The sequence below is a fragment of the Colius striatus genome, chromosome 1, assembly GCF_028858725.1.
Source record: "Colius striatus isolate bColStr4 chromosome 1, bColStr4.1.hap1, whole genome shotgun sequence".
NCBI lineage: Eukaryota > Metazoa > Chordata > Aves > Coliiformes > Coliidae > Colius > Colius striatus.
In genome coordinates, this window is record NC_084759.1 from 165,257,525 (window position 1) to 165,379,420 (window position 121,896).

Below are 121,896 nucleotides of genomic sequence, written 5' to 3' on the forward strand. Positions count from 1 at the left end.
TGCCAGAAATATAGGCAACGTACCATTGGTAAAAAGGGGCTCTGGGAGCTTTCTGAAGAAGGCCTTCAGCAAACTGCTTATCACATTCAGGTTGCTCCATTTCTACACATTAAGAAGAAAAGGGTACAGACATGCTCTGTGTGATTCTGGGATCACAACACAACCAGAAGGTTTGGGGGATCCAACCTATAAAACAGTGTGACCGGACACTTACATCATCATGAACATCAATGTCAGTTATTCCTTTGTTGACTTCTTCTTGCAAACTTAAGACGGCAGCGTTGTTTCCAGGTACTCTGTAAATACCTGTGTGCTCCAGGCCTCTTTCCTCAACAATTTTGCAGCATACATCGACAATGAATGGAATACACTGAAGAAAAAGAGACATCATTTATGTATTTTCAAGTATGTAACACCAAAACTCTTCTAAAATCAGATTGGGAAGAAAAATTGTCATCCCTACTTTGTTGGTATGAGCCGGAGGGCACTCATCCAGTCTGATACCAAACGTGCCTCCAGCAGATGGTTTCTTTCCAAAGGTCTTCTTCTTCAAGCTTGCGATGCCTCTTCTCAGTGTTCTCTTTTCCTTTCGCCGGCTTGTCTCCTCTTCTTGTTGTTAGTACCAGGCAAACAAGGGAATCAGAAAAAGAAGAAGGTGTGAGTCACAAAAACTACTGTGAACACACGTAACAAACCCGCAAAGACTAAGTGCCACCTGCTGCATTTTTACCTTTCGCTGGCCTGGCTTCCCACGACTCACGGAACATCCCTGTGTCTGAAATAGCCTTTCTTTTTACTCTTCTGTGGTTCAAAACATGGACTTGAACATCCTCACTCCCCAAATTTCTCAAAGCAAGTAGCTGGACGCTACTCTGGAATTTCATCCTTCTAAGACCCAAGGTACATAAATCACACTTGAAAAAATCAAAACCTTCACTAGGGAAAGCAAGAGCAGGTCTCTACTGAAGCATGGTGCTGCACCAAATGAAAACATGCAGCCATGCTCACACATGCAGACCTACTGAATCCTTCACCAATTACCAGATTTTCGCCACTCCTCAAGCATTTCAGCGGGATTCCAATATTTGAAAGTATTATCAATCCAAAAATCAGATGAAAAGCTCCGTTGCTCTCTTTACCTCTCCTATACAACTCATGTAACAAACTACAACTCCTATTTCTCCTGTACTTGGAATCACCTGATACAATGGTAAAACATTTCACTGGAAAACACTGGTTTCTTAACAGCGAAGGGAAAATATCAACTGCCCTTGTCATTTCCAAGTCTGCTTGAGCCACAAGGGTGAACTGCAAACCAAATGAATGACACACAGAAAGCCTGGCAAAACTTTGGTCACAAAAAGCAAACCCCAGTATTTTACTGCTGTGAACCCCACATGGAGCTGGAGGATAAAATCCCAAAGCCCTCTTGAGAGAGGATTGGAATAAAAACGTTTTGTGATCGGAGAAACCTGAAATAGACCCAAGATAACAGTGAAGGGACAGAGTGAAAAGTAATGAGCGGTTACAGATACAACTGAAGAGACACTTGGCTGATTTGGGCTTTGCACCTGTGTATTCGTGAGTTGGATGGCCTCACTCTGGGGCCGCAAGGCACTAAAGAAATACGCAGAACATACAGACCTTTAGTGAGAAGCTTCCTTTCAGACTCATGTTTAGGAGACTGTGGGCTCTGGGTCTTCTCTACTGCTTCAGTTCCAGGCAGAGTCTGTCTGATACTCAGACTCTGGGAAGGCATTTTGGGAGATGGCTTTCTTCTGCTGTTTGAAGAGCTGAAACAAGATACACGGCCTCAGCAAAAAGAATCTCCTGAAGAGACCTACAAAAACTACCGGCCTCATAGAATTCACTCACCTCCCCGTGGTACTGTATTCTTTAATCCTTTGCCTAATGAGATCTCTAACAGTGGCACTGATATCCTGTAAAACAAAGTGAGGTCTACTTTATCATCTTACACAAGACAACCAATAGTTTTTAACTTTCAGGTTTAAAGCAGGCATCCTTCAAAGTTTCAGCTCCAACCTGCTGAGAAACTCATCACACATCACAAGCAAGCAGAGTCAGTTTTTCTTGAAACAAGGAGAACTCTGGTTTCTGTGATTACCTCATCATTTAGGTTGATGTTGTCTCGTATTGCTTTAATCCATGCTAACATCTCATCTCTGTCCTCAGCTTGAAACAGATACTTGTGGTCTGACGCAGTGAGCTTAAATACGTTTTTCCTCTTGGTTTCACAGTAGGAGATGTCTGTCAGACCAGCCTTGATGCTTATGGGCACCTCTGCTTCAGACGAGGTCACTTGCTCCTTGCTGTCCTTGTCCAAGTAAAGCAAATGACCTCGGAGGACAACATACAGTTTCTTCCATGGATGAATGCTCGCACCAACCGGCTGAAAAACAGCAGCTCATAGGTTAGGTTGCTTATTTGTTACAAGAAATGCTTCTGAATTACACAAACTGCCTCCAGAAGTGTGAAAAAGGAAGACTAACCACCTGCCAGTATTATTCTTAAAAACCACCCGTGAAAAGACGACATCAAAGGGGGATTCGCCAGGTGCTCTCCGTTACAGGAGGGAAGTGCTCAATAGCCTGACCTCCCTGAGCACCCACTGAGGGTATGTTCACAACTGACAGGAGCAAGAAACAGAACGGCAGTAGAATGTTACAGAGGCAGGAATACAAATACAGTCAAAAGTGTGCTGTGGCCTCTTGCCCACGCCTTCTAAACGTCAAGTCAGACTCCCATGGACACAGCACCACAATTGCAGACTCTCCATTTTCCTCACATGTTAGTCTATCCAGTTAATCTGAACTCAACTCTACAGCATTTACACCATAGATCCCTTTCTTCATTAGTAGCAAAGAGAAAAACAAGATCAAACAGTTACTAAGGGACTGGTTCTTACTACTTCATTAGTCATTGGAAGTAGCTTTACTGCACAGGTGCTATGAAATGTCAAAACGGAGCAAGCCTGGCAAGCATTCCATCAAAAGGCTGAGGAATTCACTAAAGTTCACGTCTAACAAGTCTTTGTCAGCCTTAGTGATGTGCGTATCCCTCAAAAACCAATTTCGAGAGGAAGCCAGGAACGTTTCCCGTTTCTTAATATTCAGGGAAGAGTAAACACCCAAAAAATGACCCCAGGTACCTTTCCTTTGTTGGTGAGCTGTCGGAAACGGAGCCATCCTTCCTTGGATGCATCACCACAGGCTTCTGAAGAAGGATCTTTTTGGGAACCAGAGTCTCCTGAAGACTTCTGGTTGTCTGCAACCTAAAGAAAACACCACAAAAGAATCCCGCGCTGTCCCTGAAAACACGTTTCTCTACAATCCCTACACATTCAGGATGTTTCTCACTTCAAGAACGCCCTGAGGAGTATCCTGCAGAGAAAATACGACTCCTACTTGCCACAGGGCAACAGTGACCCTACATATCCCGAGACCACTGTTGAGACACCGAGCAAGTTGCTACAAAAGCAAGCCACAGCTCTCCCGCGTTGACGGAGGCTGAGGAAAACGAATGTCAGGGATGATGTGGAGAGGCTAGGAAAGAGAGCAGGTTTACTTACGCAACGTGTCCTGCAACTCCGGAGGAAAAACATTGGGATCGGTTTAACTCTGCAAATGTATGCCAACGAGGAGCAACTGGATGGCCGGGAGTTGCAGGAAAGCTCAGGGCTGTGCAAGTGGCGGGACACGGCACAGCGGCAAGGCTCGGCCGTGGCCGGGGCAGCGCAGGAGGTGCGAGGAGAGGCGGCAGGAGGCAGCAGCTCTCGCCAGGGGACGGCGCTGCCGACAGCCGGAGCCGCAGCCGCCGCGGCGGGTTCCAACGGCCCCTGCGCGGGGAGCGCGAGCGGCCGCGAGCGCAGCGCATGGGACGCGCAGACAGCGCGGGGCGGCCGAGATTGGCGCGGGGAGGACGGGCAGGGAATGATGCCACAGCCCACGCGGAGCCTCAGGCGGCACAAGTGCTCCTGCCGCAAGCCAACAAGTCGCTGAGCGCTCGCCTGAGTGCTAAAGCCAGGGCTCTGATGGAGAATACCCTCCAGCCCAGGCTGAGCTGGGCAGCACGGATGCTTCAGTGCAGGCGGATTGCAGGGCGCGTTTACGATGTTTAGGCACCTCTGCTGCTAAGTGGTGTGACAGGTGCCTTCAAGTTCAAGAGCTGCACTGTTGGGTGAAAGAGCTGCAGGGAAACCAATCGTGGACTGCATGGTGTTAGAAGAGTAGAGGCGGAGAGTGATAGATGGTTCCACAAGCAGGTACCAGCCCCCACCGAAAGTGAGATGCCTTGGGCCCTGGCTACACAAAAAAACAGGGACATAGATGAGCATTACGTCAATAAAAATGCCAATACATCATGTCAATATCAATCGTTGCATTCATAACACCATAATGAATTCTGTCTGATGTTTCTTGTGCTCAGTCTCCTGTCCACTTGCAGGGACTGCTGCCAAATCTAGGCAAAAGAAGGCAAAAGACTTTCTATCCATGCCTGTATAGGTTGTGCTTCTGTGAGTATTCAACAGAACCAGCTGAATCTCAGAGAAGAAAATTGACTCTTCCAGCCTCATGTGCCTCTGAATCGTTTGCTCTTCTGAGACTGGTGCTGCCTGAAGTGAGGCACAGTACCTTTGACAATTGCAGTCCCTGTGGCCACTAGTTGTCACTCTGGACAACTCATGACTTAGCAGCAGAACCTGGAGGGCCGGTCACGCATAATGAACAGAACTAACTCTACCTAAATCAGGAAGTTCAGCTCACAGGGAATTGGTAACACTCCTTGGTTCAAGAGGAAAGTACGACTCTGTTCCAGCTTGTGCATCTGCTTTCAAGAGCCTCTGAACTGTCCCGTCTTCATTTACCTGAAGCAGCTTGTTTGAGGTTACCTGCAACAACATCCTGCATGTTGAAAACCACCATCCGCTCCAGATTTTGTCTGCCAGACTGTAGTGTATTGTTGCAAAGTTGGGGAGGGGAAATACACAACTGATGTGCACTGCAAATGATGTGATGGGAGATCACTGATCTCAAAGACTTTTTACAGTACAGCTTTTCAAATTTATTTCCCTTTTTTTTCTGGAACAGGCCTTCTTTTTCATTTTAGGGGGGAGGGGAAGATTAACTTTGCATCGAGGATGACACTCCCTGCTAAATCCATCCTGGATTATTCATTAAAATGGTACTGGTCAGCTTCTTCCTTCTAGAGTCAAATGCTGTTTTCAAAATTGTCAAAACTAAGACTGCAGCTGAAAAGAGCCACCTGCCTGCTCTGTCAAGTGTGTCAGCTATTCTCATCTTTGCTAGGGACTGAAGTGGTTTCCCTGTAATGGTTTATTCCATAGCCAAAATTGAAGATATGAAATCCCTTTTATGCTCGCATTGGAGGTGAAGAGTCGTGCAAATGCTTTCTTGAACTTTCTGTGCAGGGAGCCTGAGAGGCAGCAAATATTTGCTTTCATCTGTATACAATACAAAGAGGAATTCCACTTCTATCCTGGCTTAAATCTTGTTCTAGGCTTAACTCCCGACTACATTGTCCATCCATACCACTGGCAGCACCTGGCCCAGTGATCCTGGAGAGATCCCAGTTTCTGCCAAGGCAGGCATGTTTATGTGCTGATTCCTACTGCTTTGAGCACGGTCTTCTGAGTTCAGAATTGGCTTATCCTGACAGACAGGTATAATCCAGTGAGCCTGTGAAGAGGATGTAGCTTTGCAGAATGTCGGTGATGAGTTTTCTGTCTATCTAATTCTGTTGGTTCAAACCTTGAGATGTTGAGGCGTTGTGAGATGGTCACCTACCATCAACCTAGCCAGGCCAGCCTGGATCAGGTGGAGATGCTCACCCCCTCAGGGAAGCTGTTGTCCCAGTGGCGGGCTATAAAGTCTGTACGCCACACGTGAGGGTGTAGGAGGGCACAAGCTCCACCTATGCAAGGTGTGCTCTAGTGAAGTCCCTCGGGTGGAGGAGCTGAAGGAGGAAGGGAGTAACCTTGGAAGGAGATGGTGCTTTCTTCCACCACAGCCTCAGCCCCCTTGGTAACTTGGTCTGCGGCATAAACTGCTGTCATGGTTTGACATGACAGCCTTTTCTGGTATGGGGGAAGGGGCTGCAAAGATGGCTCCTGCAAGAAGTTGCTCACAACTCTCCCCAGCTTAGAAAAGGCTCACTTCTGGGGCTGAGCCAATTAGACGCCTCCACGATCACTTTTTTAAGAAGAAGCCGGAAGGGGAGGTGTCTTCCTCCATCTTCTTTCCTTCTTCTGCCCCTTCTTCTCTTCTTCTGGCTGGTGGTGGTGCAAGGAGTAGGAACAATGAGAGAGACAACCATGCGGACTCCAAGGTCAGTGATGAAAGAGAGGAGGAGGTGTGCTGTAGCAGAGACTCCCCTGCATTCTATGGAGAGAACTGGTGAAGCTGAGATTTATTTTCATTTCTTTAAAGACCCCATATCAGCGGGAGAGACTCATTTTGATAATGAGCCCGCATCAGGGGCAGAGACTCATTTTGCTAAAGCTGACCCCGGACCAGGGGCAGCGATTCACTTCATTAAAGGCCCCGAGCCAGGGACAGTGATTTCGGCCGGAGGAGGCCTTGTCCTCAAGGAGGGGCCCTTTATCACTATGGCCGGAGCAGGCCCTGTCCCGAGGAAGGGACCCAATATCCACAGCTGTAACTGTGGGGAGGAACCCACGACAAAGTAGCTCATTAAACTTATGCCCAGAAGAGGCCTTGTCCCTAGAGAGGGACCTTGCAACTGCAGAAACTGCAACCGCGGTGAAGAATCCACACCAGAGCTATTCACCAAGGACTGCGTCCCATGTGAGGGACCCTGTAACGGCAGAAGATGCAGCTGCTGGGAACAACCCACACCAGAGAAGTTCGTTAAGGACTGTGTTCCGGGGGAGGAACCCCGTGTTGGAGCAGGGGAAGAATGCCAGCAGTCGTCCTCATCTGAGAAGACAGAAGCGGCAGAGCCCATCTGTGAGAGACTGACCACATCCCCCATTCCCTACCCCCCTGAGCTGTTGCGGGGGGAGGAGGTAGAGATATGGGGAGCAGTGAGCTGGGCCCGGGAAGAAAGGAGGGATGGGGGAGGGAGATCTTAAAGTGCTGGTTGTAATTTTCTCATCATCCTACTCCCTTTTTGCTTTTATTCTGTTCTGTTTCTTGTAGAATAAACTTTCCTACTTTCCTCTCTAAGTCGAGTACTGGAGTATGTTTTGCCCAGAACCATAATTGGCAGTGAGCCCTCCCTGCCCTTGTCTCAATCCACAACAATCTTGCTTATCTTTTTACTCCCATTTCGCTGGGTCCTCCGCCATCTTAACGAGGGTAGGGGTGAATGGGGGCATCGAGCGAGAAACTGTCATGGTGCTGTTGTGCTAGCTGGGCCAAACCACGACAACTGCGTTGGAGGAAGAGAGGATCTCCAAGGCTATCGCTGCTCTTTGTGCACTCAGCTTGATGCTCAAGACTTGGGAACTCTGCGGGAGAACACACGGCACGGAGAAACTGATACTCATCTGGCAAGTGCTCAGGGCACTTTAGGACTGGAGCCACTCAGCGCAGAGGCCAGACCAAGCTCTGCACACAAAGCACCAGGGACTAAAGCCACCCCATTGTGCTTGTGCACATACAGGTATGATGCCGTGTCCCGGGACAGCAGGCAGCCAGACTCTGTGTTGTCACTGCTTGTGTCGTAAAGCAAAGAGTGTCTGGAGCTGACGCCTCTTTGGTTTGCTTGCTGGTGAATATCTAGACAGGCCAGCAGCTTCTCGCAGTCCAACTGATACCGAGGAATGGCCACTGGGATGCTCTGATAGCCATCCTACAGGTGCTGCCAGTGGGGATTACATCCCAGTTCAAAGAGCTTTCCCACCAGGGTGACGAGCGTCTGATACTCGGCATCAGTTTGCAAGGAAGGGAACACCTTGATGCCTTTTCCAAGAGTTTCCTTGATGCTTCACTGCAAAGCTCGTTGAGGACTTACTTCCACAAACACCACATTTTCCCCGTCTCAAGCCACACTCTAGATGGCTTGAGTGAAAGAAACAGGCTCACGAGTGTGCCGGGCCCAGAACTTGCCCTCAGCAAAGTCACTTCCCAAAGCAGCCGCCCCTGTCAGCATTGAAACCACTTCCACTTCCCCCTGCTGTTTTCCTAAAGGCCGTGCGCTCTCTTCCAACTCCCCGAGCATCGTGTCCATGCTGAGGCTGTGGTGCACAGCTGGCACACTCAAGACGTGAAGGAGGGTGTCTCTCTGACTGAAAGCTTGAGCTAAATCTCTCTGCACAGCTGTCCCGGTTTGGGCTAGGATAGAGTTAACTTTGTGGAGGAAGTAGGAAGGGGCACGGCATGGGCAGCTGACCCGGGCTGGCCAACAGGCATTGCACACCATACTGACACGGTGCCCAGCACATAGAGGCAGGGAGCTGGGCGGGGGCGGGGCTGCGGGAGCGGGGGCTCGGCTGCCGGGCGGGAGCGGTGGCGGCGGGTCCCGGGGGGAGGGGGGTGAGCAGCCTGGGCACGCGCCGTTCCTTTTGTATAGTCCCTCCTTTACTCTTAAAAATGGGTTTTTTTCCCTGAACTTGTTTCTTCTTATCGTTGTTCTGTGAAACCGTTCTTACTTCAACCTACGCGGGTTTTCCCCCTTTTTCTCTAGTTCCCATCCCCGCTCCTACGGGAGGGGGAGGAGTGAGCGAGCACCCTCGAGCCTTTTCTTCCTCCAGGCAGCACTTCTGACAAAAAATAAAGTGTGAAGGTGTGTGAGTGAGCATGACTGCGTGTGCAGGGCGCTGTGCTGAGCATGGGAAAGCAGATGGGTAAAAATCTCATCAGTTGTTTGGCATAAAGCTGATTTCCATTATGGGGACTAGAAGTGAACAGAGATATACTAAAGTGGCATTACACACAACTGTCACACTGAAACAAAACTGCTTTGCTTTTCTTTTGGCCTGGGTCAGGCTTTTTGGTAGCAGGGGGAGCTCCAGGGGTGGCTTCTTTCAACAAAGAGCTGCCAGAGCCTTCCCTTGCAGCTGGTAGGGCTAGGGCCAGTCAGTTCTAAGATGGATCCCACAGCTGACCCAGGCCTGGCCAATTAGTGACTGAGGTAATGCCTCTGTGATGAATGGATTGGAGGAGGAGAAAAAGTTGCTGCACAGTGACTAAGGGCAGGGGCAGCAGGGAGGGAGACTCTGAAAACATCTCTGGGGACAGCAAGGACAGTGGAGAAGGACGGGGAGGAGGTGCTTAGGACCTGAAAAAAAGACTCCTCTGGGACCTGTGGTGCAGAGCATGGTAAGGCAGCTGTGGCCCTGTACTCCATGGAGGACAAGTGGGAAGCAGACATCCATCCCCTGACAACCCGTGGAGCACCCCACACCGGGGCAGTAACTTTTGTGGGATACGACATGCTGCGTTAGTGCAATAGTCTAGTGACGGGAGGCGGAGAAAGTCACCCAGAAAGCCCCTGCAGTGCTTGTCCTGAGCCACAAAAGAGGATGCCATTTGTAAACAGAAGAAAATTAGCTGTATTCCAAATAACACAACACCACCACAACTAAGTGAAGAGGAGGGGGGGGGAGGGGAGGGGAGGGGAGGGGAGGGGAGGGGAGGGGAGGGGAGGGGAGGGGAGGGGAGGGGAGGGGAGGGGAGGGGAGGGGAGGGGAGGGGAGGGGAGAATATCACTGAAGACCAGTCTTCTTTCTGCCATCTCAACACATCACTTCCCAGCAGCATTTCTGCTTCACCTCACACTCATGATTGCCTGGGTTCCTGTGAAGAAATAAAAAGAGTATGGGCAAGGCTCATCTTTTAATGATTAAATTCCTGATAGCAGAACTCTTTTCAAATATATATCATGCATTACTATCAACTTGATGATCATGCAGGTTTCCAATTCTTTCACCATCACAGCAATTCTATTTACAGCTCTCACTCTTAAGCTCTAGGGTCACCGTGAATATATCGATAATGAATGGAACGCACTGAAGGAAAAGAGAAGACATTTCTGTATTTTCAAGTACGTCGTACAAAAACTCTTCTAAAATCGTCATGGAAAGAAAAGTTGTCATTCCCTACTTTGTTGGTATGAGCCGGGGGGCACTCATCTACTCCAACACCAAAAATTCCTGCAACAGATGGATTCTTTCCAAAGGTTTTCCTCATAATGCCTGGGATGCCTCTTCTCCATGTTCTCTTGTCTTTTGGCAGGCTTGTCTCATCGTCTTGTTTTTAGCACCGTGCAAACAAGGAAATCAGAAAAATAAGAACTTGTAAGTCACAAAACCCACTGTGAATACACGTAACAGACACGCAAAGACTGCCACCTGCTGCATGTTTCCCTGTCACTGGCCTGCCTTCCCACAACTCACTCAACATCAGGTTCTCTGAAATGTGCCTTAAATATGCCTGTGCCTTAAATATGCCTGTACTTTACTGCTATGAACCCTACATCTGAAGGGAGGGAGGGAAATTCACCAAAAAAGAGCCTGCAGTGCTTCTCCTTAGCCACAAAAGGGGATGGCATTTGTAAACAGAAGGAAATGAGCTTTAGGACAGATGTAATGCAACCAAGTTAAAGTGGAAAGTGAAAAGAAAACATAACTCAAGATCCGAACAGCACTGAAGATCAGTCTTCTTTCAGCCATCTCAACAAACCACTTGATGGCAGGATTTCTGCTCCACTTCATGGTGATGGATCATTGCGTGGGTTACTGTGAAGAAATAAAAGAGTATGGAAATAAAAGAGTAAAAGCCTCGCCTTTGAATGATTCAATTCCTGTGAGGACAACAGTTTTCCTAGGAAGAGAGAGCTACAGCGACTTAAGAGAGGAGGTGATTCTAATCGACGCACTAACGCTGTCCGGGCAAGGATTACCTGATACGTCTCCAGAAGATACTGCCGTTCTTCCAGTGTTGGGGACTAAATGATCTATGTTTGGCACTGGCTGAGGTTCTACTGTGTTTTCCTCCGGAACTGCTGTCTGTAGGTAATAAACAAAGATGGATTCATCATCGTTTCACAAACAGTTCATTAGGATTCAACAGCGTTTAGGAAACTGCATTATTCACCCGAGGACACCCTTTCCTCACCTGTTCTTATTGTCCCATTTTGCTTTATGCTTTTAAACAAAAGGTATGGCTTGCTTTAAAAAAAACATACTGCGTGGACTGGAAAGCTAAGAAGGTCCTTCTGAAGAGCAAACCGTAGAGTGACGTAGTAAGAAAGAGATCGCTATTCTAGAGGCAGCAGAAGCAGATGCTAAACTAAATGGAACACAAATCATTTCTGACACAAGACTTACTGGAGGTTCTTCAGCTTCATCTTCGGAGAAAAGCCAGTCATGCTACAATTGAAAATAAAAACAGGTGAAAACTCCGCAGGAAAGACAAAACCCAAATGGGGAACAGTCAAACACGGAGATGACGAAAAACTGGATCCTGGGGTTCAAAGGCTTAATACTGCACCCAGAGTAGCCCAAAGAGAAAGTGCTGCTTGGTCTACAAAAGAGCTTATGTTTTAAAGCATGCAATGCGTGCACTTACTTCTTGGATGAGTGTTTCTACAATTTTACATTGGTCTGATATATGCATAACCATGTCCGTCACATTTTCATCAGATGTCCTCACCAGCGTTGGACCAAACACTATCGCCAGGTTTCTTGGATCCATCTGAGAAATTAAAGAGTTCCCCATCATACATCCGTCATGAGACAATACAATAATACGGGCTAAGCACGTTACTGTAACACCATTAGCAGGTCTGAGAATCATTTCCCCTAGGTAGAAAGAAAATGTTTTTTAAAAGCTCATTAGTGACTCAGGTAGGACGTTACACTGTCCTAAAACTCTCCAGACGCGGCTGCAACAAATGCATCCAAGCTTTGGTTTTATCCTGAAAATGTTTACATGACACATGAAAAAATGAAGCCAGGAATCAAATATTGCATGGTGTCTACCAACAAAGAAGTCATGCAGTCTGCAGCTACTTTGGAGGAGGCGGTAGCAACCAACACCGTACACTCAGCACATCTCTTCATGCTATTGTATCAACACCTCAGCCATCTAATCTTACATATTCTGTCACATCAACATTATTTCAACCACATTTATGCAGCACAAGAAAATCATCACATATTTCTTCTTCATTATTTGCAGAACTCATGTTGGAACCTAGCACATGCTTTGGAACTCCTCAGGCACTTGCTGATCTTTTAACTGATTTAAGATCGCAACAAACAGGTTCAAATTTGCACGAGTCCTTAGTGTAACCCAAAAATATTCTCAGCGTGGCAAAGATATTCATTTGATCTACAGTCATGTATTAGCACCTTCATCAGCATAATCCTACAGAAAAATGTCCTTAATGAAACCAATCAAAACACATTCTACTTTTCTCTCTGATACCTTGTTCTTTTCTGAGTTCTCTGCTACTGTCTTCAGGTGTGCAGAAAGAAACTTGAGAGTTTCGTAATGGTGTTCAGGTAAATCGTGAATCTGCAACAAACAATCTCTTCAGAACACAAAGCATTTCATGTTAAATTTACAGTGCACCAACAACACATCTGATTTCAACTTACCAGTCGCTTCAGGGTTTTCAGACGCTCCGCAGGATCTTCTTTCCTGCTGGCATCTATAAAGTCTGCGTATTTCTCTGTTTAAAAGAGCAGAAATCAAACATCTATATACACCAAACCTCACATGCATAGAGGTACACGTAGCTTCCCATCCTGCCAGAAATATAGGCAACGTACCATTGGTAAAAAGGGGCTCTGGGAGCTTTCTGAAGAAGGCCTTCAGCAAACTGCTTATCACATTCAGGTTGCTCCATTTCTACACATTAAGAAGAAAAGGGTACAGACATGCTCTGTGTGATTCTGGGATCACAACACAACCAGAAGGTTTGGGGGATCCAACCTATAAAACAGTGTGACCGGACACTTACATCATCATGAACATCAATGTCAGTTATTCCTTTGTTGACTTCTTCTTGCAAACTTAAGACGGCAGCGTTGTTTCCAGGTACTCTGTAAATACCTGTGTGCTCCAGGCCTCTTTCCTCAACAATTTTGCAGCATACATCGACAATGAATGGAATACACTGAAGAAAAAGAGACATCATTTATGTATTTTCAAGTATGTAACACCAAAACTCTTCTAAAATCAGATTGGGAAGAAAAATTGTCATCCCTACTTTGTTGGTATGAGCCGGAGGGCACTCATCCAGTCTGATACCAAACGTGCCTCCAGCAGATGGTTTCTTTCCAAAGGTCTTCTTCTTCAAGCTTGCGATGCCTCTTCTCAGTGTTCTCTTTTCCTTTCGCCGGCTTGTCTCCTCTTCTTGTTGTTAGTACCAGGCAAACAAGGGAATCAGAAAAAGAAGAAGGTGTGAGTCACAAAAACTACTGTGAACACACGTAACAAACCCGCAAAGACTAAGTGCCACCTGCTGCATTTTTACCTTTCGCTGGCCTGGCTTCCCACGACTCACGGAACATCCCTGTGTCTGAAATAGCCTTTCTTTTTACTCTTCTGTGGTTCAAAACATGGACTTGAACATCCTCACTCCCCAAATTTCTCAAAGCAAGTAGCTGGACGCTACTCTGGAATTTCATCCTTCTAAGACCCAAGGTACATAAATCACACTTGAAAAAATCAAAACCTTCACTAGGGAAAGCAAGAGCAGGTCTCTACTGAAGCATGGTGCTGCACCAAATGAAAACATGCAGCCATGCTCACACATGCAGACCTACTGAATCCTTCACCAATTACCAGATTTTCGCCACTCCTCAAGCATTTCAGCGGGATTCCAATATTTGAAAGTATTATCAATCCAAAAATCAGATGAAAAGCTCCGTTGCTCTCTTTACCTCTCCTATACAACTCATGTAACAAACTACAACTCCTATTTCTCCTGTACTTGGAATCACCTGATACAATGGTAAAACATTTCACTGGAAAACACTGGTTTCTTAACAGCGAAGGGAAAATATCAACTGCCCTTGTCATTTCCAAGTCTGCTTGAGCCACAAGGGTGAACTGCAAACCAAATGAATGACACACAGAAAGCCTGGCAAAACTTTGGTCACAAAAAGCAAACCCCAGTATTTTACTGCTGTGAACCCCACATGGAGCTGGAGGATAAAATCCCAAAGCCCTCTTGAGAGAGGATTGGAATAAAAACGTTTTGTGATCGGAGAAACCTGAAATAGACCCAAGATAACAGTGAAGGGACAGAGTGAAAAGTAATGAGCGGTTACAGATACAACTGAAGAGACACTTGGCTGATTTGGGCTTTGCACCTGTGTATTCGTGAGTTGGATGGCCTCACTCTGGGGCCGCAAGGCACTAAAGAAATACGCAGAACATACAGACCTTTAGTGAGAAGCTTCCTTTCAGACTCATGTTTAGGAGACTGTGGGCTCTGGGTCTTCTCTACTGCTTCAGTTCCAGGCAGAGTCTGTCTGATACTCAGACTCTGGGAAGGCATTTTGGGAGATGGCTTTCTTCTGCTGTTTGAAGAGCTGAAACAAGATACACGGCCTCAGCAAAAAGAATCTCCTGAAGAGACCTACAAAAACTACCGGCCTCATAGAATTCACTCACCTCCCCGTGGTACTGTATTCTTTAATCCTTTGCCTAATGAGATCTCTAACAGTGGCACTGATATCCTGTAAAACAAAGTGAGGTCTACTTTATCATCTTACACAAGACAACCAATAGTTTTTAACTTTCAGGTTTAAAGCAGGCATCCTTCAAAGTTTCAGCTCCAACCTGCTGAGAAACTCATCACACATCACAAGCAAGCAGAGTCAGTTTTTCTTGAAACAAGGAGAACTCTGGTTTCTGTGATTACCTCATCATTTAGGTTGATGTTGTCTCGTATTGCTTTAATCCATGCTAACATCTCATCTCTGTCCTCAGCTTGAAACAGATACTTGTGGTCTGACGCAGTGAGCTTAAATACGTTTTTCCTCTTGGTTTCACAGTAGGAGATGTCTGTCAGACCAGCCTTGATGCTTATGGGCACCTCTGCTTCAGACGAGGTCACTTGCTCCTTGCTGTCCTTGTCCAAGTAAAGCAAATGACCTCGGAGGACAACATACAGTTTCTTCCATGGATGAATGCTCGCACCAACCGGCTGAAAAACAGCAGCTCATAGGTTAGGTTGCTTATTTGTTACAAGAAATGCTTCTGAATTACACAAACTGCCTCCAGAAGTGTGAAAAAGGAAGACTAACCACCTGCCAGTATTATTCTTAAAAACCACCCGTGAAAAGACGACATCAAAGGGGGATTCGCCAGGTGCTCTCCGTTACAGGAGGGAAGTGCTCAATAGCCTGACCTCCCTGAGCACCCACTGAGGGTATGTTCACAACTGACAGGAGCAAGAAACAGAACGGCAGTAGAATGTTACAGAGGCAGGAATACAAATACAGTCAAAAGTGTGCTGTGGCCTCTTGCCCACGCCTTCTAAACGTCAAGTCAGACTCCCATGGACACAGCACCACAATTGCAGACTCTCCATTTTCCTCACATGTTAGTCTATCCAGTTAATCTGAACTCAACTCTACAGCATTTACACCATAGATCCCTTTCTTCATTAGTAGCAAAGAGAAAAACAAGATCAAACAGTTACTAAGGGACTGGTTCTTACTACTTCATTAGTCATTGGAAGTAGCTTTACTGCACAGGTGCTATGAAATGTCAAAACGGAGCAAGCCTGGCAAGCATTCCATCAAAAGGCTGAGGAATTCACTAAAGTTCACGTCTAACAAGTCTTTGTCAGCCTTAGTGATGTGCGTATCCCTCAAAAACCAATTTCGAGAGGAAGCCAGGAACGTTTCCCGTTTCTTAATATTCAGGGAAGAGTAAACACCCAAAAAATGACCCCAGGTACCTTTCCTTTGTTGGTGAGCTGTCGGAAACGGAGCCATCCTTCCTTGGATGCATCACCACAGGCTTCTGAAGAAGGATCTTTTTGGGAACCAGAGTCTCCTGAAGACTTCTGGTTGTCTGCAACCTAAAGAAAACACCACAAAAGAATCCCGCGCTGTCCCTGAAAACACGTTTCTCTACAATCCCTACACATTCAGGATGTTTCTCACTTCAAGAACGCCCTGAGGAGTATCCTGCAGAGAAAATACGACTCCTACTTGCCACAGGGCAACAGTGACCCTACATATCCCGAGACCACTGTTGAGACACCGAGCAAGTTGCTACAAAAGCAAGCCACAGCTCTCCCGCGTTGACGGAGGCTGAGGAAAACGAATGTCAGGGATGATGTGGAGAGGCTAGGAAAGAGAGCAGGTTTACTTACGCAACGTGTCCTGCAACTCCGGAGGAAAAACATTGGGATCGGTTTAACTCTGCAAATGTATGCCAACGAGGAGCAACTGGATGGCCGGGAGTTGCAGGAAAGCTCAGGGCTGTGCAAGTGGCGGGACACGGCACAGCGGCAAGGCTCGGCCGTGGCCGGGGCAGCGCAGGAGGTGCGAGGAGAGGCGGCAGGAGGCAGCAGCTCTCGCCAGGGGACGGCGCTGCCGACAGCCGGAGCCGCAGCCGCCGCGGCGGGTTCCAACGGCCCCTGCGCGGGGAGCGCGAGCGGCCGCGAGCGCAGCGCATGGGACGCGCAGACAGCGCGGGGCGGCCGAGATTGGCGCGGGGAGGACGGGCAGGGAATGATGCCACAGCCCACGCGGAGCCTCAGGCGGCACAAGTGCTCCTGCCGCAAGCCAACAAGTCGCTGAGCGCTCGCCTGAGTGCTAAAGCCAGGGCTCTGATGGAGAATACCCTCCAGCCCAGGCTGAGCTGGGCAGCACGGATGCTTCAGTGCAGGCGGATTGCAGGGCGCGTTTACGATGTTTAGGCACCTCTGCTGCTAAGTGGTGTGACAGGTGCCTTCAAGTTCAAGAGCTGCACTGTTGGGTGAAAGAGCTGCAGGGAAACCAATCGTGGACTGCATGGTGTTAGAAGAGTAGAGGCGGAGAGTGATAGATGGTTCCACAAGCAGGTACCAGCCCCCACCGAAAGTGAGATGCCTTGGGCCCTGGCTACACAAAAAAACAGGGACATAGATGAGCATTACGTCAATAAAAATGCCAATACATCATGTCAATATCAATCGTTGCATTCATAACACCATAATGAATTCTGTCTGATGTTTCTTGTGCTCAGTCTCCTGTCCACTTGCAGGGACTGCTGCCAAATCTAGGCAAAAGAAGGCAAAAGACTTTCTATCCATGCCTGTATAGGTTGTGCTTCTGTGAGTATTCAACAGAACCAGCTGAATCTCAGAGAAGAAAATTGACTCTTCCAGCCTCATGTGCCTCTGAATCGTTTGCTCTTCTGAGACTGGTGCTGCCTGAAGTGAGGCACAGTACCTTTGACAATTGCAGTCCCTGTGGCCACTAGTTGTCACTCTGGACAACTCATGACTTAGCAGCAGAACCTGGAGGGCCGGTCACGCATAATGAACAGAACTAACTCTACCTAAATCAGGAAGTTCAGCGCACAGGGAATTGGTAACACTCCTTGGTTCAAGAGGAAAGTACGACTCTGTTCCAGCTTGTGCATCTGCTTTCAAGAGCCTCTGAACTGTCCCGTCTTCATTTACCTGAAGCAGCTTGTTTGAGGTTACCTGCAACAACATCCTGCGTGTTGAAAACCACCATCCGCTCCAGATTTTGTCTGCCAGACTGTAGTGTATTGTTGCAAAGTTGGGGAGGGGAAATACACAACTGATGTGCACTGCAAATGATGTGATGGGAGATCACTGATCTCAAAGACTTTTTACAGTACAGCTTTTCAAATTTATTTCCCTTTTTTTCTGGAACAGGCCTTCTTTTTCATTTTGGGGGGGAGGGGAAGATTAACTTTGCATCGAGGATGACACTCCCTGCTAAATCCATCCTGGATTTGTCAAAACTAAGACTGCAGCTGAAAAGAGCCACCTGCCTGCTCTGTCAAGTGTGTCAGCTATTCTCATCTTTGCTAGGGACTGAAATCCCTTTTATGCTCAAATTGGAGGTGAAGAGTCGTGCAAATGCTTTCTTGAACTTTCTGTGCAGGGAGCCTGTGCCGCAGCAGATATTTGCTTTCACCTGTATACAATACAAAGAGGAATTCCATTTCAATCCTGGCTTAAACCTTGTTCTAGGCTTAACTCCCGACTACATTGTCCATCCATACCACTGGCAGCACCTGGCCCAGTGATCCTGGAGAGATCCCAGTTTCTGCCAAGGCAGGCATGTTTATGTGCTGATTCCTACTGCTTTGAGCACGGTCTTCTGAGTTCAGAATTGGCTTATCCTGACAGACAGGTATAATCCAGTCAGCCTGTGAACAGGATATAGTTTTTCAGAAGATCGGTGATGAGTTTTCTGTCTATCTAATTCTGTTGGTTCAAACCTTGAGATGTTGAGGCGTTGTGAGATGGTCACCTACCATCAACCTAGCCAGGCCAGCCTGGATCAGGTGGAGATGGTCACCCCCTCAGGGAAGCTGTTGTCCCAGTGGCGGGCTATAAAGTCTGTACGCCACACGCGAGGGTGTAGGAGGGTGCAAGCTTTCCCCTCGGTCTCCTCTTTTCTAGACTAAACAGCCCCAGTTACCGCAGTTTTTCCTTGTATGAAAGATGTTTCAGTCCCATGATCATCTTGGTCTCCCTGCGCTGGACTCTGTCCAGAAGTTCTCTGTTCTTGTTGAGCTGAGGAGCCCAGAACCAGACACAGGACTGCTAATGAGGCGGCACCAGGGCAGTATAGAGAGGAAGAAAACCCCCCTTTATCTGCTGGGCACATTCTTCTTGATGCATCCCAGGATTGCATTGGCCACCTTGGCCACGAGGGCTCAGTGCTAGATACAAAGGTGAAGTTTATGAAGGAGTGCTCCAAGCTTTGTGAGGTTCAAATGTACTTTCTTCACCACGTTAAGTTTGTCTAATCAATAAAAACTCCTGTTTTGGTGCCACTGGCAGCTTTTACGGAGACTCCAGCGTCCTCCAGGGCTTTGTATGTGCACTCTATCAGTAACTTCTGCTGTGGATCCATGCGTCCAGCTTCTATATTATTAATCTCAAACAGGTGGTTGTCAAATGAATTCAATCTAAAAGACACAGGTACAAGATATAGACAACATGCATTTACCTCTACACTCAAAGTTTACAGATTTTTTTGAAATTTCATGAAGAGTAAAGTAGTAACTTTAGGCCAGAGGTCCCATTTATGAAATGCAGAAGAAAATGTTCATAGGCCATAACACTCAAACCAAGCACAAGGTCTCCTTCTTTACTATCTAGCAAAACTACACTACTTTACTAGGTCTCTAAATTGTCACAACTGAATTAGAATTCCTTTTCCACACAAGCAAGGAATTAGGTCCCACGATCCAACAAAGCTGGCTAACCTTCAGGCTGAAACTGGAGGAATTTTAAATGTGTCTTGCTCCCTCTGAAAGGCTGGACATGTTTGTCTAAGTATGAAAAAAAATTAGTGTCACCACATGGTTACAGACTCACTCATCAAGAAGAGTAGCTCGTGTTGTACATATCTTTCCTGGTTGGTTGTCATCTGGAACATACCAATCTTTGGCATTAAATCTCTCAGAGAATTTCCACTGTGCAGTTTTTGCCTTCCTCCAGGACCTTCAAGAAGCTGTCAACTCCATCACCTGTTGTACAAAGGTTTTAAAGTTGATTAAAGCATGTGCCCCCTCTCCCCATACCAACTCAGAAACCATCCGGTTCAGTTGTGTGAGGTTCATGTCTGCAGCTCAATGCCCTGCCACAGACAGCACTGCAGGTCTGTCTCTCAATTGGTTTCTACCACAGAGGGTCCTTTTAAAAAGATTCTTCAAGTAGCAAAGTCATGAATTCTACAGGAGTAAGGGAGGACTGTGATGTTTTGCTCCACCTCAACATTTATGAGTGATTGCTTTTCTGTGTTCACTCAGCAGCCTATTCTGCTTTGACCCAAAACATACCTCCGGGGAAACTGCATCCTGTCCCCACAATTGCAATTTCATCTCCAGTCTCCATCTTCATCTCCAGGGCTGTGCAATACAGGTCTAAGTGTCAGACAGGCCACACAATTATGCCTTTATAATTAAGTAAATTTAAAGTTACAAGGAGAACTTTCCACAAACACGTGTACTTGTTCATAGCTTCATTGATTTGTTTTAAACTGGGATGAGAAATGCCACTCCCCACAGGTGACCAGAGCTGTGTGGTATTTTCCTTGTTATCTCTACTTTCAGAGGAATACCTCTCATCCTCAGACTCCCCTGTTCACAGACACTTCCTTCTACTATTAACTTCTGCTACTCCTGACACCAGCTGATCTGCTCCCAAGCCTCTCCCAGATCGGTCCTGCTTTGCTCCTTGCAGACAGAAGTCACTTGCACATTGACCACAGCATATTCTCAGCTCTGTCATCTCTATCCTGTTCACAAGGCAGATCTTCCAAACAGACTCTGCAAATTGACACTTAAAAGCAGACCAGGGATCAGGCAACAGACAAGCAAAGAGCTGAAGGAACAAAAATGCGTCTTACACATGCTGGAAAAGTGTCTGGGAAGGAAAATCTTATTCAGAGCTCTGCTTTGATGGATCCTTTGATGGAGCTTGAGGGAGACGAGTGTCCCCAGCCTTTCTGTCGGGGGAGGAGAAATTATTCGAGTCTTAGTTTCAGAGAGGGTAGAAGGGAGGGAACTCTGTGGATATTACAGCTCTTTTAGTCAATAGTACACAAAGTAATTAATTCTGACATTTAACCAGGTCAGGTTTGAGTTGGATCAGCCTTCCCAAAGCAGCTCACAGGTGCCTGCACAAACAGGGTTACGTACAATTCCGGGGTGTGGGCTGAGGCAGGAACGCAGAGCTGAGAAATGAGAGAGCTGAGACAAAAGCATGAACTGTATCATTTAAGTTACACATGGAGAAAATATTTGGAGAAGAACAGTCCTGACATACTGCAATTTCATGCAAACCCTTTCTTCATTGCGAGGGCTGTGAGGGCTACTTCTCATTGTATAAACCATATCCCATTGTGCCATTGACACCTTCATGGATGTAATGGGAGTGGGATGGCTGTCTAGAAAATGTTCAGAAGTGTCAATAGGTTTCCCCCTATGAAGAAAGGCTGTGAAAGCTGGGGCTGTTCAGTCTGGAGAAATCTAAGGGGGGAGGTCAAGAGGATGGCACTTTGTTTTTTTCTGTGAAAAGACAAGGGGTAATGTGCATAAGCCAGAACACTAAAAGTTCCACTTAAACATAAGGAAAAACTTTTTTACTGTAAGGGTGAGGGAGCCCTGGCACAGGCTGCCTGGGGAGGTTGTGGAGTCTCCTTCTCTGGAGATTTTCAAACACGTCTGAATGTGGTCCTGTGTGACCTGTTCTGAGTGAACCTGCTTTAGCATGGCATTGGACTGGATGATCTCTAAAGGTTTTGCTGTAGGCTTCAGGGAGGATCCTGACACAATTCTGACTGATTGTTGCATTTAAAAAAAAAATCAGGCAAGTGTGAAAAATCTTTTAACAACATTCTTCCTATTAACCTATTCCTAGGTTATCATGAAGTTAATTTTAAGCATAGCTGCTTTGATAATTTCCATCTAAGATTTTGCATGATCATTCATATTTAGTGGCACAAGTAAATTAGTTGTGGTAACACTGATTTGATATTTTCCTGCAAAGTAATGGTTTTTAATTTCTCTTTCATTACAAATTCAGTTTTAAGATAAAAATCTTTGAAGAGCACGTTGCTTATAAGAAGAACAGCTGTTCCATCCAAATATGTTAAGGATTCAGTCATTATACAGAAAAATGCTATCTGGTAGGAATCCTCTTAAGGTACTTAACAAATGCCAAACTTTGGGCCAAACTCCCTCGATGCAAGTAGACGATTCCTAACTCTGTGTTAATAAATCCAAAAGCCTCAAGTATGTCTTTTTCTTTTAAAAACTGTCTGTGTGAGTTCACAACTTTACGGATATGACTGTGATTTCCACTTCTGGCCTGCATGAGAAGTTTCCATACACAAATGCCAACAGCAATAGCAGAGAATATTTTGGTTCTAGGCCCTAATATGTAACACAACTTGAAATATAAAAACGTGCAAATGAAGTATATGCTTTTCTCAAAATGGCACTTTATTTTGATTACTAGGTGATCCTTCTAATGGTTCAATATTTACTGATAATACAATGGATTGTTCTTTAAGTTTTAAAGCAAGTCACTAAAGACAGAAAAAAATTACAGATTTTTCACCCAAAGTAGCAAAACAGCCTTGGATTTGAAGGGTTTTTAAGTTTTCTATTGCTTATTTTCTATTGTATAAACCAATGTGACCTTTTTGTAATTAAATGATGACAGCTTGAACTAAAAACTGTCTGTTAAAATGTTTTCAGACTTGCAGAAAAGAGTTTTAATTCTGAAACAGTTTCCATGACAAGGAAAACACTGTCATCATTTAAAACAGTTTCGCTCAATGAGGTTATAAAGCAAAATAATCTCCTAAAAACAAGCCTAAAGTTGTATCCAGAGTTTTTTAAGATAAAGTTAAGCAGTGTGTTTTACAAAAGGAAGAGTATATTCATCTTAAGATATTGACTCATGGGCATTCAGAGCCTGTGTGAAGGAACTCCTGTGTTCCCAGAAATAGTTCACTCAAGCACATCAACACATACATTTTACCTGTGGGGTTTTTTTGCCTGGACTCAAGAAGTATGAATCCTAAATTCACTCAATAGTCCAAATAGCATTTAAAAAAAAAAAAACAAACACCAGTTTTAATGTATTTTATAAAAATATACTGAACACAAAACTTAAAAAAATGGAAAACAAAGGAAGAACCCAATTATGAATAGTTAAAATGTGGAATATCCTGGTTTTAAATAAATATATGGACACATGGAATCTTGTCCTATAGCTAGTAGACAGACAATTCTGTATCTGTGAAAACTGGAAAATGGATATATAATGGAATCCTTCCTATCAGAAATCAGAAGTAGCTTCTAGATGTTTTTAGTCAAGCTTGAACTTTTTAACCTTTGCCTAGACAGGCTTCATATTTATAATATATATAAAACTTAAGTAACAGTCTGAGGTTTAAAGCCATTATTATGATTAAACTATATGCTCTGGAGAATTACTACAGGTACTTGCAGGCTGTAGTCATGGTGTTTCTGAGTGACTTAGAGTGAAAGCAGAGGCTAGTCATTGACAACTACTTGATGAACAAAAGATAGACTTTTCACCAAGATAAAAAAGGCTTTAGTTCAACTCACAGTTTTAGGGGTTTTTTTTAATAAATGAATTCATTCATTCTCAAGCCCTAATATGCTTCTTTCCCATTCAAACATGGGACCAGTGATGGTTCCCAACTGGAAGTTTCTAATTAAAAGAATCACAGAAAAATTCTGAGTTTTGATAGATAGGAAGCCACAATCCAAATGTGAAAATACTGGAAACACAGACATTTACCATCTTCCAACATCTCGTTGGAAAGCCAGTGAGCAGAAATAAATGATGGCTAATCCTTGTTCAAAAGGATTTCCATTTTTATTTCTATTATGTCAATATTTAAAAAGAAAATTTGAAGAATGAACAACTCAATCTTTACTAAATTTGTGAAAAATTACATTATAAAGTATAATTGAGGACTTTTTGTCCCCTGTAGAATACTATAGACATTCAAGGTCGAAAAATGGAGTCTGGCGAAAGGAAATTCATTTTAATTCTTCAGATTAAATGGTGTCCACAGTAATGTTCAGTTCCACTGGCACGAGCAGTCTATAGGCTCTTGAATGACATACATGATTTCAGTGCCATTTCCTGAGCAGCGTAGTGGCACAGTGAGATTTCTTGTTCCAGTTTCTCGACAACATTTACAGAATCTTAAATGGCTATCGATATTGACATTGAAAATGGTTGCAGATGGGCATTTTCCATCACAAGAAGCCACGTTTATCTATGAGTAAAATAAGAACTGAAATTAGACATCTCAAATTTTGTGATAAAGGGATTACATTTCGCTCTTCTTTGTGATTAAACCCCATTTTTACATTTGAAAAAGACTTGTCTTAGAAATCATTGTATCTTCTAAACTTCATTGATTCCAAGTGTAGACACATATTAAATATTTTAAATGATACTTTTTTGTTTGTTTTATCTTGTGTTATTAATCTTGAGTAAAAAGATTGATACCAAAATTGAATCCTTAGTTTTCACTTTAAAAACACTTCAAAACAGTAAAGCTAAATTCATGTTCTTTTCATGTTCACTGCTGAAAAGTTAAATTCTTCTAAGCAAAAAGAAAGAAAATTTATCCTTCTCCTTGAAGATGAAAAACATATTGGTGTAAAAACTTTTCCCTGATTCAGCCTGCTTGTTAGTAAGGGCACACCAATATTACCTGTGTTACGATAACAAATACGTCCCAAAAGGAGACGCAGTAACAGACCAGCAAGGGCAGAAACTGGCTATGAAATTTTTTGTACTCTAGACTTCAGCAGAGCAAGCTTTCTCTCACTATCACATTATGTGAAGAGTCTTCTTAGCTGATTCTGTGGCAGAAAATAAATTTATACTTTTTCATTAAAACTTTCAATAAATACTTTTCATTAATACTTAATCAGGGTTGTTATGCTGAGAAGTCACGAAAGGCCATAATAGATCTAGCTCATTTTTTGATAGCTTTGAATCTGATTTCTTGTGCAACTGAAGTGTATTAAAGATGCTTTGATCTGTTCCCTTTCAAACAGCCTGTGAACAAATGAGACATATCCAAAGACATTAGACTAAAAGGTTACTCTTACAGCTTTCTTGAAATTTGACAGGGGAGGGAAAAAAGACCTAGTCCTAAGTACTAATAATTTCCACTGTCAATTTATTAAATGTAATAGTATTCAGCATTATCCAAAGTTAGACAGCATTAATTTTGCCAAAGAACATGTTTGTGTTTCTGCACCAGCCACAGTTGGTACCGCTATTTTATGGGCCATAATCAGGAGGTTTGCAGTGGGGGAGCTGGAGAGGAAAGGAAGTGAAGCCGAGGATATGAATAGAGGTTTTGAGGACATGAAAATCTGGATGTATGTCTGAGTGAAGAGTAAGAGAATCTGGATTCTGGGAAGGGTGGGAAGACATAAGGAAATGGGGAACAAGAAGATACTGGATAAAGAAGGCTGAGGTGCAATGGGAGTAGGTCTTTTTGGAAGGTGGGTAGAGGGAAAGATAAAGAATCTTCAACAGAAATTCATAAAAAGGAAGGCTTCATCTGTTGTGCCATTCATGGAATAACCTGGCCAACATTCTCATTTATCCTCTCTGAAACTTCTCTAGTTGTGCAGCAATGAGGAGAGACTATAACCATGCAGAACACCTCCAATAGTACTACACCACTGGTTCACAAGATAAACTAGAGTGAGTGTGTTCCCACTCCCTATCCTATCACCTAAGTGTCATAACTCTTAGTTAGCCTTTCTGTCTGCAGGATAGATGTTTACACAGAATTGGATGCAAGGTCAAGGTCCTTTTCAGCTAGCTTAAAAACCTATGAGACTTGAGTAAATATCTCTTCCTCTTTGCTTTAGTTAATACCACGTCTTTATTCTGGCATATTGTGGTCCCGTAACCTAGGTTGCTGAAGTAACTGTGAAGATATCCACAGTCTTCTTTGCCTCTTAACTAAAAATAGCTATAATTTCATCTACATATTTGTACTCCCTCATTACCAATCCTTCTTCTAAAACTAAATAGATACACCACAGACTCTTCTGCTATTAAACTTTGGACATGTAATTGTTGACTTTCTATCAGGATGGTAATTAACCTGCTCAGCTTTCGAACTGTGATGATATTTTGCCTCTTCCCTAATAACTGTTTAGATTCTTCAGCAGAATCTTACCAGAGGCCTTTTGGACGTATCAAGATATTGTATTAATTGCTTCTCCTTTAAGTGCTACATGAGAAGTACTTTTGCTGCTTCAACATGTTCTAGCTTTTGTTGATGGGGTTACACCAAAGCTGAGAAATAAGATGTCTTAAGCAGACATAAATAGTATCACGAATTTACAATATGGAGACACATGCTATGTGGAGGAGAAGAAGCCCAGAGAGTAAAGGTCATTAAAGAGGAATGCAGCAGTGTTTGCATCACGCCCTAAGTGGAAGCATTTCCTGGGATGTTACTTCATGGTGAAGAGTTCAATGCCTTTGTTAGTTACACGCAATTACTCTGTGTGCTTTTCATTTGAAGCCAGACATTTTTCCAGGTAGGAGGGCTCAGTCTTCCAGCCATAGGAACAGCTGATTTTGCTTCATTTATGAGTAGGATAACATTCCTAGGGTCAGAGGTCTGCTTTTGAGAAGACAGCACTTTTTGTTGTTTGTTGATAGCTATAACCCACTTCTTAATACTTGATTTGGTATGCCAGAGGCCCAGCATAAATCACAGGACTATGCTTACCGGGCTTTGACTTATACAGTCATTTTTTCTTATGGTTGTCCTGATGGTCATTTTCTGGCATATCCTTTCTTCCTTTTTGCCTGATAAAACATAAAAAGGACATACTGAATCAATACCCTTTCTGTACTGCTTTTCCTAGTAAAAAAGTTAAAATATTTAAATTATTGTCATAATTATACTTTGTTTTCATTAATGTACACACTGAAACTATTACTTCCACATTTAAACAATTTTTTAGGGGTAAAAAAAGAGTCATATATTAATAAGTACTTCCCATGCAGAATTATTGATTTATAGCTGGCACATATCAAGTGGCTCATTAAGCTACACAGATTTGATAAATATTAAAACCGTAATATGGTTTTAAATTGCACAGATGGCAAGGTAAATATAAGTGATTAGGTAAAAAAGATGTTCCAAGTAATTCTGATGAGTGCTAGAATTAATTCTGTGTTAACAAGAACATTGAATGTAAATGAAATTTTGATTCTGCATTTTAGAAAATTTTTAGAACTTAACATTTGAGAAGGTAAAGCTGTGAGTGTGGTTACAACCTGATGCTAACTTGAACGTTCAAAATTTGAGTAAAACTATCTAATTTCAGTATGGTTTTTAGAAAGATGTCCTCCAAGGAAGCTTTCAAAGAGAAAGATCTTTATATGTGCAAAATATAGTGCATATTTTACTACCAGAACAGAAGCAGGTAACACTGAATGAGCACACTGATTTAGATTAGGGAAATGCTGTGTTTTCTGGTATATTCTGGGAACTACTGATAAGAGAATTTTTCTTTTATTTAAAAAGTAAAGCTTCATGGTGTAAAGCCCTTTTTAACATAATAGAGATCATAATGTAATCCTGAAACAACTAAACATATCATATTTCATGTAGTGCTCCATATCAGACTGTTATTACTATCTATGTAACAGCAGTAATTCAGATATCCTATTTCACTACTTATCAAAATAATTTCCACAATCATTCTGGACATCCAGCATGTAAAATATTAAGCACTGCTCAGCAGAGTTTTTCCATCTTCAGCACTTGTCTTCTTGATTTGGTGTACACAAAAACAACTTTTCTGTTCCCCAGAAGTTTGTGAGCAACTTTATAAGAGAAATGAGCTCCAGGTAAGTAAGATATTCTGCAACCACAGCTAAAAAAGGCAACTAAAAAATTAGGGTGGCTGCAGGGTTCAGCTAGATTTTAATCTGTGTATTGTAGGATCAAACAAGGTTTTGTTACTGAACTAGCAGATCATTGTACAATCAAAGCTGTTGGCCTACAGCATCTTGGTTTTCCTTCCTTAGCAACACTTGAGAAAAAGAAGTTCTGTGATATTCCGATCAGAAGGCGCTCACCAGCATGAATATTTGTAGATAACACAATCTTTGTACTTCTACAAGGCATAGAGAGATAAATAACATTTCAGCGCATAAAGTGCTGATGTCTTATGAGAGCTTTGCCACTACACTTCTCTCTCTCCCACCTTCAACTGTCAAGCGGATCTGCATTCAGTATCAGGTGTGCTGATTTTGCTCACTCCTTACTTGAGTAAGAGGTTTCTGTGACCTACCTATCCTTAAAAGCAAATCATTACAATCATAATGGAACAGTTCTGTAACAGTCCATAATTTCTAGTGTAAAGAGTATATATTAATGTGTGACTGTAATTGTATGTTCCCCTCCCTCCTGCAACATTTTCATGACTTTGTAAAACATATCATTTGTGATAAAGAAGAAATACCACATTAATTCATATCTGCAAAGGTAAGACTGGGAAGTACCACACACTCTTGCTCTATTTTAAGGTAAAAAAACCAGTTTGGTCATTAAGTTCAGAGACCTGGGATCAGATTTAGAATCTTTTAGTAACAGTATTCAGGACAATGATATTATTTAAAGTAATGTTTCTTATTACAGCTACCCTGTACAGTAAGTTCATATATCAAAACCAATTTCAGAAATGAGAAGGAGGAAGAACCATCGTCAGGATACCCATAAATGGATGAACCTAATTCTGAGAGGTGCTGAGCAGTGAACCCTAACCAGGCTTTAGGAAAGCACTTGTTTGGGAGGCCAACATGGGATCAGCATCTCTCAGTATTAGGCCCATTATCATTAAGGGCATGGTAACATTTACTGGTGATGACAGCTATATGCACATATCAAGCACTGCTTGCACTATCATTAAAGAAAAGAAAATACGTTATTAAAAGCAATACCTGGTTCACAATTAATACTACCAGTAGGCACTACTGGACTAATGGCAAAGGGTAATAGACCCAATCCAGAACCTGGCAGAATCATGAGGAAGGTAAGTTTCTTATGAAATAAAAACATTTTTATATACATGACATTTAATTAATTCTTACACTGCCAACTGCAATTTTTCTTTTAGTAAAAGATGACAAGATTTCCTGTCAGTCTTCCAAATTTAGAAACTCTGCACCTGCTCCACGTCTTGCTAAAGATGGCCTTAACTTTATTACTCTCCTGGTTAACACAAAACTGGAATGATTTTTCCTTGTAAACCAAACTTTAGCAATGAGTCTGTCTATGGCAAGGTAAGAATTAAATATAGGCACTCATTTTGCATGCATTGAATCAAACTCTTTAAGCTTGTTCCCGTTAAAACCCCAAGGTGTTGCAAGCTCTATTTAAACATACTCTTTTTAACTGCTTCACCACAGGGCACATGCTTTTAGTTAAAAATAAACCAAAATAAACAAACAAACAAGAAAAGAGCATATAAACACATGAACTATATCTGGTTTTTTAGCAGCCACCTCAGCAAGTATTTCTGAAGTATAACAATGCCTTCCATGATCTCACAGAACACAGCCAAAATCAAAAATCTTCCTGGTCAACAGAAAACCAGTGGCCATTAATTCTTTAGACTAATTTTCTAAATAAAGCCAACCTGAATGGAGAGGAAGGGATGTTAGTTAAATATTTTTCAACATAGCTTACCTTATTAAAGAAAGAATACTGATTTGTAAGATTTTAGCACTATTTTAGTGTGTTAATGTTCTATTCTGTTGCATTAATATAGCTTTTATTTTCTATGTTCTAGATGCAATAGAGCAACAATACTTGCAATTGATTTTCAGTGCTTTGAATTACTTGGAAAGTTGATATTGATAGATCTATGTAGACTATTGTATAACTATAATTGATAAATATTTCCCCTTTTATCACCAAATTATTTACAATACTTCTGAATTTTATTTAATACTTGTGCAATATATGGTTTAAGTCTATGACTTCTTATTCAATACAATGAAGTAAACATTTGTCAAAAAAAATATCCAAAGACTAATTTGCTTATATGTTTTAACCCTCATGCTGACATTAAAAAAAGTCAAAAGAGAGGCAGAGGAAATTTTGTGGCATTCAACAGGTTCTTGTTCTACACAATTAAATTTACCCAACAGCATTTCATTTTTATGCATAAATAATTATATATCTTAATAAGAAAATCTTTCCTGGTTAAAACTGCAGAGAAAATCAGTTTGTTCTCAATTGGCTCTTAAAATTGCACAAATTATGACATCTTTTCATAAGCTTACATCACAATCCATCATATTTCACAGACTCAGAAATCAGGAATGACTTCCCAGATATTAAAAACTCAATTTTATATAAGGGTTGTTAACATCAGTAGTACTATAACTCTTCCCTATTTGAGATTTTAAAAAGCAAATTTAAAAATCCAGTATTTTGGCCCTAGAAAACATACACTAGTGATACCGAATGAATTGGTATGTTTGGAGATGTATTTCAAAATGTCACTGAATCATTGTTTTAAGAATCAATTTTATGGGAAAAAAATCCTTATCTTTTTTCATGGAAATCATATAGACAATATTTTAGAGTCAGCTTAGCAATAACGATGTTTTCATTATTTAATTGAGAACATGTTTCATCTTACACATGTTATATTTGGAGAGATTCAGTTATACTCCAGAACAACAGTGTTAAAAATCACCAAGTCAGCAGCCAAATGAAGCAAGACCTTTTAATAGGAGTAGTTAGGTAACTAGAACAATTTTATGTGATTTGTGAGGGAACCGCATGCTTTTTACTTCTTTATCTCCCAGCAACGAGGTTACAAAACAAGCCCTCCAAAACCAAAGCCAAACTAGCACATATTGCAGCCTTCATCACTTACAGGTCTTGCAGCAGCCATCATTATAGGTCTGCACAATGCCTCCATTCTAGAAAATAAAAGGAGAATATATCAAAAAAGACTGTGCCCAATGCAATCAAGAGAATTACACAGATATGTGTCAGCTGAAGGTTTGGTTCACAAATTCTTCATGGCCTTTGACATTGAAATTGAGCTCATTGCTTCTTAACTGATCTGATCTAGTCACCTTTGAACAAGCCACTTAGTTTGCATAAGCATCTTTTGGTATCACCCACTACCATCTATTTCCCTGCTGCTGAGATTTATTAGGGTAGTATAAAAAACAATCTCTGCAACTTTGCTGATGATGTAAAAGGATTTACACTGATCATATGGAGGAGAATACCTAATAAGTAGCTCTTTATAACATTAAATGTACGTATGTATACGTACATGCTTTTGAAGAGAACATTAACTGCAGAATTTCGTAACTATTGGTGTGTTCAATTCTTATTCTCAGTTATAATCTTTGTCATTGATTTCTGCTAACATTGCTTGTTAGCTAGAAATTAAAAATGTATAAAAGTGAAGAAAATGTCCTTTTGAAATTAAAAGAGAACATGAGAAGTAGAGAGACTGTCAGAATCTGTCAGAAGGGGTGCAAGCAAGAAACACATGGCCACAATTTTAGGGCATACTCAGAAAACTAATCATAAATAAAACTTTTATGATAACAAGAGACAAAAGAATTCTTAAGCTTTCATTTTTTGTCATGCAAACATGATTTTTTTCATCTCATTACAGAAAAAATACTAAATAAATTGTGAAAGCACTTCTTAAATGAGTGCTTAAACTTGGTTTCTTAAATCTGTATTCCTAAATTATCCTGAGCTGCCTGTCAGAAGAGCTTTCTCCTCAGCTACTGATTCAATTCTGCATTTAATATCTCTGAGAGACAGGTCAGACTGGTTCAGAAAGTTAATTTTAGGGCTTCATTCTTTAAAATCTTAACCATTAAGTAAACATCTTAATAGATGATGACAAAAGGGATCCAAGGAAAAATCTCAAGCATAAAGTCTAAGTAGAACAACATTCATTTTAGATAGAATACATTCTTCAGGACTGGAAGAAATCAGGATTTTTTTAAAGAAATGCAATGGATAAGTAGGACTTGTGCTAAACTTGTAGCAGGAAAGAAGTTTCTCCTCATGTGTAAGTGGAACTTCTGTGTTCCAGCTTGTGCCTGTTACCCCTTGTCCTGTCACTGAGTACAACAGAAAACAGACTCACTCCTTCTTCTTGACACCCACCCTTTAGGTACTTATAAACAGTGATAAGATCCCTTCTCAGTCTTCTCCAGGCTAAACAGCCTCAGGTCTCACAGCCTTTCCTCATAAGAAAGATGCTCCAGTACCCTGACCATCTTGGTAGCCCTCCACCGGACTCTCCAGAAGTTGCCTGTCCCTCTTGAGCTGGTGAGGCTAAAACTGGACATGGTACTCCAGATGAGGCCTCACCATGGCAGAGTAGAGGGGGAAGAGAACCTCCCTTGACCTCCTAGCCATACTCCAGGATGCCATTGGCCTTCTTGGCCACGAGGGCACATTGCTGGCTCTTGTTTAGTTTACTCTCCACAAAGCTGCTCTTTACGTGGTGGTATGTCAAGCATGATTTCAACTGCACAGTGGTTTAAAAGTGGTCATGGTTAAGACTGAAACCAAACTTTCATACTCCTCACAGATATTTTGTTAGTCAAAAACTAACTGGAACATAAAAAACAGGACTGTAAATTGCTTGCTTACATGTTTTTACTTACCACTTTTTTCAGTTCAAAGGAAGTGCGTGAGCCATGCGTGTGTTGTCAGGTGTAATGTAACTCCAGATCGGTTATTGTCACTTACCTCACTCAAAGTACAAACCTTTGTACACTCAGTGTCATTAAAAGGGGGGCAGACAACACTTGATCCCATTATGATAGCCCCTGCAACAGTCTTTGCACACTTGTAGTTGGTGCAGTTGGAGCTCCAGGTGCTTCCTTCCTGAGTATATAAAACAAAAACATTATCAGGAAAGACAAAACATTTTGGTTTTATCTTCAACCTCAAATGTCTGTAAAAGTGATGCCTTCTGGAGTGAAAAGTTTGTTGCAGACCACCCACAGGCAGGAAATAGAAAGACCATCCTATGACTACCACTGGCTGCTCCTTCCTGCATGGGTGTTCTAGTGTGGAAGGAAACGGCTCTGTACCAGAAAAAATGTCCAATCATTTCTTTTGCACTGAAAGCAATGGGAAGCATGAACCAAGTCATGGCCACATCTAAATTTCCCTCTATGTGGATGCTGCAACACACCATCAGGACCTTGAACCCCAGTGCTTCGGTTTGCACACTTCCTCCCTGTAGAACCTAGAATGAGAAGAGTGGCCTCAGGAAGACAGGGATATAGGCATCCTGATGTCAACTTAGGAGCTCCCAACGCATCTAAATCAAAGCACGTGACTTAGAGTCACAATTTGAACCCTACCATGCACTTGGAGCATATCCACTCTTGAGTAAATGATGGCATTCCCATATATTTGTAGAAAATATTACAACCAATAAAATGAAATGTTATTCACCTAGTGTGAAATGGTAGGTCTTTGAATAAGCACACTTTTTCTTATCATAGTCCCTAAGTGCAAAACCAACAGTAAGGAGGTGTGAAGCAAGACTCACAGCATGTGTTAACTAAGCAATGACTATCAGACTCCTGTTCATCATACTATTATAGTTAATTTCTCTCTGTGTCCAGAGGCACTTACCTCATACACAATTAGAGTTCCATTCTCAGTATGAAAAGAGCAGGACACGTTTTGACAGGTACCACAACAAGTATGGTGACTGGAGGAAGGAATATACATTTGATGCTGGAAAGAAAGGAAAACAAAAAAAACCCCACTCCATTTTAAAACCGAGTGTCTTGTAAACTTACACTGTATGAAAATTCAGTGATTTCCAACACTAAAGATATCAAGAGAAACCATATAGAAATGGAGATATTTACATGTGATGCTAGAAATTGCCTCTCAAAATAATCCTGGAGATGCAAGATACACATCAGCACTGTTAAGTTCTCAGGATCTTGCTGAGCAAACAAGACTAGCAAAAGTTTCTGCTTTGACTCTTTATTGTTCACAAGTTGTATCGTTCCTGTATTTTAAGAATACTCACAGCTTCGCACTGCTGGGAACAGTTCACCATTGTGAAATTCATGGCATTGTATCCTGTGTTATGATCTTTGTCTTGTAAACACTGTACAGTGTAACACAGGTCTTCATCCAAGTACTGAATAACTGACTGTCCAGGATTCAGTACTGTGACCTCTTGGAAGATGCATACATCATCCTTCTCTAATACCAAAAGAAATAGATGTTACCAGAGGGTGGAAAAAATTCACTGAGAAAATTAACAGAATCACTTGGAAGATGAAAGTAGGGCAAAGTCCTGTGCTCTGCAAAAGTTTTTTTAACTTTTAAAATTGATTGGTTTGTGGCTTTAATAACCAAACAAGGTGGGAAGGAGGTATAATTCAGCTTAAGAAAATGCTACAGAATGCAAAACTGCCTAAAATTGACAGTGTTCCTACTATGAAAGTAAAAAACCACATATGTTCTTGTTACTTTTAAAGAGTTTTAATGTTTAACATTGGGCTAAGTACACTATGTGAATTAGTTTGCACATCACAAAATGTAGCCTTTCTGTCAATTATAGTACTATGTCTACAATTACCTGTGGGACATTAATATGTCCAAGCTGTATTGTAAACCTGTGCTTTGCACCTGAAGGCATTTTACCCTGGGCTGCAGTCAGGGCTGCAGCAGACCTCAAGCATTCTCATGCACAGGGCAGCGTCAATCGAGGCTACACAGTATACTGAGGGAGAGAAGGAAGCAGAGATCTGATCTTAAGACTGTGTACCTACCCTTATTCTGGCTGGCCAGGTCTGTTGCCCTGGTGTGAGGTGTCTCGTTTGTGCTCAACTGTGGACTAGAAGCAGTCGTATTGCTCACGCTCAGCTGAGGTTCCCAACCTGCTTCCTATCTGCCTCTCACCAGAGAGTCCATCCCTGACTGAAAGCACGGGCAGTTTTACAACACCTCTACACCCCACCAGAACAGACACAAAATGGATGGGTTAGCAGATTAAGTGTTATATTCAGAAAAGATAGTGTAATTGTATAACTAAAATCAAGATGAAAGAGTGCTAACATTTGAGAAGATTGTTATGGTCCTATTTCTTTTTTTGCATGTCTTTTTTACTAAAAACTAGAACAAACCAGGTAAGAATATGAAAAAGTTACCACAAATGTAGTGAGAGCATCCACAAGCACTGGAAACACTACTATCTATTTTTTTAACTTCTCCCTGTGTATGAAAAGATAAAGGAGTTTTCAATGTCATGCACAGCTGGATGCAGTGCTCAACAGACAATTTTTCCTCTCAAAATGTAAAATATTACTTTCATCACTTCCACCTCTGCCCTTATAAAAGAGAAAAATTGCAATATACTCACAAAACAGTAACAAGTCAGAGTTATTAAGTGTATTTATCTCTTTAAACAGGAGCAAAGCACTTCATTTGCTCTAGGAATGCATATGAATAGCAGAGTTGATAAACAGCAATTTTTACTGAGATACACAGTTATTTCAATAATAAACACATTAGCAAAAGACTGGTTTCTATTCATTTTCTTCCAAGAGATAGATGAAAGCTATATAAATTTGCGGCTCCAGCCTTCTCATGGGAAGAGAAGTACGAGCTACAGGCATTTGATAGGGAAAATAAGCCTGTCACTATCATAATAATGAGAGCTTGAACATCGACTCATATTTATTTTCTAGATCACAATCCCTGTATATGAGGAGCAAAACATTTATGACTTCTCATACCAGCTAAATTCAACAATGTTAAATATTTTTGAACAAAAGCATAAATGATTAACAAAGCAAATCATTTTTCCAGATGATACATATGATGATAAAGGTCATTCCTCATTAATTATTAAAAGCAATTGAGAATTATTTACATGAAAAAACTTCCCAGCATATTGTTTTCAGTTAACATTGATCAGAATAATATAACAATTGCTTTTCTTCTTCTGACATCTTAAAAAACACAAAGCGAAATTTTCCCAAGAAGCATTTGGCAACACTGTGTAGACACTTGGTGGAATTACATGCTTGAGCTAGGGACTGGGAGGCAGTTCCAGCCTGCCCCTGTTCAGCATCATCCATGAATTGAAATGAGGCCTGGCAAGGGAAAAGTAAGAGGTCTGAACACCACGAATAACAATATGTAAAGGACAGTGCTTACCAATTTACAGGTCAGCAAAGTAGCATTTTCACAGCTACATTCTGAAAAGAGAACAACAGAACCATATTACTCAGTTAGCTAATCGTTAGCTTTTGTTAACAGCAGTGACTAAGGAATAAAGCAATAATTACCACAGTGCCATTCTGGACAACACTGTTCAGGTATTTTTTGCTTCACAAGAGTCATGTCATCTGTACAATTCATAGGAGGCTCAGAACAAAGATTTTCATCGCAAACTAAATCGAAGGAAAAGACACATATGAAAAATTACTTAAAGTTCCTTTGAATTTTCCAGCTTATATTTCTCTTGATAATCTATTTTTTATTGACATTTAAAATATTTTCATTGTGTCTCTGAGTTAAATTTGGGACAGCATAAAAGTTTTTCAAGAGTGCTGTTATTTGCCTTAGAATACGTTTAACTTTTCAGAAGAAAGTCATCCAGAAATTATTTAATATTTTTCCTACTTCAGAGTCACTCAACAACCAATACCAAAGAAAACTAAAATCACAGCTTTTGGTAAATGTGTTTGTTTTGTTGTTTTTTTTTTTTTTCTCTCTGTTGCAAATATATTGTAAAGCACATTTCTTAAGATAACAGCAAGCAACTGCCTTCCTGGGGTGACTAATAAGAAAATATCCACCTCTCTTACTGGAAGTGGCTTACTGAAGTTCTGAAAAAAGGCTACATGCTAACTGTCTACCTGCTATAATCTGACAAAAACAGTACCAGATGCCTTTGCAGAAATTTTCACTTGCGTGCAAGTGCTAGAAAAAAGAAAGGGCCAATATATGGAACCACCTGAAGCAAAAATTACTAGGCTCCAAATCTACTGAAAGACAATTTAATTAAATGAAATTACCCTGAGATTGCAATAGGGCAAGAGTTAAACTAAATTGAGCAGTTACACTTGTAGACATTACTATAGAACATACAGCACAATTTCCGTGTTTTATGAGGCTACCAAAGAGTACACTACACTGCAAATATTTTTATTCTAGTTGCTCATTGAATAGTAGTCAACACAGCAGTATTTGAAACCCTCAGTCTACTCCTTCCCCTAGAACTTAAAGGTCTAGTGAATGGTACAACAGGGGAAGCACATGGAAACTATTTTATTAGAGGTGTTTCGATATCAAAGAATCACAGAATTTTAAGGGTTGGAAGTGACCTCAAAAGATCATCTAGTCCAATCCCCCTGTCAGAGCAGGGCCACCAAGAGTAGGTCACACAGGAACTCGTTCTGGTGGGTTTTGAATGTCCCCAGAGGAGGAGACTTCACAACTCATCTGGGCAGCCTGTTCCAGTGCTCTCTCATCCTCATAGTGAAGTTTTTCCTTGTGTTTCTTTGGAATCTCTTATGTTCCAGCTTGTACTCATTGCCCCTTGTCCTATCATTGGATATCACTGAGAAGAGCCTGGCTCCATCCTCCTGACACATGCCCTTCACGGATATGTAAACATGAGTGAGGTCCACCCCTCAGTCTCCTCTTCTCCAAGCTGAAGAGCCCCAGCTCCCTCAGCCTTTTATCATAAGGGAGATGCTCCACTCCATCATCCTGATGGCTCTGCACTGAACTCTCTCCAGCAGCTCCCTGTCCTTCTTGAACTGTGAGGCCCAGAAATGGACACAATATTCTGGATCTGATCTCAAGAGAGCAGAGTAAAAAGGGAGGAGAACCCCTCTTGAACTACTGTCCACACCCCTTCTAATACACCCCAGGATGCCATTGGCCTTCTTGGCCAGGAGGGCACATTGGTGGCTCACGGTCATCCTGCTGTCCACCAAGATCCCCAGGTCCCTTTCCCATACACTGCTCTCTAAGAGTTCATTCCCCAACCTGTACTGGTACATGGGGTTATTCTTTCCCAGATGCAAGACTACACTTGCCTTTGTTGAATTTTATTAGATTTCTCCCTGCCCAACTCTCCAGCCTGTCCAAGTTTCGTTGTTTGGCAACACAGCCTTCTGGCGGGTCAGCCACTCCCCTCAGTTTAGTTCATCAGCAAACTTGCTGACAGTGCCTTCTGTTCCCTCATCAATGTCACGTCAGTCTTCGAAAAGGGCAAGAAGGACAACCCAGGAAACTACAGGCCAGTCAGCCTTACCTCCATCCCTGGAAAGGTGATGGAACAACTCATCCTGAATGTTATCACTGATATGAATGATAAGATGGTTATCAGAGGAAGTCAACATGGCTTCACCAAGGGAAAATCCTGTTTGACCAACCTGATATCCTTCTATGAGTGCATAACTGGCTGGCTAGATGAGGGGAGAGCAGCGGATGTCATCTACCTTGACTTCAGCAAGGCTTTTGACACTGTCTACCATAACATCCTCATCAGGCAGTGTGGCTTGGATGAGTCGACAGTGAGGTGGATCAAGAGCTGGCTGAATGACTAGAGGGACAGGGAAGTGCTGAAGAGAGTTCAGCACAGGGCCACCAAGATGATCAGGGGAATGGAACATCTTTCATATGAGGAAAGGCTGCGGGAACTGGGGCTGTTTAGTCTGGAGGAGAGGAGACTGAGGGGAGATCTTATTAACATTTATAAATATCTAAATGGTGGGTGTCAGGAGGTTGGGACATCCCTTTTTTCTATAGTAGCTAGCAACAGGACAAGGGGTAATGGGATGAATCTGGAACACAAAAAGTTCCACTTAAATATAAGAAAAAACTATTTCACTGTGAGGGTGAGGGAGCAGTGGCACAGGCTGCCCAGAGGGGTTGTGGAGTCTCCTTCCTTGGAGGTCTTCAAGACCCGCCTGGACATGTTCCTATGCGACCTGATCTAGGTGAACCTGCTTCTGCAGGGGGGTTGGACTAGATGATCTCTAAACGTCCCTTCCAACCCCTTCCATTCTATGATTCTATGATTCTGTATGCCTGGAGATAGCACCTAGGATAAGTTGTTCCACATTCAATTTAATTCAATATACAAATATACATATTACTTGTATAATTATACTCAGAAGATGGGATTCAGTTCCACATTGATATACCTCTATTTAGATTACCCTGAAAATAGCTATATGCTGCCTGGTGAACTAAATAACCTCTCCAGACTCCTTTGGCTGGGTTGATCAAACCAGCACTGAATATATCAAGATCTCTTATTCTCTATCTGAATTTAAAATATCTACACACACACAGTCTGTAATTTTTACTAAACTTGGTAGTGCATTGTTCTGACAACATTACACTTACCGCAGTAGTAATGAGGACAACAGTATTGTAAGGTATTAAGGTCTACAGTGAGAATTTCTCCTTCATTACACAAAGGAACTGGCTCAATACAGGATTCACAAACTAAATTAAAAGAAATCAGATAGTTACAAACTTTTAAATACTAAAACCTTAACACACATGAATTCTATTGAAATAACTAGATACAAGTCATATTATGTTCGTTACTTGGATAATAGAACTTTTATGGATTGATATTCAAGTATAAAAAGAGTTGGAAATATAAAAATCATGTTGGAAATAAAAGATCTCCAGACCCAAGAATAATTCATGCTACAGGCAGCCTGACCTGTGTGAAGTCTCATTGACCTCTCCAAGAATTCCTGGCTTAAATTACTAGGCTTAGAATTATTGACAGGTTTTGTAAATACTTAACTATTCCTTAGTTATCCATAAATTAGAGGCTTCTTACCACAGAGATAAGAGAAACAGCAGGGATCTTCTTGTTTTGCTTCAACAATAAATTGATCTTCTCTGCAGTCTGGCTGGGAAGTATTGGAACAAACTGAAGGATCACATTCTGTAGGATGTAAAATAATCAGTATTTTAAAAAGAATCACAGACACAATACCAAAAAGTTAAAGAAAAGATAGTCTTCATATACTTTGTGAAACAAAATACCCCAAATTGACTCTAAGTGAAAAATGACACAAAACACACAAAAAAAATTGGAGAGTGTGAAAAAAGATCATCATTGGCTGGTGCCAATCAAAACAACTTCTTAACAATCAAAACAACTTGTAAGGCAAATGTTCTTACAACAGGTAATACAAGTATGGAAAATATCCCAGTAACTGGTTTTGTATTTCCCTTACCACAACGGTACTGTGGACAGCAGGACAGGGTTTGGTAGCCTACCACTAATTTTTCATTGGGGTTGCATGTTGGAATAATGGTGTCACACAATGACATGTTACATTCTGTGGGATAAAAAAACAATCATTTTTTACATATTTGAACAGATAGAAGTGCAAATCCTATAACTCAATATATTTATACCATCCAGTCAAGAAATCCACAAGCTTAGAGCAGCACAAGTCAGCTTAAAGTGCACTCCACACCATCACGTAGACCTCTGAGCTCACCCCAAGGCTGGCATAGCTCCATTCATGCAGCACTACGCAAGCACGGTTATATCCCTCTTAAAGCAAATATTTACTTGCTCTTCTTCCTACATATGAAGCCAAAATGTCCCAATGAAAATATTCCCTTAATTTCCTTGTTGGTTACGGGTATCTAACTAATGAGCAAAAACATCATATCAGCTGGACCATTTATTCTCGTCTTCCTTGAAGGTGTTAAGAAGAAAAAAGTATCTTTTGCTTAATGTTTTAGAAGCAATAAGCTTATTCCTTTTTCTAACAACCATGGCTAGGCAGAATCCCAGTATTCAGTCATCAGCTCACACAGTACTAATTCTGGGAAACAGCAGTAGGTCAGTGGATACTGCTCTTGACACCAAAGCACTAATAAGAAAAGTGGACAGGCTCTGATGACTGCCACAATTATCAAGGTACTTCAAGTATGTTTTCAACTTCTTTTGTAATTCCACTCAAGAGCTTAAAAATTAATTTCTAATAGAAGCCTTGGACTTTGGTTTCACTAATGGACTTTGAAGAACAAAGAAAATTTCAGTGAGTCAGTTCTTACAAAGAAATGAAGTCTCTTTTGCTGGCCCAACCTGCCACAAGTATCTAAAAATCACTTCTAAAAACGTTACCTTGAACTCTGTCTAAAGAGTGCCATCTGCCGGTGAATATCAAGCACTTACCTTATACTTCTGTTAATGAAAACAAACGTGATACATACCACAAACTTTCTTTGGACAGCAAGCTCCCTCTTCGATGACGTGGATGGTAACTTCCCCTTCTCTTTCACAGACTGGTGGTGGATCCTCGTTACATTCAGGTTCTACAGCAACAATGCTTCCATTCTTCAAACAGTTGTACATGCAACAGCCTCGTATAGACCCATTCCAGACCTCCCCAGCAGAGCGGGGCTGTCCTTTGTTATCCGTACATGCTGAGAGAAAAAACCCAACACATTAGATCCCTTCAACAAGTAAAGCCTGCAGATTTCCTGCAAGCAACTATAAACTGCATAAAATTATTGCACAAAATAAGAGAGCATTATGATCAAGGAAACTAAGAAAAGGTGATGAACTTAAAAACCTCACATGAGCAAATGCTTTGCAATGGGTGAAAAGAAATACTGAGTGCAAGGGCAAGAACCTTCCCATGTTATTTCTTCTTGAGTACTCCAGGAAAGAAGGCCTGCAAGCTGGAGAATGACCATCATTCTTCCCCAACAGCAATGAGTCTTGAATCGAAGTAAGCTGAAAGCACAAACTGCTGTAGCTTGAGATAAAGAGTGACAGGCTCTGTTGAAGGGAGCTGTACCAGATATACACTTATTGAGGACTGACACAGGACTTACACTGAGTTGTGGTTAACATTAACATATCTGCAAAGCCACTCTGTCCTGCTGTACTTACTACATTTTTCTTCCGGTATACAGAGGTCAGAGTCTGTTCTATGCAGAATAGTGCCATTTTTACATACACAGTCTTCCCTTAAACAAGAACAGGGAAAATCTTCATAGAACCATTTATTCAAGCATGTCTTGGCTTCACAGGGCTGCACGCAAGGCTGGTATTCCTTGCCCTCAGGACAATTCAATGCTGCAAGTCATAAAAAGAGGACATTGAGTGCTCCTGTCATTCTTTCAGCATTTCATTGAACAAATAGATTGTAAGAACAAGTGAGCATATCATCAAGAAGCATGCATTAGTATTTTTCACAGAACTTTTGATAAGTAACCCATTTAATCAAGACTAAAACTGATTCATGACACTGACTAAAACAATGTCTTAAGAATTTGTACCTTGATTTACTATTGCTGTGATACAATGAGATGGTACTTACAGTAACAATAGAAAGAAATACATTTTTAACTCATCACTAAACACTGCAGCAGTATAAAGACACATTGGGGTAAAGGACGTGGCTATGCTTACAACAGTAATCAGGTGTCCTCCATTTAATGCAGACGTTGTGCTTGTTACATAAAGTCACATATGCAGAAAGTGCATCACACTCATAATTCCAAAAATAAGTACTATTGAGCCACATCTTCTCACAAAACTCCTGTGGTGATACCTAGGAACATATTATAATTGAGAATTAAGAAGTAGAAGAGCTTTCTCTAATTAAAATAAACCATTAATTGCCAGGAATAATAGGGTGCAAGGGAAAAAAAATCACAAGCTGGGTCTAAAGTAAAAATAGCATTTTTCTCCAGAACACTCATTCGGCAAAACTAAAACTGTCATGATTTTTCATGCTTATTAGTAGGCATAGAGTACAGTTCTAATGAAATTTTTACACTACTTCCAAGAACTTTTGCAGCATAGTCCTGTCAGGTAAAAGTCAACTAGCCTTAGCTAAACATTGATGCTACACCCTCCATAAATTTCTGCTGTAATTGAATTATTCCTGAGTGCTCTATTTATGCCTTTATAGGACCTGATAGCCTGTGTTAATGGATCTAAATGCAGGTGGTTCAACTTATCTTATTTCTGTTGGCTTTAACTGCATAAGCTTATAACAAGATGGAAAAAGTCAGATTTGTTTTTTTGTTTTAAATATCTTTTACCCTTCCTTTCAGAAGAACCCTCTCCATTCTTTCTACCTGAGAAAAGTGAAAAGAGGTCTTGGGAGTTTGAAGGAAGAGGCTCAGCTACCTGCAGTACGTTTAACAGCATTTGTCTGTGATGAAAACCAAAAGTTAGAACAGCAAGAAGTGAATCAAGAATCTGGACACATCTATTTCCAAGAAAGAAAGGAACACTTCAGTAATTAATCCTCTTAACTTTGAATTAAATGGGAAAAGTAAGTCAGACCTCAGGGACTTGGATTTTCCTCATTTCCCATCTGGGAAGCAGCTGTGCTGCACTACCCACCTCTAGTGGTAGCCTGCATGCTACAGCTATATCCTCTTAGAAATTACAGTGTCCAGAAACAAGTTACAATGATTTCTGTAAAAAATGCTATGAAATTGTCAAGGTGATAGTGACTACATCAACATTTATCTAACAGAAAATATCTTTCAGACTGCAAGAGTAGCTGTTGTATCCAGCAGAAGCATGAGGCTTTCCATTCTACTGACACGTCAAGAATTTATTAGAAATAACTCCATTGGAATGTGTTTGTATTGAGATGATGTGGTGTCTGTCCTTTGAGCCTTGCCTACTAAATAATATAAGAAACAGTGTAATAGCTCAGGGATCCATATAGATGTGTGTTTACAATGGACAACATGACAAAAAAAGTCAACATAACAAAGGTATTAACTCCATCCATCCAGTTGTCAGCTCAAGAAAATAAGCAAAACATTAAAAAATTAGCAAATCTCTCTCACTCTTTTCTTAGCTATACATCTTTTTCTTCATTTTTACCTGGAATTTCTCTGATCTTTGTACTCACTTTCTTGTGACAAGGGATGAAATTGCTTCTGTTTAACAGTTCCATACAGTATGTGCAGTTATCTTCAGTACAGTTTCTCACTGGCCTCCTGGTTGTTACATCAAGTGATTTTTCAATTTCCCAACTCTTAATGAACACTTCAATTTCCTCCATCTTTTTAATTATGGTCCTGTTTTGCATTTTCAGGTCATCAGTAGGGTCTCCATTACACACCCCTGGAGAGAGAACATCACATAGAAAGCACAAAAGCCCCCATACCATATTACTTCCTTTGGGAAAGTACTCTTGATAAGGTAAAACTAACATTGCATCAGGCTCACCTGTGAGACTCAGTCATCTGAATTTAGAAATGAAAACAGCTGCATGTCCACAATAGTTTCAACTTCCTACTTGTAATTTTAATAGTCAGCAAAATGGCATAGCAAAACAAGCAGATCACACAAAGCAAGTAGCATATTTTTCCCAATAATGAATTAACTTTCGAGAAAAACTGATGCTAAAAATGTGATATTGAGTGCAACAAATTCACTGACATGGCACTAGATTCTGATTGCACTCTACTGAATAGCAATCAGCTGCATGGGAATAAATGTAGACAGCTTTCAAATTAACTGCACATTACTGATGATTTGACATTGTATTGAACATTCCAAATGCAAGAAGTAATGAAAGGAACTTTTTGATTAATAAACTGCTTTCTCTAGAGAAAATATTTTTCTTACTCAATTTATTAATACAAAGCTACTGAAAAAAACATCCACCCAAAGCTCTGACATTCATTGGCTACTTGAATTTGTTATTTTATGTATTAATAGATGAAAACACATACTTCCTATAAGCACATAACAAGTCAGTAATGCCAAAATTTTAATCTTCATAATAGTATTTTACATCTCAGGGACTAATCAGTAGAAGTTCCTACTTTTTTTTCACTTTCCTTCTGCATTGCTCACCACACCCTAAGCCCTTGCCTTCATATTTGCAGCCATGCATCTTGGTACTCTGCAGGAGCCCTTATTAGAACCTGAGTGACAGGTTCTCTCATGTTCTCTCAGCATGGTGTAACACAGAAGGTGGTATTTGCATGACATGAAGCATTTGTCAGTAGTGCTGCTTTCTGCTATTCTTAATACCTGCTTCTTGCTGCTGTCCTAATGCCGTCCCACAAACTGTGCTGGTGTTCTACAAAACTGCAGAATCAACACAACTTTAAAAACAAGGCCAATTTACCCTGTAGATCTATGTGGGGTTTTTTTTCAGTATGAGAGGCAGAGAATAGAAGAATCCCAGACAGGAACAGCAAAGATAAGGAAAGAGTCACTAAAGACTTCAGACTTCACTGCAAAATATCAGGTAGAGTAACTTTACAGCTGGATTTTTCTGCAGTCTTCCTCTTTCTGTTTTTAATGGTACAAAGAGTAACTGTTCTATAATACTTTCTACATTTTACCTCATCTCATCCCAATCTTTTTCAGTGTGTGTAAAGAAGATGGCATGGGGAAAGATGCAGTACATGTCAGGTTCACCATTCTCCATCTTTTCCTGGACCTAGGAGAACTTTCCTTTTGTTCAAGCAGAATATGGCCACTTATTTTTAACACTTTGTTTGTTTGTATGTATATTTAAGCCATATCTGAAATGTTTTGTTCAATTTTAAAAATAAAATCAGTTTCAAATATTTTAAAAGTTAATTTTCCTGTTCAATATGGGGTAGGTTCTGAAAAATTACAATGCACCAGAGCATGAACATTTATGATAGAATTAAAGTAACACTAAAATACCTGCTTGCACTTTTCCATATAATTCATAATGGCAGAACTATAAAAAGTTTGTCAGGGAAGCCTGATATGTGCTAAATTTACTATTGTAATTTAAGTATGAGTTTTGGACCCTAGATCCAACTTTAAGAGGTCTGAATTTGGATTCACTGTCATCAAGTAACTTAGACCTTTCCCATGATACACCTTTTATCACTATTTTCACTGTGCTAACCTGCCACCACTAACACCTGACAGTTATTCTTTTCTTTCTGTCACTACCTGGATCACTTCAGCAGATGCTTCTACATTGAAAATTTTCCACTGTTCTTTACTTGACTTCAACAATATTCTCAAACACAGGCAGAGATGAGTACATTTTTAGAAGATATTTGGATGCAACACACCAATTATTACTTCTTCTGCCAATTACTTTGAAACAACATTATTGATTCATTATTAATTAATAGAATTTCATAAGCCCATCTCCTGTAGTATTGTCATTGTAGGTAATGGGGGTCAAAAGGAGAGCTTTAGGGACAGCAGGTCACAGAAACAAAAAGGAGATGTAAACTTTAAATTAGAAATTATCAAATAAGAAAAAACTTGTCATCATAGCCTCACCACAAAGTCCTTCTGTCTTCATTGATGTGTTAGAGTGTAATCCATACTGTATATCTATGATGCCTGTGATGTGAGCCCACTTGATGCTAATACCAGCTGGGGTACTAATGACATACATTGCACCAGTATCCTGAATACTCAGTCCTTCTTTTGAAAATGGTAATGATTGAGTTACAGAATCCACTACTACCTAAAACAAACCAAATACATTTTAGGGACAAAAACAGATTGCAAGGATGTATTGTTTATGTCTTTACATTTTACAGCAAAAGATTTTTTTTTTCTATCAAAGGTATTTTTCACAGCCTCTGCCACATACAGTAACAGTCTCAGTGCTTACATCACAAAGCTTCCCACCAGTGCAGCGTCATTTCCTAAAACTTTAAATGAAGTAGGCATGAGAAAAATAACACAGAAATCTTTTCTAATTAAGGAAGCAATAAATCTAATTTCTCACATATCATATGATAAAATAAAACACACACAAAAAACCTCTTCATCCAGATTATTCAAAGTTATGTATTTTCACCTGACTAGTAGGAAAGGCAGCTTAAATATTGATCACATGTTGGAACATTTCTGTTCAGTTCTAGGTTTTCTGGAAATATAATCTCAAGTATAGATGCTTTTGTAGTCTTTAAAATCTCAAAAGAAGTTTGAAGTGTCATTTTGGATAAATGTTATACAAGTGAAGCATGGTATTTTCATTTTTGCTTTGAGCATACCATGAATTACTGAGAACCTGAACTGCAAAAGTAATCGTAATCCTCTAGTACATTCATTATAAATCTGATCTGTTGAATTCTACAACAGAATAGCTTTCCAGATATCTTTTAAGTGTTCACACATTATATACTGATGATATATACTTACTTTTCTCGCCAAACGATTGATAAGTAATTTAGATGTGCGTGTTGTTACATTTAATTTCTTAAAGCAAAGCCCTGAAGTGCTTGCAGGGGGAACCTAGAAAGACAAGTGACAAGCAAGTTTTGTTACTATCATTTTTCTGATTTTGTACCAGCACTGCACGGATATTTTTTTCACTGTGAGTAATATTAATGTATTTTTAATTTAGTAAAAGAAAAAAGTACTCACCAGTTTTCTTATTGAATTTGCACTCTGTAAAACATGAAAAATAGATTAGAAATGCAACAGCAAGAAGAAGCGTTTTGATTTGGAAAAAAAAAACAGTTGACTTATATGTGTTTGAAATTCTTCAACAATCAGCTTTGCAATTAAACTAATTCAATATATTCCTTAGAAAAAATAAAAATACACATGTGATAGCTAATACAGTGAACCTTTCTATGAACTCATTTTGGAAACTTTACTTTTTAAAGATTTAAATCAAACGGGATTATGTGGAAAATAATACACAAACAAATTTGGCTGAATGACAGAGCCCAGAGGGTGGTGATCAGTGGCATGGAATCAAGTTGGAGGCCTGTGGCCAGTGGAGTTCCACAGGGACTGATTCTGGGGCCAGTCTTGTTCAACATCTTCATCAACAACCCTGATGAGGGGACAGAGTGTACCCTCAGCAAGTTCACTGATGACACCAAACTGGGAGGACTGACTGATTCCCCAGAAGGTTGTGCTGCCATTCAGCAGGATCTCAACTGGCTTGAGAACTGGGCAGAGAGGAACCTCATGAGGTTCAACAAGGACAAGTGCAGAGTCCTGCATCTGGGAAGGAACAACCCCATGCACCAGTACAGGCTGGGGGTCGAACTGCTGCTCTGCAGAGGGAGACCTGGGAGTCCTGATTGATAATAAGCTAAATATGAGCCAGCAATGTGCCCTCGTGGACAAGAAAGCCAATGGCATCCTGGGATGCATCAAAAAGAGTGTGGCCAGCAGGTTAAGGGAGGTTCTTCTCCCCCTCTACTCTGCTCTGGTGAGGCCTCATCTGGAGTCCTGTGTCCAGTTCTGGGCTCCTCATCTCAAGAGGGACAGGGGAGTGCTGAAGAGAGTTCAGCACAGGGCCACCAAGATGATCAGGGGAATGGAACATCTTTCATATGAGGAAAGGCTGTGGGAACTGGGGCTGTTTAGTCTAAAGAAGAGGAGACTGAGGGGAGATCTTAACATTTATAAATATCTAAATGGTGGGTGTCAGGAGGTTGGGACATCCCTTTTTTCTATAGTAGCTAGCAACAGGACAAGGGGTAATGGGATGAAGCTGGAACACAAAAAGTTCCGCTTAAATATAAGAAAAAACTATTTCACTGTGAGGGTGATGGAGCAGTGGAACAGGCTGCCCAGAGGGGTTGTGGAGTCTCCTTCCTTGGAGGTCTTCAAGACCCGCCTGGACATGTTCCTATGCGACCTGATCTAGGTGAACCTGCTTCTGCAGGGGGGTTGGACTAGATGGTCTCTAAAAGTCCCTTCCAACCCCTACCATTCTATGAAAAGATAACACAATTACTTGGACAAGTCAAATTAAAAATACATAGAAATACAACGGTCATGCTAATACAATCTGATGCTCTAACACTGATAAAACTGCTATTTTACCAAGGCATTTTTCTGCAAAAGATTCCAGCTCGTATATATCACACCGCAAATGGCTTTTAAATAAACAGCCTTAACATAGAGAGCAACTCAATACCAGCATCGTGAGATTCAGCGTATGCCACAAAGCCCTTTCAAAGATATTTCTTAAAGAACTACAGCTAAGGACTTTTAAAGCTCATCTGCCTATGTGAGCTGCCTTCACAGCTTTACACTGCAACTAAAAAACCGTAAGGAGAACAATTTAAAAGAAAACCTCCAAAACAGTGTAAAACTTGGGACTTAAAAATCAAGTGTTGGTGTCCAATGAGAGTAGGTAAGAGACCAAAAAAGGATGGGAAGGAAGGAAAGAAGTTTGATTAATTTACTCATCAGAACTTGATTTTCCACAAATAAAAGATGGAAACAGAAGCTAGTTATTCAAGGGCTACATAATAGGACTATAGACAATGCAAAGGAAATGTATATGGAGACTGTAAGGATGAGACTGTCCTGAACTAAACTAGCAGTCTAAAAAGAAAATGTCTGGATCCCCTCTGTAGGCAATGCAGAGAGATAGACAACTACAAAAAACAACTCAACACAACAATCCCAAACTCATGAATACCTTCCAAAAATAATTACAAAAGATTGTTTGGACTATTCAAAATATTTTAGTTTTTTTGTCATATTAGCATGTATAAATTCAAGGCCTCAAGAAGATTTGAGGGTGGAGAGCCCTAAAGCAGACATGTAGATTCAGAGATTAATTAATCTCTGATAATTTAAAAGGAATCTACATTTGAGTTTCCTTATAACATAACAGTTACTCTTTCAACTTGAGATAAAATTATTTTACCTGGACAGCATTATTAAGCATACTTCTTGAAAAATTAAATAACTTGCCTCTTTTCAATGGATATGGCTTTTATCTGAAAGTTTTAAGTGATATAATTTTTGCAGAATTTCATACCTGTAACAGAAACATTCAAGAAACTTTCACAATTACTACAAAAACACAAGACTCTTACCTGATTAGCAGGACATTTTTCAATATGAGCAACAATAATTTCTCCTGGCAACTTGACTAAGATGTAGGAAGCCATATTACATAGGGCTATGTTGTTTCCATCAAATGTAATAATGCTCAGTTCAGACAGTACAGAACATTGACCTAAAAAAGAACTGTCATTTAATGAGGTTACCAGCAAACTGAAGACAGGACTCTTCTCAAAACTCTCAGTTTTAGGGGTATTTGCTTTCCTATATATATTGATGACCTTGTTCTGCAGACAGCACACTAAGCCATAAGCAGAAGCAAGTATCTTACATTACTCAGTGGAGATACCTTAACCTACTGCTATGTGCCCATGGTAGATGAGAAAGTTTAATCAGTGAAAAATGTTGCTTATGTCAATATTTTACAGATAAGGTCAATGAATCTCTACATTGTGAGATAAAATATATGAATTAAAATATACATATTTTTGAGATACTGATAATGAAAGACTGCTCTGTCCTATCTTCAGACAAATATTTAAAAGTGCGATAGTGGTTTCAGTAATACTGTGAGATTTTTAACATGACTTCTGTTTGGTGGTTTTGGTCCCTTGGCAGACAGCCATCTGCCAGTTTCTTCAGTTTCTTAGTAAAAACTACAGTTAGAGACAACTGAATTTTGGGATTCTGTATGTCAAAAAAGGCTAATGTTTAATTGGTTTCCTTTACAAAATATCAAAAGCTCAACATGTCTCCTGATAGAAGTTCTGAAAATTCTCAGCTAGAAAAAGCTGATGTTCATGTTGCAGATTTCATTCCAATGTTTTCATTCAAAACAAAATATTTTTACTCTCCTGAATGTTAATTCAAATATACTAAAATGTTTAATATATTTCATTTTGTTTGCTGGTGAAAAGCTCTTTTAAATTTATTCCAGCATTCAATTTCATATTCACACTGTAATAAACCATTAATTTGCTACATAAAATTTACAGATCAAGACTCTATGTTGTATTTAAAAACAAAACACTTACAGGGACATTCCCATTCTGGGCAACAGCTATCAGTGTTAACTTGAAATGGCATTCCTCGAAAACCACAGTCTGGCTTCTGCACATCCTTAGGGCAGTTCCTTGAAAGGTTGTATAACATCCAACTTGTGTTAACACAGACATACTGGCTACACTTGTCAACAGGTTCAAGGTATCTTGGCTGTCATATAATGAAAAAACAACCAGAATCAACTTTATATTGATTGGCCTTATGAAATCCAAGCAATCACTCGTTCATCATGCTGCTCTGAGACAGAACCAGTGTATCTGTGATCCCTCATCATTTATTTCGGAATGAGTTGCTTTTGTGTGGTTGTAACAGCCAGCAATGATGTACACCCGTTTACCAAAATCTTCTTGTTCCACCTAGTTTTGGTGGAATACTCTATTTAAAATGTTGTGCATTGAGGCTACATGTTATACTCAGTAATAATCTGAAGCCTTTTAAGAAATACAGAATCATGCATTCCCATCATTTAAAACCCTATGACAAAGAATGAAATGGAAAGAAAGAGAAAGATAGGCTGAGATTACACAGAAACCTCCCAAAATCCATGGATTATTGTTTTTTCTGCGCCTCAAAGATATATTTTGCTCTCTAGAATCAGCATTAAAAGCCTTTTTTTTTTTTTTCCAGAGCAATACATCCAAGTAGCAGAATATACCAGGGCAGTATAAAAGCAGTGACACCACAATACTCTAAGACTAATTGAGAACTTTAAGATACACAAATAAAACAAAAAATAGGAGATATTTAAAGTCTAATATTAAACAAAAAATAGGAGATATTTAAAGTCTAGTATTACATACATGATAGAATAGGCTGAAAAGCAATAAATATTTTAATACATGAGGCAAGTAAAAATGATCATACCACACATTTCGAAGATGTTGACATCAACGCATGCATCATTGCATCAAAAGAAGCGTTGTCAGCTATAGCTGTCATTGTTTCTGTGCTTGCCAGAGAAACTTGTGTTTCCACAGGCTCTGACGACAGAGCCATTTCACCACTAGAATGAGATAAATCTCCTATAGTCCTGGTCTGCATTTCTGTGGGCTCCGTTAAACTGAAATAAGGTTTAAAAGTTTTCTGAGTAGGGATTTTGTACCAATCTGCTGTTGTTACGTATGGGACTCCAGAAACAGAGAGATTTTTTACTGAGGCTGTATTTCTTGAAAAAAGTGAACTCTGAACTGCAGACATTGTCAAATAAGGCAGGGAAAACTTCTCAGTTGTGGTTGACTTTGTCTTGGTAACATTTCTTTGCTCATGTGGAGTCTGACCGCTTTCTAAAATATCCTCAGTTCTGTCAAATGAGGTTGTGTGTTTAACTTCTGAAGCTGTAAATGAGGTATTCTTCGTCTGTGATAATGGACTTGTAGTACCAGTTGGTTTTGTTTTTGGAGTTTCTTTAGTGCTCTGTGAAGCTTGACTCACTGCAGAAGTAAATAAAGATTTGTGGGGCATATGCATAGGTGTTTCTATGGTGGTAGGAACTGAAGCTGAAGCCATATAAAAGTCCAAATTGGTAACAAAAGAATCTGTGGTTTTTGTAGTAATCCTAGAGGCTACAGTAGTGTCAGAAGCAACTAATAAACTGCCTGAAGAGCTGGGTGTTATTTTTGCAAAAATATAAGGTGCCTTTAAGGATGTAGCATTCACTGCTGTGTTCGTGATCATTGGTGTAGTGGACTGAGTGACAAATCCAGCTGATATGGCTGATACTGTTCCATCTTCTCCTGAAGAACTTACCAAAGAACTCTGCTTTCCTAGAGAAACAGTAGAGATATGAGTAGGAGGTGGTGAAGACAGAGAGAACCTACTGGACCGATTTTTTAAGGTGGTTTCAGGAACTGTGGCCACTAGTAAAGAGGGCATTACAATGGATGTTTTCAGCAACGCTGAGAAGGTGGTAGAAGGGCTTACTTTTAAAATGGATGTAGATAAACCTACATAAGGAGTTGCAAAGTCTATAACTGGATTTTTTGAGATTCTTTGTGTATCTAGAGAAGAAACAGACATTTGGGTAGTGTTAGTGATGATGTCCTACTGATTATGGGAATCAATGAAGAACTTGTAGCGTGAGATGTCACATAAGGTGGTACTGAGGCTGATAACAAGATTGTAAATAAAGATGATGACCTTGTAAAAGAAGGCTCTTTAGGAAGGAAAAGTGACTGAACTTTGTGCCACAGGATCAGTTTTTAATTTTAGATGTGCACTGCTTGGGTAATCTTTAATTTCTGAAGTAGTTATTAATGTACCATTTAGGGGTAATACCAATCTCCTAAGAGGGAACACTGTGGACATAATGAATTTTGTTGACTTTTTAGAAATAGATGACACTGAGAAGGAATCAATGTGCTTTATGTATTTATTTTCTGTTGAGGCTTTACTTGCTATAGACATATCAGAGGTTGATGGGTTTTCTGGAATAGTGGAAGCAGTGGAAAGTACTTTATAAAGGCTTTTGGAGGCAACAGTGACATCTGCCATAGTTTTGAGCTTCAAGGAGGTGATCACTGAATGCATCAGTGTAGATACTGTGTGTGTTACAGATGGACTAGAATAAGTGTTTATAGGGATTTGTGAAGCAACTTGAGGTAAAGATATAGTCATTATGGGTAGAACAGCAGAAGTACTGCCTTTTATTAATAGAGATATCTGCTTGGGAACAGTTGCTGAAATTTCCACTGAAGATAAAAATGCCTTTGGAGAAAAATTAACTAAAGAACTTGCATTTAATGATATCACAGAAGTTTTAGACTTGGCCTTTCCTGTTTCAAAATATGAAACTGTGATTAATCAAGGAAAACTTGTCTCAAAGCTAGAAAATCTAGTAGTGATAGGAATTTGAGGAGTAGTTGAAGTCAGTGCAGAAATCGGTGTTGGGTTAACTGCAGTTTGACCTATGCCAGATCTAGTTATAACAGACAAAATTGACATAGGAGATTTAGATGTGTTTAGTGTCAACTGCGAACCTAGAAGAAATGCAGGTCTTGTGAAAGTTGCTCTGCCAGCTGGCAAAGTAGACAAAGACACTTCAGAGGACACTGCTGGTCCCTAAGAATGACTTACTGAAGGACTCCTGCTCTTTCCAAACCCTGCAGGCAGCTCAGAAGTGACAAAAGATAACTTGGAGGTTAAACCTGATGCTGACGTAAAGGGACAGTTCCTAGCTGAGTGGTTGATGTTTCAAGTGGAAATGGAACTACCACTATGGAAGTAGGTGTTAATAATGAAGAAAGTATTGAAGTAGGACTTGCACTGAGCAGCGTTGTGGGAGTTGCTACTGTAATGGGTAAAGTTATAGATGCAGAAGAACTGACAGCACCTGATGTGACTGCTGAGGATTGAAGAGCAGTTGGAAAATCTGCTGAAGAGATGAGTTTAGAAAGGATAGTAGGGCTGGCTGTGCTGTGAAGTACATCAGAAAGCTTCACTGTATTTGATAATGAAAATGTCAAATAGATGTGTGCATTAGATGCTTCCAATGAATAGAAGTCTGTAAAGGACTGTGCTGACGTATTCATTCCCCTTAAAGTTGTGTTTGCCTTTGTGGTTATTCTGTCTGTCACACTATGAGTTGACTCAGTCCTTGAAGTAACAAATAAAGGAGGTATCTGAGGAAATCTCATGGTGTTAGCACCTGTGTGAGAGATTAACAATGAAGGTTTCGTTCCAGTTGCTGATTCTGTAGGTGCCACAGGTATACCTAAAAAAAACCCCCCCCCAAAAAAAAGGATATTTCACTGTCTTTCATGGATTATTGATAAAGCAAATCTCTACTCAAGCCACATTTAGCAAATCAGGGCATAATTTTTCTGTGAAGATAACTTCCAGCAATTCCATGTTGCCTGGAACTCATCTGACTCAAGAAGTTTTCTAATTGTCTTTGCAAATGAAGTAGTTGAATTTTTACTATTAGTAAAAAGCTCAAATTTGCAGAGTAATTTTGAAGCAACAAGGAAATTCCATGGAAAAATCAGTAAATCCAAAATAATAGAATAGTTTTAATAAGCCTATCATATCTTTGAAAGGCAGTATACTGTATGAGCTGGCTTTGTACTAGCAAATATCAAGCATAGTATATTTAATTCAAAACTTGGAAAACACAATAAGAGACTGTATTAAACAGCAATTGTTATGTTTAAAGGATACTGTATCCCCAAAATAAGCAAATAATGTGCTTATTTTACGTACTAAAAGTTATGAAATAGGTGCACCGAATTTGTTAACGGTGGCTCTTTTACAGAAAGATCTAAACTTTACACCACAGCAGTATTTCTTCCATTTGTGATCTTTCTTTTATATACATATATTAGCAGTATATAGTCAAATATTGTTGTGGTGAGTATAACATCATTACAAAAGGTTAAATTTAACACACTATTAGAGAAATTAAATAATTCAACTTTAGATTTGGCTGGTTTGGATGTAGGTGTTGTATTAAGGATGACTGGGAATGGACTCTATGTCCCAGAGAGACATTCTTCAACAGAAAGGTGTTCTGGTAAATTGCTTAATAAAAAAACCCAACACTATACATTTGATCAAAACTTTTCCTGGGATTTCAAAACTGATTTATAAGATCAGACCATTATGATAAAGTGTACTTACAGTCTTCTGGATAAACACATTTAAGTGTGACCTCATCAAGGATCAAATTTTTGGGACAGTATGGCAAGCATCCTTCGACCCTTTAAAACATTGCACAGTTAATTCTAAAGCCACAAAAGAAATTAATTTTCAATTACATTACTTTGGCAAAAGAATATGTTTTAATATCTTCCCCATCAGGAATTTGAGAACTTTCCAGTGTAATGGTAAACACGATATTTTGAGGCATTTTAAGAGCAGAAAGACATTGAACAGCTCAATTCTGTTTCTAAGTTGCTAATAATCAATTCTTTGTGTAGGCTGAGAAACACAACAGCTTTGGACTATTGTGCTTCCATAAGCAGGTGGCAGTTCAAATCGCTAAACAGAAAAGTTTTCCATAGGATGATAAACTTCTCTACAAGACTGCTGTTTTGCCCAGGCATGTTCAGTTGAGACATTAAAATGTTTAGATTGGCTCCATAGAAAGTCTCATACTTGTGCAGCTCTACCATAGCAGAGTGCAGATAAGTTAATATACACCCTTATTTTTACTTTTGGGGTGGATTTTTAACAAGAAAACCATGACATTAACAACCAGTGTGCCCATGTGAAAAAACAAATAATACCAACACTATAAATTAGTAACATTCATAATATTCCTAATCATAAACTGCATATGCCTGGGGAGATAGTCTGAAATTAAAACTGTCATTTCTTTTCCACTAGATTTGTGCCTTGAGTTTTTAGGCATTTTTCCTTTTCTCTTGTTGTGGTTTCATAGATGCCAGGGGAGACCCACAGAGACAGGAAATCTTGTTACTAAGTAGAACGATAACAGCAGCCGTGTGAAATCCCTCATGTCGTGCCATTGAGCATCTCCATGTAAAATTCCCTTGTCTTACAGGAGAGGGCATAGTCCGTCCTTACTATTGCTACAGTTTTTGATCTCTGTCAGATATACACCAGAAAGATGTAGTCACTTACAGCAGCATGGGATGCTGGTTTAGGATGTAAATATAAATCCATAGAAGGGAATAGTCTTCATTTAATTTACTAGATTTTTACTTAACCAATACTAGAAACTAATCCCCTGGGCTAAATACAAATTCTTTATTCTTGTGTTGGAAGACTGCACGTAAACAGTAATATACCGTGGGAAATGAGAAGCTTGTTAAAAATGTTTTCACATGACTTGTGAGAGTTGCTCACAAGAGTGATACTGAAACCTAGGTGAGTGAAAATGAATGAATATTGCAGCTGCAGTAATTTTCAGACAGCATATGGTATACATACTATTAAAAAAAAACCCAACATACAGTAGCAATACAAGTTCAATCTGACTTACGGAGGAAGGAATTTACATGCTGTTCCTTCAGGATCACTACATGTTTTAACACAAGGATTAGCACAAGATTCATATCGCCACTCACACATCCTTCTATAAGGCACAGATGCACTGAGTTCTGAGAAAGAAGGAAAAGTTATTATTTAGTCAATAAGCTACAAGTCTATAGTCTTTCCTGTAGAGTATATTGAGATTTTCAGAAAAACAGTGAAAACTGAGTAGAGAAATTCTTGAGACCTTTCAAATAGGTGAGATTTTGTTCATTTTCAGTTTCAACTATTTTAAATTTGACCAAGCTAAAAGACACTGAAGCTTCAAAGATGCAAACAACTAGTCCATTCTACAATATATTCTGTTTAAAAACCTTACAAATAAGTTAAACACAGATGAAGTACTGCTGGCTGCAGAAGCAACAGCTACCCCATTAACTTAAAAGAACATATATCTATAGCTCATTAACAAGATGTTAACATGCGTCTTTTTGTGTCATGCCACGCTCATTTTGAAGAGTACACCGAAATGTAGTTCAAAGATAAAATGACCATCATATCTGCAAAAATTACAAAATAATACCATTTGGAGGCAGAATAGAAGACAAAGAGAACAGTAATTAATAGGATTTTACAAAATCATCGTTACTATTGCTGATGAAAGGCAAGGGCTCTGAAGGCAAGCGGAAAATAGCACACTTATCCCTGAGGATTACCCAAAATTTACCTTCAATAGTAAAGCTACTCAAACGCTTGAATCCTTCTGAATCATCATACTTTGCGACTTTTACACCGGATGAGGTGAGAGTGATGAAAAAGCCTTTTTTACTGTGCAGTTCGAAGGCGCTGAGCCCTGGTGTCCAGAGGCCCTGGTGGTGGAAGAAGGTGGCTCGTCTCTGAAAGGAGGGATTTGCCTGCCACTGTTCCAACCCAATGGTTTCGTTGTCATGTATGTAGAGAAAGTAGTTTGGTCTTTCAGCAGACTCGAGGGAAACAAGAGAGGGAGCTTCCACAGAATAATAATAACAATAATAATAAAAACCAAATCATAGTAAGATTTTCACAGAAAACAACTTAAAAGTGAGTTTTAAATCTACGTATTGGCTGTTAGGTGGATTCTTTTAAACAATTGCATCTCACAAAAACAACCCAAAACAAAAAAGTAAGTTTTTTGTAACAGCAATAAAAAAAGTTAGATAATGCAGGATCTAAAGGAGACTTCAAATGATCACATAATCCAGAGCCACCAGAGATGTTATCAGTTAGATCAAAACTACCGGTAGGTTACTGCTACCAGCCTTCAAAATGATTCATAAGCAGTCTCAAATTGGGACTTGCTCAATCTGGGAGTTTTTTCTCAATTTCGAACAAATATCTAACAGTTCAGCTGTACCAAAAGTTTCAATAGTAAAGAACACCACACAAATATTGTAAGAACATGCTTGACTTCACCTTTATGTTAGGTATTTTTATATCTAGTCATACTCATCAATACAATATATACATGTGGCCATATAAAAGACTTGACCTCGATTTGCTCTACCCATGTCAGAAATATTCTCTGAAAATTTAAAAACTTAGAAGATTGACTTCATATTTAGTTTTCAACTTGAATCAAATCTTGAAGTGTCTTTAATCTAGATTAATACTATCTTATTCCTTGCAGATATGAAAACTACCTGCGTACTATGCCGGTACAATGAATATTTTATTTCCATGATACATCACTTGGAGCACTGACAAGACTGATTTAATTCTTCTGTTCTAAATACTTCCTCGTTTCAAAATCATATCCATAAACCTAATTTCTCCAATGCAAAATTGTCAATACTTTGTGAATATGGTTTCAAATTTTACTGTGAAGGCAGCGCTTCTCTGTGTTGATTTTTGAGGATTTGGATTTTTTCAGCAAATTGAATTCTGTGAGAGAGCAACGACAAAATCTGTACCAACCCAATACACGTCAAGAAAAGAAAACATATATAGAAGGAAAAATATTCAAGTATATTTCTTTGTGGTTGTATAGTTTTGATCAGTCTGATAAGTGAAAAATAGAGCTTAGAAATAGCTGTTGATCTTAGAAGCTTCCTTCTACATTGTATGGAGATGCTGCTCCTAAAGAGTGTGGGAAACAGACTGCTTATTCTGAGCACACACTTTATAATCCACTGAAAGTCACAAAAGAAGGAGAAAATATAAAGTAGAAGTGATTTTACTGGAGGTAAAAATATTCTGCATTGACCTTTAGTGTTGCTACTTGCTAGATACCTGTGCAACATTTTCTGCTGTCCAGTTATACAAACAATTTTTTTATTTTTTTCCACACAAATGACTTCTATTCACCTGTATTTTGACATATGTCTAAAACAATCTTTGAAAATTCAGCTTTTAATCTGGCAGTGAGGTTTTCCAACATTAAAAACAAAAAAGTTAAAAAATCAGTATTCCTCCACAGTTTTGAAACTGACTGCTTCACCCTCATTTATTCCAGTAACTAAAAACATCTGAACTACTTTAGGAGATTTAGAAGATGCATCAAAACTCATTTATCTAGTTTGAAAACTATGTGTTGCCATTGGCAAAATTGTTGAGACCACTTACATAAATCTTTATCTTTGAAAAGACCGGGAGTTATCATGAAACTAAAATATATATTTCCATATGCTCCGCTTCTAGGCAGGGGAAATATCCTTCTACTGGAAATGTTAGCTCCTATAATTGTGTCATTCTCTCCATAGCTTGCCAAAATATAGGGTCCTTCACCAAGACCTATGGAAAGAAAAATCAAACAGGAAAAAAAAATCCTCCTTGCATAAGACACAAAACCTAAGTCTTAGTTGACATAATATATTGCCTTACATATCTCACCAGACCAGGAATCAAATAAATTTGGAACTATAGCTCAGTTCCTCAAGATATTATGCTGGAGTAGATCTCTATCTATCTGTTCAAGGTACTCCCTTATTCTTTGCTTGCTGCCCAGAATACAACAGAAATAAAGTGAGCACAAAAAAAAAGTGTGTCTAGTTACCCTCACAAAATGACCTGCACAAGAAAGCATTTTGGGTATTTAGGCTTTTACATATTCTTATTTCTACACCTTGAAAGACGAGCAGAGAAACTTCCATATTATCCCTGAAACAGACACCAACACTACTCAAAGATCTACAAGGCAATTACCTCCCCCCAAAACAGATTTTGAATTATAAGGCTGTAATTCGTCTTTTGGCAACAATATCGCTTAAGCAGCTGTCTAGTTCATCCTCTCCTACAAAACACTTTCTTCTGCCCTTGTACTGCTCCATTTATTATGTCATCCTAAATGATTCAGCAGTGAAGTGTATCAAATAAAAAATAAGCATCTCATTTTTCCAATCTGGTTCATTACATCGTCATTGAAAAGCTCACGTCAATATAACAGAGACAACAGCTTCAGTTGGCACCACTGCCAAAATGGTCAACCATGCTTCACAACAAACCCCTGGAGCTATTTCTGCTGGGTTGGAAAGGCTCATAGGGATGCATCCAGATACAACAGCACCCATGTTTGCCACAATAGCCTACTGAAAGAGCCAAGAACAGCATACTTCTAAAACCTCACCTTGTGAGTAATAAACAAAATACGCACGCTTTGTGAAAGCTTGTAATCCTTACAGTGAAAAGGCTGAACTCCTTCCCATCCTAAGCCATCTGCTTTCAAATATGACTCTTCCAAGAGGGAAGGAATTCTCATAATAATGAGATTTGGCTCAGCTAGAAGCTGAACACCCATCTCTGAAGAAAACAGCATGAAAAAACCTAATGTTTTTGTATGAAAACTATGTTGGAGCTCCTATGCACATGAAGCCCACAAGCTTACCACAAAATGACCACTTTTAAAGAAATGGTGAGACAATTTATCTGAAAAAAACCCTATTCTAAGTTTTTTAACATTTATCCCTGCATATTAACAGAAGTCCTCATCTCAAAGGGTGTTTTGCCCTGGTGGGCAGCTAAGCACCATACAGCCACTGCTTGCTTGTGTGATAGCATGAAAACCAGGGAAAGTCTTGATGCTCTGTAAGCAGTAGGTAAATCACAGGTGTGTTATCAACATTGTTTTCATCACAAACCCAAAATATATCAGCATAGTAACTACATGAAGAAAATTATTTCTGAGCCAAAACCATGCACTTCACTACTTTTTAAATAAGACAAAATTGTCTATTGCAAATACATTATGGAAAATAGCTATACCTAGCAAGATCTACATGCTGCTACTGAATTGGGACAGTCTCCTTGGAGGAGAAAAAAATCATCCACTGTATGATGCTTGCTATAGAATAGAGGTCAATAAAAAAAAAGTATTGTAAGCCACATTCATATTATTGCATTTAGTTACTTTTCCCTTTCTTTTCAATCTCTTGCTCCTTTCAAAGCACATGTACAGTATTCAAATATAGGAGGGGATGTCACAGGAATTTTGTTTGCTAATGAACACTACTCTCATTCTAAGGAACCATTCTTTACAGTATAATACCCACGAGACTTATGTATAAAACCCTGCAACCTATCAAGTTCAAAATATAATAGGTCTCAATTCTGAAATGTACAATACAAGCACAAGCTAACAACCTCCTAGAACTTGTCGCTGACCGCCAAGACATGCTGTATGGTGCTTTAATCCACCAATGAGGTTATGAATTGAGACATTAGGGATTACTAAAATCATTCAGCACAGTTGGGCCACTGACCTGCAGCCATTAAGTACAGAAGCAATGTTAGAACTACATACACCAAGTCAAAGAAAAAGCTGATTGATTAATTCAACTGAATTTTTAACTGAACCAAGGCAATCTCTTTTATATGTCAACAAAGGAATGAAAACCAAAACAAAGCAAGTAACTTCAGAATGAAATCCTAGATTATAATTGCATAGTGTAACAAATGTTCATAAAATTTGAAGGGTTTTTTTCCCAAATATCTTATTAAATTAATTATTAGAATGATTAATCTTAACTCAGTATCATCAAAGATACACATATCCACACTATGCATTTTTTGATAAAAGGATTTGAATTTCCCTGTGGCCAAAGGAAATTAGTTCAGTGAGGTGAAAACTTACATAATAATAATTATGTACATATAACCTTCCAAGATGCTCAGTAACATGCCAGTATTTGCATTCCTTACTAGCATAGGATTGTCTGTTTGTATTTATATAGGATAAATCTCAAGTAACACACAAGATACTGCACAGAAAAATGGTATTCTAGGTATCCATAGCAGAAGAGGAGGGAAGAAAAAGTCAGTATAATAACATAATGATGTTAAATGGGCAAGGAATTTGTCACAAAATGCCATACAATACTCCAGGCTGTTCATACAAGTCACCTCTTCTTTTTAATGGATTTGAAGATCCAGTGAGCTCAATGGATTGTGACCATGCAATCCTACTCTAGGGAACTGGGAGAACAGAAAAGAGAGAACTCCCAACACAGCTGCAGCTGACAGAGATTCTTCTCAGCACAAGCTACAAAGAGTTCTGTTTGCAGTGTGCACTGTATCATGTTTCATCTGAGATGCTTACAGCTACTATGTTTGTTTCCATGCTGCCACTATCCCTGGACATAAAGCAGAAAGGCCTGTAGGGCCTTGCTTTGACACCTTGCTAAGCTCATTAAACTCACATACTCAAATCAAGAGTACAAAAAAAATTATCATTCAAACTTAAGAGAGGAGAAAAATTATCAAACTCTGTTTTCTTAATCAGTTAACAGATATTTGTTTTTCAAAGAGAAACAAAGTGAGGAGGGAAGAGATAAATATCCCAAAATACCATCATACAGAAAGAAAGGTAAAAGAACGGCATGTCAAAGATGCCTTTCATGTTCTAGAATAGTCGATGTGAAGAATTATCTACAACTGTAAAAATGGATTCCCTTTTGGAAGCAAGGAGTACAGATCTGTTGCTAGCACATAGCTAGCTGGTATGCTAGAATAATCAGGTGTATTCAGCAAGGTGTATAAATCAAAGACACTAATATCAGATACTACATACCTTGATTGTAATATTCACAGTCATAAGCTAAAAGAAAAAGAAAGCAAACACATTATAATTACAAAGCAGCAACAGAATCTATGCAAATCTGCACCCTAAAAATGCAGATAATTTAAAAAATGCACTTTTATTAGCCAATGTTTCATTTCCCATTGTGTATTTGTATCAGTGACTTTATTTCCTTAGGCTTTTATTCAGTGACATACAGCTGTATTTTAATGGATGCTCCAGGACAGCAGACCTGAAGTATGGATTATTCTACAGCCAAGAACTCTTTTTACTCTCAGTGAAAAAAAGAGCAGATTGACTCTCTTTGCTGCCCTACACAGAACACTGGACACACCCCAGATCTGGTGTACTGATGCCTTTCCAACAGTCTCTGCACTGGACACCCTGAACACAGTCAGTCCTCTTCAGTAAGACAGTAAATTCTGCTATATAAGACTAGCAGCTAGGAGACAGATAGCTTGCAAAATGTGAAGAGGTACATCTTCGTCCACTCACTTCTGTCATATTTGTATTAGTGGGCTGCAAAAGGCCAAAGATGCCTCAAAGATGAGCTCTGGTGCGAGGCCAGCCCAGGTACATACCACAGAGCGAAGGAGATCGCCAGTGAATTGCTGCTCCTTGCTGGCAGCATTTGTGGGCATAAGCTGCAATACTGGTACACAAGCACTCACAGTCTCCACCGAGATTGCAGTTGCACGTATCTGTGTGACAGTTTTTGACAAAAGAAGTCACATCAATCTGAGGGAACAAAAGAAGAAGAAAATTAAAAAGAATAATAACTCCTAGTGTCTTAATTACAGGAGCTGTACAAATTCTTATTGCACTATTTTCAGGAGGATAGCTGCCTGTGGATTGACTGAAATAAATTAATACAAAAATAAGGAGTTTTCTACAGTTTGGGTATCCTCCTATACAAAAAGTATAATTTGAATTACAAACTTTTACCTACATTACAGGTCAAGAGAAAATGTCAATCAGTGACTATTAACAAGTATGTTTGTCCACACACTTGCAGTTTATCGATTTTGGAGATTGTATTGAAGCTGGCAGTTCTGTTCTTATAAAGCAAATACTGCCATCTATAGTCATCCTGTCAGTTTTGCAGATCTGCAGCTCCGATTACCAAGTAATTTGGTAATTTACCAAGGGAGTTTTGGTCAGGGAAAGAAAGCTTGAGCTCATTGGTGACATTTTGCAGAAAAATCTTAGTGTGTTATCAGATTTTATTATACTTGTCCGCAAATCTTCATTAGATCAGAAACCCACATCCTCACACTAAAATCTTATTGTCACTATTTCATGGGGTTCAATCATCTTTTTTGTAATGTTCAACAACGTTTCCAAAGCAGCGTTCTTACTCAACATATGGAGTGTTTAAAACATTGCTTTTTTCAGATTAGGCTCTGGTCTAGCTCAGTTGTAGAGCACTCAAAAAGCACACGTCAGAATATTGAAATACCATCACATTAACAAAGCAGCACTTATCTAACATGGAGACAGCTTCTCAGCTGGCAGTTGCTAGAAGCTGCCAAGGATACAAAGACTGTTTTTTCTGCCTTCAGTGGAGAGAGATGCCATTTTCCTTTCATCATTTTTTTTTCATTTTGATATACTGCTGGTGTGGGGGGCACAAGCACTAGCTCCATTGAAAATAGCTGTAACAGCCTTGCAGGATCCACCAAAGATCAGATTGGCTACAAAGAGCTCAACCTGTCTCTCAAGTCTGGAGGACATCATCTCTCTTTGGTTTGGTGACTTCTTGCTGTTGTGACAAATTGCAAGCCTCAGGTCAAAGCTCCTGCTGAGTTCAGCAGTTATGAAGAAGACCTTTTTTATTGCAAGTGTTGATGCTTCTCAGCCCCCACTGAGTTCAGTGTTTAGCTGGCCAACTGCAATCCATCAGTCACTGCCAGCCAGAGATGCAAGATTTTGTGTCCCTGAAAATGGGGTTTTCCAGCCTCAGCTGAACTCCAAGGCCGCCTGTGCTGTGAGGAGCAACTTGCCGCCATGTGCAGCATGATCCTCTGTCACCCACACAGCAGCAGAGACCCTAAGTGCACTGCTCCAAGCACATCCTGAGACCTGCGTCTACATTTTCTGTTCACTCTGTGACCCCTGCTTGGGCGTTTTTTGCCTTGGCACCCAGTTTCCTACCCATGCAGCCAGCAATCAACCGTAGATATCCTTGATAGGAGGTCACTTTACATTTATAAGAGCTTTATTTTCACATGTTGATGAGAGTGTTGTAAAAACACCAGAAAGATGTTTGTTTTGCAGGCTATCCCACCAAGATGGATAGATGTGTGTGTTAAAATGCTTGACTACTAATTAAGTGATGTGTTATGCACCTGACATGCATTTTTTAACATAATTATGCTAAATATTTGGCTTAATGTTTTCAAATTTTCATCACAAAGCAGGTAAGATATAGAAAATGAATGTTCAAGAGAAAATATCTTTCTTTGTAAGTTATAATAATATAGCTCCTTAAACGCTCTCAAAAGTTCCATTTTTGTTTGTTACTTTCCACTTTGAAAATACACTCATCACTATGTTCTCAGGCACACACTCAAAAAATTCTTTACATAGTAACTAAAGTCAACATTAATAAATCTCTTGGGTTAAGCTACTGCAACCTCCTCCTCAGGCAAATTCCTGACCATGTTGATATCAAACTTCAGTCCTGAAAGTCAGGAGGTTTAGTTGGGAGATCTGATGATCTCATTCAGTATTAATAGTCATAAAGAAATAAGAGACTGAGATGAGATGTCGTAGTGATTCTTGCATGCACAGGTGTAAAGATGCACCTTTGATAACTAAATGTCTTTGGGAGGCTAAAAACAGAAATCAGGAAAAATGCATAAAGCACGTCTTGCATTGATAAAGAGTAGACTAAAATGGAATAAAAGATACCCACACAAGCTATTGTTATCCCCATCTTTTCTAGGCTGAACTTGAGGACATTCTTTTAACTCATATCCCAGGCTTAGTCAGGTATTGGGACAATAAGAACATCAAGCCTCGAAGTTTTTATTAAAAGTAGATTATAAGTTGTCAGCCAATTAAAAATGCTGATAGCTCTGAAGCTGAAATCTCACTCTCTCATATTTCTTTCTATATTGAGCAGGACAGTTAACGAAATCAAATCATTTGAGATAAGCTGTAGGCACATTACACAAATGTTTACTTTAGGGTTCTGCAATATATACAAAAGCCTTAACAATTTAGTTACCTACATAAATAAAAGATAAAAATAAAAGAGAACAGAACCTTGATTATCCCAGCTACTAATTCATGACTCTCAGTTATCACTATTATGTTTAGACTCCAGTCTTGGAAGGAACAAGGAGCTCTGCACAAACATAGCCCACCCACACAGAGATACTTGCAGGGCTCTACTCTATGGCATTCAGATTGAGATGAATGGCAAGGACAAAGTAACTACTGGAATTTTTATATTTTTCTAGTCGAGGGCACATCTTGGGTATTTAATAAACTTACCACATTGCGACAAGGTGCAAAAACATCACTGTATAAAATTGAGCATTCCTTTTTGGCATAAGGGAACTTGCTCTGATGTACCTCACATGGTCTTAGCGTTTCATTTGGGCTCTTGCACTTAAAAACAAGCAAAAACACCACAAACATTTTATATGAAGGTGTGTTACCATGGACTCAGTACACTTAAGTATCATATAATTTGATACCTGCATATTCAGAACACAAAAATAAAACTTAAATACTACCTTCTTTATCTTCCCCTTTTCCTGATTTGGTGTTATAATTGAAAACATCACACACAAAAAAAAGAATCTTTGTGTTTTGTTCTGAAGTACTAAAATGTTCCTGCTGTCTGCTCACTGCACAAAGACAAAATGTTTTCTTTGTGACACATAATAATCATTACCAGAGCAACCAACTGTAACATCACAAACAAATACACGGTCTAAATCCATCCCTGCTGGTTCTGCGCTGACTTTAAATGGAGTCACACTACAGATGGCTTTAGCCCTGTAAGTTCAAAAAAGAAGCAGCAGTAGGAAGAGAGCAATCCATAAAAAAAAGAATCAAAGATCATCATGATAACTCAAAAATTACAGAGCTATAACTCCCTCTCTCAAAATCTCTTTTCAAGAAGAACAACTAATATAACAAAATGACACTCAACCCAGAAAACACGAGTTCATCCAAAGCCATACTTTTGGTGCAGCACTGAAGCCCAGGAGTGGGTAGTAATGAATCTGTAGGCAGCATCGGGGTGTCCTGACACAGCATCAGCTGCGTGCAGTTACCCACCAGTGCTGACCTTCTGTGAGTATGTTTGGATGCTGTTGTTGAGGGACATGCTGTCACTCCCAGGAGGAAGAAACCCTGGAAGGATCCCACACTCCACAGTGTCAATACAAGCATGTTTGCCAGTAGCAGAGTTGGGATATAGTCATACAGCTATCAAATACTCCTTTACAATATTTAGATTTCGCATAAAAAGTGACCAGGAAACATCTCTATGAAGGCCAAAGGTCCTTTCTGAAAAAAATCTCTAATGTCTACTGTGGAGACAGACAAAGTGTCAAGTTCGGCTGAGTGCAGGCTGCCTGCAAGGCCAATATTGAACTCAGATCCTGAGTGCTTAGACAGCCACAGAGATCAGAAGATTACATGAGATTTTACAAATAGATACATAAGCACATATATATACACACACACACACATATATAGATATATATAGCCAGAAAATGGCAAGTGCAAATTAGGGCTGCAGATGTAAAGGTCACATCATCCTAGTAGTTATTGTGCTATGTAAACACTACACACCTTTTCAAAGCAGCCACACAAAAGTGATAAATTGGAAAAGAAGAATTCATATACTTCATGCAAAGTATTTACACTTCTCTTTAACTACCACCTTCTAGGTGAGCAGCATAACCACCAACACAACACATTTGCCTTGCTTGCTCATAATTTAAACGTTTTATGTACAGTAAAGGAGAGCCAATGGGAAACATTGAGGGAGAGAAGCCTCAAAATTTTTATTCCAAAGCAGAACAGATATAACATTCTTTCGTCAAGTGAGAGATTTTGGTTCAATTTCCTGCTGTGAGTCAAGAAGAGAACAGATTAAAATTGGTTCTCACAGACATCATAAGGGAGTGCTTTACAAATACTGACTTTTCAGGAGGTTCACATGGCTATAAAACCTTACATCTTCTCAGCACAAATTAATAAAATACCTGTTCTCCTGTGTTATAAAACACACTGTGGTTATCTACTCTCTACAGCTTCTTCCCTTCTCAGAAACCAAGTTTCCCTACTGGGTTGTGCCTGTTGTTGTTCTGAGTCTTTTCTACCTCACCACTTACCACCAGTACTTTGTCAGTTTGTTCTGTTTATAAACTGTAACTGAAAACACCACCAATGCTTTTTTAACTGTTCAGAATATTACTTTTTCCTAGATTTTTTTCAGCATTCAGATTCTATTTACTTTCATTATCCCAATGACTCCAACACCAGAGAAATTATTGTTTTTAAAATTGGGCTGAATCCAAAATATCAGAGGAAATATCTCTTTCTAGAAAACTGAAATCCAGATAGCTATGATAATTACCTTCTATATGGAAAAATACGTTCTTCCCTAAAGAGATTGATTGGTTTCATTTGAATTCAGTATATGTTTGCTATGACATAAGACATTAACATCACATGTATACACAAATTAAAATGTCCTCTTACCAATCACGAGTTTAGAAAATGCCTGTACATCACGTGCTTATAACATGTTCATTTATAAATTAAAGTTATCATGCTTTTTTTCTAAATTTTTACTGCATATGGCACTTACCTGTCCTAATACCCAGCTGTCTCCAAAGACCTGTGCATTTCTCACCTCCATGTTGTTTGATGTAGTCAGATCATTTGAAGTATATCTGTCAAAATTCCCACACAAACCTGCCAGTTTACCCTAAAAGAGAAGGACTGATTTAAGTTTTTTACTTATATTGATGGTCAATAATTGGCATGAATGACATACATGGAATAAAACATACTTAAACTGGTAAAGCTCAGTGCAACTCTGATTTGTACTTGGAAAATTTCTGACAACCTGCTATGTTTACAGTTCCATAAATAATTTTTAATAGAAATCTATGTTTTCCTTTCTTCCTGCTTTCCAGCACCTGTTTTTACTGTGTGCCTGTGAAAAGGGACTAGATTCTAGTCATATCTTTTTCTGAAAGCTTAGCAGTCCACCCAGTCCAAAAGTCAAAAGTTCAGGTGAATTACCATATGAATGTGAAGACTGAGTAGCTGTTGTAATTAAAACTTGCTGCCACTAATTTTAGCTCACAATATCAATAACATTTGTCCTCAGATTAATCTAATCTGTGCTATAAACATGCCATCTTCCACGTGGCTAGAAATGGAAACTTCTTCTTGATTGGCTTCAGCAGTTATGAAAACGTACAGTGAACTGGGCAACTCAAAGCTAATTCTCTCTTCCCACCCCCAAAAGTAACTTTTAGTCAGGACTATCACTGTGTATCTGCAAAGCTGCAACATGTGGAGCAATAAAGTAAGCATGTGTGTAGGAACAACCTCTTTGTGAGTCCAACCATTAAATCACATTCTCCATCTCTCCTTGCCTGAGAAATAAACAGCTGAACATTGTGATAAACAACTATATCACTGGGAAAGTTAGTTCGGAAGAGAAGACAATCACAGTTATTCAATAAGAGATCACATTAGCAACTCAGAGAGCTACCCAAAATCTCAGGGTTTTATTGTCTCACCTTCCATCGAGGTCCCACTTTAACATGCATCATTGTCTTCTTATCCCAAAGAATTGTAATGTCCTGTTCTGGAAAGTGTATCACAGTATAATATCCAGCCTTCCAAACCTGATAGTTAGATTTGTTTTCCTGTCCCCTTAAGGTCTTGTGACAGAAATGAATATTTGTTAAAATCTAATAAAGAAATTCTATCAAGATACAGAGTCAGTTAATAACAAAGTGTATACTGATCCATTATATAGCTGGATCAATAATATTACTATAAATTTCATTTAATACTTTAATATTTTGTCTTTTCAAGCATTGAAGTTTGATTTTGTACTTCTGTTTCCTTTTCAAAACCAAATGGAAAGAAACAAATAAATACTAATATGTTTCAACTGCTTGAGGCTTTTGAGCACTCTTCTTTGTAGGGCAAACAGAACTTGAAAAAAACAATAAAAAACAAGATTTTTCCTGGGACCTGCTGCTTTATCCAGGCCTAGGCACTTGTACTGTGTTAACTCAGACTGAGGAGTGCAACTCAAAATGGAAAGAAAATAACTAACCTGTTTCTCAGAAGGTTCACTAAAATAAATCTCAGTGTTTCCAACAGTAATGAAGACATTCTTCGAGCAAACAATATCATTGTCAAAGCACTTCTTGTTCTGAGCAATTATGGATATATTTGAGTTATCTGTGCTCTGCAATATGAAGAAGAATACATTTTACTTATTCAATTGCATTTAACTCCTGCAGATTTATTCCACACTTACCATCACAAAAAGATGGGTAACTTAGTATTTACACAACATTGGAATTAAATTTAAGAAAGCTACCAAACAAGGAAATGCAGTTTTAGATTCAAAGCTGAACCCACAACCAACTCAAACTTTGGAGTTCAATGCAAAGAGTCATTAGATTCTGCTGTGAGTCCTCTTTCAAAGAACTTCACAAACTCGGAGGATCAGTCTACCCTGAAAATAAGAGTCCAGTTTAGGCTTTTAAAATGTCCTCATATGTGGAATCTAATATTTACTGCACAGTTGTCAAAATTGAGACATGCTATAAAAAGAGCTTTATTTTTAAACCAAGGTACATGAGATCAAGCTGTTTTCATATTTTTAAAACCAAGAAGCCTACCATCTGTCAGTAGTAGATAGAACAACTTTTGTGTTACCACCCATCAAAATCCAGAAATCTATGAGTCATACACAATATTATTGGAGGGCACAAAGGTTTCTGCTGATATTTTTGTTTGTGATTTTTTCTTTAGATAGAAAAAACATTTAGAACATTTGGCTACTCTGTTGTCTTTTGATTTGCTGGTGTTTTAGTACCCCAAATTCAAATTTACTGCTTTCTCAATCCCACATCTGTTGGCTCTCAGATCTGTAAATTAATTTTGCATTCTAGGCACATAAAATCACTTTTGCAACTTGGCTGTTTATTCACCTTCATCCTCTGTATTTCTTCTGTACCCTGAGGAAAACACACATATACCTTGTAATTCACCATGCTAGGTTTGGTACTGGCACAAAGGAGACCAGTTGCATTTGTAGAGTTGACAACACCAGAACAAACAAAAATAAAGTTGAGTTATTCTTTTTTTTTTCTTATTTTAATTTGCCTTTCAATTCCTTTCTGTACCAATCCTTGCAAGACAACACAAAGCCATAACTATAGAAAATACTTGAATTAACTTCATAACATTAATATAAGCCAATAATGATGCTTCTGAATCTAGTTTCATTTTTGATCAAATTCATTCCTACAGTCATTATAAACCTGAGACATATAAAGTAAAAATCTTCGGGGTGACAAGCTATATATCTCACCCACTCAGTCATCCAGCTTTATGTGAGACACTTGAGTAGTGCTGCAAACAAAAAGATACTTAAGCATCTCTTCTTATTCCTACTTTCCTTTAAACACTCTCTCAGACTATGACTAGCTGAATCTCAGTACCAAATAGGTACAGTAGGCAAGATGGGAATGGTGGCAGTGATGTCTTTCAGCAGTTCTCCCATCCTGGGAATTCCTCTTGGCTCCCAGGACTGCTTTTGAAGAACTCCATTTGGCTACAAGGGGAGGGATGCCTTGCCTTGTTTTGTGCTCACAGCATCTCTCTCCAAAGCTTTGATGCCTTCCTTGGTTGGTATACCTCTCCCCTGGTCAGTATATCCCTGAAAGGAGCTGTGTACATACTCCTAACTACTCCTTGCCTGTATCACGTTTGTATCCTTGTTTGTTCTGTGTTCGTCAGAATTCAAGAATAAAAACCATATCAGCAATTTTTCCTCCCCAGTGAGAAACAGTGCACACAGATAATATGGGTACCACAGCAAGTAGCTTTTTTTTCCCTTAATCTCATAGTGAACAAACTGTTTAAAGAATACTTTCAATCTAAAAAAAAACCATCCCAACCCTAGATGATAGAAAACATAGAGGTATTTTTGTTGCCACACAGAGGAGGTGCTACAGCTTTGCCACCCTTAGTCTAGCATGGCCCACAAAACAACGGATACTACTACTTGGCATGGAAAACTCTCCACAGCAAGCGTGAGAGAATGTGATGAACATAAGGCATGGGAGATTGACTGCAAGCTTTATGTTACCCTAATGGAAAGATATAAGAAGCATGTGATATGTGTTAAAGTTAGCTTGGAAGACAACAGTGGAGGTAGGTTAAGATAGATAGCCACTAGCTTCTAGTGGTAAGGGGGTTTAGGAAATCATCTCTTTATGATTTAGCAGGAGAACTCGCTCTGAAAGTACTGAAAGCTTAAGGGTAAAGCAAAGTTAATCCAATCCATTATGTTATAAAGTTGGTTTAGGCTGCACTCAGAATAAAATTGGTTGTTACCTTTTTGGGAAATACAGTGTGTTTTAATTAAGCTAGGCTTGCTGCTGGAGTCGGTCCAGTAATTATTCCCCACCAAGTCAGATAACAGCCCAGAGCATTTTTTGATTTATTGGAGGTGATGTGGTAAATTAAAAAGGAGACAAACTCATTAGTTTGGTAGATAGGATGCAAGCTGATACATTCTGTGCTGGCCAAATGAAAGGCAGCAAGGAAGCTACCTCCCTGACATGAATGCGTTCAGAAAACCATTTTGCTCACAGTCTATGGGATTAGTTGATGCCTAGGACATTGTGGGCTGTTTTCATTGCAGAGTTCATTCCTCTTCAGTTAGCTTAGCCTCAGCAAAAAGGGACACTCTGAGTTAATAGGGAAGCAATGTCTTCACCATAAGAAAAGAGATGGAGGGCTTTATTTTAAATAAGGATAGTTAATTCAGGCTAATTATCCCACAGTAAAAATGCACCTTTTTTGGCAATAAAGACAAGTTCTTGGAGCAGTAGTGGGTAGCTGTATTAGCTATGATAATTGGAGCTGCTGCCTGTGCCTTCTGACAGTTTGGGCCAAACCCCTTCAGCTGAACAGCATCAACATACTCAAGTCAGAAGTTTTTTGTGTATGACTGGGATTTGAGCCAAGGGCAAAAGTTGAGTTATATTTCAAGTTAGCTCTGCAGTAGAGAGAAGCCTGGAGACAGAGAGTGTTTTGCTGACCAAAGCCAGAACAGCAAGTCCTGAAGACATGTGAAGTACTTCCTTACTTGTAGGACTGCGTGTTGGTGTTTAAATTACTAGAAATGATGCAGGATGGAAATGCAGAGAAATGATGATGATGATGATTCAGTAGAGTTATGAGTAAACCAGACATTTAAGAAAAAGAGGTTTGCATTAAATCCTGAGTTTTCCATGCTTTCTGTCTGTCTATTTAAGTCTTAGACCTAAACCCAAACATAAAACCACCATTACATATTAGGTATCTTTTGTGGCTCAGCTTTCACAGTAAGATTTGCTTTACATACATGCCTTTGCTATTCTCTCCACACACCTCAATGAAAATTTAAGTCCTTTCCCAGCCATACAGTACCAACCAAACTCAAAGCTGAATGATGCTTTCAATCATAGTCTTCAAATGATTCTGTGACTGCTATACGTGCAGTAGAGAAGAAATAAAGTGCAGTTGAAACTGCACATATTGCCAATGCATAAGAAAGATCAGAGGCTATTTAGATTAAAGCGAGCATCATCTTTTAATGTTTGTATAAGACAGTGAGGCTTTGGGCAAATCTCAACAGCACTTAGGGACTGTGAGAGTACAAATGATAATGATCAAGTTCCATCTCGCTAATCTGCACTAGATTCATATGGGTATGAAGACAGGCTTTTGTCACTGCCGCTGGAAGAGATGTCTGAGTAGACACAAGGAGCACATCTAATGAATAACAAGGTGGGGGTTTTTGTTGGTTTTCTTTTTTTTTTTCTTCACAGACTCTTTCCAAGGCAGTCACTCTTTACCTTTTTAGGTAAAATGCACCCAAGAGGGGATGTACTACAGTTCATCATGTGAAACCTACTTACGCTGACAGAAACTAGAAATAAAATGGTTTTCCCACTGCAAGAGTATCTTCCCACGTAAATTACCATACCCAGTCTGTTCCAACTTAATATCAGTTTCTTTGTGATAACACAGAGTTGCCAAGCAACAGCAAAGACAGAGTCACAGCTCTGGGCAGTCAGTCAAAAGCTCATTGTCAGTCCTGCTTCTCAGGACATTCTTTTTCTAGACTCTACTGAACTTTTTTTTTTCCATATTTCTTCCTAGCTGAAAAAGCAAAGCACTGCTTTCCCTTTTTTTGGGGGGGGGGAGTGGATATTTTTTGGTAGTGCTTGGGAATGCTAGGGTTTATTTTTGTTAGAAACTTTCTATTTCAATATCCTATTTGAAACTTTCTATTGCTATCAACCAATAACAACAGTGTGCTTGCATAGTCAAAACGCAGCCTGGGAGAAGACAATTTCAAAGTGGCTGTATTTATCATCTTTGAAAGTTTCATTAAAATCTCTCTAACTCTTCAGTGTAAGGAGTCATTCTTTTCCATTTTTAACACTCTGATTTCCTCTTTGGTTTTCTTTTTTGTTTGGTTTTGTTCCCTACAATATGCTAACTTGTAAACTGGGGTGGCCGTAAAAGCATCTAGTGTTGAACTGGGAAATGAGTAGAGGTTTTCCTTTTGTTTTAATGACTTTTTTAGAGGTTTTCATATACAGCCACACACATACACACAAAAATAGTCAAAAAACTCTAAAAATATTTTAGAAATACACAGTGGTTTAAAAAGCGAAACTTACTCTCTCCTTCCTACAAATTTTCAGAGAGACACCACTGGCTCTGGTCAGGCTTAACCTTTCAGGAAATTTGATGGAAATCCAGAATTAGTTGAGTGGTTGTATATTGGGCTCAGAGGTTCTTCTGAAGGAACTTAACATTTGAAACTATTACTTCTAGTGAGCTTGATCCTAGGAGAAGTAAAGAATCTTAACCCAGATTTAGTGAACATTTAGGCATAAATATTTAAGTGGTTTTGGAGAGCAGACAAGTGCCCTGGCACCTCACATGATCTTGCTCTGTTAGTTTCTTGTGCTGTTTTATGAGGGGATTGATTTTAGATAATCATCAGTGAAAACATTAATTGTGTAAAAAACATTCATTTCCTATTGGAAAGCCTCTTTCATTTAGCTGGTGTGATATTTTCTTCTGTACCCATTTCAAAATTATATACATGCATTCTGTGTAACTGTATTTCATCTCTGCTTTAGCATCCTGTACAAATTTGTATTGTCACTTTTCCCCATAGCTATTCAAATACTGGAGCAATATTTCTTGGAATCAGCAGATGGCACTGATACACACTGTCTGGGAAGAAATCCGTGAGAAAGTGAGAAAACATTACAAGAAAGATAGTAGGTGATACTTTAAGGAGAGAGGAAAAAAAATAGTAATGGCACTTATTTTTCTACTGATATTATGTACTTCTGTACAAGGATTTAAAAAACCCGCTACATTTAGGAACTAAGAATAAAAGAGCTAAATTACTCATGCACACATATATGAACACAAATTTTCTTTTCCTCAGCAACTTCTATGGAACTGCAGTTGATGTGATCATTTTAACTTAAAATATGGCAAAGAAACTTGCAATACACCCGTAAGAGATAACTCATTTCTAGCGTTGTAGCACAGTTGAGTAGAAATGGAGACCAAAATGACTGAGTAGATTCACTGCTGCAAATTCAAAGGGAATGAGATTATTCCAGCTACTGATTCATCCTCAACAACTTCCAGATGTCTGCTAATGCATCCAGGATAACTATTTCCTATTTCTTTAAAAGTGACTTCCCAAAATGACACACTTCAGGCAGAATAAACTCAACAGCTCTTGAGAAAGATGCATTACAAGTATCTGTGTGTATGCATACAAGCAATAGGAAAAAGAAATCATTATATCCTATTTTATTACACATAGATTTTTTTTAATAGACTTTAGGGTAACATAGAGTTGTGGGGTATTCTGAAGTTTTGTCAACAATATTTTGAAATGCTTTTTGTTTAAAATCTACTACTAATAGGGGGAAGTATATGACAGGGAAAATTTTACTTGATATACTTCAAAACCTTGTTCTAAGTCAATGTTTCTTAATTTTGAAAAAGTTGATTAATTAGAGACCACTGGAAAGATTTTGGTTTACATTTTTTTAGTATTTTAAGAATTATACCAAAGGTTTGAGAAAAGATCTTATAAAGCAGATTTTCTTTTGTTTCATTTACTTAGCTTTTCCTGCTTGGGTATCAGATTTGGCTTTTGCATTGGTCACATTACTGCAATCCCTTTCTAATTAAAAATGAGATATTCAGAAGATTAAGGATTTGGGAACATTCAAATACTTGTTTTCAAGTGACACACTCTGCAACACAAGCTATTCCGAATCACAGATCAGCAGCACAATTGGTAGTGTTTGTTAGTTTTAAACACCTAAACAGGTACTGATATGAGATATATTACTATGACTTACTAGTATTGTTTTATTAATAAGTGTATGATAAATGTCAATATTTTATTATTGATGACTGTAATGATAAATATAACATAACAAGGGGAAAAAAGGGCAAGACATGATGATGATAAATTTGCCTTTTCTGAGCTTCAGCAAAAGATGGCAGTATCTAGAAAGCTGGAACTTGGAAAAAGCTTTTATTTTTTAAAATGTAACAAATGTTAAATACGTTAACTTACACTGCTGAAGTTCAGAAGAAAAAGTACTCATATCCTGACCTAAACTAGAATAAATTTAATTCACAATTCTCACCAACAGCATCCAGAGTCAGAGATCATAAACTACTAAGCAGCATCTACAGGTGTCTAGCCTGAGCTTTCTCCCACTTCAAAGACAGCCAAAGGTTTTAATTTTACTGATGCCAACATACTGTACATATTCCTGTAACAGCAGCATGATCTTCTATCAGTAGAAGATGGGCATCAACAATCCACAAAGCTGTATCCACCAGAGGCCATTTAACTCAGTCGCACACTGAACAGACAGGTTGTAACATTTTAGAGTCGGTCTAGCCAAAGGGCTGTTAGATGCTGAACACAAGCCCAAAAGAAGAAATTCAAGGTGAAAAGGTCACTGTACTCAATCTGTGTGGTCGCTAAATGGCAAGGTCCTCCAAAAAAGGATCCAACTTCTGAGTCACACCATGCGCACTCTGCCTCCAAATTGCCATTCTCATGGCAAGAATTTTTTACCCAAGCCTTTCCTGGAAGCTCTCCATGCTAATCTGCACAAATTGAAAGAAAACTTTCCTTTGTTGGCGAATAGAAGTGATTCATTCACTGCATAATTTAATGGTCTGGAGAATCAGGTGGTGGAGATGGAAAGGCATGTAGAGGTAATTGAGTCTGAAATCATTGATCTGGAGCAAATGGAACCAGAACATAAATCCATTGCCAACTGTAATCAAATCTTTTGCTAACAGAAGGGGTAGAACAAATAGAAAAACAGGTATAAGCCAATGTTATCTGAGCATTGTGCTTCCCAGTTGAAGACAAGGATAGAAAGGGATGTCTCCCCCAGAGAGCTTGCTACTGACCCTTCCAGTATTTCCAGAGACTCAGAAAAAAAAGAAAGCATCCAGAAAGGCATCCTCTGAAATCATGGGACTGATGAAAAGCAAACTGTTGGTATTCTCTGCAACTAGAGCAGGCAAACTAGTGACAGTAAATAATACTTCCACTGAAATGTAGTCTCTTTTTTTGGACATAAATTTGCACAGAACTTGTCAAGAAACACATCATTATTTCTACACAGTTACTGTTGCTATAAATTATTTGACAAGTGTTTTAGGTGGACATATTTTGGCATGTCACTCATGAAGCTCTTTGCTGGAATGTGGCTTTGAGGATTAGATATGTTAATTAAGAAAATTAAAGCCATTCTGATTGGAACCCCATGTTACAGTTTTGTTCACTGAATAGATGACAATTGCATTTAGAGTCACGGTTCCAATTTAAAACATCTGTAATTTCAAATTCAACAATATTTACTTTCCCATTAAAATCTTCAGAGTCTATTAAAAGAAAACATTTGTCTTAACTATGAACAATCAGCCTCACCATGTTGGTTAACCATGAATCTGCAGCTTTAGTCCTCCCTAGGGTTTCTAACAGCAAATAGGCTACAAGAGAGACTTTGTAAAATTCTATTTTATTCTATAGTTTTGTCAGCTTCATGGATCTACAGACTGGCTACCCAGCATAAATCATGCTGAAAAAAGCTACACAAAAAATGACAGATATTTAACAAGGACAAAAGGGAAAAAAACTACTTCTGGCTCCTCAGATGTGGCAAATGAGTAACTGAAGACTTGTTGTTTTGTGTATGATTGCACCTGCTTACACTCAGTCATCATTTAACAAATATAACCATCGAACATTATCAGCATGTAACAGGTAAGATATTATGAGGGTATCAACCAACCCCTGTATTAAGCACTCTAATAACAGCATCAAGAACTAAGAGCTTGGAATTTGATCTAAGTTACAAAAGAACGGGGGTGAAGAAAACAGCTTCCTTGCTCTATTCCCCAGGGCAAACCAGGTAACTAACACTTGGGACTGCTCTTCAATAGTCATTTGGGAAACTGTAATAGTGGTTCACTAGAATATGCATGTTTTGTTAAATGAACTTCTGCCATAATAAATGGGTTCTCCTGTGGTATCTTCTGAGCCAAGAGTCCCACCTGCACTTCTAATTGGCATAACAGTTCAAGTGTTTGATTAAATGTGTAGTTGTTGGTTTCCCAGTTCTCCAACATACTAAATGTGATTAGTTTTGCTTTGAAGGAGCTCTCATATTTGCATCAAAGAGATTGAAAAGGTGACTTTAAAATGGCCAAACTCTCAATGACAGAGGAAAAAAAGTGAAAACATTTTTATCACATCCTTTAAACTTAGCGAAATGTGAATACTCGAGGATGAGGGCTTAGTTCTGCTGACTCCTATTTTTCAGGATACAGGAATAAAACAGTCATTATTTTCCTCAGCTTTAGAACCTCTTTGACATCCTACAAAAAGTAATGGATAGACTTCACTGGGTTGTTTATGGGGTTTTTTTTTAAGTTGATAAGCATTAAAACAAAGCTCCCTCTCCTTTGAGATTATTGTGACAGATAGACTATGACTCTAAGACTCTAAAGACTTGAAACTCTTGCTTGGAGACTCTTTCAAACCAGAGAAAGTATAATGCAGCTCCTCAGAAGTTGAAAGTCTAAGGGGCTCCAAGGGAAGGACTCTACAAGCCCCAATAAATGTACTGAACTGCAGAACTGAAAACCACTACAAAACTGGAAAAAGGCCCACATGTGTGATAGAAGACAGTAATTTCACTATAAAAGCAGAAGCCTATGGAACAGGCAAGGGGAAAAAATAGACTGCAAGTACAAATAACATGCAGCAAAAGTCTGCTCGAAAAATAACACCATTTTGTTAGAGAAAGTATATACCATCTTCAAACACTGAAGATAAGCAAGAATATGGAAGAAAGCAAGCTACTGAAATCTTTTTAATTAAGAAATTGGTTGGCTTATATTCAATGGTATGTAGACTAGTTAAAATGAAGTGTTTACTTGATTTACACTGATAAAATTCTGAAAATACTGAGGTTTTAAAGTGTTCAAAATAAATATTGATGTCTTCTCTGTGAATGTAATTTATCCATACAACGACTTTACTTCTGTGTGTGTAATGTAATTCCAAATTCCTTGGAAAAGGTTAAGTTTTCATTTCATGAGACATTACTGCCCTAATTTTCCTAATTGCTGCATTGAAACTAATCTTGATGAATTTTTGACCAATGGATAAATCTATTGAACTAGTTATAAAGGACTTTTTCATATACTTACTGTCACCTTAAACAAAAAGGCCTGACAGATGATACTGATGTTGAAAACAAAGTCTGAAGTTTCATAATTGGCTGAAAGTTGATATGTGATTTTTCTCCCATAAGAGCACAAGAGCTCCTTATTAAAACCATAGTAAAAGGTAAGGATGACTTCTTTGTTTGATCCAGTACAATACAGTGACAACTCAAAGAGTTGTTCAAACAGATCACGTTTAGGGAGGCTAACAGCCAAATCAAACAATGAGGGCTGGTAATGTGGATGGGAACAGTGCATTATCATGCCACTGGGACATGGGATTTAGATTATAATTCTTGCACTCACTTCTAAGTCTGGGAAGAACTAGTATGCCAACAAATTTTTTGTAGTTATAATTTACCTTATTGCACTGCTACAGCACCTTTGTTTACAGTATATAAGATACTAGAGACAAAGCATTCCACTTTTTACAGGAAAGAAGTTAGTATAAGGAAAAAGACAGTTATTACAGTGTTGTATATACAATATTATAACCACTTCAGTTTCAGGTGTTTGGTGAGCCTTACTGAAGGGAGACTCATTATATTGCTCTAACTAGTATTAAAATACGTCACTCACATGACCACAATATAGAGAAGGATGATTACGAAAAGACATTAATGGAAAGCTCTGTTCTAAGAACAACAACGTGTATTTCTAACAAGGATAGCCTCATCATGTTATCATGTCTGCATATATAAAGTAGGTTAACCATGTCAATATGTGGCACAATTGTTCTATATATACTGTGTAACTGTGTACACGCAAATAAAAGCATATGTGAATTTGGAGAACAGATGACACTTTAGATTATCACTCAATCTGCTTCTAGGAAGATATCAATTACATTTGTTTCACGTATTTTTCTCACATAAAATTCCATTCCTGAATAGCAGTAACTAATTTAGTGCCTATCTTCACAGCAGCAGAGTTATTTTTTTCTGTTCATTGAGTTGCATATTCCTCCATTTTATCACGCAGCATTTTCTGCCTTAGGATTTTCTAAACCTTTTGGTGGTTTGTTTTTGTTTCAGCTGTTCAGAGTTATTCTTCACCATCAGCATATTCCACCTCAATCCTCAAACCACCTTTTCAAAATTGTTTCTGAAGAACACTGAATACGAATCTTAGCATGGATCCTTGTCGGATGTCTTCATTTTTTAAAAAATGCCATTTATTCCTATCTTTTAACTTCTAACTTTTAATTTGTGTCTCAAACAATCTTCACTCTCATCCTACGAGAGACTAGTCTTTAAAAAATATTTCTTGAAATCTGTCTTCAAAAGATCTTTAAGCTAAAATCCACACAAATTGACCTGATCAACCTCATCCATATATTTTTTTTCCTTCACAGAATAACACAGAAGATTCAACATACATCAATTTCTACCAAAAAACAGAGTTCAATTCTTCCCCAACTGTCATTTCTCTTTATTAAACATTCTATTAATTTCCTTTATATGTAAATCAGACATATTGGTCTGTTTCTGCCAAATTCAGTCATGGAGTTCTTTTAAAATATTTGGTTATACTGTCATCTTCAGTTCGTCTGATTCCAGGATTCCATGTCACATAGTTCATCAGTTTTGTGTTTTAATTCCTTCAAAGCTCTTGGGCATCTGCCATTTGATCCCAGCCTGCGTTTGGTTTTTTTTTTTCTCTAAAACCTCTCCAAACATTTCACAGTCAAAAATGAGCCTACAGATATATCATTTGTTTCAGACATAATTATGCAGTGCCTAATTAGTAATAAACAATCCTTCAATATAGATCACAAAAGTTTTCCATATACTAAAGAGGGAAAAAAAGATGAACAGATTAGGGCATACTTTCTCTCATTAGCTACGTTTGTGGGGGAAAAGGTTTGAAAAGCCAAAAAAGTCAGAAAACTCTGAAAAGAAGATCTATGTAGGCAACATTTTCATCATTTGTGTCATCATGTTCACCTGAATAAAGGCCTGTTGGCAGTGTGCTGCATGCCTTAATTATGTGTCTGCCAACTTTATTCTTGAACTCCAAATGCTCCCCATGGTTTGTTTCCAGATAGGTACTTGCTTATACAGCAGAGTGGCAGATGCATTTGATTGTAAAACAAAATGTTCCAGTATCACACTAAAATTAGAAAAAGTAGCATAAATATTTCTTACACACCTCTCTGGCTGGATTGCATAAGAATTAAGAAATGACAACACACCTGTCCACCTCATCATACAGGCAAGATGATTTCACAGGTAAAGTAATCCCTACTTTTTGCATCTTAAAGGAGAAATATTTGTGCAAAGGAAATCTGGAACCAATCTATTTTATTTTACAGCTGTGGATACTGTACTAAAGCATACATGAAATAAACTATTTGCAGTAGTTCTTGTTGAGAAATCATGCTTTTTCTTGATGTTAGACAGTCAGAGTTGGCAGAAAATGAATTCTTCTAAACACATTACTGTAACTCAGAACACAGACTCTTAGCCCTAATAATAGTAACAACGATAATAAACAACAGTGGTCTTGGTAATTGAATATATTTCTAAATGTCAGTAATGGTATTTTTAAACAAAAAAGGCTAGCAATGTATTGTAAATGTGTGCTGTGAAGAACATTAGCATGTAGCTGCCAAACAATGTCAATGAAGGATTTCATTGTTGAATTATGAAATCATTGTGTTTGATATTATTATACACATACACTGCAGATCTGATGCAGATCACATTCAAGAAGTATTCCAAGTAGCCTCAGAGGTCATCATTAACCCCTGACAAGCAGACTTTATAGATAACTATTAAATAAATCTATAGTTGATACCTAGGTCTGAAACCATTTCTATATTGTTATTCTTCACTCACTGTGATGAAAGCATCTTTAAAGTAGAAAAGAAAACATTGGTTTATATTTTTCTCTAGACCACATAGGTACATTCTCAGATGGCTGAGCAGGAAATGGCACTTACAGATTCTCCTTTTTAGGCATGTCTATTCTGCACCTGTTTTCTTAATGTTTGTTTCTATAGATCATCTCCTGGTGTTTAAAATACTTTCCCTATCATGAAAAATTTCACTTGGACACAGGAAATGTATGAACAATCATCCTACCTTTAGCAGGTAAGCTTGGCAGTCACTGACATAGTCGTACTCCAAACCATCAAAGGTATAATAATGTCGATCTCCATAAATAGTGCATACAGCAGGACAGGGGTAACTAGTGCAATTGAATATCCCTTTCCGACAAACACTGTAAGGAAAATTAACAATCACTCTCTTCCCATAGCAGAGTAATTTTATTTTTATTTTCAAGAAAAAGCTTTCTTGGGTTCTTTATTTCAAGTCATGCAGAAATTAATGAAAGGAGTAAAACTCTCTGACTTTGAAACACAGAGCTATTCCATGGATTGCTTCTGAAGTTATTAGTGATGTCTTGGCAGAAAACTGTTGAGCGTTTGCCATCAGCACATATGGATAATAAAAATGCATAAGAAATGAATGTCAAATCTTAAAAAACATACAGCTTATGCAGATTATTTCCATCACTGACTCTAGTACAGATAAGACACCATGCCACAACGCACTCACTCATAAAACATCCATATTATATTTTGTGTCAAGAAATGTTGATAAAAGTCTGCACATATTCAATGCAAAAGGCTTTTCATTGCTACCTGTAAGATTTCAGGGCATCAGACAAGTATGGAAATTTTTATTTATTAGTTAAGAAATAAATGCTGATATTTTGCAGGATTAGTTTTCCTGTCAGCTATATTCAATGACTTACATGACTTTGTATGAAGGTAGTACTGACAGCCTCTAGTTTTGCTTGTGGAAACACCGAAGTTCAGCAGATTTGCCAATGAAGTTTTTGATTGATTAAAAGCTGCTATGCCAATCTTTTTTTTAATTACTATTAAATATAACCTGAGGATGGATATTTGTCTAGCAATTTATAATTGATGAAAAACTATTTTGCATCAATGTGAGTCAGGTAAAGGCTCCTTAAAAGAGATGTTAGGCACCAGTTCATTTTCCAAGTCTAACGCTTTTTCATTTCCTTTATTTTTATTACCCATCTTCTTCATATCCAGTTGCTTTGGTAACTGCTGATTTGTACCTCACATTGCAAACTGTCCAGTTCCCAAAGGAGCAGACTGTTTACCACTGTCATATATTTAATTTCTCTTTTTTCTCTTTGATTGACTTTCATGCTATTGTATTCCCCATAATGCTAAGTCTTGTGTTTCATTGATATATGATCTGATATATATACATATCTCTATATGATCTGATATATATAATGATATATCTGATATATGTGGAATCAAGCATTTGTTCTTGACTGCTTTTTAACTTTAATATCTTCTGCTTCCTTTTCAGACACAAAAGTCTGTCTATTCTTCCAAGTCTATTGGTAAGCCTAATAAAAGATAGATGCTGTAACTGTCTATAAATGAGAATATATAATTTTGATTTTCAATATACTCAACATATTTTCTGTATCAGTCTCACTTTGTGGCTAGACACAGGTGATCTGGAAGTATGCAAAAGGCAGGTCACTTACCAGGTGTAACATGGTGTAGCTATCACTTCTCCTGACAAAAACTCCCTGTCTTTCCAGGTGCATGGACAGCTGTCAGGAATATAACATTTCCCTTTATGCTCAGCCATCCTTCAAAAAATAATAATAGAAAAGAGTTATCAAGAGAAAGGCGTAAATTCACAAACAGATCAATACAACTGCATGTGTAGTCTACTGCCTACACCCTGCCAAGGGCAATTGGTTTTCCAGACAGCCAAGGACATTTGCTTAAGCAGCAAAAGCTGTCCAAGTCAAACAATCTCTGCTGTTCACAGCTGGAGACCACATAAAGCTCACAGCTGCATCTCTCCTGCTTCGAAAGGGGTACGTTGGTGTGAGGCAGCCGCTCACAGAGCGCAGGTAGCGCAGGTACTCCTCCTGGCAAACGGCAGAGGGCCTGTGTGTTGTGCACGCCGCTGAAGCTCGAGCCAGGCTGCCCTTCCCTCTCTGCTGCTCCCTCAGCACCTGATCTCAGCGAAGCAGCCACACTCATGTACCCGCTCCTCTGCACAGAGCAGGAAGCCTCCTGTTCCGAGCACAAGGCAGTGAACTGGGCTATGCCAGCCGGTGCAAAGATAGCAGGACAAAGATACATACTTCCCTGCCTACCCCGGGAAAGTGAGTACAACTTAACAGGGTTAAGACAAAAGAGCAGCATTTACTACAAAAAGCGGCAAATACAATTAGAGCATGAGTGACCCAGAGATGTGGTTAACCACTTTTTCCTGTCTCCTTATTTCCATCTGCTTTTTTTTGAAAAAAAAAGGGAAAACTACTGACACTTCCAATACTGCTCTTTAGTGGAGCAACTCCTGTAGTTGTCATTGCTTCACACAGTTGAGAGTACAGGTTGCCCAAAGAGTTTCTGGAGTCTCCTTCTCTGGAGATTCTCAGATCCACCTAGATGTGTTCCTCTGAAACCTGAACCAGGTGATCCTGCTCTAGCAGGAAAGTGGACTGGATGATCTCTAAAGGTCCCTCCCAACCTCTGTCATTCTGGGATTCTGAGATAGAGAGATGTGTTTTCAAAATATGATCCTGAGATAGTTTCTCTTGAAGTTAAAAGAAATACACAGATTAGAGTTTTCTTCTTCTTAATGCTGGTTCATTAAAGATTAATTGGTTTTAAGTAAAGCTGTCAAGTGTTCAGCAAAAGACAGCACTAAAACTGGATGGCTTGGGAAGAGTTTAGAGTATCTTGTTTAGAGTATCTGTCAGTGGGAGTTAAATATCTGCCAAGAATGGCATAGGTATTGCTGACACTACCTAAGGCCAGGAGAATAACTTAGCCTCATGAAATCTCTTTCTGTGCTACTCTTCTGTACTTCTGAAATTCACCTATCATCTTGTATCTCCAGGTGAGTATTAGGTGACTTTCAGTGTATCTTTGAGACCCAAATTTGTTGTCATTCTCAGCTCATTTTATCATGAAATTTTGAGCTATTTTATTCCATTTTTGTAGCATACCAGAGTCTTTCCATGTTTCTTATTTGTTACCTCTCTGACCACTGACTAAGCTGTTGTGAAAGAATTTTGATAGTAGAAAATGTAAAATATTTTTACTTTAAGAGGACTATTTTTTGCATACCAGAGTCTATCCTGTCATGGGCTTTCCAAAGGAAAGGGTTTTAGTAACACACACAAGCTGATTTATTTTGTGAGCACCTAAAATACCTGGGATGTGAAAATAAGGAGCCAGACTCTAGGAGAATTCAAGATCCCACCCCAAAAGTTTATATCGTTGAGTTAATAACTAGTGATAAAAATAAGGTGATAAAGAAGAAACAAAGTACAACAGCATCTTAAGAGAATAAGAAAATAAGAAAACTTCTCATAACAAGATTTTCGTTACTTGTCCATGTAGATTTCATATCACAAGGTATCTGTTTAACATTTTGTATAAAAAAGAGTGCTTCTAAATCTGGCCTGTTTCAAGTTAAAAGCTATATTCAGTTTTTGGAAACATGAGCCTGAAAGGCATAATGGCTCCAGAAATACCATTTAACACCAATGATGGTACTAATTGCCAAAAATGTTACGTATTTGCTTTTCTATCTAATAGGAAAACAGTCTTTATTCTCTTACTGAAAATAATTCCTGTTTCTTTACTCCGTTATTTGACAGAAAATTGGGATTTGTCTTATCTGTAGCTCTATTACAGTTTATAATTCAGAAAACAATTAATGTATTCAATTTGAAGTGGCATAATACTACTTTATCATGAGAGCAAGGCTTTAGCTCTGTTTTTTAACTTATATTTTAATAATTTCAAATTTTCTAAATGAACTTTCATGACCATGCTGCTAGTTTAAATTCATGAAAATATCATGGCTGTGTGTCAGTAAAAAATTACTAGATTTTATATGCTATCTTGTACAGATTCATGTATTTTTGTGTTAAAAATAGTTGTTCATTTTCCAGCATTAATGGTCTTGAAAGTTAACTCCTCAGATGAGACAGTGGTTGTAGAGAATACCAGGCAAGAACAACTAGTGAAATCTTAAATAGCTATGCCTGAAATTTGTCTTTCACCAGTGGTTAATCATCCGTGAACATCATAAGTTGCTCCAAGGGAAATTCTGGCAGTTTCATTACACTCTGATTTGTGAACAACTGCTCCACTGTCAGAGGACCATTGGCCACACATACTGTTAAGTAAAATCAAATCTTAAGAAAAAGCAAGGAGCACTCCACCTGAGGTCAAATTGCATCAATTTGCACAGCATATTTTACTTTTCAGATACAAAAGTGCAGACAGTAGGTATCAGGGGAGAGAGTGGAAACAGATGGAGGGAGTGGTGGTTGATCCTGACAGGAACTAACTTAACAACAAATGCTTTGATTTGACCCCTATAGACTGTTTCTGGTTACTAAATCCAAATGCGTGAGCTGAGAAAACAAAAGCTTTTGAAGAATTCAGAAAGAGAGAATGAAGGGGAAGAGGACAGGACCTGGCCCACACTCCCCTACTCTCTGCCCCAGGTGAAGCATCAATATTGTAAGCCTAAGTAGAAGGCTAGGTGAGAAAATTACTTGGGCAGTAAGCATGAACACAGATTGTTTACATTATGATTTTTGTCCTGTTTACTACTACACAGAAATAAACTATATTGTGCAAGTGGTGGGAGTCTTCTCTGTCCAGAGAGTTCCAAATACCAGCCAGTTGGACTGGTAGCAGGCTGAGTATCTCATGGCATAGTGGAATCATGGTCTCAGAATGGAGAAACTGTGAGACTCAACTGAGGAAACAATAGAGCATGGAGCCTCCTAGCAGCAGGCAGGAGGAGAAAAGATGTGTCACAGACAAAAGAACGAGCTGGCCTTTTAACTGTGACTGTATATCTGCAAACAATAGCTTCAAAATTAGATGTGTGATACCACTAGAATTTGAAAAGCAAAAAAACATGCGCAGAGTTAAACTGTGAAAAATATGTGTAAGGCTTGTGCTCCAGGTTGTTCTGCCAAAGCTTACCCAGGGGGGCAAATGCAGCCACTTGCACAGGGTGGTGAGGGGACACAGGAGAAGTTCATGGCAAGGTTCGCACAAGAGATCCCACAATTCACACCAGCTGCTGGCAATCCAGGCACAGGAGATCTGCAGTCATAGTAGATTTTTCCTTCAGGGCATGTGTGAACTTCAAATGCAAAATGAAGGTTAAATGAGATGACCTGAAGGTTACATTAAAGGTTTTGTATTTGTTTTTGTACACAATCTATTTTAGTGCACAATTAGCCTACATTACAGTACACATAAAAGTCTGTATCCTCATTTGTGTTGGAGATATCCAGTCAAGATCTGTTTTAATGTAAAAAATCCAAAAAACAACAACCAAAACCAACAAACAAACAACAATGCAAAACTTAAGTATCCAGATCTACACACTCTGGATCTGATACACAGACCTTTCTTAAATATGGAATAATCATGCCTTAAGTAGACAGAATCTTTAGAAGTAGCATAATTTCCAGTGTACTGAAATCCCTTCTAAATTAATTAGCAATTCATTAGAGTTTACTTGCTAGGAATCAAGATCTTAAGTCTTCCTAGACATAGATAGTGAAGCTAATCTTAGGAATTCCCATGAGAACATACTGACCTACACATCACATGTAATTACTTTTTTTTCACATTGACTTAGATGTTCAATTTGTGCTACAGAAAAAGAAAAAGGAATAATCCAAGACATAACATGATGCTAAATATTTACTAATGACAATACATACGAGGAGAAAAACAAATAACTATTCAATGTCAGAAACTATCTTTGTGCAACTCTAATATGATACAAGATTGTAAGTTACCTGTATTTTCTGTAGTGGCTTCAATACATTTGACAGTTCCATTCAAGCACTGACTGGAAAAGAAAAGAAAGCCCATCTTTATTTGAAGGGAAAATATTTTATAGTCACCATGTTACCAAAAAAATAAAGCCCCAAAAAACTCCACAACATAACCCATTTCAACAATGAAGGATTAAAGTCTGAAAGCATGAGTTCTGAGCAACATTTTTTTGGTGTTTTGCAGTCACTGATCCGTAATGACAGCCCAGACTCTGCAGGATTTTTAACGACTCATTAATTGCCTAACTTGCAGTGAAATTAAAAAAGAAGTTGTGTATCTCAACCTCTGTGGTTGAGGTATTTCAGGATGCTGCCACACAGCCTTGGTGAATATGGAAGGATACAGTATGTAAATTTCCTTTTGCACAGACATTATGATTCACAGTTTCATTCTTTTTATGATTAGATACAGAACTGAAGAAAACCATATTTGATAATAAACCTAGTCCTATTTTTTTCCCTTTCCTTAAAAAAACCTGTGAAAAAACCCAAAGCATTCCAGAGACATAGCAAAGGCAGAAAAATGAAGCTGCCACTCGCACCTCTTGAACTGCATGATTATCAAGCTTCAATTATAACAGCTGTAACAAGTAAAATCTCAACAAGGACCAACCTTGACACTCGAGTCACAGACACGTTTTTAAATCATCAGGCTGAGAGCATTTCTTGTAAAATGGCCGAGTTTGGCCAGGAAACCTGGGAGATTTCCCCACTTGTTTCAATGAGGTCATGATTCCATCATAAATTCATAATACAAAATGACACAAATATAGCTGCCCACAAGTCTTTATTTGAAACACTTTCCAAAGTAGAATCACACTGTTTACTCCTCATGAGGTTCAACAAGGACAAGTGCAGAGTCCTGCACCTTGGGAGGTACAACCCCATGCACTCTTACAAGGTGGGGTTGACCTGCTGGAGAGAAGCTCTGCAGAGAGAGACCTGGGAGTGCTGGTTGATAACAAACTAACCACGAGTCAGCAATGTGTCCTTGTGGCCAAGAAGGCCAATGGCATCCTGGGATGCATCAAGAAGAGTGTGGCCAGAAGGTCTTGGGAGGTTCTGTTTCCCCTCTACTCTGCCCTGGTGAGTCCTCCTCTGGAGTAACGTGTCCAGTTCTGGGTTCCCCAGTTCAAGATGGACAGGGAAATTCTGGAGAGAGTCCAACTCAGGGCCACTAAGATGATCAGGGGATTGGTGCATCTTTATTATGAGGAAAGGCTGAAGGAACTGGGGCTGTTTGGTCTAGATAAGAGGAAACTGTAGGGGGAATTTCATTAGTATTTACAAATATGTAAATGGTGGATGTCAGGAGTTTGAGGTATACTTTTGTATCCAGTGACAGGACAAGGGGTGATGGAAAGAAGTTGACACAAAAAGTTCCATAAACATAAGGAAAAACTATTTTCTCTGAGGATGAGGGAGCCCTGGAACAGGCTGCCCAGGCAAGTTCTGGAATCTCCTTCACTGGAGGTCTTCAAAACCCAGCCTGGATGTGTTCCTGTGTGACTTGATCTAGGTGAACCTGCTTTAGCAGGGGAATTGGACTAGATGATCTCTAAAGGTCCCTTCCAACCCTTACCATTCTGTGATTCTGTGTGATTCTGTGATACTGCTACCATAACACCCCCATGTCTAAGAACAGAACTGCAGCCTCTATGTATGTATTTTGGGATTCTCTTTAGTCCCTATCTTAGAAAATTTTCCAGATGTTCTATTGTTAAAATAAGCAGGCACGTAATCCCAATTACATTAGGCTCCCATTTACTAGATATGTAACAAAAATAAGATCTTCATACAACAGACGTTTGTTACATGTGAAAAAATTCTCCAGGTTGTTGAGTAGCATCCAAACTATTACACATGAAAGATAAAACTCTTGGTGCTCAAACCTACCAGGAGCCTGTTGGTGTAGCGAGGATTTCTCCAGGCTGGAGGGCTTTGCCCTTGTAACGACAATGACAAGCAGATCTGTTAAAAGAATATTTATGCATGTTGGTACAAAAGTAAGATCAAATGGGATTCAAGGGCTATCAGTTTATCAAGCTTTATAATTCACTACCTCAGTCTTTATTTTTACAATATACTTTTAAAGGCAAAAACTGAAGGATGATGCTATGGTTGTATTAAAGTCAGTGGCAAAAAAGTCAGGCTTTTCCTCAGTCTCCATATTATTTTTTAGCTGTTTCTGTGCATTAGTCTTATAGAAAGATTTTTTTTCCCAGTTATGAGAGTAATAGTATGGCAACATGTAGTCTCCATTCAAATCACTGTCAAAATCATGGGACAGAGGAATTCTCAAAATCCATTAACTGTCTGCGATAGAGCCAGATGGGACAGAAATATCAACAGAATTCCCTAGAAGCCACGCAAAACTATGTGAATACTAAGTTACTTCATACCCTTTAATAGTTTGAAATGCTCTTTATCCCTACAGGATGAACCTTACAGATCTTTCAAAAAATATTTCAATAGACAGTAATAAATCTGTATAATCTCAAAAGTTATAAATACTCATTCCAATTTTTAATTCAGTACCCAAACTCAATAACTCCCCAAGGGTGCTAAGATGTAAAATTTTGGTACACAATGTACTAAACCTATTTCCTTTCATTGATCATTTCCTTCTGTTTAACTGAAGGGGTTTGCACTGAGAGACAGAAAACAGACACTCCTAGACACTCTTTCTGTACTATCCCTGACTTTCTGGATTGCTGTTCTGTAGATTCCTTCTCGTTTTTTCTCAAGTATTAAAAACAAGACTTTCATGTGAAAATGCTTTCCAGTGAATTAAAAAAGTTTCATCACCTTTCTCTAAAGCAGTGTGACATATCTTCTCTGAAGTATAACAGATGACTGTACACACAGTAGCAGATGAGGCCCCACTATTGATCAGTACAAAAGAACATAAAACCTTCTCATATTGCTTGCTGTCCTATTTAGGCAGTCTACATCTTCAGGGAAACAGCAGAAAAACTACTTTAAATCTTTCTCGAGAGAGGAAAACATGCCTACACATATATTCTATTTTCTTATGACTTACATTGATACACAAAAGTTGATAGACTCTTCAAAATATTTCCCATCGGGACAATTACATCCTTCTGCACAGTCATCACCACAGATATTTGCCATAGAAAGTGAAGCACAGGAGTGTTTACAAAAAGAAGAGCACTGATGATAAAGCATACCACTGTGACAAACCACAGCTGGAAGAAAGAGAGGGAGAAAGAAGGGAGAACAACACACTCTTAAAATGTGAAAAACAGAAAACAAAGCAGTATATCATGGGAGTACAAGGCAGTATATCATGGGAGTGCAAAGCAGCAAAGCAAAATAGTCTCTTACTGTACTGGGGTGAGGTTGAACACATAAGAAAAATCTACCATTTTACTGATTTCTTAAGTTAGAAATATTTAGATTCAGGTGGGTTTATGTTAGACAATTCGTGGACTATAATTGCCCATTTTGTAAGCAGTAGATGTAGTGTTAAGTGTGGGGGTTGGTGGCCTGTATCTGTCTAGCAATTCTTCTTCCAAGAGAAGAAGAATGGTCCAGTTAAGGTGGAGATATTACACTACAGTTTAGAAATGCCTTGGTTTAAATCATTGGTATATCCTACTTGGCAAATCACTGCTCACCATATCCTGCATGCCCTGAGGAGCCTCTTCCACCCTGGCTTGCCTTCCCTTAGGGAACAACCCTGCTCCTGCCATTCCCTGACTACTTTGGCCTAATAGAGGCTTCCACATGACTTAGGGATTCTAAGTCAGATATTTAAATCCTCTCTGTAGGCAACAGAAAAGGATAGGCACCCTCTGTGAGGCAGCTCAGCATCCCCAACTTGCATGCCTAATGTAAAGGCTATGAACTTTCTCCCCTGAGTATGTCATTAGCCCATGGCACAATTCTAGTTTCCAGCAATAAAGATCAATCTTGGTATTTTGTGGAGCAAATGATATTTGTAGGATTTTAAACATTTCTAAAAGAAAATGGTACAAATGGTACTCACCACAGTAAGAAATATGAGATCTGAAGTCAATGGTGACCCCGTGTTTGCCACAGACGTAAGCGTAGTGTGCCAAAGCGTTGCACAAGCAGCTGCTTCCGCACTTGCATGCATCAAAGCGGCATAGCTGGTAGTATAATCCTGGGCTGATGTAGGCATGGCAGGGAGCAAAAATGTCTTCATTGATTATATCACAGTAAGATGCGTATCCAGCTAAGAAAAGGTGACATTGGTTCAACTAGATTCTTTTGAATACAATAGTTAGTCAGATTAATAGCACAGAATATTAAAACCAAACGTTGCCAGCTGTACAACAAAAACTTATATACAATGTCCTCTGTCAAGTTCTGTAGTTTAAAACTGATATCATAAGCAACTCTCTCAACAATAAACTCTACTTAAGATAGAAATAACTACAAAAAACAGCTATGCCTTCCCTCTAGTAGTGGAGGAAGCTTACATGGCAAAATAATATATTACGAAAGAGCTAATTAGAAGAGTCCTTCAAAACCTGGAATGTTGGTTTTTTTCTACTTGATGTTTCATTTAGCTTTGAAATCAGCCATGGCAATATACTTCTTAGCATGTGGACTCAGGAAGTATTACAAACTGGAGCTCGAGGGTATGCAAGTCCCCAGATGGCCATATACCTCCTAGGGCAAACAGACTCTCCCACCACTGAAGCGTACTACCACCACAAGCGGTGGAATATCTCAGGAACACCATAGTGTGGGTCATATTTAAGTCGATTTTGCTGCTAAAAGAGTCCTTCATCCTCCCTGTTAATTCCCACATACACATACAGACACAAGGATTTTTGGAGTCTCTCAGTAAACTAGATTCAAGAAGTGAACTTGGTTGAAGAGTAACCTGACAAAATAGGTAAACAATCATTTCATTTTAATTTCACCATATTAAGATCATCACAGACCTGGAAAAATGCTTGTGCTACAAGTGGTAGTGTGGGGCAGGACCACTTACTCAGGGACTGCTTTTCAACTGATGATTACAGGATCACATGAAAATTCAGGCTAGAAGAGACCTCAGAAGGTCTAGCCCATATAGACCAGCTGTCTGCTCTAAGCTCCTTACATTTATGTCAAAGTCCACTTTCACTGAGGAAGCACAGAACTAAAGGTGAGGCATGAACTATCTTGGAGAGCTGACTTGGCTGAGATGTTCTGATTTAGAAGACAGACAATGCTGAAGGCATAAAAAGTCTTAGAATGTCCCAGATTCTTAAAGGTTTATGGTTATTCTGGGCTTGCTCCCACAGGCTCTAAATATGGCCAAACCCTACATCCTTGGTGAGGTCTTATGTCTGAAACATTAAAAACATCAGACTAAATTCTGTCAGAATTGGCAACTACTGTCTGCCTATTGTCTTCATTAATTGAAAAAAAACAGCAACATGGAAAAGAGGAGACAGTGAAAGTTCAATGCAAAACACAGGCATGTCAACCAGCCAAAATTAAATCTTTACTCAGGAATTTGAACAAATCCACAGATCTCCAGTTGTTTATATCAGTTTGTGTCAGAGAGCATAGATGGAGGATAAGGAAAATTTTAATGCAACAAACACGGAGAAGACAGAGACAGAACTTCTGATCTGAACGCTATCTTGGCAAGACAATGTCTCCTGTTCTTTTTTTGTCAATCTACAAACGTGCATCACATCATTTCTCTTGACTGGCAAAATTTACAGAACTAGAGACAGTGTTCTGCCAGTACTCTGCGTACATATCAGACAGATGAATTTAGGACTCATGGCCAGTACATCCAGCATTAAATGATCAACCAGCTTGTATTTAAGAGGTCTTACTTCATTTTACATGTTAAATGTATGGAAAGAATGAGTTTTGCCAAAAAAGAAAGAAAAAATGCAAATCTAAACCTCAAGTTGAAATACATGTACGTGCAATTCACTCACAGAGAAAACAAAAAATGTCCCGTAATAATAGTAACATACAGCTGATTCCAGACTCCTATGTGAAAACATACCATTTTGCTGATTAATGTTGCAGGGATCAACCACAGGAATATTGATAGGCACAGAACAAGCTGAGGAAACCTTCCAAGCATTGGCATGAAGTTGTGGGGTCCCTTCTATCATCCCTGCTGGCGAACTGAAAAGGAAAGACTAACACTGCAAGTGTTCTTCTGACTTTATGGGCTTCATGAGTGAGGTCTTAAGTACATTAAAAAATCTTAGATGCATAGTTACATTGCACATTCAACTTGTCAAAAGAAATTCCATCTGTGAGGTGTAAAAGCAAAGAGGGCATGTGAAGATTTTTCCTCAATATTTTACTCATGCAAAAATATTCTTATACACAAAAGCTGCCCTCATTTATGCTTAATTCAAGTGATCTGAAATCAGTTGGAGGAGGCATTAATAAGAGGAAAAATTGGCCTTTATTCAAGTACATACACTCAGTGAAATGTCAAAAATTTGACCTGTTAGCTAATTTCAGTGTTCTAGGGGTGGGCTGTTTGCATTTTGATGCTGTTTTTCAACAGATATTTCAAAAGTGTATATTATTGCTGGAAAAAATTTGAGATACTATATCTTGAGGAACTTTGGAGGAAATGAAGAAAAAGAATAAGCAAAGTGGGCCCTTCTAATTAAACTATTCCTGTGTTTCAAAATTACTTTTTTTTCCATTAAAATTTGATGTGGGAAAGAAAATCAAGCAGTGTGTTAATCAGGTTAGCATGATATTAGTATTACATTACACTCTTTTTGTACTGTTTTGTTGACAAGGGAGTGGCAGGGAGGAAAAAAAGATACACTCAAATGGTGCCATCATCTAATAACTCTGTAAATAATACGGTCATTTCTAGAATCATTAACTAAATAACTTAGAATGACTTAGCTAAATTTGTGATTTTCATATTTTAAAAAGTGACTAAAATTTTAATCAAGAGATTTGATATTGGTTAGCTTGACAAAGTATGAGCATGTTAACAAAATGAAATAATCAGATTATTACATTCAACAAAAATTGTCACTTCTTACTAAACACAATCTAAATGTACAATATGCAACTTACAGAAAATCATCTCTTAAATTCCCATTGTATGTTCCACATAGCCCTAATGTTCTTCTCTTCCAGCGAACATCAACTTGAATATAGATCCTCTCACCATCTTTCGCAAACAGTATCTTCAAACCAAAGCTAGTTTTCAGCTGAACAAAGAAGGAAGATATATTCTGAATTTCAATAGCCCCTGCACATAGCAAAAGAAAAAGACAAACAAAGTCACTGGAACCCAACTGAAAACAACAGATTTTGAAAACTCAAAAACAAAATGAGAAACTTTTTGCAATGTCAGCTGCAGACAACTGAACTCTCTCATTCTCTCATGAGGCTATGTATCACTTTCATTAGCAACACGAATCAGAAATTTCAAGTACTGTTGACAGTAAAAAAATCTCTCATCTTTCTGTACCTGTGAATTATCCAGAAACCACTCTCACATTTCTTTTTTTTTTTTTTTTTTTTCAGAAGAAAGCACTGCAACTGCATGCCTCTGGCTATGAGAAGACAAGACAAGAAACCACTTGTTTCTTAGTCTCCAGGGTTGTTATGAGGTTGATTAACAGATGTCTGTAAAGTACATTGCAATCTTTTGATAAAGAGTCCTCTCTTACTACTATTGATATGACACCAATGTAGCTCTTTACTCAGTATGTGAACTAAGGCCCTATCGAATTCCCAGCTTTCCTTCCCAGCAAATCCATTATCTGAGGAAATGGAAATTTCACAGTCACAGCATTCATTTGCTACACATTGTTGGGCTACTTGCAGCTGCAGGCTTAAAGCAGATCTACCTTCACAAGCAGCCTCTACACACTCATACACATTCACATTCACATACATATACACTTCAGTGCATAAACTGAGATGAGGCAAATAAAATACTCATATGAGATTAAAGATCTTCTTAGCTGATAAGGCTTACTAGATACACCCAATTAGCAAGAATATCAAGAATATTTGTCTTAGATGATATTCGTGACAGACTGTGGAAAGAGGCAAGAAAGCTAACAGAGGCTTATTCAAAAGACATACAACAAAATTATCAGTGAAATAATGAAGCAGAACTGTCAACATAACTGAAAGTGTAACCAAGCTCTGAAACTCATTGCCATAGGCAGCTGTGAATGCCAAAAGTAGGTTATGACTGGACAAATTCAATGAAGAAATACCTGCAACCACCAGCACAGAACTCCCTAAACTCTGTTTTGCTGGGAAAGGAAGGGGGAACTCCCATTTTACTATTTCAAAAAGAGACAAAAAAATCCAGGAAGAATTTACTACTGATCACTGTAAGATACAAAATTTAGCAATGTTATTTCCACCTCCAGTGCTTAATTTTATGACATAATTTTAAGGCTGATTAATTTTATTGTCTTTTCCAAAGGGTAAAGTAGCCTGCATGAAATCACAACATAAGTCAGTGCTGAAAGCAAGGTATATGCCATAAAGAACATGGATTCATTCCATTCTATTAACTCAAAAAAGTTTTAATCGAGCTAGACCAGCATCATTTCAAGCCTCTCTTTACCTCCCTTCTTTTTATTTCCTCCTCCCCTCTAAATGCAAACAAAGTGAGTGGAATTTCTGGGTACTCCAAAAGATAAGAAAGGCAAAGAAATGAGGCCATAATGAAGGACTCATTCACAGGCTGAAAACATACTTTGCTAGAACCATTACAAAGGTTGTACAAAGTGATTGTACATTCATAAGTTACATTTAAAAAATTTTCTTTGTCATACACAGATAGTAATAAAAATACAAAAGAACAAATGTGAAACCTGAGAAAATTCTTTTCCATGCGCTTCTTACCATTAAGGTTAGAAACTTGTTTAGGGCCAGTTTGGACTTGACCATATCTTGTGAGAGTTACTTGTTTGCTCACATCATCTTCAGGAACTAGTGTTATAGACTCAATGCAGGCATGGTCAAAGTTCTAAGTAGAAACAAGTTTCACCATCAGAAACAAGCAATAACATTAATATTACCACAGAATGCAAAATCAAATAGCTGGAAAAACAGCTGTACAGAAAGGAAATACTAGAACTGTCATCTGGTAAATCAGTTGTAAACTATCACTCAAAGCACTGAACTGAGCACTAGAATTGTATGTAAAACAAAATAAAACAGTGCATATGCATAAAAGGGGAAGGAGAAACGCATTTTTAGTTATTATGGCAGTAGTAAACACTAAGTGGACACAGGTCCCTAAGTACTGATATGGGGTTCACAAGGCCATACTTTCATGGCCACACTGGGTATTCCTCATTCTGGGTTAACCAGCATCTGGGCAAGTCTGATCCTATCTACATCAGGCTGGTACAACCAAAGTCTAAATACAACAATGCAGGAGAAAGAAACACTGCACACATGAAGTGCTTCTTGCCTTGAAATATAGTCATGATCTCTGATTGCAGATCAAAAGGATATAATTTCTCCACAGTTATATTACAGTAATTTATAAATATCTGATTATTTTAAAAAATGGGGAATTTTACGAGTTTATAACTCACATCCATCATTTTAGATTGCTAGTCAGACAAAATGTGTGAATCTAAGTACAAGTCAAAAGGTGACACGTAACCAGCTTAAACCAAACATCTTATTTCTCCAGGGGCCCCCATGTTTTCACCCAGAAACTTTCCAAGGTGCCTTGAGTTGTGCTAATTGTAATTTCCAGTAGCATCCTTGTCTTTCAGTGGGTTATTATTCATGCTTAAGGCCAATTATTTCATGCTTAAGGCCATATGAAATACAGAAACAGGAATCTCAACACTTTTGCAGGATAAGGAGGTCATTATTAAAAAGCAGTGGTACCAGCTGGCCTTTGAAGGCACATGAGAGACAGTCCTATAGTGGGGCACCTTCAGTGTACCCTACTGATGAGTTCAGGCATCCTAGCCCTCAGCATGTGACCAGCTGTAAGTCAGTCTCAAAGCCTCATCTCCTGAGAGCCTAGGTGACTAATAACATCATTAAATCCTCTCTTGCAGATAAGTACTTTTTATAAGCATCTCTATTTGTAAAGCCTGTTGTTGGGCACCTGCCAAAATACTTGCAAACAAAAGTGTGGTGGCTAGTCTTTTCATTGGTTTTCTAAAAGACATTGTTCCAACAAATTAAATATGTTCTAACATATCAAATAAAAATCTAAAGTTGCAAAAAAAACCTCTCTTGCCTAACTAGCACTATATTAAACCTGTTCAATGCTGCCAGCAAGAGTTTTTCTAAAATCTAAGACATCAGCTTGGACCCTAACAACAGATGTATATACTTCTTTAATGTGTGTAAATTAAAAACTCTTAACACTTTTTCCCTCTAAAGATGCAATAGATTTTATAAAGGGCAATACAACATGTAGCAATACAATTGCTTACAAAAAGGCTGTAAGGTGATTCGAATCTATATTTTCTGTTAAAAATAACCCAGTAGTTTACAGTAGAACGTATGCAAGAGTGCTCAAAACACAGATGGACACTTTTGTTGTGGTTGTGCGACAAAACGTGACTTACCTGTCCACAAGGTGCTTTCTGTAATGTGACTGTGAATTTGTTTTTCCCAGAGCCTTTTACCAAAATGTACTGGCATATCCCAAGAAAGGTAAAATGACGTCCATCAAATGTTGTGAAATGAGAGCTACCTGTGACGGAGCACTCCGCTTGAGAGAAAAGGGAGAAGCAAGAATGTTCATTTGTATAAGAAAGTATCATTATTCTGTAAATGATGTGAGAGATAAATGAGACATTTTTACCTTATTTTTCCTTATTTCTAAGCTCAAAGCCCAGGCTAACTCTAGCTATTATGGCATTTAGAAAAAAAATACTTAATATACACCCATTTCCATCAGATACCATCTCATATTGATCACAATTATGTGCAGCATCTTTTGGTTCTAACTAGATGAGATGCCTTTGAGTCATGAGTTCTCTAAAATACAAAAGAATTTTCTCTTTATTACAACTCTGAGGTTCCCTAGAATCTTCTTCATCATCTTTTGGCACGACAGGGTATGAAAGAGGACAAACTGCTTTTTCATTTCTTCTAAGTACTATGGTACTGCTTGTTACTGCAGGTAGGAAGAGGCTGTGGGTGTCTGTCCTCAGGGCACACCTACATTCGCTTCTCAGTTCAGATCAGGAGAGCACTGTTGAAGCAATTCTCCAGCACATCCTCACTTACTGCACTTCCATTCACACCATGGGGCAGTGTCAGAGCACATGAGCCAGGTTCATTTTAGCTGCAGCTACTGGAGGACATGTTCTGTGGGAGCACATCTAACCAACTCCCACTACGAAAAGGCGTTCAGCCTCTAGGATCAGACTAGAGTAGTCATCATTAACTCCCCTTCCTTAGAGGTCTTCAAGACCCCCCTGGATATGTTCTTATGTGACCTGTTCTAGGTGAACCTTCTTCTGCAGGGGGGTTGAACTAGATGATCTCTAAAGGCCCCTTCCAATCCCTACCATTCTATGATTCTAAGACATATGGAGTGTTTCGCAGTGTCAGCTATTTTATACTAAAGATACAGCCTGACAAGCCTTGCTTAGTAACTGTTAAACTTTGTTTATTACTCCATTCAGAGGGAATCCCTTAATTTGTAAAAACTTCACAAGTTTCACAGTATAATCTTGTCTAAGATATAGAACTGTCAAGGGAGTTTTACTGCACTATTACTGCATGTTCCTCTAAATAATGCATTTCAATAATCTTTAAAGATGAAGATTATCCAAATATGAACTGCTGTTACAAAGGAGAAAATACAGCACACTCAGCATTAGAATGACATTTTTTCTTATTATTTGCATTAAAATTGCACCTAGAGGTGACGGGATCCTTAAAACTGGCCTAGGTACTGCACAGGCAGTAGAAATTGCTGTCTGCCCTGAAGAACATAGAGTGTAAATAGGAGATAAACAAGAGGTGGATGTAACATACTGAGTTAGGGAAGCAAATGGGAAAGTGTAAGATGAGTATGGTCAGGCAGTTAAGAGCTTCACTCCAGTTGTCCCACTGTTACTCTCAACATCCATCTGCTTACTCTTTCTTAAATTAGCATCCCAAGCCCTTGGATCATGTTTGGTTCTGTTGTCTTCTGAAAAGTTTATCCCTTATTTTCACTCAGGAGAGAAAAAATAATAAAATACAGATACCTGGGCAATCATGATCAGTGCAATTCCAACTTCCACCAATACAAACACTGAAAAGAAAAGTCACAGAACAGAAATTCAGTGTTCCGATCTTCAGCAAAAATAGCAGCTTGGAGATAATTAATGTATCTTCAATTCACCCTTTCCATAGAATAGCCTGCATATTTTAGTGATACACAGGGCTCAGACTGTAAAACATAGATACTAACTATTCTTTAAAATATAAGTGCGACTATGATTTTAAACTGACTACAGGAAGCAGTCACGGGGAAAGGAAACACGGATGTGAAGCTTTCACATACCAGTTGCTACATTCTTGTTCAATCTTCGAGCCTACAGGGAAGGCAGTTCCATGATAAATACAAGGACAATTTGACACGGAGATACAAGTTCCATTTTCCATAATGAGACCTATTGGGAGAGAAGTTAATAAATGAGACAAAAAACAAAGTAATTAACTCTGGATCATGCTCTTCCCCCATCTGACTCAAACTTTCAGATCTGCCAGAAGGTGATCTCACCGGTCTTTCTTGGGAACCAACAAAAAGAGTCATCCGGTGAGCAGCTTGCTCAGAGTGATTAACAGTGAAGCTCTCTCAAAGCAGTTGTCATTCTGAGTAGTTGCATTATAAAAAACATCTGCCTTAAGCATGTAAAACTGTACAGACTCAAAAATGAAGATTCTGAGGTCACACGTTTATTAGTCCTTCTAGAACAGGACTGTTCATAGTCCTATCCCTAATTTTTATTGACTAGTCTCAGGAAGTTTGGTTCCTGACACATTCTGTTTAAAAAAAACCTCATGAGATTTTTGAATGATTCAAATAAAATGGATTAAATCGACGAAATGTCTTATTGCAGCAAGGATTAGTGATCACTCCAGATTTTAACTGTTACTTCATTCTGAGTCATCTTTGTATTCAAGAGAAACATTTAGAAGACAATAAAAGGAGCAATTAAAGTGAGAACAACAGAGAGAGCAGAATTTAAAATATACCCATTTTCAGGCTTTATCTTTAAGCACAGTCTATGTAGACAACTTTATTGTGATGCTGGATATTAGCTTTACACATATTTTCTCACATAAATTTGACAGTACTTACCATCGGGACAATAACAGCCATCTAAGCAGTGCAGGTTGCTGCCAAGGCAATCTTTTTCAAATGTGCAAGTTGGTGGACAACAACTGATACAGTCACGGTGTACAAAGCTGTCTTCACATTTCTCAGCTAGAAGAAATACACGGTACATTGAATCTCAGTGCATTTCTCTTTCCAAACTGAAGAATCCCTCTCTCTCTAACAAATACTTGTGCAGCACTTCTGGTATAGGTAATTATTCAGATCCGGTACAGTGGAATGTTTGGAGCAGTTTGAACTGATGAACCTTGGTGATTCTCTCATAAGTATTGAAATCTTTCTTTAACAAATTCTTAAATCACCTCTGTGGAATAAGTCATAGTTTCTGTGACTGGGGAACGTGCTCACTTCTCAACTAGTTCAAACTCTTGCACGTGAGACTCAATTACAATTGATGAGTGGTGGTGACTAGAAGGAGATGGATTAACTGTATTAATTCTGTTATAGGACCATCAGAGGCTGAAAGGTCATCTGAGAAGAGAGTCAACATCATTTCTCCACGGATGTTTGTTCTTTGCCCTAAAATATGATCAGCACGAGGGATCTGCAGACATGAGAATTTTGCAGGGATCTAGATCAGATCACAATGGAATTAAAATATTCCTCTAGCAAGTCATTAACTTCATTGTCTGCCAGCAATAGTGAAACTGTCTGATCCACTTCAGTATCAGCCCTACAATGATACATGTTGTCAAGATGGAATTATTTGAAATGGATACATGGAGTATCTCAAAGGTCCCATGGTATGCTTTGTTAAAGAGTCTTACTACAGGCAGGAAAGTCATCCCTCCAATCCCGCACCGGGGCCCCAGCATGCGAACATGCTCTAGCGTACTCTGTCACCGCCCTGCAGTATGTGTCATCGTCATCCATTCTGAAATGATAAATTGAAAGAATAATCAAGAAACTCAAATCCCAACTACAACTCTGCCACGGCACATTGCACAGGATACTTCACACCACTCAGTTGGAACAGCACACAGTGAAATTACTATGAAAAAGAATGAGCTCGGTTGAATATATAGTTGTGTTTTTATTGTTTGATCTCAGAAAAAGTTATTTCATTTTAATATTACCACAATGAACAAAACCACTAATTTGTTACAAGAGAAAAAAAAAATGCTGCATATGGTAAAAGAGAAATATGACCTTGTCTTGAAGACAACAGACAACAGTCTCAAGATCCAAATCTCAGGACTTCTCCCTCCTGCATGATGTAGAAAGTCTTACCTACACTGATAAAAGACATTCTAGTCCAAGTAACAAGTTCAAGTTTCCAACTGCCTGTCAGTCCTTGAACCTAGGTAACAAGAACCTTGATGGACTCCTGACCTTGTGCCGAAGTGCTCAGCACCAGAAGCATTATCTATGAATACTGTAGAGAGGCTTAGGGATTTACCTTGAGCACAATGATCTTGGGCATAAGAAATTTTCTCTGCCCTAGTCTATACAGAAGAAGCTATACAAGGCTTGCAAGGATCAAGTAAAGAGAAACTCACCAGTGTTTAGGTAAGCTCAAATTTTATTCAGATGTAAGTCACCACCAACTTTTTGTCACAGTGAAAATCCAACAACTCCTATCATTCTTGTGGAGACTTGATGCCAAAACTAACTAGTCATAACTGGACAATGTTATTATAAGCATGACTGTGACAGATCAGCTGAATTTGTCTTTCGGCACACAAGATCATGCTTCCAAAATTAATGGTCTTAAGAATGTCATATATTGTGTTTGTATTCTGCTTTCAACATATCTGTCATAAAATCAAACACCACTATACTCTTTGTTACAGGGATCAGAGGCTCTCCAGCTCCCCTTATCTAATCCAATTAAATGGGTCTTAATAAAAGAATACTTGGCATATACTACGGCCCCACAAAAAACTCCATAAACTGACACTAAGCCACAGGAAGAGAGGTGTCTTTTATAACCAAAATAAGCCTAAATTAATGAGGTTCTGAAACACAGAAACTTCCTTCAAGGTTCACCCAATTCACATGAACACACATATACATGTTGATGAAAACCAGATCAGCCTTAATACCATGACACTGATTCAATATCACATTCAAAAATTTGCTTTTCATTATTCTTATCTTGCTAAGAAAAAGTCACAATAAACTCCTTCGTTACAAAGAGAACAAATACAGAATCACAGAATCTCAAGGGCTGGAAGGGACCTCGAAAGATCATCTAGTCCAACCCCCTTGCCAGAGCAGGGCCACCTACAGTAGGTCACACAGGAACTCATCCAGGTGGGTTTTGAATATCCCCAGAGAAGGAGACTCAACAACCCATCTGGGCAGCCTGTTCAAGAGCCCCATCACCCTCACAGTGAAGAAATTATTCCTTGTATTTCTTTGGAACCTCTGTGTTGCAGCTTGTACTCATCGCCCCTTCTCCTGTCATTGGACATCATTGAGAACACCCTAGCTCCATCCTCCTGACACCTGCCCTTTACATATTTGTAAGCATTAATCAGATCACCCCTCAGTCTCCTCTTCTCCAAGCTGAAGAGCCCCAGCTCCCTCAGCCTTTCATTATAAGGGAGATGCTCAACTCCCTTCATCATTTTGATGTCCCTGCACTGAACTGTCTCCAGCAGCTCCCTGTCTTGAATTGAAAGGCCCAGAACTGGACACAATATTTCAAGATGAGGTCTCACGAGGGCAGAGTAGAGGGGGAACAGAACCTCTCTCAACCTACTAACCACAGCCCTTCTAATACATCCCAGGATGTCATTGGCCTTCTTGGCCACGAGGGCACATTGCTGGCTTATGGTCACCCTATTGTCCACCAAGACTCCTAGGTCCCCTTCCCCTACATCACTCTCTAAGAGTTCATTCCCCAGCCTGTACTGGTAAATGGGGTAATTCTTTCCCAGATGCAAGACTCTACACTTGCCCTTGTTGAATTTCATTACATTTCTCCCTGTCCAACTCTCCAGTCTGTCCAGGTCTCGTTGAATGGTAGCACAACTTTCTGGTGTGTCAGCCACTCCCCTCAGTTTAGTTCATCAGCAAACTTGCTGACAGTGCCCTCTGTTCCCTTATCAATATATTGAATATTGAACAGAGGGAACTCAGTGAGTGAAACCAATGTACAGGTCATAATCTTCAGGAAAAAGATTTTGTAGATTTTCCTACAAAGACGAGTTCTTCCCTCTTGACTTTATAGTAAAACAGAAAACAAAAAATTATTCCAAAATGAGCCAACAATTTGTAATGGATTATACAGAACAATTCTTAACTTGTCTTGTGGTCCCTTCTGTATCTTTTTGATTAAAATTGATGGTCTTATAAGAAAGCCATAATAGTATCTGTTAAAAACCTTGCCCTTTATGACAGCTACTTCTTAATTTAAAATCCCTACTCAAAATGAAGTGGTACACTGATCATTCATTTATTCAGTTTCACTATGGACCACCAGTTTAACTTGAAGAACAAAACAGGAGTCTGGAGAGCTACGGGCAAAATACTAGGTTGCATGCAATGCCAGCAGCTGAGGGAGTGTAACTTCAACCAAGTCAATGAGAGTTGAATTTCTTTTGACAACTCTGAGTTTATATAAGCAAACAATTTTGAATAATTCTACTCATTTAAACCATACTGGTTGCTCAAAACAGTCTAACTGTCAGACAAATGGTCCAGCTCTTCCAGTATCATTGATATTTCCCCCTAGTATCATCTCCCTGTATTTTTTATTCAGGACCTCCAGATACAGGTTTCAGGTTATTTGAGATTAGCAGCTCCACTTTTGTCATTAGCGATTCTCCATAAATTCCTCATCCAAGTATTTGTCTATTATTTCCTTGAATCCATGTAAACTATTAGCAATCAGAATATCCTTTGGCAGGCTAGTTTTATGCCCGCTGTTCCCACACTAAATCACCACCTAAGAAACCCCATCTCTTTCACTTTGAACTTGATTCCTCATAAGTTCCCTCATTTTTGCTTAATTCTGATTTCAAACAAAAGAGTGAGCATTCACTTCATGCATCAAAAATAAATACACAAAAACTTCAGTCTTACCTGCAAAGATCATTCATACAGCTAGAAATATAAGAATACGGATCTATGCTTTCATGACAGCTGAGAAAAGGAAACTGTAGCAATATTTGACACTTGAAGAATATGTCCTGCACATTAAGGAGAATCAGTAAACAACAGTTAGCAATATTTTCTGCATAAGTATAATACTTTTTAGCTCTGTTTCCCTAATCTTGGCTTCCTTATATCCTCATTAAACTCTGAGAATCATACAGTCTCCTTTTTTTTATTATTTCTCCTTTATTATTCTTTCTGAAATTTGTCCTGTTTGCCTCGACTGGCTTGATTGCATCCTGCTTCCAAACCAGTTTGGATGAAAGAGTGTGAAATGACAAAAACAACAACCAAAAACAAAGACATTTTGTGTTAATGTAGGAGCTGAGCATTTTACTTCTGCATTACTTGTCAATTTCCAAAATAATGAGGTGTAAGATGCCAGGGCTAGAATCTCAGTCCAAGTTTAATGCAGCAATGAAGAGCTCTGCCACCAGACATGTGCCACTTGGTACATTTTTTCTGAGCCTTTGTACTTTTTGTTTAAATATCTGAAGATCTTCAGACATTTCCTAGCAACAGTCCTGATCTGAATCCTGTCTTTCTCAAAGTCTCAATACATTTAAGGCTTTTGTTCAACATGGTGTATATTGCTGGAATCTTGTACCATCACTAGGTAGTGAAGACTAAGAATATATATATAATTAGATTAATTTACCTCAGTGGATTCTGCATCAGCTAAGCAAGGACTGGAAAAATCTGAGACAGTAGGAACACAAGCTACATCATCTGAGGTTTGCACAGACCAACTATTTGCAAATTCAGCAATGTCTTCTGTATATTCACCCACTGCATGAAAACATTGGAAGAAGATCCAGGAAAAAAAACAAACAAGGAATTGTCAAGACAAACACAAAACACAGCTTAGAAATTTCTGATAGTTTTTCAATGTCTTCATTACCTCAAGTTACAGATGTCTTCAGACTACTGGTGGTGTAGAAAAATGATGTTTTTCTTTTTTTAATTGCAGGTAGTAGATTACCCTTAATTTAAGTGAGAAGTTCAAAACAATATAGGACAAGGCATTGGTTGTTTTTTTTAAGTGCTGTCATTGACTATTTCATAACAAATATACAAACAAAGACAAGAGTAATGCATTAAATACTTAAGAAAAAATAAATTTGTTAAAAACGCTTTAAGGCTTTCATCATGTTTCATAAAGGTCAGTTATACTATTATCTCCCTCTTTTTCCCTTGCTGCAGAAAAGCCTTACAACAAACACACCACCACATGCCCAGCTTTCCTCACAGCATGAGCGTGAGAGAATTAATGAAAGAGATGCATGACTGGATGTCATGGCAACAGGCTGAGGAAGATACAAGAACATACAAGAAGGTTGGCAGTAAAGAAACAGACTGAAAAAAAATCCATATTTTTGCAGTAGGAACGAAATATTAAATTTGCTTTATATTCTTAAATATGTCTTAAAAGATATATTGCCTCCACCTTAAAGAACCTTACAGTAACTCTATGTATCTATGCTACAGTTACGTGTATCTATCTATGCATGGTTAGGAGATAGGGAATTGAAATCTGCTACACTTTCTTTCAGAGCTGTACTACCAAAAACTTAATCTAACTTCTTCTAGCACAAGATGTACAAAAGTTTGACACTCTGCAACACAGACAGTCCCAAAGCACTCTAATCAAATCTGTGTACTTGAGGCTCCACAAATAAACAAAGATAATATCCTAACCATATTTTACTTAAGAGTCAGGGAGACTTAAAACATTTCTCCCTCTTTGACAGAATACTTGTACCACAGAAAAAAATCTTTCCAAACATAAAAAGCTGAGTTTTGATCTCAAGGTAAACTTGTTGGCATAACTCTGCTTCTGCAAAAACATTGCGAATGTTTAATTTCTATTTCAATATGGCTCAAAAAGAAAAGTCTAAGTCTTCAAAAGATTGCCACAAAATAAAATCACTTTCCTTGAAACAGTTCTGTACACATACACAGCCTTGTATACTAAAGCAGTGTGAAGATATCATTACAGGTGAAGATAAGGAAACAGAAAAGGGGTTTGTTTTTAAACTGTGCTTTGAAATGGAGTAGTACATGCCTCACAACTTATTTATTAGGAGCATTGCAAACAGAGAGCATTCACACTCTGAAAGAGTCAGAATAAGTAAGACCTTCCCTTGCACTACCGGTGGAAGTAGTTCAGCTGGGGCGATATATCATCATCCAAAATTATTTACAAGATTTGGAAGTGGAAAAATGTCGCAGCTGAGAAGTAATTGGAATTAGCAATCTATTCCTGTGGAGATAATAGAACTTCATCCTTTGCATTTGCATATTATACAACTGGTTCAAAGTTAAAAGGATTCAGAGCATTCTTCATTGCACACCACAATAATAATGTAATTTCTGATGAAAAAAATGTTAGAAGAAATTATGATTGTGAAAAAAAACATGTAGCTTTGGCAATGAAGAAAGCTAAGAGCTGTACATTTTTACAACTGATATACATTTAAAGATAGTGATATTACACATTTTTAGAGATTGTGTAAATTCACTGTCTCCTCCACGCTCCATTTTTCTCCATTATTACAGATATTAACCAGTTACTAAACAGACTATACTCTGATGTGCAGAAGTTAATGCAAGAAACTGGAACTTACTGATCTCATAGTTTTTATCAGAAACTTATAAAAATATTCCTCATATTCTCAAGCTGCTTCTTTTATTTTTTTTCACATTAGTTGCAAGTAGGATGAAAGTTCCTGTATTCTCTACAGAGAAAATAGAATATTCTACCAGCTTAGCAAGTCACTTCTGCCTCAGACACAGCACTGGGCAACTCCTCATCCTACAGGGAGGCCTATAATACACCATACCAACAGAGATACAAGGACCTCTCTGGCAACAGCTTTGAAATTCACATATTTCAACTATCATTTTTATGATGTTCATATAAATGTGGGGTTTTTTCCAAATATTGATGTTTTGGTCCTTCTCTCCTTCTCCCTCCATTTCTAAACATAGAGAAAACCACAAGCATTTGTTTATTTATTAATTATTTGAAGGCACTTTCATAAGATAAGATAAACATACTCCAAGTGCTTTGCTGAGCAAAAATGGCTTAAACATATATATAAATACTTTCTTATGCTAGGACTTTTTCCCTTATCATCTTTAACAATGAGGAAGAGTAGAGCAGATATTCTGCTTTCTATTGAGATAACTGGAATAGGACTCTACAGCACTGTATTTAAAATGAGCATAAAAGCCATTCACACAAGGTAAGGGTGCATTTCTAAGCTATTTACTTACTATTTTGCAACATCAGGTCATCATATTTGTTGCCATTAAAATTTCCACAGAGACCACAAGGTTTTCCCTTATGATCTTCTGTCAGCTTGATATAAATACCAGAGTATCCATCCCAAGCAAGTGAAAAACCAAAGGTAGTCTTCACCAGAATATAGTCAGCCAGTCTCTCAAGGAAAGCATTTCCAATTGTTTGAGGCAATGTTAATCTGGAAAAAAAAACCAATCTGCTTCAAAGATCTTAGATGAGGTGAGGTTGGTGCTAAGCTCTTTTTCTCAGGTGTATACAGTTACTTCCATTCAATTCTTCATCATCGTTTTATTATCTTTTCTTCTGTTTACTTCTCTATATGGACCATCAAAAATAAATGCTTTTCTGCTGCACATATCTATCAGTTGTACTAATTATAAGCCTGAAATAATAATGAATCTTCATTTTGAAAGCCCAGCATGGGCACTTTGAGGAATACATGACTCCATGAGCATGCTGCGTTGCATGAGGGCATGGGCTCATCGCTGAGTTGGGCATCTGCAACTGGAGGAACTTACAGTAAATACTACTGATATTCAAAACACACCTGGAGTTTCTGTATTACTTGCTCTAGATGGTCCTGCTCTGGCAGGGGGGTTGGACTAGATGATATTTCAAGGTGCCTTACAGCCCCTGAGATTCTGTGATTCTGTGACCAAATTACTGTATATCTTCCTCCTTTGGTCAAAGAGTACTGGCCAATAATGTTGCAGTATACATCTAATCCTAATCTTCCAAAGATGCTGCTGTTGTGATGAAAGGTATCTCTGTAGCTATCAGTCTCAGGTGCTAAAGGCTATAGCACTACATCAACGGGAATGGCAAGAAGATAACTCTTTGAAATTGTCTGTAATTTATCAACCAGTAAAATACATTTATGACAGCCTTGCACTCATCTTTTACTTACTCAAAAAACCCTGAAACTAGTAAATTTGGGGGCTTGACGTACCTCAAAGACGTTTTGTGGGGTTTTTGCCCTAAAATGGCAAAAGATCTTAAGATCTTTGGTTTAACCAATTTTGACTTGTCTAGAAGACAATTATGTCTTACATTAAGTGTAGATTACAAGAATAAATAATGACTGTCTTGTTCAGAATGGTATCAGGATGTACCAAGGATTAGCTAGAACTGTTTGGTGAAGACTTTGTCTATATAAAGTAGGGATGGGTAATCATTAGGTTACAACTGAGAAGTTGGACACAAATTTCAAGCAGGGACTGTCTGCTATCCACACTCAAGTATCACATCAGTCCCGGTACAGACCAGCAAGGGATCAATAAAGGCATATATCCATTTATTTTTTGTGACTGATGTAAAAATTATGAATTTCACAAACTCCACACTACCTCTGAGCAATAAAATGTTAAAACCCATCATTAGACATCTTACCTGATTCCATCTTTTCTCACTTCATGTCTTGAAATAATTATTTCTTCTTGATTTGAAAAAAATAAGCTGATGGACCTCTGACAAGTATATACTGAACCGTAACAGTGAGGGCTGTTATGAACCTTAGAGTGGAAAAATAGACACATAATTACAATAATTCAATAGTTCTCAATAATTTAATGTAATTTTTCCTAAAACTATTTATGATATTTTGCATTTCTATGCACTGAACACTGAAAGAGCTCTGCATATAAATACTTAGAATGTTTAAAAAAACACCATTACAAAGATATGCAAAACTAAAAGTTTACACTCCCCAATACTGCTGAGAAATAGAACTGATTAATAGCACAAAGCATCACAAGACAGTGGTTTAAATACTGAATCAAACACATATTTTATGTAGATGAACTTCAGAGATATGTAATGAGCTAGATTATAACTGTCAGTGTAGTAGTTTGTTATTTGCTCTGAGTAAACATTCTTATTGCTCTGTTTCTAGAGGTCTAAGATAGGACCAGAAGCCAATACCTCAGGACAATACTCCATGCTGGTTAAACCTGGCACCAGCTGAACTACAATATGCCTTCCTGAACCTTCCTGAACAGGTTTTGTTGAGATTTTGGAGGATTCCCATAGGTCTATTAAAATCCATTTTGCACTGGCTTTTGAGGCCTGCTAATGGAGAAAGGCAGGCTTTTCTGAAGTCTGCCTCTCCCCATTACACATATGGTGCATAGTGATCTGGGGTATTTGTTTGAATCACACATCAGCATCTCTAGTTTGAACATAGCAAAGGAAATGTAAGTTTTGGTCAACCAGAGAGAGATTTGCAAAACTACATGTCTAAGATATTGGCAATGTGTGACTTCCATGACTTCTTACTACTAGAGAGAGGTATTAAACAGATCTCAGATGCCTGCTTCCAGAAATAAAAACCATACAACTCCCATCTGAGCATGTCTACAGTTTAATGGCAGTGAAGGAGATCTCACATTAAACAAACCCTCAATATCATTATATCTTGGAACAGGCATGATAGGCCAGAGCTCTTCCTTTCGACAGGCTGGCAAAAAGGAGGCTACCCTTCAACTCAGACTTTGCATTACCAGCCTTCAGCATGGCAGAGCATGACTCTTGCAGGAAGGTCCTTGTCCACAGAGACTCCATAGCTTTTGTAGGCTGAGGTGTGCTCTCAAGACTTGAAAAGTTGTGGGTTCAGATTTACTCTGATGAATGATTTGGATATAAGTCTCCAACTTTCTGTGCATATGTCCTAACTATTTAACTAATACACAGTTTTGAATTATGTTTACATAATTACATAGTCTAATTGAGCTTTAACCACATACCTACTCCAACAGCTTAAGTAAAATTCGACAGCTTTCATTAATCTCAGCAGGGATGAGCCAACCAAACCTGTTGGATGCCCTAGACTATGGTGCTCCAAAAGCCTGTGAGCTGATTTTAGACATCACTGGAGAGACAGGGGAATGTATTGGGAATCTTAGTTACCTATTGTTACGTAAATTAAACTGAAGTCAGGGAATAGTTAGCTCAAATCTGACTCCTATGACTGTGTGCATAATTGTTCTCTGAGAGGAGTGGGAGTTTTATTACCAGTTTACTAGAGAGTGCTGTGAAGTTAAATAGATTAAAATTGGGAAACATTTTGCCAGTGTAGTAATGGAGGCTGTAAAATAATTAGAGCTATTTTTGGTAGAAAAAAATCTGCTGGTAAGCACATACAATGCTAACACATACTTGAATTAATCTTCCTAAACTGACAACACTGGAAGTAAAAATCAGTTAATGTTTCTTGGAGTGAAATAAACCAAACCAGGAAAAGTATTAGAGTTTTTATGCTTATAAAGATAATCATAATTACAGACATCATAAATGTTGCTATTATTGACAGATGGTTTCTATGTAAACCTAGTCCAAGACAGAAATACAATCAAGGAAGATCAAAATAATTCTTGTGTTTTCTTTTCCTCTGGAGAGCTGGATTATTAAAGCCAGAAGGACCATAATCTGAGGATTTGTCAAGGTTCTTAGCTCTCCATTGGCCAGCCTGTAATGACTGTAGTGATTCAACATTACTCAGGACTTTTCTGAGCAAACATTCTCATTTTTTAGCAAAACATTACATTTGTTCCAGCAATTGAAAGGTAGTTTCTCTTTTTCCAGAGCAACTGGAAATATTGATTCTAGATTTTGATATAATCTTGGGCTTTGCTACAGCATTTTCTGAAAAATCCTAAAAGATCATATCTGCCCATGATCTAAAGAATTAAAATGAAATCATGGAGGCAGATGTAACAGATCTGTCTGTATCCTGAGTGAAAAGAAATGGTAGTTTTAATAGCAGATATATCTTTACTACATGCTATTAACTGGGGGAAGAGGAGGTGATGTATTTGTAATGAAAACTGGGCCTTGGAGCAGAAATCAGCATCTAGGTGTGCTCTTGCCCTTGTGAGCACTGTCATTAACAGGGCCCAGAATTAGAACCCCTCTTGTACTTTCTCCTCTGCCCATTCAGCACCAAATTCCAACCATTGCTTAAAAAGTAACATAATGAGCTTGTATCCTCTCCCCACAGTAATCAACAGCCTGATAAATAGGGCAGAGTGGGTACAGGTTTGAACTCTCCCTGACCCAAAGTCATTAACTATGGATACTCAGCAATTTGAGGAAACTAAGTAAAAACAGTGCCTTCCATACTTAGGTCAAGATAAAGGCTTTTGAGCTGTTAATCTTCTCTGCATGACGTAGAGGTGATCCAAAATTAGAATGCAAATCCCCAGAGGCAGTAGAGTTTTCCATGGGCCATGGAGACAGCTCCCCTTGGCCTGCCGATGGCTGTGAATCGAGGCTTAGTACATTTGGATATCCAGCTATCAGGTAGGTGATAGCTGTTTGCACTTTACTCAGCAAGTAATTTTTTTTTTTTACAGTCTGACAGCTAAAGTTCATTAAATTTTCCAAGGTCTGCTTTAAGACTCACTTTTTCTCCCAGAAAGGAGACATCAAAGATCCTTTTTAGGATAGTGGGAGTAAGAAATACTATTTTTAATATACTGGCTCTGTGGATTATCATTTCATCAGTGTTTTGAGTTACTGCACATAGGCTTAGACATTTTCCAGCAGCATAGTTTTATATTTAAGTAAGCAATGCAACAGCTCGATCCATTTATTGTCTCTCTACTTTACTTATGATGAAAAAAAAGTCCTGTAATACAGGAATACTCAGTATGTTGTTTCTAGCATCTGCTCATATACTTACCCAAACAGTGAACTGGGGTTCTGGAGTACTGCAATCTTTTGCAAAAATATAGGAGCAATTTCCTGGGAAGTAGTAGTAGATGCCATCAAATGTTTCAAAATGATACTGTCCCCAAGATTTGCAAATCCCACCTCGGTCCTTACCAGTGTTAGGTACTGGAGAAAACACACTGAGTTTACAAGCAGCACAGTTATCAAAAACTGACAGATGTCACAGGCATTTCCAAGAGGAAATAAGAACTTATAAAGGAAACATGTAGCAAGAACAAAAGATAACCTAATTTCTTCCTCCACAAAGAAAGTCAATACTTTTTTTTTAATCTTTAGGCTTCAGTTTTAGTCATGTCCAATCATCATAAGTTTTAATTTGCTTCAGTGAAGACATTTTAACTATAAGTAGAGGGAAGGGATTTAGATCTACTGCAGATCCTGGAACTCAATATTTGTTGATCCCTGGACACAGTGGATTCCAGAAACCAGTGCATTCAAATAGCTGGTAATTTTATTACAAACAAGTCCTTGATTGTTAGAAAAATGGAGTAACTTTTTGGTTGTTAAGCTAACCATAAAAAGGCTGGCTAGCTACTGATTTACTAGAAAGTGAATGTCCCTCATGTTTCTCTCTATATATCCCTAAGAATTATCCTTTTAATCTCCTTAACTAGTTGTGAAACGACAGACAGTCCTACTACAGAGGAATCACAAATTTGCTGTTAACAACATTGTTTTAAAAACCTGCACCTTAAATCTCACTTGAAGCTGAAACTTGACTCTTTTGACCCAAAACTTACCAATTTGGCACCTGCTTCCTTGAGCCTGAAATAACTGACAGTCACAGCCACCTGCCTCTGTGCAAGCTGCTCCATTAAGGCACTCTTGACATGAAACTGTAAGCAAGCATAGCAGCCTTTTAGCAGATAGGGTGATTTGCAAACAGGATGAGACCCACATTAGATCTGTCCATTGTCAAATTGTAAGCACATATATTAGCTAAGAAAATTAACCAACAACAATGTCCAGGTTTCAACATTTACTTAATTTTATCTTTTGTGTTCCTTGGTTAAAAGAGAAGCAAGTTTCTCTCTTGTTCAGTTTGAGACTTGTAAACTAACAAAGGAGCAAAAGGTCAACCTCCTCCCAGCAAACAAAAGGTCAAGTTCCCATGTAAAAACCAAATCCCAGTCCTGTTGACCTTGAAATACACAGGACACAGATTATTCTAATTGACTAAATTCATCACAATTTATACATATGTTCTGCTCCTCCCTGCTGTGCATTACAGCAAAGAGTACATTCAGTTTATGAACAGTTGAGAATACATAATTTACAGAGTTATAAATAACCTTTCCCTCATGCTAAGTAAAATCAGTTAAAAAGTTATTTCTGCTTAAGAAGTGACTGGAGTCAGAGACTTAAGATTCCATGGGAAGCAGCTTCATTAAAAGGTTTTATAGTCTGTTTGGAAGCTGTCATTTATCATTCGCTGAGATGGCTCTAAATCATAGTTCCCAAAAACTGGAGAAGAAAGTCCCACAGCAAAATTTCATCAGGTTTGGCAGATAGCTCTTGAGGAAGGCTTGAAAGTATAGATATAAACACTCAAAATCTTGATGATGGAGACTAAAAAAAGCATTGCAAAAAGCAGGATGTAAATGAAATAAACAGGCCCTTCCACTCCCACTGAAGCCATAGTAAAGCTGCTAGTGGTGTTAAATGGGAAAAAAATGGGACCTTTGCAGTAAAGCACACACAGAAGTTACCAGTGATTAAGAACTTGAGCCTTCATTGTGAAAGCTCCTCTCAATGATTAGTTTTGAATATTTTCTACTTAATAATTGGTTTCCAAATATGCACAGATACTCTGAAAATATGAACAAAGCAGAAAATAGTGGGTTTAGAATCACACTGATGTGGAAAACTTCTTTGTTGTTAGAATTGTGAGCTGTAAAATTACGTACATTAATTTAAATGGAAAAACTTAAAAGAAAGCACCTACACATATGGTCCAAGGAGGACACTGGTTCAGTTGCATACAATGATATTTTCTGCAAAACAAATCTTGTAACTTGGACTTGCTTTATGTCTTTGTATAATGTTTAAAACTCTCCAGGAGCAGCTGCCTGAGCACCCCTGTCCCTTCACAAAATCAGTTACATGCCTCTCAGACATACTTAGATTCTTTGTCATAGCCAGAAAAGTGGAAGAAAAAAAAAATTGCAACTGAACTAAACCTAAAAAAACCCACAAAGGAATGTCTTAGCTGTTTAGATTTGGTTGTAAATCATTATTTTGAAAGTACAATTTTAATGAGAATTTTCCATGATTTAGAGAGGAAAAAACAAGAAAATGAGACACAGTATGGTTTTCAGGGAGATATAATGAAGAGGGATTCCACAACCCACAGTGACATAGGATAGCTAGTAGGAAGACAGCATTTTCAGGACCATCTCTCCTCATGCAAACGAGAAACTAGCTACTGACCTCCTGCTGGACTCCGCGTCAAGGCCCCATGAAGGTGTGGCTGAGGGAAGGCAGCTTGAATCTGTCAAATGTAAAAGCAAAATCGGGGTATTTGTGCTTTTCAAATTTGCTGATACTAACCTGAGGCCTTGCAGCCTGATATTGGGCTGGGACTTTTAATACAGAAATGTATCTGCAGCTTGGACAGCATATGGCACAGCAAGAGAGATCAGCAGCCTACGTCAGTGGGGAAGGCAGTGACTGCAGAAATCAGCACTGTGGTGAGAAGGAGCACAGCTTTTGAAGGATGGGGAGGACACAGCTGCACTGTGGGATAATCACTGGCCTCCTCTCCATGCCCTCCAGTGTCAAGAAACCAGCTGGGCTCCACCTGGGAAGTTTTGCATTAACATTTGAAGGGAAGACTAAGGGAGTGGAAAGCACTTCTGCCTTTTACCCTTCAGTCAACACCAAGAGTTGGAGGGCTCAAAGATGAGATATCCCTGTATTTCATCCTGTTCTCTAACCCATGTTATGTGCTGCACTCTCATCATCATACTGTGGGCCAGTCCAGCTGCAATGAATTTCACATCTTCCTTGAGATCTTTCTGAATTGCATTTTGGGTCATCCCAAACAAAAGAGGAAGTGGATCTACCTATTCTGCTTCCTGTCTTGCTTAGGAACCAGGGAGCATCAAATCATAAAGAAATCTTGGATCTGACCCAGCACTCTGCTACTGAAGTTTGTCACGTCACATTGTCCCTTCCAAGAACTGATCCCATTTCAGGCTGAAAGTATTCTGGGGTTTTTGCCCCCACTATTCTGTTTAGAAAGTTTACCAGGGTGAAGTGTTGGGTAGTTAAACATTTCCTTCTTACATTTATTCATGATCAGTTTAAATTCTTTTGTTTTATAATAGCTTGACCCTTTTGCTTTAATAGCTCTTTTCCCCTGAGGTTTTTATTTAGCCCCTCTCTGATGTTCTATGAGAAAACAGTTAGCCGTTCTGTGCTCTCCAGAGACTTACATGCCAACCGTCAGCTGCATGACTAAGCAAAACAAATTATTTAAGTCTTCCCTTTTAAGCTAATTATTTTCTTCGCTCCTGCAGCCAGTCATTCTCCATGTCTGGAGTCTGAACTAATGGATCTCAAAGTGAATGACACTGTGCAAGGAACAGGTTATAGTCTCAACACTGCCTCATATAATGACATAAAAACTTCCTTTTTCTAAATAGAAATACTTTGTGAGATGTATCCAACTATCACAGTCTGTATAAAATCAACCTGAATTGGACTTCACCAAATCACCACCTGGAAAGCCTCTGCTCCAAAACTATTCCTGGTCCCCATGGCCTGATACTAGCTGGAGAGGGTTCTTTCCCTCACCTCAACAAGAAGACCCATTTCAATTTCCTCTGATAGTTACCCTAGCCATCGCCCTTGGGAAAGTGACTTTGCTCTTCTGCGTTATATTGGGAAGGTTGAGTGGCCTTGCTGTGACAGCAGGTTCCTGCTGAAGGCCCTCCTGGGACACCATCAGTCCCGAGGGCCCATTTCCCTCAGAGTCCTGATTCACCTCAGTGCAACATTTCACACCAACTACCTCTTTTCTACACCTATCAGGAAACATATAGATTTCAAAAGGATTCGGAGAAAGCCATCTGTGGTTCAGCTGTAGGCTCCTGCAAGGCCATGACGAGGAACCCCCTTGGGCCTCCCACCCACCTGCCTCCATCAAATGGGGTTATAACTCTTGCATGGGCACTGTAGACTGGGACATGTACCAGCAGGGGAGTGAGATTCCCTCATTTATTAATTTCAGCACAACTTTGCCATGATGCAACATTGAGACAGCTATAGGCCAAGTGATGGGAACCAGGACTGGGCTGGAGCTGCCACCATACCACATGCAGAAGGGAGCCTTGTCATGGCACTGCCATTGTGCCTCTGTCATCAAACACTGACAGCTTTCCAGGGCTTTCTGTCCACCCTCATAAAAGACAGAGGCATCGCATTTGTATTTCCCATGGTGTGCGTCAGTTGACTCAGGGTGGGTCACCCACCAGGCACTTTTCTGAGAGTAAATGGAGGCCTAAGGCCATGGGCTCAGGCAGGGGGTGAGCAGGTAGGGAATAGTTGCTCCTCCTCACTGTCCTCCTGTTACCATGATCCTTCTCCTCACAAAGGCGCCTTTGTAAGGAAGGCAAAGGCCTGGAGCAGAAAAGGGGGGAGTGTTTCCCTTCCCTCCCGCTTTTGGAGGTATAACCTACCTCGGCTGTTACGAGATCTCTTTTCTGTCGAGTTGCATTAAACCCATTTCTGGAAGAAAACAAAAGGGATCTTGTATAATCAAAGGTCCTTGAAGCAACCTGAATAAGCAACTCCCCAGAGAGAAGTGTTTCTCTCTGATTACCATCACTTTATCAAAGAAGTCTTTCTTGGGTTAACATTTAAAAAGGTGATTTTTTTTACAAAAAATTTTTTCTTGTCTTGGTCTCATTTTACAGAATTGGGCAGTACTCCCATCTCTGCTTGGACAGGGAAGTACCTGGGGCTTGCAGGGGAGACGTAAATAAGCAAAATAGGCTTACGTGACAGGATAGAATATTGTAGAGCAGCTTCATATTTACTTGATGCTGCACATGGGTGGCTGCGAGTTTCCTCAAGTGTTAATTCTGTATACTGTGATGGTACTTTTAATAGCAAGAGGTGATTCTCCACTTGTAGCTGACTTGAATGTGCAATTAAGTTTAGAAACAGGGGCATCAAACTATAAAACATACTTAGTTTTATCAACAGTCCATGATGTGCATGTGTGTTTGCTAGATGTATTAGAGGTCATTAGACATCTGAAGCTACATCCAACTGGATACTTCCATTGAACTTGATGGCATAGTTCCCATTTAATTTAATGGGATCAGGAACATTCCCTAGTTTGGGTTTTGTTTGGATTTCAGCTCCTACATGAAAACTTGTATTGAAAATGTTTATTTTATGGCTGTATAGCACTTACTTTTCAGTGCTTCAAATAGCAGCTAGGATTTTATTATGCAACTAAAACTGTAGAAGTATACTCATTTAATGTATTTTTCCAGTCATGAAATCATGATCTCATCCTGGTTTCATTCCATTATTCTTCTAAGCTGTCTCAAGACCATAGAAATGTCATTTTTCATAAGGATGTACATTTTTCAAACAGAGGACCCATGCCCTCTATGTAAATTCTTTGAAAAGAGTTGTAAATATTCTGCAAGCATGTTTTACGTCTAACGTACATGTACATGACATTTTACATGCCAAATTGAAGGCTATATTTTACTTTGTAACTTGCACTGTCACATGTATTCATTCTTTTTCTGTTTGTAATATCTGAGAAATAGGGAATAATAACTTACCTTGAAGTTCTTCTCAAAAGAGAAAGCTTGCAATAAGATCCTGTAGATTAAAAAGTCATGACGTTAAATCTTTTTTCTACAACCTCACTCTGCATTTGGCAAACAACAGTTTGCCAAGTTTAAAACAATGCTATTGATTTTTGTTATTTAAGGAAACTAAATTTTCCAGAGCATCTTTATACAAACTTTTTCTGTTTCCAAGGCATATGGCACTATATGCTTTCCTTCCTAAGAGTTTGATTCTCTGAAATACTCATCACCTGTATGGTCTCAGTTCTGGTACATGCTACCGAGATAAAAATCAAAGAGTTCATGGTTCTTCCAACGCTCAGAACAAAACAGATAGAATACAAGAGGTATTCAGGGCTTTCCAGAATCAAACTTTTAAGGTGGTTACCTATAATAACTTTCTGAAAGTTACTTGTAAAACACTGTTTAGAAATAATTTTAAATGCTCTAGAATCTAAGGTTTAAAAAACCTCAAAAAAGTAACAAACACCAAACTCTCTTTCTCATGTTGCCTTACAAATCTTAATAATTGCTGCAAGGAAATTATTTATGGATTCATATGCACTACATAGAAAATAGGATCATTTTTATGGCCAGAAGAGTAGTTCTTTACTGTAGCATTCTAAAGATGCTTCAACAAACTGTCAGATGCCATCTATTCAAATAAAATCATACTCAATTGAAAATCATTAGATGCTTACTTATCTGGTCACAATGTCAAGAAAGTAAAAAAATTAAGATTTCATTCGAAAATAATTATTTAGTAACCAATTCAGAGATAAAAATGTATCTTTATCAAAAAAAAAAGCTATGTTTTGGTTTCTACAGCTGTGAGAGCATTGATATATAGGTTTTTAACCTGTGTTTATAAAAACAAAGTTCCAGAAAGAGTTAAAAAAAATGGTTTATGACAGAAAAAGGAGCTGTAATATTAAAATATTTAGAAAAAACACTTTTTAATTAGTATTACCAGAAAAATGGAATAAAGTTCTTACCTTGCAAAGAGGACAGCAGTGAATGAAGCAAAAATATACTCCATGGTATCATCAAACTGAGCTTTCCCACAATGTTCATTTCAGTATAACTTAGGAAATTTATCCAAATTAATGGCTCTGACTACGATGGCATCTTAGTACTATGTATTTCTACAGCGTCTTTAAATCTTTTAAAAGTTAGGTAGTTGGATGCATTATTTAAAATAACACAATGCAGAAAAGGAAAAGAAAGAGACATCAAGCTTGGTAGCTACATCCAGATTCAGGAGCTTTCCAAGCGTTGCACACAACTTTCCGGCTGCATGGCTCTCATTAGTAATGCATGGTAACTCCTCAGAAGAGTCTGTATTAGTTACACTTTCACTAGACCTGCGAGTATTACTCCTTTGTTGAATTGAATCGGCCCTTTATAACACAGCAGACAATGACATAGAAACGTTGCCATGTCATGATGGTTTGAGTGTCCCTTCAGTCGTCACACACCTTTGTGCGCTTTGAGGCTTGTGCTGAGTGCTGCCCTTTACTGCTTGTTACAGTGAAGTGTTTTTGCAAGACCCTGCAATGATGCTACTGTATTAATTATAACCAGATGGTTTTGAAGAGTAACATAATAATGTTCCTTATCTGTTCTAAAAGGAGAGACAGGAACTTTCATTAAATAATAGATGTGGATATTAAAGAATGGTTTAGATACATTTTTGCATATAGTTTGCTTATATCACAAAAGGAAACTTCCCAAAGGATAACTACACTTCATTTTTAATAAAACATATTATGAAAATTTCATATTAGCAAAAAGGAGAAAAAGTCAACAAGGCCAATAGGGTTTAATTCTGATTTTCATTAAAATGTCATTTCACCAAAATTAAAGATGATCATATTTAGAAATAGAAAAATTTTACCTGCTTTACCCTGACATTAACAGAATCATTAAAAAAAAAAAAAGCATAATTTTTAAGACCCATATAATGCTAATTAACACTG

General features: G+C 38.8%; 1 protein-coding gene across 1 annotated transcript; it reads right to left on the minus strand.

Moving 5' to 3' along the window:
* Positions 1–23,794: 23,794 nt before the first annotated feature.
* Positions 23,795–120,991, minus strand: OTOGL (otogelin like). Its single transcript, XM_062016903.1, has 58 exons — positions 120,913–120,991; positions 119,909–119,948; positions 117,940–118,129; positions 116,532–116,592; positions 114,842–114,937; positions 114,052–114,206; positions 110,763–110,884; positions 109,357–109,551; positions 108,646–108,653; positions 106,725–106,855; positions 105,995–106,101; positions 102,730–102,836; positions 101,927–102,052; positions 101,126–101,234; positions 100,827–100,873; positions 99,189–99,334; positions 97,489–97,612; positions 95,689–95,866; positions 94,637–94,761; positions 92,639–92,848; positions 91,670–91,835; positions 90,523–90,597; positions 88,588–88,640; positions 87,758–87,920; positions 84,268–84,375; positions 82,812–82,950; positions 69,962–70,096; positions 69,414–69,557; positions 68,468–68,587; positions 66,130–66,246; positions 63,210–63,366; positions 62,620–62,646; positions 59,181–59,348; positions 57,307–57,585; positions 56,590–56,707; positions 55,263–55,342; positions 51,513–52,645; positions 50,621–50,798; positions 49,619–49,761; positions 47,190–47,213; positions 46,965–47,057; positions 46,092–46,281; positions 43,711–43,925; positions 42,243–42,384; positions 41,721–41,906; positions 41,036–41,248; positions 40,042–40,146; positions 39,639–39,746; positions 39,188–39,289; positions 36,109–36,213; positions 35,978–36,018; positions 34,966–35,029; positions 33,837–34,015; positions 33,428–33,532; positions 32,546–32,665; positions 30,669–30,714; positions 26,495–26,574; positions 23,795–23,995 (listed from the first exon to the last, which is right to left on the minus strand). Exons 1-58 carry the CDS (start codon positions 120,989–120,991, stop codon positions 23,795–23,797), a joined length of 8,178 nt encoding a protein of 2,725 aa, XP_061872887.1.
* Between the last annotated feature and the right edge of the window lie 905 nt (positions 120,992–121,896).

Coding starts and splice junctions, on each gene's coding strand:
- OTOGL (XM_062016903.1), bottom strand. CDS start 120,991: ATGAACATTGTGGGAAAGCTCAGTTTGATGATACCATGGAGTATATTT. Junction 106,102..106,724: donor CTGATGCAGAATCCACTGAG/GTAAATTAATCT, acceptor CTTAATGTGCAG/GACATATTCTTCAAGTGTCA. Junction 95,867..97,488: donor ACAAGTTTCTAACCTTAATG/GTAAGAAGCGCA, acceptor TGCTATGTGCAG/GGGCTATTGAAATTCAGAAT.